The sequence below is a fragment of the Apostichopus japonicus genome, chromosome 19 (genome assembly GCF_037975245.1).
Source record: "Apostichopus japonicus isolate 1M-3 chromosome 19, ASM3797524v1, whole genome shotgun sequence".
NCBI classification, from domain to species: domain Eukaryota; kingdom Metazoa; phylum Echinodermata; class Holothuroidea; order Aspidochirotida; family Stichopodidae; genus Apostichopus; species Apostichopus japonicus.
The window spans coordinates 5,816,755-5,960,933 of record NC_092579.1 but is presented as its reverse complement, the minus strand read 5'-3'; the positions used below and the strand labels follow the sequence as shown (position 1 = coordinate 5,960,933).

The 144,179-nt window shown below is 37.3% G+C and overlaps 6 protein-coding genes, 1 long non-coding RNA gene and 1 pseudogene across 7 annotated transcripts in view; 6 read left to right on the top strand and 2 right to left on the bottom strand.

Annotated features, from left to right (window-relative positions):
* Positions 1–34: 34 nt before the first annotated feature.
* On the top strand, positions 35–12,446 carry LOC139960198 (uncharacterized). The gene is made up of 5 exons (XM_071958385.1): positions 35–247; positions 1,394–1,489; positions 5,967–6,137; positions 7,345–7,471; positions 9,525–12,446. Exons 1-5 carry the CDS (start codon positions 158–160, stop codon positions 9,656–9,658), a joined length of 618 nt encoding a protein of 205 aa, XP_071814486.1. The 5' UTR covers positions 35–157; the 3' UTR covers positions 9,659–12,446.
* A 2,624-nt stretch (positions 12,447–15,070) lies between these two features.
* Positions 15,071–28,466, bottom strand: LOC139960197 (HUWE1-associated protein modifying stress responses-like). The gene is made up of 4 exons (XM_071958383.1): positions 27,964–28,466; positions 26,840–26,932; positions 20,182–20,472; positions 15,071–19,272 (listed from the first exon to the last, which is right to left on the bottom strand). Exons 1-4 carry the CDS (start codon positions 28,151–28,153, stop codon positions 19,091–19,093), a joined length of 756 nt encoding a protein of 251 aa, XP_071814484.1. The 5' UTR covers positions 28,154–28,466; the 3' UTR covers positions 15,071–19,090.
* Positions 28,467–33,944: 5,478 nt separating this feature from the next.
* Positions 33,945–77,536, top strand: LOC139959748 (uncharacterized). The gene is made up of 38 exons (XM_071957582.1): positions 33,945–34,392; positions 42,527–42,643; positions 43,313–43,672; positions 44,462–44,539; positions 44,858–44,971; positions 47,352–47,477; positions 48,498–48,611; positions 49,592–49,705; positions 51,161–51,274; positions 51,923–52,036; positions 52,392–52,502; positions 53,368–53,481; positions 53,792–53,905; positions 54,326–54,550; positions 54,802–55,827; positions 56,770–56,883; positions 58,665–58,778; positions 59,916–60,029; positions 60,997–61,110; positions 61,696–61,809; positions 62,834–62,947; positions 63,349–63,462; positions 63,899–64,009; positions 64,590–64,703; positions 65,015–65,128; positions 65,519–65,746; positions 66,107–66,580; positions 66,955–67,077; positions 67,702–67,848; positions 68,312–68,434; positions 69,486–69,599; positions 70,190–70,315; positions 71,291–71,401; positions 71,989–72,102; positions 72,517–72,639; positions 73,348–73,470; positions 74,037–74,150; positions 74,910–77,536. The coding sequence occupies exons 1-38, from the start codon at positions 34,332–34,334 to the stop codon at positions 75,050–75,052; spliced, it is 6,102 nt and encodes a 2,033-aa protein (XP_071813683.1). The 5' UTR covers positions 33,945–34,331; the 3' UTR covers positions 75,053–77,536.
* Positions 77,537–80,725: 3,189 nt separating this feature from the next.
* Positions 80,726–94,550, top strand: LOC139960337 (uncharacterized). Its single transcript, XM_071958640.1, has 11 exons — positions 80,726–80,854; positions 81,636–81,893; positions 82,492–82,662; positions 83,678–83,866; positions 86,642–86,675; positions 87,030–87,174; positions 88,687–88,800; positions 89,441–89,500; positions 92,781–92,924; positions 93,413–93,523; positions 94,345–94,550. The coding sequence occupies exons 2-11, from the start codon at positions 81,668–81,670 to the stop codon at positions 94,420–94,422; spliced, it is 1,272 nt and encodes a 423-aa protein (XP_071814741.1). The 5' UTR covers positions 80,726–80,854; positions 81,636–81,667; the 3' UTR covers positions 94,423–94,550.
* On the top strand, positions 94,008–94,095 carry LOC139960743 (U2 spliceosomal RNA; annotated as a pseudogene).
* An 8,949-nt stretch (positions 94,551–103,499) lies between the features above and the next one.
* Positions 103,500–115,367, top strand: LOC139959348 (uncharacterized). Its single transcript, XM_071956842.1, has 10 exons — positions 103,500–104,591; positions 105,304–105,386; positions 106,354–106,450; positions 107,331–107,405; positions 108,671–108,759; positions 109,254–109,327; positions 111,132–111,214; positions 112,420–112,503; positions 113,943–114,094; positions 115,247–115,367. The coding sequence occupies exons 1-10, from the start codon at positions 103,500–103,502 to the stop codon at positions 115,320–115,322; spliced, it is 1,905 nt and encodes a 634-aa protein (XP_071812943.1). The 3' UTR covers positions 115,323–115,367.
* A 5,602-nt stretch (positions 115,368–120,969) lies between these two features.
* LOC139960569 (uncharacterized) lies at positions 120,970–129,657 on the top strand. The gene is made up of 6 exons (XM_071959013.1): positions 120,970–121,225; positions 121,695–121,791; positions 122,640–122,722; positions 126,014–126,088; positions 127,904–128,038; positions 128,546–129,657. Exons 1-6 carry the CDS (start codon positions 121,196–121,198, stop codon positions 128,693–128,695), a joined length of 570 nt encoding a protein of 189 aa, XP_071815114.1. The 5' UTR covers positions 120,970–121,195; the 3' UTR covers positions 128,696–129,657.
* Positions 129,658–140,641: 10,984 nt separating this feature from the next.
* The window catches only part of LOC139960558 (uncharacterized), an 11,867-nt gene continuing 8,329 nt past the window's right edge, over positions 140,642–144,179 (bottom strand). The window contains exon 2 of the long non-coding RNA XR_011790560.1: positions 140,642–142,481. This is a non-coding gene — a long non-coding RNA (uncharacterized lncRNA). The remainder of the gene's footprint in view (positions 142,482–144,179) is intronic.

Here is a 144,179-nt window from a genome sequence, read left to right as displayed (position 1 = left end):
TAAACGTCTTGTGTACATTTCCGGTGCAAATTAACTCTGAGTTGAGTACTAGTACTACTAGTTGTACGCTGTTAACTTCATTCGCTGGGAATTCGAGCAGCATACCACTACCAGAACACTACACGGAAGCATTTTTCAACTGCCGAAATCTTGTGTTATGCACCACAAGTTTACAAGAAACTACTCTAGATCACTTGAGGGAATTCTTAAAGCAAAAATGAGTCGCCAATATAACCGTGCAGTTAGGGTACGTTGGCTGGTGGATGAAGCACAAGAGTCTAACGTTATTTAAAAACTGAAAGGCAAAATTTGTTTTAACTGCATAGCGGCACATTGTACGAAATGCACTGCAAATTGGTTAGCTGGGCAGGGCTATATTTGATAATTTGATTATATAGCCTAGCCTAGGCCTAGTAGTAGTACATTAGACCCATATAATGTTACATGTTAGTAGGAAAGTGTCACACACTATTCACAGCTTTACCATATGACACTTGTATGGTCTTTATTTAAATTTGATCAAAGATTTGGACACTTAAATGAAAGCCTGAATTTTCACCCAATGCAGCCTTTGCAGGTTAACATTTTTCCATTGATGTTGATTTCAAGTTCAGTTGACATCAAGAAGTAGTATCCTTATATAGGTTTAGATACATTTTAAGTGAAAGGTCAAATTGAGATCTCAATGTTTGGTTGCACTATGTTTCAAGATGGTGATGTGCGTAATCTTCCATGGATTTTTCTGGTTCGTGAACTTGGGGAAAAGGGGTAATTTGTTTCTGTGCTTCACTTGATTGTGAAACAACTTTGTTCGTCATGGCTGCATGCACTGCAGTGATGTCGAATGGGGTGCGTTTGCCTACTTCAGTATTTGAGAAAGTGGTCGAATGCTGGGGCATACACTCTCGTCCGTCGGATGGGAACGTTAAATGGCGGTCCTGGGGGCTGGAATGGTAGCAAATTCACACCACTGCCTCATTATCCTCTGAACACTTATCGAAAAGAGAAGGCTTGAAATAAGCCAGTGTTCATCCACGATCTAACACGGATAGGGTCTCAAATAAGCAACTGTAAGGCTTTCTGATCCTTGGGTCTCTAAAGTAAGAATGAGGGTCAAATGCCCATATTCTGTTATACTATACAGTCTTTAGAAAGTTTTCGGAACAAATTTTCTTTCTGTGTAAATTCATTATTCTGAGCCGTTTTAAAAAAAATGATCAGTGACAGTACATGAACATCCCACTGACAATTCCTGTACACTTTTAATCCTGGCACTGTTTCCGGAAGTCGGCTACATACCATGATGGGTTCAGTCAAGTCTTGGTACCACTCATTGGTCTTCTCCTAACCTTGGATAATTCATTGCATTGAATACTTTATTTTTCCTTTACAGCAAGAGCACAAGCAAGCAGCGCGCGAGGACCGTCTCCATAACAGGGCTGTTAACCAGGCTTTACGCGGCAATGTAGGAAAGGCCATACATTTAGAGGTACAGTACATAATCTTTCTTAAGAGTTTGAATAGTGTAGGCCATCCAAAGCCTACACCCATATATATACATGCTAACTTATATACATTATATAGTATGCAGATTTTCCAATCTGTCGCTGTTCGAAATTGGATTGAAAACCAAAGATCTATGATAGGTACACAAGGGTTTCCAATTTATTTGTGTTTGGTTATAGAACTACTGTATTCCAGAGAAAGATTATATTGCAGCTTAGTTACTGCATGATGGAAATAGCTCACTGACATATTTTTTGGGCTGGAACAGGCAGTAGGATGTACCTTTGGTGAAGTCATAAACTCTTTAATGGAAGAGATTAAATACTCATGATAATGAGATTATTGTAGTCAAGGGGACCATCATATATTGTCCACTATAGAATCCAATACTCAACCTTTATGAAATTTGTTTTGCAACATTAATATGAATCTCAGAATTAAAATATTGATTGAAAATATTGATTGAAAATAAAGAAAATATTGATTTGCTGCCCACATGTTATGGTGTAGATGGTTGGTGTAATGGGCAATTCCACGGTTACAGTGTGACAAAAAATAAACATTTAGTCATTTCAATTTGTTTTTTCTCAGAATATTGAATGGATATCTTCAGAATAGGTTATCAGTGCAAAAGGGGCAACAATAAACTTTTGAAACATGCATAATTTTTTGGAGATTTCAATGTCAATTTTTGAATATTAATAAAAATATGCTTCGGTTACAGTGTGACATGAAAAATACCTAGGTTTTTCACCAAAATACCCTTCCTTAAAACCCTCTGAAATTAAAAGTGTATCACAATTGGAAATACATACATTTTATCCAACATAGTCTTAACTCTCAAGTGATATGAGCAAATTGACAGACTGACCATTAAAACCTGAAATATTATATCATAACTATATCAATGCATGGTTACAGTGTGACGGTTACAGTGTGACAAAATGTTGAAACACAAGATGTATGTCACAAAAGCATGAAATAGCAAGTTATATGTTCCCTAGAAACAAGTGTGAGTAGGTAATAATAAAATTGAAAGATAAAATGAAAATCTGTCAATAAAGAAGGAACTGCTAGTGTTATAATCTGACTAGAAGCTTTCAAATTTCCTGAAAATAGTATTAATTTTGATATTAATTTTTCTAATTAAACTAATTTTAATCAGTGTAGACAAATCATTCTGATATCATAATGTCTATAAGTGATCCCATTACGGTCTCATGGACTAGGAATTACAGGTTACACTTGCATATTGTTTGTATGCAAATTCAAGACAGGACGATATCTGTTCAGTTGGCCTCCAGAATAGGGTCCTGGAAGTGGTATCTCTCACAGTTATCCATTGTGGGTGACGGCAATTTCCTTGTGATTTGGGAAATAGCTACCTATCCATGCTTATCCATATGATCCTTAGCAACAAAGATCAAGCCCATGCTGTCATATTTCATATTTGTGCAAGTGGGTGACACAAAACTCTACCACACCATCATCCACAATTCCACATGTTCTTCTTGAACTTGGGCAACATAGGCATATCTGCCAGAGGTTTTCTTTGCTCCCATATACTCAACCAACACAAAGTCCCCGAGCTTGATTGATTGTGGAGTGTTTCCTGACTGCGATGACAATGTGGGTAGTATGGGTTGTTGGGACATACATCTGCCCATCGGTTATCCAAAGCTTCCTTAGCATCCTCTACTTTTTGGGAAGGGACAAAGATCACTTTTATTGCCTTCGCCTTAACTGCTGCTACCTCCGCAAATGACTCGGCATCATGCACATATGCTCCGGTTCTCATGGCTGTCTACACTAATCGCTATACTTGACCACCGATCCCATGGACAACACCCTTGCCATGGCTTGTAGCAAAAAAGTTCCATGATGTTTGAACTCCATATTTCTCTCGGAAGTGGGTGATGTTATCGAAGACAGTGGCGGAGCTAGGGGTATTGGTCAGGAGGGGAGAGAATGGTCTGTAGGGGCGCTTTCGACACTTTCTATGCGGAGCGCCACCACAGGTTGGCATGTAGCGTACAGAAATTTTTTTGAGTAAAGATACTCCCTAGATCGCCAGAAATGACCCTTTCCGGGCCTGGCTAATTTGCAGATAAACGAAGAATAAATAGGTGTCATCGCCAAATTACACTTACAAAATGTGACAAATGTCAATATGTATAAATTCAATAATCGCGAATAAGTAAAAAGTGGGATAGAGCTGAAAAGGGCGACAGCAGTCCATTTGAGTCCGTCAGGGGGGGGGGGGGTATGGACGCTCTGCCACGATCGAAGAGATACCGTTGTTTGAACTAGCTGGCCACTCCGTCTGAGAAGAATGACAGTGACTTCAGATTGGGGCACTGTATCATGACATCGTTGATGATCTTATCCAGGAATGTGGCAACTGCAAACTTCCCATGCACCAGGTCATTGCTCACCAGGACATAAGACTGCACAGTATTTGCATAAAAATTAGCACATGCAGTGAACAGTGTAACTTGTGAATGGGCCCAGTGCGCACTCTGGATCTCGTCTTGCTGGATCATAGCAAAGTTTTAGTGATTCTCTATGATTGCAGCAAGAATTATCTAGGACTGAGCTTTCAATAAATTAATATCACCATGCCAACCAAGCCTAATGGGGACCCAGGTGTATACTTCATGTCACAGATGAAATAGAGGAAAGGTTCTAAATTGAATGCTGGTTTCCCCTATAGAAACACACTGTTGCTGTCACACTGTAACCAAAAAAATGTCACACTGTAACCAAAAAGTTACAGTGTGACACATTTCATTTTCCCATTATTCCCACCCAGAGTCTACTACAGTAAAACTATCATGTGGATTTAATAAGTGCCTACACAGTTGATTTTGAGAAAAACAATCAGTTGATTTCAATTCCAATTTTTGGAAGTATTAAGAAAAAATGGCATTTTTCGGTTACAGTGTGACACTTTTTCAGCAAATCAACATTTATGTGTGTGCACCGATGCATGACAACATGCAAACCCCCTAAAATGGCTTGATACACTTAGCCATAGTCTCATACTATCCATCAGTATTTAAAGTCACCACTTTTATTGTTACAGGGGTGATTTGTGGGGATTAATTTTAACCTAATTTTAATGGTGATTTTTTTTCTAAAATTGCCTATTTTCACATAATCCCTAATTTTGGGTAGTTTATGTAAAAATTATGGGGAAATAAAACACATATCTGAAAAATTCACACTTTTAGCTTCAATTTGATACCAATTTCCATAGCAGTTGCTCAATTTTAGTTTTGATGAATTTGTCTCCTCTGGCCTGGAATTGCCCTAATCGTCTATTTGGTAGATGGTGAATACATGAACCTAATGTACCGAAAAGCTTCATTTGTTTGAACCATGTAGACTGACCTGACAAAATCCTCACATTTCCACATTTCTGTTATTCTCTAAAGTAATTTTGTAGCACGCAATGTTTGCCCAAGATTCTAGAACATTGCAACACGATAAGTGATATGTAGAAACTAAAATACTGTTCCAGGCGTGGAAAAATACTGTATCTCTTTGTCACATGTTTTGTATCCTTCTACAAAGAGTTATGATGACTTGGGAAAGACTGGCCAGATGCTCACAGCCAGGGAAAAGTCTAATATGTCATAAGCAAACCAAAGTGTTAGTTAATACTTAAGGAAACTTAAGTAGGCTTGAGCGAGTAAAATGACCTAGCTCTGAGTCTTGACTATACAGTATGGCCGCCAAGAAAGCGAAGATCCTGTACAAATGTGATTCATGAGTAAAGCTATGGCTTCGTTCGTAATAATTTCAATCTCAGCTGGTCAGTAGGCCTACTGCTATCAAAGAGGCTCATGCCATCAGCTGTAGTCATTTGGCATATAATAAAAATCAATAAAGACAATGTCACAACATACATACACCGCACTAAAGACAATGTCACAACATACGTACACCACACTAAAGACAATGTCACAACATATGTACACCACACTATAGACAATGTCACAACATACGTACACCACACTATTTAAAGATAATATCACAACATACGTACACCACACTAAATACAATATCACAACATACGTATACCACACTAAAGACAATGTCACAACATACATACACCACACTAAAGACAATGTCACAACATACGCACACCACACGAAAGACAATGTCACCACATACATACACCACACTTTTTAAAGACAATGTCCCACCTTACTTACACCACACTAAAGACTGTCACAACATTCGCACACCACACTGAAGACAACATTTCTCAGAATATACATACACCACACTTTTGGTACTGTTAGAACAAGTCATTCTAACTCTTATGTGATTTATTCCTTTGGCCCTGTTAGGGTTTTTCATGATTGACCCAGATTGGGTAGTTAGTTCCTGTGATTAGTTTTGAACCGCAATTATGATGTCGTTGACATTTTTTAAATTTATTTTTTCTCCAGCACAAATCCCAAGTTGCTCATCAGAAAGCAACCGTTGCTGGCCATAGAGCTGATGTATTCAGCCACCACCAGCATCACCACCACCATCATTCCCCTCCTCCCCCTCACTTCCCTCATCGCACCCACCATGTACCTCCCAAGGCTAATATCACAGTTGTTCATCATCATACGGTGAGTGTATTTGATATGTCCATTATACCTCAATTACTTTCACATGGAAATTCTGTACTTTTCTGTGTCCAAAGGGGTAGTATCCCACCCCCCACCTCCCTCTACCCCACCTACCCACTGTCCTAGCATTCCATAGGTACTTGAGCTGAAAATGCTATTATATACATTAGATCTTAGTCCATGGTGTTTGCTGCAACATCCTCCTCCGCTCACTCCCCTTGCCTTTTCTGAAAGTAGCAACATCTGTTTTCTTTCTTTTTAGCTCTTTAAGGTGGTGGTTTACAAACTACTGTGTTTAGATGAGTTAAGATTGAAGATGGAAATTTTGGACTAAAAGTAATCAAGCTGTGAACAAAGTTCTGCCAGCAGTCAAGATTTATCCATTCTTAGCAAAACTGCCGTCTTCAATAAGTCTCTCAACGTGTAAAACGTATCAAAATCTTCTGAGAACTTTGGGAGCTCTTTCAACCATTTCAGAAACAAATTTATAATTGAAATGACCATTATAGGTACAGCCTTTGACGAGAAGATCAGAATTCAGACTGTCCAGTAATCAAGCTTAGAACTATGAACAACGAACGGTTGGGGGTTGAAGCATCAGTTCGCTGAAATAAATTCCTTTAACAATTGTTAACAACCAGTCCAGGATTTTTTTTTCTTCGTGGCAGTTTTGTGCATTGTTCCTATAAATAACATTTTGATATGATATGTATGCAATTATGTAACTGCACTAATGTACTATATCATGGATTGACTATCACTAGTATCAATCCCTAAGTGCTTTGTACTTAACCTCACTTAATTGTAATTTACTACAGTAGATTATACAGATCTGTCAGCCATTCTTGTTACTCTGACTCTCTTCAACGTAGTTAGTTCCTAATGATTACTCACAAGTAGCAAACTGTGCCATTGTTACTCAGGAATGTAATCCCAAAAGTTACGATGCATTTTGTTGTGGTCTACATTGTAGGCAGATTATATACTGAATGACGTGTAAAAAATTTGGCAGCAGTGTTGAGAATAAGATTCCTGATCCTGTCCACAATATTATAGTTACATTTACAATGATGCTCTCTGTGTGTGTCCAAGTGTCTGTTAGCTTAATTTAATGGTGAGGGTGGGTATCCATAAAAGCCTAGTCCAAGAGTTTCCAATTTCATACAAACGATTCAATGACCTCCTCTTTTTCCCCTGTCTTCTACAGACCACAGTTGCGCCACCACCCTCATCGTACCCGACTGGAGTGGCTCCACCACCTCCTGCTGGCGCATACCCACAGCCACCTCCCAGCCAGTATCCACCACCCCCAGCTTACACCCCTCAACCTCCTGGTAAGTTTTGATGAAACCAGAAAAAATGGTTTCGAATTTGAAAGAGAGACATGGTGAAATTATGGTCACCAGTGCTTCGAACAGCTTCAAGAAGCACCAGTGGAAAAACAATTATATCAGTGAAATGTCATTAGCAGTATTTTCACATAAAAACTCTTTTTTCCAACAATTGACCTGTCTTTTGTGCCACAAATTGTGAGACTGAGAATTCCTCCACCCAGCCCTTTCCTCTTCCCTAGCCATGTCTCCTCCTGTCTCTGCCACCCTACTACATCCTTGGCATTGAATCAACCTTTAAAGGTATTGTTTATGTATATTAATTCATTCTAATCAAATCATACATGTATGATTTACCGATAATTACTTCCCCCACCTCCCTCCCCTCCCTCAGTCTAACGAAGAGATCTATGTGGTTGTAACCATTTGGTTCCCTATAACTGGTGAAGCGGAATTGTTTTGTTCTGTCTAAAATGCAAATGAAAATTCCGCTTTGATGGAGAAATTGTCTTCTAATAGTGACATGTTCGAAACTTTGATAGTTTTAGAGGCATATATGCCCTCTTCCCCTCTCCTACCCTGCCAGCCAGAAGTGAACTCAATTTAGGCTAATTGAATTTCAGATGATAGGGAATAATAGGGACCATCATACAAACCCCCTCCTATTTCAATTTTCTGTTTTAGAGATTTTGCTGACAATTTTTACAGTCTACTCATACACTGATCATTTAACCAACCATTAATTTTTTGTGTTCGGTCCAGTGCGATCTGTTCACCGATTCAATTTCCAACTCTGCTGCGTATGTGGCAAGCCACATGTGCAAAAATTCAATAAACGGAGTTGATCGTCGTTAAACTCTGTTTTTCGATCGATAAAACGGAGTTATCGACTGGATAACCATGTTTTTCATAATAAACTCAGTTTATCGAGCAAAAAGCAGTGTTAACGGTTTATCGAATCATTGTACATGTGGCGTGCCATATCCAATTCGATAAACTTGGTTTATCGAGCGATAAACTAAGTTTATCGATAAACAGAGAATAAACAGAGATTATCAATAAACTTAGTTTATCGAGCTAAAAACATAGTTCCCATTTGATAAACTCGGTTTATCGCCGATAATCTTAGTTTATCAAGATAACCCTGCTTTTCGCTTGATAAACTGAGATAATCGCGAAAAACACGTTTTTCCATTCGATAAACTGAGTTTATCAATCTAAAAACAGAGTTTAACGGCGATAAACTCGGTTTATCGAATTATTGCACATATGGCTTGCCATATGCGCAATCACGCCTGGTGAATATGGCCCACAGCTACAAAAATAGTCTTTAGTGAGTTGTCAGCAGTATATAAAGCAATGGACTTTCATATAGTTAACAGCTGGAAGATCTCAAACAAAGAAAATATCTTACCATCTTTCACTCTGTGAATGGAAGTAAACAAAGTTTGCGGAATTAAGCAATCTGATCGTTCTCTGGCGGGTGAACGGAGGAGCTTATTAGCCTTTCAAGATACCAAAATAATCATGATATTAAAAAATAGGACAAATTCTCAGTTTTTTATGAGAAAGTTAGGGAAGCAGTGACATGATTACATGATAGTAATGTCAACTTGAAACATTTGTTAGTTATGGAGGACCTAGATGTGGGGGTGGGGATGGTTTGGGAGATGGAGGCAGGTGCCTTTGGTGTAGTTTGGTTATTCATGGAGTGTGCTTAATATACATATTCAAAGATTTCCTTATATTAGAACATTCTGTGATCATTGTAATTTGATTAAGCTACATGGCAGTTATAGCTCATGATGTAGAGGGCTATTCCTGCTATAGGTTTCTGCTTAATACTCCTGGAGTCCTGGGAATAAGATGGCTCTAATTCCTCATCCAGGAGAACTTTACATGTTTCAGTTGTTGATTCATTTAAATTGATTCTGAGAGTAAATCCAACAAATTTGCCTATTGTCTATTAATTTGGACTTCCGATTAATTTATGCATTTATTTACTGGGTAAAGCCTTTCTATTCTATTGTTTATTCTTTGGTTTTCTTTTCCTCAGGTTACCCTCCAGTGAACCCAACACCCAGTGGATATCCAGGGTCAGCTCCTGCACCAGCCGGCTACCCAGGGTACCCAGCACCAAGCGGGTACCCTGGTGGTGCCACAGGAGTATATGGTAATCCATACCAGTGAATGTCATGGGGTTGTAAATAATTGAGAAGTTTCCAGATTCCCTGTGCCCTCCTTTCTTTGTTGCTGTCCTTCTTGGAATCACATCTTGCTGCGTTTACGTCAGAAGATAACATGAAAATGGTCTGATTTCTCTTAAGGTGTTGATATATATAACCAAAGGAACTCGAAATATGAGAGCTGTGATTACTTTGCAATTTTGGGTAGTTGTTTTTGGGGATGAAATGTGTTTTGTTTTATGTTTAATTACAATGTAGTAAAAGCAATCATTTATCCATAGAAAATTGTATTTATTAATATCAGTTTTCATAACTTTTTGAAGGCAATCGTTGGAAAGGGGCACTTTAAGGTTTGAGAATAATAGAAGGGAAGTGAAATGTCCCAATTCTTCTTTTTATGGATCTATGACAATTTGTGTCGCCATGTGCTTGAGAAACTGTGGAAATCAAACACAAACAATTTGCTTGCAGTCTAGTTTGGCTTAGTTTACAGACCCAAGGATCAGGAAGCCTTACTGTAGCTTATTTGATATCCTATCCGTGTTAGATCCTGGATGAACACCGGCTTATTTCAAGCCTTCTCTTTCTGATAAGTGTTCAGAAGATAACGAGGCAGGGATGTCAATTCGCTACCATTCCTGGGACGGCCATTTAACGTTCCCATCTGATGGACAAGAGTGTATACCCCAGCATCCGACCATTTTCTCAAATACTGAAATCACTGCAGTGATTGTGAGCTCGTCAAAAATATTCCACCATTATCCACATCCTGATTAGGTACCTATAGTCCTTTAATGTACTAAGTCTACCTTCTTAACTTGACAAAGATTATGATCTTTTGTTAAAACTTTTAAACGAATGAGTCTTTTAAACGAATGAGAATTGAGTTGTTTTTACTGTTGCAATTATCTGCCTTTTTTCCACTTCACAATGCACACTAATGTAATGTTCTTTCACTTTTAATGTAACATGGAGAATTCGCGTTCATAAAGATCAGATGTTTGCCGTTACTTCCCATGGATGTATGATGCTGCACGGTTTTACCAAAACCATCGATGACTTTTTGAGCGTAGTTTAATGACTCATTATATGGTTAACCAATGGTTATGTTCTCATAAAGCATGTATATATTGGTATACATGGTCAGCCAAAAGCAGTGTCTGAATGTAATCCAATTCTCAACAGACTTACTCTTAAGCTTCTGTGAGAAATGATCTCTAGTATGTAGTTTTCTTGCCGAGCCAGACAGGTGAAATCAGCAGTTAATTGACGATCCAATTTGTAAATGCAATGTAGGCTAGCCTGTGTAACTCTGCTTTGAAAGTGTGGTAGGTCGAGGAGATTAGTGTATCATTTATTTTCGAAAGGAACGATTGTTTTTTCAAGAATTTTTACACACGTGTCGTGATTTTCGACGTAACATTCCACAAATAGGTTTCCAGCAATATGACTGGGTGTCAATAGGAAAAATGGGATTCACGAGGGATAAAAAGAAGCAAAACTACGGTGGGGTTGAATTCGTTGGTAATATTCCCTACATCTGGGGAGGGTCAGTGAACATTTTCTCATTGTTGTGTAACGAAAGTGATGAATCACAACTTACTGCGCTAAGCAATCATCTTTGTTACCATGAAGGAAGGGAAAGATATGAGAGATGGTTTGACCAGTAGGGGATAAAGAACCTACGGTCAGTTTATGTTTTTAGATTTGTGCCAAACGTAGGCTGACATAAAGTTATGTTGTCATTATAAACTGAAAAGAAAAGATTTTTCTTGAATAGACATTCCAACTCATTTTGCAATGACTTAATTTGTTCATTCTTTTGATAAGAGGCTCTTGAGTCTACAACTGAAATTTTTCAATGTTTCGTACGTGTCAATTGCACAGTTCTGGTACGTTTTCAATCTACTTTGTATGAATAATACATCGAAGAATACATGCGGAACCAAAAAAGTCAGTTGCTTGTAGCAAATTGTCAAAAACTCATTCCATTAGCTTCAGAAATGGACCAGGTGACTTGCAACCTTAGAACGTTTTTCATGATGTCATTTAAGAATTGTGGAGAGTTATTTCAAATTCTTCAAGGGAAGGTGACATTCTCCATGTTATGTCCACTCTTAAACACTGATTATTACTGTAAGAAGTAATGCTTTCCTCTATTACAGCTATATATGTCATTATTGTATATTATCAGTGGTTTTGAGAGCCAGCTCAGGTCGGCAACATCTATGTCACTGCTTCCTCCCCTTCACTGATCTGAAATTTTCATAAATTCATCTTCTATATTTTGCTTTATACAACACCTAATTGTATTCTGGTCATTTGATTGGTCAATTGCTCGTTGATTGCATGCAAAATCCGCTCTATTGCACTCTATGAAATAGAACCATGGGTTATACTTTTTTGATAGCACTTTTTTTCAATGGTAAGAGAGCAGAGAAACCTGTCTGTTCAAAACAAACTGTTGCATGAGGGAATTTTACATCCAATTATATCCAAATTTGAAGGTGTTGTGTCGTAATTTGTTCCATTCAACGAGGCGCAGCCGAGTTGAATGGAACATTCCATCTTTCAACTCATGAAATATTTGCACTATTGCACGAATGGAATCCATTCATTATTTGTATAATAACTAATGTAATATGTCTATCATCTTTAACATTTAGGAGCTATGTATACAGCAGCTGATCATTTATATGAAATCAGGACTATTAATACTTCAAGTGTTCATGATTCATTTATATCGATATTAAATATGTATTGAAATCAATAAAGAGATTCTAAATCATAAATGAGTTGTTGAGTCTTTGAAGGTTTTTGACTGTTAAAACAGAAGTTTCCATTCCATCAAGGTGTGTTCTTAACATACTTATAGTTAAGTCTGTAATTGTATTCTAGCATACTTGTTCTGTGCTTGATCTCGCCCTCAAGAATTTGTACTCTTGAGCATATATTACCAGTGGTGGTTATAAAGGGTGGGGCTGGGTGGGCTCAGGGATCCCGACCCCCTCCATCAGCCAGGGAAGAATTCAACCTTTGCTAAGGGTGTAGGCCCCCATTTTTTCGACCTCACACAAAATATCAAGTGTATTTATGAGCACAACTTTGCATTAAGAGCTAATTACAGATTTACTTAAGAATCTAAATATGCCTGGCAGAGTGACATCTTAAGTTGCAATGTTGTTGTGTGTGGGGAGGGGGTGGGGGGTGCAAGACCCTAGTAAAGATCAGACTTGTATAAATACAACAGCATGAGTACCAGTACAATGCTCTAAGTACAAGTAGGACTACTAAACTTTGCACTAGAGTGAGAGCTTGAGAGTACAAATCCATCAGGGTGACAGTACAATCTCGCTACAAGACTATTATGGATAGCAGTGCAACAGTATGTTAGTAAATCATATTTTTGCCTTTTACTCCTACTTATATACCAAATGGAATTTTATGTACCTGTACTGTTGCCCAGTGGGTAAAGGTGGCTTAGCAATCAGAGTTCGACCCCCTGCATTGTCATAGCAAGATGGGCTTTTCATCCTATCTGAAATGACTTTATAAAAATTGAAAAGATTCCAAATTTGAGTTAATTTGTTGAATGCATACCTGATGTGGTAGTTGTAAGCCATTGTTGGCTTCTCCTACATTAGTGGACGCTTAAGCATCGTGAAAATAACAGCCTGGTTATTATTACTCATCCTGTTGACCTCATTCTACAAGTCTGGTTCTTAGACAAGGCCATTGGCTAACTCGGGTAGAGAAAGGCATGTGCTATATTATGGAACCCACTTAGGCCACTGCCCCCCCCCCCCCAAGAAAGTAATAATAATAATTGCTAAGGTTTAGAGAATAATATCGCAGAAAGAGTTTAGAACCAATCTTCACACAGCCACCCATGATCAGTCCAACTGGTTTTATCCGATATATCATCTGGAGAATATCATTTATCGATGTGGAACCACACTTTGTTTATGCTACTTGGTGGCTGCGAATGGGAAAATGTAAGATGGGATTAGGGACGTGGGTGAGGTCTAACAGAATACTCCAGCAGTTACCTATTAAAGCAAACCATGAAATTTCACACAGAACAAGTAGAAAAAGCCAATCACATCTAAGTCCCACATACTATAAGAGGATAACTTAGCTGAAATATTCTACTCTACCACATCTCAACTACTATGATACCTAAGACCAGCACACAAAATTACGACAACAACAAAATGGATAAATATTTTTCAAGTTTAATATTTTTACCAAAACTGATAAATCAGAAACCATCAACATGTAAAGTTCTTCTTCTACCTATCAGTCCAAAAAATAACCTGGAGTGACAAGTTTAATTTTTTACACACAAAGTCCTCCCCCCCTCGCTCCCCAGCAGCCTCAACAATGCAAGATTGAGCTTACTTCGTACAATTATCCTTAAAACAAAAGAGGTAGCATTCATGCATTTTGAACAAAATGGTAGGATTCTGCTACTCCCTATCACTTCCTTCAAAGAGACCAATTTTCAGGTCCATGAGCATCTGTAGCGTACTTTCTTTTGATGCATTTCAAATTCCTTGATCGGTATTAATGGGTTTGATATCATCAACTGCCAGTTGGATTTCAGCTTTATCCTCACCCAATTCCACATAAGCCATCACAGTATTGTTTATTAAAGAATTCCAAATTGCAACATATGCATTGCAAGGAACTCCCCTCCCCCGCCCCCCTTTCCCTGATGTGCTAAAAAAAAAATCTTAAATTCAGGATTACTCAATTCTTAACTTCAAGAGAAAAATCTCACAAATGAGCTGATATCAAAACATTCTCACTGTTAGGAAAACTTTTGTCATGAACATTTTCAAAATGCATATACTAACAGGAAAGGTAGCAAAATTCATATTAATGGATTGTTTCGGTTTCAATTCAGCCGAAACTGAAATAATACGATTAATCCTTATCGAAAAAAAAAAAATTGGCCTAGGACATGCAAGAAGGGACAGAGACAGGACAAGAGGGCATTTCAGGCAACCATGGGGTACCTTTTCAGTATGTATCTTTACACAAAACACATATTAAAGGGATATCCTGGAGGTAGAGGTTCACTGTTTGCTGCCAAATTTTCCGCATCTTTAGAACCAAAACACGTCTTTTTAAGCGTTTTGCATCTACAGATTTGTGAAATTTTATGAGTGAATATGAAAGATGAAAAAAAAAAAAAAATGAGAAATGGGTTTAACTAAAAGTGAAGAATATTTTGTCTCCTCCACATTCATGTCACACTGTCCAGCTACCACTGGAATATCCCTTTAACGTTCCACCTGTGGTCAAATCCCGCTATGAGATCCTGTCATATATATACCACTCTACTACAATAAGGCTACATTCTAAGAAGATACATAACTGAATTGCTACTTTCGCATTCTTTTTTTCCCCTTTACTAAGTTTTAGTCGCAATTCACTTTCAAAGTGCATAGTACTGCTCAGTGATTTGGTTTTGCCTCCAATCGTCATCTCACCAAAACCAAAGCAAAACTGTATGAACATGAATAACAAGAGGACAAGACTGGGAAATTACAAAGAAACTTGAAGAAAAGTTTTCAGCTGGAACTAGATTTAAACCAGTGGCAGGCTCACAGTCATCCTGAGGTCAATGTTTAGGATCCCATGGCAACCAGAAATATCATTCTTTTACCCAAAAAATAAATCAAATCAAATGGGAAATAAATTTAAAAAAAAGGAGAAACTAAGTCAAAGTTATTTTAATGGCTATCGGTTGATACCCTGGCTAAACCCCATTGCTTAACTTTATCAACAGGTTCTTTTCCTGATGATCTGAGCTATTCCGGGGAACTGAGTATGGTTAACTTGTCTCAATGAGGGACAATGCATGCCTCTTCCATATATATTTGAATGCCTTTCTCAATGAATGTAGACCATAACGTTCTACACACACAATGTAGTCTTTGGTGATGTCGTTACAAGAACAATTGTAATGAAGAGACTCAGGAGAGCATCATGGGAAGTACAATATGCCATCCGTGAGATCTTTGCAATAAATAATCGCCGAGTATAAACCCTTCAAACAGTTTTCTGTTCTCACAATCTCTCAAGTGTTTGTACATACAATAAACCGCTTCTGTCAAACACATATACACTGAGTTAGAGATGGTTCTGTCCAATGTTGTCCAAAAATGTAAAATTTCATAATGGTAAACGTGTAGAAAACATGTTAAGACACCACTGATTCATTTCCCATATCCTGTGTAAGAGCAAAACATGTTTACATTCTCCATATTTAATATTTGACCTCAAACAGTTTATGTAGTCAGATAGATATATGCCATTACAGTAGTTCATGGGGAGCCTGAGTGTACAGGTTCATAACCCATATTATGATATCATCAAGAGTTTGTCCTCTGTGTAACTTGTTGTATTTGTTAGTAGTTAGCCGCTAAGTACAGGATTATCCAGAACATCTAATTATCTGGATTAGTCAGATCCAAAAACAAACCATCATGTGATTGTAACACCTACGGATAGATACAATGGCAAAACAACACTTGAGACAAGGGTAGTACAGATTTGTAGGCTAGAGTCCATAGTTTTCAAAGTGGAGTTACAATTGAGATAACAAAGTGACTTGACACAAGTAATCAATATCACTAGTACCTTAAAATGAAGTGAATTATGACAATTCTGTACTTCAGTATTAGAAACTTTAGTAACTGGATATATATATATATATATATTTTGTTATCAACTGATTTTTGTTCACATTTCTCGACATTCTGCAAGTCCCAACGTGTTGTAGATAATCCCGTTTTTACTGTACGTATTGACCATCAGGGCTACGACTGTTCAAGGAGACCAGACTATAACATTACAATCTGCTTCACTTCAAATAGCATTGAATGGGTAATCATTACAAGTACAAAATCAGTATATTGTCTGCTAAGTTCGATACTACATGAATATTTAAAACTGTCTCTTGAATATGCAAAAACTGTTTCACTCAATTTCACATTGCAATAATCATAACAATAATAATAAAGTTAATTCATTAATGTATCCTGTATAAACACTCTGTGTATAAAACGATAACACTGACCATATTGTTATAGGTCACCAGTATTAAGTCCACAAAATATGCTAGAAAGTTACACGATGACAACTCTTGCTGAAACTTCAATCGACATTGACTATTACCCATGAACCCATTCTGTCTCACAGAGATAATTGTCTAAATGTGCCCCCCTTTGATGTCTGTGAATTACCAGAACAGTCACATCGTTCCAAAAAAGTACTTTCCAGAACTTCTGGCATTTTCATTAACTATTATGATGATGAATCAGTTAAAGCCTCTTGAGGTACCTATTAAGATTTCACATTCAACTTTGACCCCGGATCAATATAACCAATTGTACAGCAAATGACATGTTGCTTTATCTTCATGAGTAACATTAACATGGCAGCAACTTTGTTACTTGAAGACTCTACAGCAAAATTGTTTCATACAGAATGGGAAGGGATGTGGGGGGGGGGGGTGTGGGGGGATGGTAACCAAGAAGGGGGAGCATGATGGTAAACACACTAATTTATACTGAACAATTGTTGTGGGTGATTGTTTGAAGCCGAGCATTCTTCCCACTTCTGTGAGATTATCCGCACGCTGCAAACAGACTACAGTCGTGTCTTCATAGTTGAATAAATTACCTTCCCAACAACAGATGGAGGAATGACATTAACAGACAGACAAACTGACACACAGTATCATTACATCAAATATGATGTCTTTACAGCCAGCCATCATTGAGCCATTCCTATAGATATTTACAAAGCCATAAAATGTCACGATGCCAAAGAATTAACTGATTAAGAATAAAGTGTCAATGGAAATTTTTTTTTTTTTTTACAAGGTCTGTGTTACACTTCGATGACTTAGACTTATAAAATCTTCAGACACTGACACATATATATGACTCAGTTTCAGAGGCCCAGTTTTCTAGACGTGTCCAGTCGGTGACTTACACTGTACTATAAAGTTCCACAAGGAAAATTTTTTCATTTTGCAAAACTAGGTTTATGGCTGAGTAGAGTGAGTTTCATGACTGGTTATATCACATCACAATTTATAAAGAAGCGTAAAAATTTGAAAAGATGATTTGTGAGGCGGGGAAGTGAAGATAGAGGCAAATTTAAAAAAAAATCACTTCACTTGAGAGGTAGTGTATTTGGAATAATGCTGGTTTCAAGTGTGTATTCCAAACATTGGTAAAGAATTTTCAAAGTTGCGGGACAAGGTTTCGATTTCAAATTAAATGAAACATGCTTGTTTAATTCTGTGTTTGGTAAAGTTTCGTTGCTTTCAGAGGAAGCATCTTATCCATGTTACCTTAAGAATGAGAGTTAAGTATGTTCTGTAAAAGCCAAGAACTATTATATATTTGTTGGATAATTCAAGAAAACAAAGATAAGACATCAAGGCACAAAGGAATCATGCATGTCAAATAACAATCATGTTCATGCACATATTTTTACATGCTTTTGGTTTCTGTTAACTGTCATTTTTTGAGGCCAAAATGGGCATTTGTTTAATTTTCACATTACACAACTTATGGCCTTTAATGCCACATTGGTGTATAACTATCAAACCATAGTAATGATGTGGATCTGAAGCACACAGTATGGCATGATGATGGTGTTATCTTTAACAAATTAATTCACATTTTTTAGTCTGTAAATAGTGAAAACACATCCTAATACAATCTTAAAAGCAACCATAGACCATCAATAATAATAAAAAGGCAAATGACTCTCTTGCCTCATATAGCTGTCTGGAAGGTAAAAGAAAGGTAACAGACCGAGCTATTAGGTTACACATAAACAAAGGATAAGATAAACTAAAAGGTTCACTTCCCCCCCAAAAAATATCGATGATTGAATGACATACGACAATATGGTTTGACTGTAATTAATGTGAAGTGTTTACTACAGTAAGTGTTCCTTACATCATAAGTAAGAAACAGAAAAGTAAACGATAAACAGAAGATTAAAAAAAAAAATAGCCAAAGCTTGAGGCTATTGTTTTGCAACATGTACAACCATTTGCCACACATGCTTTTGCACACAATCTTCAGCAATTTTAAGAACACAGGCTTTCCACAGTGACAAAGGAATTCCTCATTGAAATCTGGTTTCAGTGTGTATGTATATATATATATATGTATATATATCTATATTAATTTTTTTTTTGGTTTTTGTTTAATCATCACCATTTTTTTCCCTTTTTGCACGGTTATGAAATAAGCACCGAAACTTATCCGACAAACATTTTTAACGGGTCTGATGACATCAGAAACAGCAGCGGAACTCGACTCCGAAAACCAAAGTTCTTTTTTTTCTTTCTTTGTTGTACGAGCAGTTTTTTTTTGCGTTTTTTTTTTCTAGGGAGACATCATAAGTATCTTGATCGCTTTGGAGATGGTGAATCTGGAAGAGTTTCGATTGTGTTCCTCTTTCTGGCATCCTGCGAGTTGCTAAGAACGTCCTCAAGGTCTTGTAGAGAACTGCTGTGTCTCCTCCTAGAATGTGGGGGTGATTGAGAAACACCTACATTGGCCATGGCTCCATTCAGTCCTATACATGGAGAGAAGAAGAAAAAAAGAAACATTTTAATCAAAGTGAAATTTTGGTTTGTTACTAGAGCCACACAATAGGTAAGCACATAACCCAGGCAAGCAGATATGGTGAATTTAATCATATAGTCACTCTACAGATAATCACCTTGGATACTCAAATGCAACTTTTCACAAAAAAGATCCAGAGACACCTGAAACAAAAGTCGTTATCCTAGTGGGATTCAACTTCAAGGAAACAGGAAAGGGGCTGAGTGGTGCAAAAACATGGAATTATAGAAAAGGTAGCATTGTGTGTTCAATGAAGTGGGCTTTGGTACCCATGCTGTTAACTGAGAGTACATCAGGCACAAAGTCCAACACAGACAGACAGTCAGACAGACAAACAGACAGGCATAGATATACCAACTACAGTAGGGGTCTATAGCTTTCCCCATAAGTTTTGTGAGCATGACGAAATTTACTCTTAGCTTGCTTGGAATCAATATCACACTCTTGTCCATTGAGGCTAAGCGGTCATTGCTGTGGATCAGCAGCTTCACTACAGAACAACTCTTCATCAAAAGCGACCCAAATGTTACAGTACCATGCAAGAAATAATTCATCAGAAATCCCATAGCAAAATTCTGATCAAACTGGGCAAATTGCTATAAAAGTGCAGACATATAGCAGATTTTGTACAAAGGAACCATTTTATTTAATAGAGGGGGAGGGGGGGGGGGGTGGGGAAGGATTCAGAGCCTTCCATATTGCTACACCAAGTGTGAATACCAAAAGTACTCTCTGCCATGTTGCATCACACTTATACCTAAAGAGAGGATTTGAAGGTTTTATAGGATTATGAGAGATTGGCAGATATTATTAACTTACAAAAGAAATTTTCAAAATAAAAAGAGTCTGAAAAACTGACCGTGCAAAGCTAGAGCATCTCTGAATGTTTGCAGTTCATCTCCAGTGTCCTGTTCTCTGGGAGGCGAGGACGGCGTATGCGAACGAGGAGATGATCTATCCGATGAGCTTCTGGGCAGCTGGACGCCTCGAGGTCTTGAAGGCGGGGAGTTACCGCAGAGAAATGCTAGCAGGTCCTCCTTATGAATAAACCGTCTCCTCTTCTTGGCCCAGGCTACCACGTCTCTCGTCCGCCTCTGTTGGCCTATTTTAATACCCAGATCTAGACTACGTCTGTGAGATTCTATACTATCTGTGAAGCAAAAGGTAAAACCGTGTGTTGGTACATAACATCAAGAGCGAAGAGGAACACATGGCACAGTGCAAAACCGACTAACCAATCAGAATAGAGAGATTTGAGTTAGAGTCAAAGAGTAGTTACGTGGTAGGCAACTGTCTATTTTTAAATTGATAAAGGAAGAAATGGAATTTATTCACGGAGTTTGAACACCACAGTGTCACTCACCGAAATGGTACTACAGTCGTAACAAATTTGGATGCTAAAGTCACAATATTGGGAGCTATTTACAAAGGATATTTAAACCCATTGGGGGAAACAACGAGGTTACCTAAACGTAAAATGTATGCACTAAGTCCCATCTTTCTCCACCTGGGGTTTGAGGACCTTCAGGGGATCTGTAAAAATTTGGTGACCAATCAGAATAGAGGAGATTTTCGAATAAGAGCCAAAGAGTAGTTATGTGGTACCGTGGTAGGCAACTGTCTATTTTTAAGTTGATAACGGAAGAGATGGAATTTATTCACAGATTTTGAACACCACTGTGTCACTCACAGAAATGGTACTACGGTCGTAACAAATTTGGATGCTAAAGTCACAATATTGGGAGCTTTTTACAAAGGATATTTAAACCCATCGGGGGAAACAACGAGGTTACCTAAACGTAACATGTATGCACAAAGTTCCAACTTTCTCCACCTGGGGTATGAGGACCTTCAGGGGATCTGCAAAAAATTTGGTGGGTACTTTAAGGCAAAGGCGTTTGCAGGGGTTCTATAAAATCCAAACAGGTCCATCAATACTTATGCTATTAAAAGACAGAAGAAGTTTGACAGTGGTATCTTTGATAAGAAAACTATCCTGACCTTAATTCCAACCACAGAGGAAGGAGCGGAGGGGGGGGGGGGGGGTGAAGTTATCAAGTAATATTATTCCTTTATGACTGGTCCTTGAACTGGTCTTCATATCATTGTCCCTAAAAGGGAGGTTTCATAGTTTTCATCTCCTCACACCTCCCAGATGCAAGATTGCATTGTTTCTAATCAAATGTGAGTTATGCCAACCCCCCTTCATCAACTGGGACCATAACAACTAGAGACGGTACACTACTACAGTACTGTATACTGTACTAACACTATTGTATATAATATACTTATTATACTAAAGAACTAATTTTACAATAAAATGAAAATAACAACTAGAGACACTTCTTGAAAATATGGGGTATTTTCAGCCTGCTTTTCATACATGCTATGGCATGGAAATGCTATGACACATCTACTGTACTGTAGTACTTACTAACATACTGAGCTAGTGACTTATTTTGAGCTCATCTCAATTGCATGACACAAGATGTTCCATTGTCTAACAAATCTAGCTACTTTATAAGAACGATATCCGTATTTCCCAGAGTATTATCTATTACATGAGGCAGAACTACGATAAATGAGATGGAAAAAACAACCCCTGAAAACTTAGCACTTTAAAACTGTGCTGTTATAGTTTGCTGCCTAAGGGCTGTTTAGTACTGGCATGCTAAATATACAAACATGTATTAAATAAATCTCCTCAATCTGTAAAATTTATATAATTACTTTTGTTATTAAAGTGGATGTCAGAGTTAAATTGAAAATTAAACTCAAATAAATATTAAATTAAATAATAACTATAAATTAATGAACTAAATAATAAATTAACATTTTTTTAATGATAAATATATTCTAATAATAACAACACAATAAAAATTAAAAAAATTAAAATTGGGAATCATAAATTTAAAAAAATTAAACTTGAAGTGAATGTCAGAGAAAGACAAAACCAGTTCACGAAATGCACACCAGACACAAACTGTCAGTGTTATGAAAAGAACAGTATTTGTATACTGGAAAACTACTTCCTCATTCATACAACGTTACTGCGTGCAGATCTCCTGCAAAAGTTTGTCCAAAACAAAGGTAAACGACTGTCAGTCCAGAGAGAAATTGGTTCTCTTTGTGCATGAACAAAACAGATTCCATGAAATGAAAATGGCAATTCTGAAAACCTTGCATGATCCTTCAGTGACATTGTGCTTCATGTCAATGTCACTGCTTTGAAAATCAAACCAACAGCTAGCAAAGATAAACAGGGCGTAACGTTTACTTCTTTTCCAGTTTTATGGGAAATTAAATGTTAATTACTCTACCACACTTGTCTACACTACATTAATAACTGTTAGCAATCAGTAGGCATTAAGAACAGCACTACTGTACATATCTGTTAGCAATCAGAAGACATTAAGAACATCACTACATGTCTTTTAGCAATCAGAAGACATTAAGAACATCACTACTGTACATGTCTTTTAGCAATCAGAAGACATTAAGAACATCACTACATGTCTGTTAGCAATCAGAAGACATTAAGAACATCACTACTGTACATGTCTTTTAGCAATCAGAAGACATTAAGAACATCACTACATGTCTGTTAGCAATCAGAAGACATTAAGAACATCACTACATGTCTGTTAGCAATCAGAAGACATTAAGAACGTCACTACTGTACATGTCTTTTAGCAATCAGTAGACATTAAGAACATCACTACATGTCTGTTAACAAATCAGTAGACATTAAGAACATCACTACATGTCTGTTAGCAATCAGAAGACATTAAGAACATCACACATGTCTGTTAGCAATCAGTAGACATTAAGAACATCACTACATGTCTGTTAGCAATCAGAAGACATTAAGAACATCACTACTGTACATGCCTTTTAGCAATCAGTAGACATTAAGAACATCACTACATGTCTGTTAGCAATCAGAAGACATTAAGAACATCACTACTGTACATGTCTTTTAGCAATCAGTAGACATTAAGAACATCACTACATGTCTATTAGCAATCAGAAGACATTAAGAACATCACTACATGTCTGTTAACAAATCAGTAGACATTAAACATCACTACATGTCTGTTAGCAATCAGTAGACATTAAGAACATCACTACTGTACATATCTGTTAGCAATCAGAAGACATTAAGAACATCACTACATGTCTGTTAGCAATCAGAAGACATTAAGAACATCACTACTGTACATGTCTTTTAGCAATCAGTAGACATTAAGAACATCACTACATGTCTGTTAGCAATCAGAAGACATTAAGAACATTACTACATGTCTGTTAGCAATCAGAAGACATTAAGAACGTCACTACTGTACATGTCTTTTAGCAATCAGTAGACATTAAGAACATCACTACATGTCTGTTAACAAATCAGTAGACATTAAGAACATCACTACATGTCTGTTAGCAATCAGAAGACATTAAGAACATCACTACTGTACATGCCTTTTAGCAATCAGTAGACATTCAGAACATCACTACATGTCTGTTAGCAATCAGAAGACATTAAGAACATCACTACTGTACATGTCTTTTAGCAATCAGTAGACATTAAGAACATCACTACATGTCTGTTAGCATCAGAAGACATTAAGAACATCACTACTGTACATGCCTTTTAGCAATCAGTAGACATTAAGAACATCACTACATGTCTGTTAACAAATCAGTAGACATTAAGAACATCACTACATGTCTGTTAGCAATCAGAAGACATTAAGAACATCACTACTGTACATGCCTTTTAGCAATCAGTAGACATTCAGAACATCACTACATGTCTGTTAGCAATCAAAAGACATTAAGAACATCACTACTGTACATGTCTTTTAGCAATCAGTAGACATTAAGAACATCACTACATGTCTGTTAGCATCAGAAGACATTAAGAACATCACTACTGTACATGCCTTTTAGCAATCAGTAGACATTAAGAACATCACTACATGTCTGTTAGCAATCAGAAGACATTAAGAACATCACTACTGTACATGTCTTTTAGCAATCAGAAGACATTAAGAACATCACTACATGTCTGTTAGCAATCAGAAGACATTAAGAACATCACTACTGTACATGTCTGTTAACAAATCAGTAGACATTAAGAACATCACTACATGTCTGTTAGCAATCAGTAGACATTAAGAACATCACTACTGTACATATGTTAGCAATCAGTAGACATTAAGAACATCACTACATGTCTGTTAGCAATCAGAAGACATTAAGAACATCACTACTGTACATGTCTTTTAGCAATCAGAAGACATTAAGAACATCACTACATGTCTGTTAGCAATCAGAAGACATTAAGAACATCACTACTGTACATGCCTTTTAGCAATCAGTAGACATTAAGAACATCACTACATGCCTGTTAGCAATCAGAAGACATTAAGAACATCACTACTGTACATGTCTTTTAGCAATCAGAAGACATTAAGAACATCACTACATGTCTGGAAACAATCATTACTAAAAATATCAGCATGCATTCCAAAACCTTACATAGGCCCTACTGTACATGACTGCTTATTATCAACAAGTATAATTGGGCTGCTCTTATAAGCCTGTTTAGTGAGTTCCGATGTGCCCCTAAGTAGTAAACACTGGTGAATGCCAGTGACTTCCGATATGCTAATAGTAACACTGGAGAATGCCAGTGAGTTCCGATGTGCTTAGTAACACTGGAGAATGCCAGTGACTTCCGATATGCTTAGTAACACTGGAGAATGCCAGTGATTTCCGATGTGCTTAGTAACACTGGAGAATGCCAGTGATTTCCGATGTGCTTAGTAACACTGGAGAATGCCAGTGACATCCGATGTGCTTAGTAAAACTGGAGAATGCCAGTGACTTCCGATGTGCTTAGTAACACTGAAGAATGCCAGTGACTTCCGATGTGCTTAGTAACACTGGAGAATGACAGTGAGTTCCTGAAATTCAGCTAGTAGATTTTCTGAGCATTTGCATTTTTAGCTTTTAGTTGCTAAAATTGAGATTCTAGGCCTGACCTTCTATATTGATGAAAATCATTGTCAAAAGTGAAATTGATCCCTCTGAAGGTTCCCCTCCCCCACCACTTCTCCCCCCCCCCCCAAGAATGTTAGCAAACTAAAAAAAAACATGTAACTCTCAGGCTTCTTCCTTAAGAAACTTAAAATTATGTACAGTATATATTACTCTGTTCTGGAAACAAAATGCGGAAGGAACATTATTCTTTTAATTATTCACAGTATAATTGAAAAACGACACTCAGACTAGGATAAAGTTCAGATATTCCAATAGTATACCATTAAGTGTAGTTTCTATGTTTTTACACTGCAAAGTTGCCACGTCTTGTGTATTCAACACTAATGCTGTGAATTCAGACAACTCACAGGATCTATACCGAAACTACTACCTTTTAGTGCTTACTGTACATATTATTGTTAAGCTTTGGAGTGTCTTACTTTTTTATTTAAACGAGAAACCTCCAAGTTCTAAGCCAAGCCACAAGACTTAAAAAAAGGTAGTAGGTACGCTGTGCAGCAAAGAACTGTACATTAGTATCCTGTTTCCTTTTTCCTCTACCAGCCCATCGAAAACTTGAGTGGTATTTCAACCAAATGTATTGCTACAGTATGCAGGCAATGAAAGAATATGGAGACCAAACATGACAAAGACAGTAAGGAAGTTGTAACGCATCATTAACGAGTTCGCCACTGACATGAAAACAAATCCAGCTATTTAGGATATGTGTGCAAATAAATGCAAACTATTTTAGATTTGTGCAAATCTCAATTGAAGTATCCCATAGTGATTGCAGGGGAAATGGACTTTCAGAAGTAATAAAAATATTGAAGCTGTTGAAGTGTTCTGAACTTCTGAGCCATTCTTGAGCTTACAAGGAAACCCTCCAACTGTTTCGATTAACAAAAGCCTTTGTGTTAAAATGCTGAATGGCTGAAAGGAACGCCAATTCGTATAGACTGCATCACATCTATTAAAGGGTTACGTTGCGATTGTACAAGCCTGCTAGAACAGTAAATTTATATACAGTATAGACCTAACAGTATTTAAACACCAAAACTTAAATTATGTTTTTCATTTTTAATTATAGGAACTTAGAGTAGTGCTCAAAAAAGATAGTTTCATCTCACTTTACAAAGATCAACTTTTAGGTAAGCCCCTCCTTCACTTTATATTAAAAGTTTCTTGAAAGGTCTAGAAAAGTTTTGCCAAATTACTGTAAGTAATTTTCTGGGTCATGCTAAGTTTCTTATCAGTGCTCAGCAAGATGTACATTTTGAGTGGAAAGTAATGGCAAACAACTTTGTTTGCCAACTTATTGAATGTGATTGCCATTAAATCAGCAAAGTCTGCCCTCGCAATACATTGTCCGAAACAGTTACAGGATAACAAATCAGTACAATATAGGGTACAGGTAAAATAGCAACTTATCTATAGAATACTGTAGCAATGCATAGAACTCTATCATGTCTCACCTTTGTATAATTTAGTAACATTAGTTGCTGCATTCTGAAAAACTAGCCACAGTGGAACCTGCCCATCATGAGATGATTGAGATCGCTCTCTTTCTGCAAGAACAAAAAAATGGGAAAAGAGGGTAGAAAAGTGTCGTTACTGAGCTTGATAAGTTAAATTAGAGACTGGGTCAGGCTTGAAAGTGAATCATATGCACAGATATTTCACAAAAATATAAAACTTACAACTGAAGAGTCTGATGAAAACCCAGCTATATCCATTAAAATGACCGAAATTGAATAAGAGAGAGGCCAAAATTCAAGTCTGACATAGCTCTTCTGTAGGCTAATAATAGAACAAAACAAAACATATGGCAATAGACATATATATGCTCATGTTTTGAAGCAATTGCAGAATATCCCACAACTCACACACACAGGGGCTTTATGAGATCCACACTACATTGTTTAGTATAGGGACTTCCTGTAATCATCTGTGAGATTCAAGAGTTGCAGGGTATTCTGTAATGAAGCACATGTATTACCTGCTAGTCTTTGTTATTGTATTTAGTTATTGACACTACAGTTGCCATAGACCTGTTTAGAAGTCAAATTGGAACCACTTTGAAAAAGCTTTGGTGTGCTAGGCTTGTGCCAACTCATTCTGGGGAATCCAATCAATCCATCAATTCCACAAAGTAGCGGTACACCAGATAAAACTATGGTGTACCACAGAACAAAATATGAGACATCATCATTAACGTTATTTCGTAAAACAATATTCACATTGGTGCTTCTTACTTAACATCGCAACCTTGACGTAGCGTTCGGCATAGCCTAACTTTCGATGTATGACACCATTATAGAGCCAGGCCTTCAAAGTTCAAGAGTATCATTTAGGGTGACAAAAGACTGAATAGGTTTATTCTGCTAAGGTTTAACACTCTGCATACTAGATCTATTATCGACATAAATGTTAGGCCATTAGCAAAATCTGTGGTTAGGCTTATAGCCTAACTCGTAGGCACTGGTAAGTGACTAAGCTTAAGTTAAGCCTAAGTAAGTCATAGCATAGGTTAGAATAAGTTTAAATCCTTCTTTCCAAGAATGAAAAATTAACAAATGAAGTGGTGAATTATGTATACCTTTGTACAATGCCGTAACGGCACTAGCACTGTTTTGGAATTGATACCACAGATTTTCTGATGCAAAACGTTTCTCTTCTTTCAACCTTTCGTCTAAGTTACATTCCCTGTCCAACTGTTCCAAACACATTTGTTCACAAGTTCTACAATCACCCACTCCTTCTTCTCCTTTGTCTTTATTTTCCGACATATCACAATCCTCGAGACAACATGCGTTGAAAAAGGTGATAAAATTCAAAATTTTCAATCAGGAAAGTCTAAAAGTAAGCTAAATATGAGAAAGTGACGCCCTTATCATACAGAGCGGTGTGGAAAAGTCCTAACATTACGAATTCGTTATCACAAATGAATACAACGTACGTATGCGAACTGTACGGACATACATATAGACTAGTATCGACTTGTGTACATGATGTATACAATGTAAGTTCGAACGCGTCTAATACCAATAACCCTAACCATTTTCACCAAGTACAGTAGGATACGAATATAAGGGAGGAATGGTAACGGCTACATACAAATTTAGTACTGAACTGTGCAGCTGTCGGGAAATTGTTGCGCATCAGTGTCAGTTATTTACCAGGTAAAATATTATTGAATATTATTATTATAATTATAATCTAATTATGTCTTTTCGATACTTTTGAATTATTATTTTTTAATAAAAATATATAATGCCTACTAAAGAACTAGTTTTATGCTAAAAAAAAAAAGAAGAAGATATTCTAGGTTGGAAAGTTATCATCTGTCCTATTTAAATGATTTCTCTTCCGTCATCGTCCTGCCTATTTCGAGTCCATAACATATGACGTAACATGTAAACAATAAAAGGGTTCGACCCACTGCAGTTGGAAGCGGTTGGGAATGGCAGTGGTTGGATCCACATCCAACCGTATAACGAAATGCCAATCTTCCCGTGAACAGAAATTAATAGATTTGAACGACAAACGGGAATTAAATAGCGTAGAGTACATTGGCAGATATTGCCAACGGCGCCATATCAGAAAGTCCACACTGTGCCCTCTCACATGGCGATACAACTTGACTACCGGCGTAGCCATAGGTGGGGTTCTCCCCAGAGAAATTTTTGGGACCAACTGGGACAGCAACAAAATGTGCACGCATGTAAAGTCTTATATATTTGGCAGGCTTTAAAGTTTTACTATACAAATGTAGTTAGAATGATTTGAACGATATCACCATTTTGCATTTAATTCCCCTTATCGAAACGACAAGGCACCGGTGGGGGTACATGCAGTATAACATATACAGTCGAAAATTGCTCAACATTGTTTCAAAAGTGGCAAATATAACACTATTTTGCATCTAACCACCCTACATTTTTATATAAATTCTTGAAGGGAAGAGACATCACTCCATTCATACCCGGCCACACCTGGACGACGTAACACCTTACCCTCCCCACTTAAAATAGGTGCTTGTGCTCCTGGGATAGAGCCTGTGTCGTGACATGAAAAGTCATCATTACCTTAATTCTCTTACTCTTTTAATAGGAACAAAAAATTGACTATTCCTCTGACACTACTACGACTGGCTACGCGCCTGAACTTGCTCCCCCCCCCCCCCCGGCCCTCTGCTTCCATTCTTCTATTCCAGAAAAGACTAAAAAAACACAAGCAAAAAGGATATAATTGACTAAGAGGAAAATATATTTATCAATGATAGGCTATATTTTCGGCAGAAAACAAACATTTGTATCCCCGATCAAAGAAATTTAATCGACTCCCCCTCTACACTTCTATAACTTCGGAATTCTGGAGTGTGGTACAATATAACTGGCACGGGCAACGAGCACACTTACTATCACATTCAGCTATTTCATGACAATTCAGTGTATTGAAACATGCCATGATTGCGCTCATATTAGACTTCGTGCAACGACAACCGACCCATGATTTTGAAGGCCGGGGAGGGGGGGGGGGCAGAAAGGTAAGCTTTGTCAAAAGAGAGAGATAGAGAGGTGGAGAGTGGCAGAAGGTGCTACAGACCCGGGGACCGTGTTCAATGAGGGTTTGATGCCACACAAAGAATACCTCATATCAATGACAAATAATTGTTTTTGAAGGGTTTCTGCCTACTGGGATGGCAAGGCTCTCTGGTTGACCATGGGAACTGCCATTTGGTTGGACTCGCACAGCATGAGCCACTGTCATAAGCAATAGAGCCCCTTCATAGTGGGACTCTTACAACGAAGAATCAGGAGAATCAGAAAATTGGCATAGCGCCATCGTTTGTAAGGCTTAGAAAAGGTAATGAGAAAAGAGTCTGTGTGTGTTAGTATTTCCTGGAAGTAAAGTCAGAAGGAAACTCATCACAAACTCCAGCTTTAAGTATTACCCGGATTTATTTCTTTCACGTTTGTTTAAATTGATTATAAACTTGCGGTGACAGTTAATTCAATAACAAAATTAAAGAACGTTCTGTACTTCCTTGTTATTCAGTCGATGCCAGTTATTCACTCCGATCGAAGTAAGAAATCGATTTTACGTGCGTGCTTCCAACTGCTAGTCAGTGGATGCGCCTAACACATATGTTCTAAATCGTTTCGGTATCAAAAAACATAGAAAATATTGGTACCCCTCCCCCTAGCCCCATCCCCATGAACATTATGTGTCACATGTGTCGTCGGCAAACTCTTTACAAGTATTTGCCTTATAGTTCATTGTTCCTGTTGCAAAATTTGGTTACGGACTGATGTACACTGAGCCTGCGAATGACTCGTTTCCAGCCTGAGGTATTTTATTTTACTATTTAACGGATACATCAGGGCTTAGTTTTTTGACTGATGAAAGAAGTACATAATTAAAGCGTCCTGGTAATATTTGTATTCACTGAATCCTACGTAGCGTTTTACCAAATATTCATAGTTGAAATGGTCCCAGTTCTTTCCCTTTAAGTGAAATGTCAGACCATACGAATAAAGGTTTTCATTTTGTTGTGTTTTTCTTTTTCTTTCTGTAAAAGTGTGTGTGCAGAGCCTGTACACATATATAGTTCTAACATTTTTTTTCCCTCCCGTTTTTCATTGCGTCTTTCTGCTTTGCTAAACCCGGGCCAAGGCTTAATTCCTAGCACAATCGATTAACATTATTTATGCAACACATAATTGTATTCTGGTCATTTGATTGGTCAATTGATCGTTGATTGCATGCAAAATACGCTCTATTCAACTCTATGAAATACGGAACCATGGCTTTTACTTTTTTGGTAGCACTTTTTTTCAATGGTAAGAGAGCAGAGAAACCTATCTGTTCAAAACAATCTGTTGCATGAGTGCATTTTACCCATCTTAATATAATATGTATAAGATTCGTTGAAAGATGTAATTTGTTCCATTCAACTCGGCTGCGCCTCGTTGAATGGAACATTCCATCTTTCAACTTATGAAATATTTGCACTATTGCACTCATAACCATTCATAATTTGTATAATATAGGCATGCAGGCTGAGTATAGCTGACGTCATCATCTCTGAAGCCTTAAAGGAGCATTTCAGAGTTTTCGCATGCATATTTTAAAGGTGTCTTTTTAACCTCAACAGCTTTATATAGACACATTGCTAACACAATTTTGCTCGTCTTCGTGCTCAGATAATAGCATATAGGCCTATCAAGACCAAAATTGTGCCCAAATCATCTTTTAACTATACGTCACAAAGCATGCTCTCAAAATGTGTACAATCCAACACTCCTCGTCAATCTCGGAATATTTTGGAGGCGGGGAAAAAATAAGTTCTTCTGAAAGGAAACTTTTTACAACCTATGGCAAGCTGTTGACACTTTGGGGCACTGCTATGAACACCTCCACTGACCTGAATCAAATCTAGAAGGTCTACATAGCGGAATACACTCACTGTACGTTTTACGCCACAATATTATAATAAGCGACATGCTTCGCTGAATCCTATCACATCTTTTCCGCATACGAGACAGCCTATACATATACAGATATAACATAGACATAAATTGATATAGTCGTCAGGAAACTAAATCTCGGAATAAGGAACAAGATATAGACATTTCGTGACCTCCTTTCAAGTATGGTTCGGTTCAATGATCTTGTTTTGAATGGAATGAATTCAAAGTTTTCTATTTGCAAGTAAGGAACAAAACCATCGTCGTAAACCGAGCCGTGGATTGAGGTCGCGAGTCACTATGGCAACGTGTTTATCCACCACGTATCCTGTTTTTTTTTTCTCACCCGTTTGACCACATCGACTTGAAGTTTCCTTATATTACATATGTTCACATTTGAAGTAATTTTAATCAATTATGATATCAGCTGATGAAAATTATAATTTAAATCTTCGTCTCATGTTTGGAAACCGAGATATAGGATATTTACGGTCCCCTATAGGCTACCCTCCACCATTCCCTCAAACTAATTTTTTCCTAAAAAGAAATTTCAAAATAACTTGTCTTTTTGGCATATGTATATGCGTAATTCATGATATATATATATACGAGAAGTTCCAGGTTTTGCAAAATCAATCTCTAATACAAATAAAGAAAACCTTAAACTAAAATGAACATACGTTGCTCGATAATATCACATTTGAACTTGAATGAATTTTAAGCCTTGCCAGTGCGTGGAAGAACATTAAATATGTGAAATCTTTCGAATAGTTTTGCTTAAGGGCGTAGGAACCGGGGGGCTGGGGGCGCCAGCACCCCCCCAGTGAAAAATGTGGAGGGGCGGAAGTATCAATCCCCCCCCCCCCCCGCCCCGCTTCGCAAGTCAGAAAACCCTTTTTTCATTTCCAAATGAGAAAAAAATCTCATTTGGAGCACCAAATTGCATCTAAGGCCAGGTGAAAATACAAATTAAGTTTACAAATTGGAGTGAGTGTTGAAGTGTGCTATATTGCACCAAATTGCATCTGAGGCCACCAGGAAATGCAAAAGATTCCAAAGGGGAGGGGGACACACCTCCCCTTAGACTCCTCCCCCAGGCCGGCCATCAGTCTTCAGCCCCCCACTCAAAAGTACCTTCCTACGCCACTGTTTTTGCTAAGCTTGTTTGGGGAATTTGTTCCTGACAGTTATCTCTTTATAGTAATGATTATAGTTTGTGTTTTTGGCTTTAATAGAATATTCTGGTGACTACAAATGTGCACTGTTTAAAAAATATAAAAGATTGCTGGAACGAAATTTTCTGCATGTGTTGGTGAAAACTAAAAAAAATAGCAGTATTATGTATAGACCTATAACAAATAAAACGAGCTTTAACAGGTTTATTTAAATCAATGGAATTTAAAAACAAAAGTTTTCAAGTTGATTATTACATGTGATTAAATGGATTTAAGTCAGGATCGCTGAATATTAACATTCATTTGACGAAATTACAGTCCGGGGCTCGGGCAATTAGATGACCCGGGCAAATTTTGAATAAAGAATAATGTATTCTCATTTTCATAATATATTTATTAAAAATCGCAGTACTGCGGGGATAATGGACATTTAAAGAAACATGGGCCCGGTGACACAATTATTGTCGATCCCCACCGGGTCCCCACCTGGTTCGCTCGCATCAGTGCAGTATTTGCAAGTTTGATAAAACTTTATTGCTGAATCAGTATATAGTTAAATACCAGAATCTATTTCATCTCAAAAAGCTGCAATGATTATTTAAAAAAAAAAAACAAAGACCCGGAAAAACAAACAATTCGTCTGTAAATTACAATGAAAAGTGTAATCTTAATGTCTTTCTGATCGAATGTAAATATAACGAACTATAAAACCCCTACGACCGAAAATGATGGCAAGAGTGCAAAGAAAAAGAAGAACACTTCTGAACCTTGATGAGATTACTTAACGCCTCTCTGGTATTGATTAGTTACTCACAGCTCATTATAATATCAAAAGCTTTCGAACAATGTCAACAAAAAACGGTTTCATGGGATTGTTTGCCCGTCTCTGTTTGCGAGATATTAGAAAAAGTTATCGATGCGTGCAAGGAATACCCGTCACACACACGCACGCACAGTTCAACGAAAACAGTCATGTAACACTATAATTGTAGCTTAGGTATATACGTATAGGGGAAAGTAAATTAGTAATTCACTACAATAATCATTTTGCGGATAATACTTCTTTTTTATTATCATTATTAAACTGGATTTGTTTTCTCAAAACTACCTCTGACACCACTTACAGAAGAATTCAGAGTTTGGATGTTTTTAAATTAAACCAGGCCAACGGACATACAAAGGATTCGAGTTTAATTATCTTGGAAGGAAACATGTTGCTCAGTTCTTGGCTTAGGTAACGGCGAGAACTCAGTGTATATCAGAAGGAAATACCTGTTACGCAAATTTTGGGTCAACCATCGAAAAGGATATCTGCAATCATGTTCTTAAGAACTATTTTTATTATTCTATCATGTCTTACTGCCAAAATTCTATCACAAGGTAAGCTGGACATTTTTTGTTATCTATATTATAGGCTATCTTTCAAAATTTAACTGTCATTTGGCCTATGTCATACTATGCAGTGCATGGTAAATGTGAATTTTTTGGCCCTTCAATGTACAATGAATATCACACAACTGCGAAATGTTTTTTACGTTTCTATCATTTTTGGTTCTGACGTTTAAGAAACATTATCCAAGATGAATTTGTTTTAACTGATGTGGAATGTTAATTAGACATATTATCAGCCTTATCAAAGCAAAACATGTAGAAATGCTGAAAGCAACACTGATTACATTTACGTAATAGTTCAAGGGCGTATAGGAACCGGTGGGGCTGGGGGGGGGGGCGCCAGCCCCCCAGTGAAAAATGTGGAGGGGCGGAAGTATCATTCCGCCCCCCCCCCCGCTCCGCAAGTCAGAAAACCCCTTTTTCATTTCCAAATGAGAAAAAAATCTCATTTGGAGCACCAAATTGCATCTAAGGCCAGGTGAAAATACAAAATTAAGTTAACAAAATGGAGTGGGTGTTGAAGTGTGCTATATTGCACCAAATTGCATCTGAGGTCACCTGGAAATGCAAAAAATTCTTAGACCCCTCCCCCAGGCCGGCCATCAGTCTTCAGCCCCCCCCCCCCCACTCAAAAGTACCTTCCTACGCCACTGTAATAGTTAATAACTAAATTAGAATATTTGACTTTGAATCGTGGGCGAAATGTTATCATGTTAGGGGCGAACCCGTAGCATGTTAGAGCGGCGGTGGAAGGTAGTGGGGGGGGGGTGGCATGAGTAGGAGATAAACTGGTTAGAGGAGAACTGACAGGTGGTGCGTTACCGTTTGGCCTGGAGCCTGATATATGGAGGGTCCCTTCAAAGGCAAGGAAGCGGATATTGAGATAATGGGATTCAGGCAACTGCGAAATTTTCGTCTCTCAAGTTGGATACATTTAACATGGGAAGCAGGGCGTGTGTGGCCGGGAGGGGGGGGGGGTGGTGGGTGGCACGTTCGGAGTAAAAGGTGTCGTGGTGGAAGGCTCGTTAACAGATGACAGGGTTATATCCATGCCATCCGGATATCAGGGATATAAAAGTTTCATATAAAACTATATGGGGTTTAAATTAGGCCTACGTTGAAAATTTGGGTTTATATACCTTTCTTGTAATGAACTTATTAAAGTGATGCGCACGTTGCTGCATCTGTTAGACTTACTGCAGACTTGTCTTAACAAACGCTCAGGACGCATGAGTTTCGCAGATAAAATTCTGTTTACAATGCATTTTTTGGGTACTGCAGTAGAAAAACGTTAAATATTTAGATTGTATTGTTTAATATGTATAAGTTGAGCTCGATCGGATGCAATATACAGGCGCGTATCCAGGATTTTCTAACCCGGGGGGCGCGAATTACTATCTAAGCGGAGCGCCACCATCGGTTGGCGCGCAGCGTACAAGAAAATTTCTGGTTTTGATACCCCCCCAGATCACCGGAAACGGCACTTCTAGGGCTTGAAATGACCAACCAGATGTACACTTTTGGCCTGAGAACCAAGTATTTCCTAATAGTTTTTTTTTTCCATCCATAACCTTTTTGAAGATTGTCAACCCGGCACACGTCAGGTTCGACCTGATCGCATGTCCTGTGGGTCTTTGCTTTTGTAGGTGATCCTACGCACTGGCGGATCCAGGGCCTTTGTTTGGGAGGGGCCAAAGTGGCATTAGAGTGATATGGGGGAGGGGTCTAAGGGGAGGGGGTGCGTCCTTCCCCTTTGGAAAATTTTCTATTGCTGAATGCCTTCAGATGCAATTTGGTGAGACAAAAGTGTAGAATGGTGATGTTAATTTACTTCTAAAAAAAATGTTTCCCAGGTGTAATTTTCTAAAATATTTATAAAACAAAGTTGGATCATCTTTCTCAAGAAATTTTATTTCTCATAGGTCATAAATTTCTTACAACCAGTCTGTAACTGCAAAATGGTATTAAACTCTAAATCCTCATGCTCATACATTTACATAGCTCCCAACTCTTGAGAAGGCAAATGCTGGTCCATGCCACGAATCGCCGTCCTGGGGGAGGGGTATAAGGGGAGGGGGTGTCCCCCTCCCCTTTTGATTTTTTTTTGGAATCTTGGTGATGCCTACATGTAAAATGGTGGCACTTAGAAAGGCTTTTGTAACCCAAAATTTTCTGAAAAATATGCATTTTTTCTGTGTAACATCAATAAATTGAATAGTAGGTGATAATTCATTCTTTCCCGTGGCATGAAAATGTTCGCTGCTCGCCCCAATGAAAAGAATTATAGGCTAATTTGAGGTTCAAATGATGCTGTAAAGGAGGTTTTATACTCTATTATGCTAAATGCTAAAGAAATGATGGTTGCTAAGTCAAAATTTGATGCAAATTTTTTTATGTATACTTGACAATTACAATGCGTTTTTTTTCGGACGCTTGTGCGGGTCAGCGGGTTTGGGTGTTAGAATGCGGGTCTAATTCCCGCGAATTGCGGGTCAGTTGGGAGCTCTGCATTTAATTTTAAACCAGAAAACGAAAAGGTTTAGACTAGTCTACCACTGCTATTCCTCTCGATTTTTTTAATTTCCAATCATATGATTTAGGGGATGTTCGGAAACACTTTTTGGCTCACCTTGGGGGGGGGGGGGGGCCATGGCCCCCCTTGGCCCCCCCCCCATTGGAGCCGCCAGTGATCCTACGTCGCGGCCCACAATACCCGTCAGCCCCACTTTTCAAGGTTTTAAGCCCCAAATTTGTTCAGAATTTGAAAATTCACATTTCTCGTGAATAAACTCACTTCAAAACATACCCATAATGTTGTAAAAAATTTCATCTATGGACAACCAATATAGAAAAACTACCTTCAACCCCTAACAGACCGGTCAAAATTGCACGAGTAGAGGAAACTGTAATGCAGAATGTTGGTCAGAAATTTTCGAAAATTCAGACACAGTTAATTTATTGGTGTACAAATATAAACCTCTTATAACGGCTATTATAAAACTTGGTTGAAGGAAATGAAAAAATAGCAGATATTTCCGAAACCGAACACTACACACATAGGCGTAGGAGGCGCGGCGGCAGTGGCGGAGCTAGGGGTATTGGTCAGGAGGGGCGAGAATGGTCTGTAGGGGCGCTTTCGACACTATCTAAGCGGAGCGCCACCACTGGTTGGCGCGTAGCGCACAGACAAATTTTGAGTAAAGATACTCCCTAGATCGCCGGAAATGACCTTTTCAGGGCCTGGCTAATTTGCAGATAAACGAAGAATAGGGTGTCATCGCCATATTACACCAACAAAATGTGACAAATGTCAATAAGTAGATGAGAGCGCAATAAAAAAGTCAATAATCTAGAATAAGTAAAAAGTGGTAAAGAGCTGAAAAAGGCGCCAGCAGTCCAATTGAGTCCGTCAGGGGGCGCATCCGCCCCCTGACCGTATGGACGCTCCGCCACTGCGCGGCGGGGGTGCAACCCCTAATTCGCCATTACTAATGTAAAAGAGAGTTTTGACATAATTGGACCTCCATGCTTTTTATACATCTACATGAGACATGTCGTTGTTTACATTAGCATCCCGCGGTATACTGCGCAATTTTAACGGACCGTACGGTACATGATGGCATGCGATGTAATAACCGATGCTTGCTTATATGATATTGACATTGACGAAAATTTTTGGTTATTTTTTCAGGCAAGTCGGACAGTTTTGAGGCTTTTCATCCTGGAACGCCATTTTCATGCTCACTGATATAATGTGATATCTGCTGTTTGCGTTACAAATTCGAACAGGCGCGTAGCGAGGAATTTGCCAAGGGAGGGGCGAAGCCTGTAGGCAAATTATCTAAGCGTAGCGCCACAGGTTGGCGCGAAGCGTACAAGAAAATTTTGGCCGATAATGCCTCCCAGATCGCTGGAAATGGCACTACCCAGGATCATTTGTTAGCGCGAAGCGTACAAGCAAATATTGGCCGAAAATGTCTCCCAGATCGCTGGAAATGACACTTCCCAGGCCTTGTAAGTTGCATCTAAGCACTTTCTATTTTGAAATTACTTAGCGATATCATTTAAAAAAATGCTGAATGGGGGGGGGGGGGGCGGTCGCCCCCATCCCAAAATGCGTCATGTTCCCCGACGACACGGTCGAGTTCGAGACCAGCCACAGTTGGTTTCATAGCACAATTCTACACACGCGTTATGATAGACCATATATAGTATATATATAGATCATTAGTGAGAGAGGAAAATGGAAACGTCAAAAAAATGGAGTTGTCGGTGTAAGGGGTAGGGTGAGGCACACTTTTACGAAATCATTGATCCGTCACTGGCTACCCTTCAACGCTGTAATGATGTCACTGTTCCTCTTTCTCTTCCCGGTGTCTTCGCGTTTTTTTTTACTCCCTCCTTTTCTCCTTCTTCTCTCTTTCTTCTTTTTCTTTTCCCTTCCTTCCTCTCCTCCTCCTCTTTTTCCCCTCTTTTTTCCCTTTTTCTTCTCTTTTTTTTCTCTCCTCTTTTTCTTACCCGGGGGGCGCGCGCCCCCAACGCCCCCCCCCTGGATACGCACCTGATATACATTCTAACCTTATTCAAATTCTCGATTTAATTAACAAGGCTAATAACTGCATGGTGTAAGTTTCCGCTATATAGAGTTACGTAACCTCTTCCATCCACAAAGCTAGGAGACTATAGAGACGAAAATAAAGTGAAGAGAGTACACAAATACAATAACAACAACAAACAGAAAAATCCAAAATTGATCCGATCATATATACGAAAACATTAACAGATGGGGGAAAACAAATGGCTCTTATTAAGTGTTTTAGCTTTTCTATAAACCTCACTATGTATAGCCTATATACTGTGTTTATACTGCCACACGAAACACAAACGCTCATATGTATGATAGGATAAAACTTAATTGATTATAACATGTCAACATGTTAAATGATAGCAATGTACCTGGCTGAGTTCTGACAGACTTTGTCAATCCCTTTATAATCGCCTTATACGCATCATGTGCGGCCCGTATATAGTCAGCGTGTCAAATTTGGTGGGGTGGCGTGTCTGTTTGGAGGGCAGAGTTGTTTGTTTGAGGGCCGGGGCATGTGCATGGACCCACCATAGAGGTCCATTTCTGAAACCATAAATTTGAAAACAAATGGTTGGGGCATATTCAAAATGGGGGGGGGGGTGGAAATTGCCCCAGAATGCCACACCCAGTGGATACATGCCCGCGGCATGTGACATCACTTTGAGTGGAAAGGACATTCACCTAGTGACTTTACTGTACAAAACGGAGTCCCCTCTCCCCATCACTTACTGTCCCTCCTTGCACTGTATATAATTTGGAACTACAGTGTTCACTGTTGTATAGGCAATTCCCATCTCCCTCGCAAAATAAAAGCAACCCCTCTATATACCTCATTTCCCCGGACAAACCATTACTTTTAAAATAGTGGAACTACCAAGCAATGCATTTATAGTGCGTCTTGGAAACTACGTCACTGTGGGTTTCACAATTTCCTGGTCTTTAAAAGTCGATATTTTCTTTCTTCTTGTGTCAATAAGCCTTTGTGAACAAACTGGGAACACCTACATACTATCGATAATGAGTCAGTGTTGTCAGGTATATAATTATATTTATATATATAGGCCTATATACGGGCTGAATATTGCATCTATAGGTTATAGGTACGGCTATCGTGGTTCGTTGTGCACAACTGCACATACACATGCATATGTAGTAAGATAATATAGGCTGTAAGTTCAACGTAGATGACTTCCATTAACAATAAAATCCCATTCGAGCGAACTTATTGCTGCAAGAGCATTCTCAACAGTTTAACAAAAAGTTTAAGAGTAAAAGAATGAGAGATGGAAGGGAAAATATAACGCGCCATGAAAATGAATGTAACCAAAAGTATGATCTTTTATTAAATACATCATATCATACAAAGATGGACCAGAACGAAGCTAAAAGAAAGAAAAATCAATTTACATAGCTTTCATAACATACTCATGTGAGGCATGGAGCCTGAAGAAACATAAACATCGAACATATTGTGTATGCAGTCTACGAAACAACAGGCCCTTCCACAACGAGTGTATTTAAAAGCAATTAGCTTTGTAAATTGGTTCAGTTTTTGATAAATTTTGTGACAAAGTGGACATGAATTATACCATAATTTCCAATATTTGAATGTAATTTCTTTTTCAGCAAAATGGTACTCAAGTGAGCATTTTCAATTAATACAGTGTTGTTTTTTATCAATCGGGGGACTTCTTATTTATGAAAAGTGAAAGGTTTGAAGTCCTTCACAAAGCAGTGCATCCCGCATGCACCATCTCTGACTTGTAATACTATGCGTTAAACGTTGCTGTATATAACCCCCATAGTGTTATGTTTAACACTTAACTTAAGTTTAATGCATTTATAGTCTTATAGTGAGGGTAGGCCTATATCATTTATAAATATTCTAATACAGTCGAGATATTAATATGCCGATATTACACTTGATTTGGTTACATCTCGTTATTCCGACCTCTCTATGTTCCGACATCTCTATGTTCCGACATCTCTGTTCCGACAAAAAGAAATAATTCGGGACAATTTTTTTTATCCAAAAAATCGTTTGTACCAAGAAAACAAGTTTTCATACCCCAATAATTTTGTGACAAATTTTATTGACCAACATTTTTTCGGAACCAAATCCCCCCCTCCCAAAATGTGACCCAAAATTTGTTGTGACCCAAACAGCTAGTGCTTGTGACCAAATATTGCTTGTTACCCGAAATTTGTTTGTACTCCAAATTTATTGGACAAAAATTCTTTGGACTAAACTTTGGGACCATACATAAAAGAATACTGCAAGCGGCGCGATAGATTTTTTGTTGGTGCCCGCGATGTTTTGTGTCCACACTGCAGGCGACTTTTTGTTATTGCTCAAGCGATATCTATAGTTTTCACGTTTACCCGCCCTATATGGTTATGTAATTTAACAAGGGCCCATGATTGGTCAGACACCATATTTTGGTCTAAATCTAAACACATTTTATTCGAATATTGATTTGGCCCAAAACGATTTTGGTCCGAAAAATCGAGTACAATCAAATTTCGGGTCACAAGCAATTTTCGGGTCACAAGCAATTTTCGGTCACAAGTCTGTTTGGGTCATAACAAACTTTGGGTCACATTTTTTTTTTTTTTTTTCGTGAAAAAAATTTTGGTCTCCAAAAATTGGATCGAAAAATGTTGGTCCAAAAAAATTTAGTTCCAAAAGAAATTTGCTCACAAAACTATTGGAGTCACAAAACTAGTTTCCTTGGTACAAACAAATTTGGGATTAAAAAAAAAAAATTGCCCCGATTTGTTTCTTTTTTGTCGGAACAAAGAGACGTCGAAACATAGAGACGTCTCAACATAGAGACGTCGGGAACATAGAGACGTCGGAACATAGAGACGTCGGGAACATAGGATCGATTTCACCACTCGACTAAACAGACAAAACTTCAGTTTGCTGAAGAATAATGGTCAATTCAACAATTTTATATGTTGGGTGCAGCCTACAGGGTAGGCTCAATTCCGAAACGAAGAGTGATACTAAAGAAGTTACGACAGAAGTTTTGGGGAAAAGGAGAATGTGGTGGGAATTTCCCTTCAGATAATTGGAATTTTTGCGCATGCGTTCCTACACATCAGCTGTTTTAAAAAATATTGAAATCTTAACAAGTTATTGTTTAGGTTACTATATCTACGTGGGTCACTACTCACAACAACCCATGCAGTCCCAGTGGTAATCTTACGGGCCTGTCACTATTCCTAGCCTAGCCACAAGTCCGCGGACCAAGTTTGAAAGAGATGAATATAATCACGTTTGAGTAACCGACTGTGCTTTGGTAGGCGTATTGTTGAGACATCTAATCATTGACATTGGTGAAACTCAAACCAAACGTAGGACTAACTTTAGTCCTATAATTAACATTATACCCTTTCGTTAGGTCTAACTTAGGCCAAAGGCTATTTTTTTTTTGCGAAAGAACGGTAGTACATACCTTTAGGCATTTGCTACTTACAAATGAAAATTTGCAAACACTCTAATGCTTAATTGATCTTTTTTTTCTTCAGATGCCTGTAATCCAAACCCATGCCTTAATGGAGGCACTTGCCGACTAAGAGAGGACGGGACAGCTTTCTGCGCTTGTACCGTTTGTTATCACACATTCAACTGTGGAGAGAAGCTCTGTAAGTTTGTTCATAGGCTATGCAGAATTTGAATGTATATAATGTTAATGGTATGTTCATGGTTAGGACCAACAAACTCATGACCTACCTATAGTACTGAACTTTCTTACAGAGAAACCCAGCAAGGATTTTACTCTTGAAGGACTCAAAATGAAGCTCAAGAGATGGATTACAACACTGAGCAAACTAGTAACAGTTGTGTCAATGATTACATTTTAATATTCCTTATGAAAAGGTTCATTTTAGGTTGAAGCTTGAAGGATATTTTGATACTGAACATTGTTTGTTATTTCAACCTGTCCCTTTAATTCTGTTTGTTACATTTATACATTACTTAAGAAATTTTTGTGAAGACATGACAGCTGCAAACAGAGCATATGGACTTTGATCTACACTCACCTCTCTGCAACCTCCAGGGGTAAGGGTCAGTGGTTCCTTAGAGGAAAATCCATAGATCATCCTTTCTCAAAGTTAAATTCTTGGTTGGGTATTCTCCTTCATATCTTACTTTCCTAGGTATCATATCATAGATGTCTTACATCAAAAAGTATTCTTGAATGTAAATTGTTGGGATGTGTGATGTAGTGTAAGTACCTCCCCTAAAACTAGAACGTTATAATCTCTTTTCGCAGTTCTAAATTATGACACTTTTATCTTTCTTTATCACAGTTCCTTTCGATTGCATGGATTCATGCAGTGAAAACCAGTATTTTAAAGATTCCGGTGAAGTCCTGTCCCCTGGGTGGCCAGGAACATATTTTATAAGGCTGACTTGTACTTCAGTTGTAGGTTTCCCGGATGCCCAGAAGATAAGACTTATATTTAATGTACTCCAACTAGAGGATAGCAAAGATGAGTTGTTCGTGGGTACAGGCAGTGCCATTGACGTGAGGAGCCCGCTGCAGACCTACAACAGACCCTACAATATTCCTCCAGCACCACTTGACCTTGAGGCAGAATATGTCTGGTTTCACCTGGAAACTGATTTTAGTATTAACCTTGATGGCTACAATATTACTTTTATTGTGGGTAAGTGTGTACTTGACAGAGATTTTTGCATAATCTAAGGAGTTGGTACTGGAAATTGGAGAGGGGGGGGGGTTGGTATGTGGATATAGAGTATGTGACAGGAATTTAGTGATCCCCCTTTCTCTTTTTCTTTTGGAAGAAAAATATGCAAAGGGGATAAAATAAAGGGGAGAGGGAAACTGCATGTGGCAAGTATTGTTGTATAATGTTCCCATAGCGGTAAAAATAATTTGACTGAAGTGCGACCTCTCGTGTAACTGCAGCGCCAATATTTCTGGTACAAGCTAGACTGCTTATGATCACCCGACCACCCAATCAGATTACTAATAGATAAGAGATGTAATGAATCTGCATGTACAGCTTACAGATGGCTGCATGGATGGAAGACGGCAATGATGCTAAAAAATCTGGGCAGCTGCACCACCATAATAAAGGAATGTTGGGGTATATAGGGTATTCATAAAAGTAACATTTTCATTGTGTGTCATTGTTTGTAGCACTCATCGGTTAATGGTGTCCACCACACTTCTGATGACACAGACATCATTCACTCGCTACCTATATATCACAAAACGTTCCACTTCGTTATAATCATCTGATTCTGACGGTATTGCCAAACAGAGATGTCTTGATAGACCTAGTCCAGATCAGCCAGTCTAGGATTTTCAGACCTTTTGATGTACAGGAGGACTTTGCCCAAATCAAATTAATTCTGATCACCACGTGATTAATTTCACACAACTCTACACACTGTACTACTGAGATGTTTACATCCCCCTTACCTTGCAGATTATGACGAATGCTCCAGCAGGCCTTGCAGCCCGGGGCAGATGTGCATCGATGAAGAATTCTCCCACCGATGTGAAGGTAAAAAGCTTTTCATATCCATGCTCGTTTGGTTTCGCTTAAGTCTTCCTGAGAAATGTAAATTCTGTTAAGTCATCAACGAATGACCGAAACATCTTCCTGACGCTGGCCGTAGCAGATGTTTATTCCTTAAAAGTGTAGCTTTTTTGTCGAGGTCGGTCGACAATTTTTGCAAGTATTACTCAACTTAAGACTCAAACCAAAACTTTGTCTCTCGACATCTACGTGTCTCTCATTTCTGTAAAAATTACTATTTTCCTGTAATCCCTAGTTGCAGAAAAATTCAAAGTGTGATACCCATCGTTTGTTTCGTTGTAGACATCAACGAGTGCGACAGTTCTCCCTGTATGAACGATGGAACCTGTATTGATGGAGTCGACTCTTTCTTCTGCCTCTGTCAGACTGGTTATGAAGGCCTGACCTGTGAGACTTGTAAGTTCATTTAATCAAAGAATTTATTGTCCATGTATATTGCCACCCATAACAACACCCTGGGTGCCTACCTGTCTTTCACAAGACTATGAAATTTATTCTTTTTTTTACTCCGGGAAATTTGGGCGAAATTCAAATATGTTTCAAGATACAGTACGTAGCCATATATAAAGTAACACAGAAACACATTTGGATTTTGCTTGTTACCTCTGAGCTACAAAAAAGGCTACGGAAATGTAACTATAGCACTATAGTGTTAGCGATGCCGAGTACAATCACATATTGAGCATACTGTACTTTCAAAAGGTGCTAGAAAAGGTATTTAATGCATTCGCACAGCCTATTTCTGACTGAAATTTAAGAAATATTTAGCAAGAAAAAAACAGTTGGCAGGTCTGTCATTATAATATCATCCATATATTTGTCCATAATTTCATGTGTTCATTTTACATCTTGTCTAAAAGAAGCTAATGACTTTGTTAAGTATGACGCTTTATTGCATTGAAACATCAGAATAATAGTGTTTATACCTCCAGAATGACAAATCGGTTAAAATCATAGGTGTTGTTTTTTTTCAAAACAAATTTATAGCAGAATCCACTATGATTGAAACATCTGGGGGAAGGGGAAGGGGGAAGGGAAGTTTCACCGAGTTTTTATATTATTTTGGTACTTTTGTAGAGCAAGATTCATTTGATTTGCCATTTTGCATCATTCTCAAAAAATTCTTCACCTGATCTCATGGCAAAAACACACCAATTTTTGTAATGACATTCTCTGCAAGAAAAAACACCGCTAATAATCAACGCAGATCAGCTGAGAGAACTCTCTGCTGTGCAATATGTCTTCTTACATTTTTTCCAAGCACACAACTGCCTGTACATGCTACCTACAATATACAGCTAGTGTACAGATGTCTTCATAACTCAAATCACAACTAGAGACCCAACCATGCATGATTGCAGATTTCTTGTTCTTTTTGTCTAATAGAGCTGTTCGCTCGATGATTCATGGATCAAAACAATTTTGATCATCAAAAATCACTGTTTAGATCTTTCTTAAGTGTATACCATAGAAACTCAGTGAAGCATGTACACTCCCCCAATGCTTTACCATATATTATCTCACTGTGCTTTGTATATGGTACTGGAAGTTTATGAGATAAATTTTATGGTATTACGTTCACTTAAAGAAGGCTGGATCACTTTATACAATAGTTTGAGTGGAAAAGTTGAAATGCTATTTTACAATTTCACAGCCATTTCAATATATGCCTTCTTCTTTTTTTCCCATATCAATCAAAGAGTATGGTCTCTCAGAATGGATCGCTTTATTATGAAATTCTATTCTCTTGAAACATTTTCAAAGGATTTTCTTTTTACTCTGTTATCTATGAAGAGGTATATGAGTATCTTTTTTGATGTTTGGCTTGTCATCAAAATTAAATATTAAGATAGTTTTTCCTGTGTACAACATATTGACAATCAGTCTCGTTATAGCCTAAAATAATGAAAACAAGTATCTGACCTGGTTTGATTGTTTTGCAATTCATCCAAATGTCGATCAAACCTAATTTAAATCTTAAGGATAACTCATTCCTTCTAAAGATCTCAAGAGTTTTCACCAAATGGTTGCCAAATTTACCTTTGCTGACTGACCCATTAATGTAAATCTGGGCCAGTTGTTTTAATTAAGTCTCACTGTTAATTCCAGATTGAGATATGATCTTGATGGAAAGGGGGTAGGGAGGGTTGGAAGCCAGAAGGGGGGTTGGACTTGGATGAGACGATCAGATGCAAAGATAGAGTTTTGAAACGGAGACAAGTCTCGCCGTTTTTGTACCCCTAGTGAGACATTGACAAACCATTCCATTTGTTATATATACTTAAATATTGTCTTTTTTTCAACAAATTAAACTGACAAAATTTTCTAACTTTTTTTCCATCTACATTGCTGATATTAATAAGTCAGTTGCTTAAAAAAATAACTGCTTTCTTTGTTGTGCTGTACACAACCTTTCTGTATATGACTTGTTTGGGTATATTGTTCTTGATGTCACAAAGAGTAATTTACTTTTGACCTTGAAAACTTTCTCATTTGAGCAAGATACCTTGACGTGTAGTTCGGAGGAATAATTTATCCGATATCGCATCGCAAAATGCTACATTGCAAAAGGGTCACCATGGTATACAAGACCAAAGATGCATTGCAATATTTTACACAGAAACTGTATAGTATTCTATAAGAGCCTTCAAAACTGCTACATAAAACTTGAGTCATAAAAATCTTCCCTGCTCTGTGTCTAATGGCTTTGTAAGTATCATCAAGTTTAAACCCAAGAACACTGCACTATTGCTATGATATGTGTATTTTATTGCAGTGGTGAACCCCTGCATCAGTGATCCGTGCGTCAACGGTGGCATCTGCTCCACCATGTTTGTCGGAGGCGATCCACGCTTCTTGTGCCAGTGTAACAACGGCTGGATAGGAATTACATGCAACCAAGGTGAGCTATGAACAGAACGACTTATTTTTTTTTTGGGGGGTGGGGGGTTAATTCCTAACAGGTAAGTACAGTATGCAAGCTCCCATATTGTACTTGGAAAGCTGTACAGGAAAAAATTGTGTATATAGATTTCATATATGACTCTTTTCAAATTTCATAATTGACAGATTTAGAAGTATGATGTTTTTGTTTTCTTTGGGCGTCTAGTGATGTTTGGCGATACAAGTTTCATGTTGTACTTAGAAACTGGACAGCCACACAGTGACCGGTGAAAGTACTTACTTTTGAGTCTCCAAGGTTAACTTGTTTAGAGAATCCTCGTTCTTTGTTTATAGTATGGTTAATGAGGGAAACCTTCTGAGAGATAGATCATACCATGCTAAAGGAAACAAGTAGTCTATCCGGTATCATATATATTTTATTTCCTTTTTTCTTTATATAGCGCTTTATACCAGCAATAGGTCTCAAAGCGCTTTACAGATGTTATATTTCCCCTGGTCAATGATAACCTGTCCCAGAGACAATCCCTCCAGTCGGCAGCAGTTATATACTGCTCCCAATGACAATTAAGTAAACTCACAGGTACCCATTTAACCCCTGGGTGGAGAGAGGCAATTGAGGATAAAGCATCTTGCCCAAGGACACAACGTAATGAACTAGGCAGGAATCGAACCAGCAACCCTTGGATCACAAGTCCGATGCCTTAGCCAATTGGCCACCACACTCTCACATATATCGATAATTTTGACTTTTTCTTTTTGCCAATTTTGTTGCCATCCCATTTCATCCATGAAATTTTTGGTTGGGGCACTTTGCACCTGTCTCTGCCCTTCCCCCCCCCCCCCCCCGTTGTCTGGCTACGCCACTGTACTGTAGTTTCCAGGGGCTACATGGACAGATGGCTCCAGGTCAATGATGGTTGTCTTTGCAATATGCTACATGTCTATTGTGACTTTTAATGAAGGACAGTTTTCCTTCAATCAAATTTTACATCGTTTTGTCTATTTCTCCGCTCCTCAGACTTTGATGAATGTTCCAGCGATCCGTGCCAGAACAACGGTTCCTGCGTTAACGGCCGTAACCGGTTCAGTTGCTTCTGCATTCAGGGGTACTCGGGGACAGCTTGTCAAACTGGTTCGTTCGTTAAAGTCTTATATTGGAAATGGTTTTCCAAGAAGTAGCAACAAAGAAACCTTCCTATTTTTTGAAAATTGTTTATATATTGATATTGTTTAGTTGTTTTTACTTGTATACAAAGCAAATCAAATGATGGAAAAATGAGATGGATATTGTAAAACACATTTGAAAGAGCTAAAATATAACTAGTTATCTGCAAGGAAAAAACTGAAGTGTGGTACCTCCCTGGAGGGTCAGGAAGGTACTGTGGGTTTTTGATTTGCACCCCTACCCAAAAACATGTTTTTGTATGGATTGCCACCAATTTAGGGTTCCATAATTCGACTGGTAGAGCACAGGACTTCTATTATTGTCCTGGAGAGGCAGAGCAGTCAGATATTCATGTGGGAGAAGCTAAATTGCCTTATTACTTACAATTCTTTTTGGGTGGCTATCCAATTTATAAGTGAAGCTCATTTTGGGTTTTTTGTTGTTGTACAATTTGGACTTGACCATTTTAGATGGAGAAATTTGGATCTCTCCTGGCTTGAAAATATACCCACCTTACTTTGGCCATCCAGGGACTGACCCCACAGCCTCCCAGATGCAAGTTTTTGTTGCTAATGGCTTTTGTTGTTTTCAAATTTGAATTGAGACAGGCGTAAAAAATGTGAAGTGTGTGGAAAAGATACCTCTCAAAGAATCAAAATAGTTTTAGATTCAGGGTTTTCGTTTGGAAAGATGATAACAAAATGTTTGGTGAGATTATCACCACATGCCAGACGGGACTGACGATCAATGCTTCTAATGCTTTTATATGAAGCATGTGTTTGCATACTGTTACTGTTAAAGTTACTATTTTCCCTGTGACCCACCACTTCCTAACTGATTTGTCCTTCATGCATGCTCTTTTGCAATACTATTTAAATTCATGTCCTGAAATGAATGTATATATGATTTATATATGTTTACTTCATAGTTTCTCTTCCCCCTAACAGATACTAATGAGTGCGCCACAAATCCATGTAAGAATAATGCCCAGTGTATCGATGGGCTCAATGGGTTCACTTGTCAGTGCCTGGCTGGATTTAGAGGCACACTCTGTGACGAAGGTACGTTTGCAACGCTTGTTCTCACTGTAACAGAGAATTCAAACTGAACTTCAAAGTAACTGGCTCTGTGTTTCCAGTTAACCTTGCTTTGTTTTAAAGTACTTCTGGAAAGGAAGCTATATAGTTATTGGTTTATTTATTAATATATCAATTATTTTTTTTGTTTTGTTGCATGAATGTCAAATCCCAAGTCTTAAAAAGTGGATAAGTTTAAAAAAAAAGAGTAATTATAGCCTTTACCAATGGTTCCCACACAGTCTGGAACATGTGAAGCATCAGAACAGTGGGGGAAACAGGAAAACCACTTTTTTGGGTCATGAAAGACCTTGAAATTTAAAAAAATTGTTAGGAAAAGTGAGGAAATCCTTCATTTGAACATTTCTTCTTTTGTGACTTATGATCAAAATAACTTGAGTTCTCCCTTTAGGCAAAAACATAAACCAAAAATACATTTATCTCAGAAGGGGTGGAGATTGGAGGTATACGCTCCAGTGATTTGTAACTTTCCATCCTAGACAATTGATGTAATTTAGTGAAGAACTGGGGTCTATTTTTACGTTCAGATAATATTCTAGGGCTCAGATCTAGAACTGCATTTTGATTAGAGTTATTAATACAAATAATGCATCTGGCAACAGTAGCAGAGAGAAATGATGTCATCAGGGCAATTGAGCTGGAAATGTATTTGGGATTTTTTCTTCATAATATTTTGACTCACTTATTCACAGAGGAAACTAATATTATTTACAAAACAACTTTGCACTTGACGAAATTTTAAAACAGAGATCATTGGAAGCTGAGCAAGTTTTCCAAAAAGGTATCATATCTCAAGGATTAATCATTAAAGAAGTTTATAATAGGAAAGTTAAGTTTTGAAAATGAATTTGCTGTGAGTACATCACAGACCACCGTCACCTGTGATCCACTCCTTGAAAGAATCACAGGTTAAAGGTAGTCAGTATATCTCCCAAATTAAAGCATGCTATAATTGCTAGAAGTTTTCAAAAAGTACATTCCTAGAGGTCTTTACTCTCCAAATTGTTCACAGACATTTTTAAGGAACACACAAGATGACTGAATGTCCCAGTGAGGAAAAATTTCTCAAAGGTTGTAATAAAAACAGTTTAAGAATTTTGATCAAAGGTGACCATATTTGAGTATCTAGCATATTTTTGGGGCCAATACAGCATACCTTTAAGCCTGTCAAGATGGGTTACATTCAATCAACCAGATCTTGAGTTAGGAACAAGGGATTGAGGCTTTCAACTCACAGTGTGGAATATTTTTTTTTCACTTTAAGATAAGGTTTGCTTTTTCTGCCATCGAAATATCCCTTTCATGCGTTATATTATTGTCCCACAATAGTCATATCTTTCTCTCGATCCATTGTCGACATGTAGAATGTTTAAAGGTTTTATTTACACTGTTTGCTGTGTTTTTAATAACTTTCTACAGATATCAACGAGTGCGCCAGCAATCCGTGTTTGAACAACGGATTTTGTTCCGATGAAATCAACCAATTTAGGTGCATCTGTCCTTCAGGTTACTTGGGAGATCGATGTGAAACAGGTAAATTTTATTTTATTTTATTTTATTATTTTTAGGTTAAAAGATTTGTGTTATTTTGTGTTGAATTATGAGTGTGTGCTGTTAAAAGGATCGTTCAGTGGTTGCAAGTTTTTGTGTATATACAGAAACCTTATGAGCTATCTCATTTTGAACCTTTGATCATTGTTTTTGTGTATATACAGAAACCTTATGAGCTATCTCATTTGATCCTTGGATCATTGTTTTTTGTGTATACCTGTATACAGAAACCTTATAAGCTATCTCATTTTGATCCTTGGATCATTGTTTTTGTGTATATACAGAAACCATATAAGCTATCTCATTTTGATCCTTGGATTTGATGGTGAATAATGTGGAAACTTATCCTAATTTTGTAACCTAATTGGAACCTAACAGAAAACCAAAATAATTTTGGAAATTATGAGTCATTTGTAAAAGTCAGAGAGCCTAACGATTCAGTCGTAAATTGCTCTCCCTCCGAGGCTGCATGAAACTGAAACGAAAAAAACAGACAAATCGGTAAGAGACCGACAGAAAATGACAGACAATAAACATGAAAGAGGACGCGGAGAAGTTCACCTCATGCTAGTGTGTTTAAATCAAGTTAAGGAAGATTTCTAACAATTTTTTCCTCTCTGTTTCTTTCAGATATTGATGAGTGCGCAAGCAACCCATGTCAAAATGGTGCCACTTGTAGACAAAACATCAATTCTTTTACGTGCACTTGCATCGACGGTTACACAGATTTAACTTGCAGCACTGGTAAGCAATTTCATAGATAGATAGAGTTATTTGATTTATACAATTTTTTGGGGGGGGGTTGTGGGGTGGGGGGGCAAAGTTTTCTATCAATATCTGATTTTGACAATTTTCTAGTAATTGGTGTTTTACTTTGAACGTGATGTTAAAAAAACCTGCTCTAAGCCATTCAATTGATCAAGGAAAAAGTTGAACTTTTTTTGTAATATTGTTTAACAAAAAGAAGGTAACCTTCCATGTGTTGATAAAAAACAATAGAAAAGTCCCACAACAGTAATGAGAGTGAATCTAGTGAGTGTAAAATGGTGGTGTGTAATTATAAGTGATGCTCTTTCAATATTTCCCTTTTTGTGTGCAGATATCAATGAATGTGCAAGCAGTCCATGCGGTAACGGTGCCTGCGTGGATCTCCCTGCTTTATATGTGTGCCTCTGTAATCCAGGATTCACAGGTGTTAACTGCGATATTGGTAAGTTACCATAGCGATGTTCATCTATCTATGGGTCTTTCTCTGTATACCATGATTAACAGGTATAACCTGCGATATTGGTATTATTTATGACCATGGGGTTGATCTTCATGATATCTAGGTGTCTCTTTGCATTCTGGGACCTACGGAAGTTAAATGTGGTATTTGGGTTAGTTACCATAGTGATGTTCATCTATCTATGGGTCTTTCTCTGTATACCATGATTAACAGGTATTACCTGCTATATTGGCATAAGAGAGCAGGCAAAGGTAAATGGGTTTCATTCCTATCTTGGCCTGATGAGTCCCAGAAGGACGAAACTGGTCGTGCAGTGAAATTTTCTGGTGTGCTTGTCTTTATTATATACATATACGTATATAATATATATATATATATATGTATAGGAATAACGGAAAACCTGGTAAACAACTAAGCTGAATTTAGAGAAAGGCTGGGATCTCGAGTCAGATACAATAATTAAATTAGGTAAGAGGCCGGAGGTAAAACAGCCAATGTTTGGTTTTTGAAAAGCTTCCAAGCAAAGCTAGCTCTTCTTAAGTGCATGATCATCGAAAGTGATATGTGTATTATATGTATATACATATATCTATATATATTGTGTAGCAGTATTGAAGGCTCTGAAATTTGTCTCATATATAAATACTATGGTAGCTGTGTATATGCTTAATAGTTTTTTTGACTTGTAGAGTAATTTGACCCATTTGCATTGCATTTTGTGATGCAATACTTGATAAATTATTCCTTGGCACTCCAGGTTTCAGAGGTGGCGTATAAAAGACCCGTAATATATCTTTCCCCTACAAGTTAACCGATAGCTGTCTTCCTCACTGTTCCAATCCCTCAGAGTTGAACGAATGCATCAGTAATCCCTGTCAAAATGGAGGCAATTGCAACGATGTTCTGAATGGATTTACCTGCAGCTGTTTACCTGGTTACGTAGGACAGTTTTGCGAATTAGGTGAGAAGAGTTACCCTTATTTAGAATAATTTGTAAAAAAAAAAAAAAAAAAAATTATGTATAGAATAATTTTTTTTTTTTTTAAATTTTTTTTTTATGTGTTTATTTCTTTCTTTTTAGTACCCACATGTACAACAGTGAAAAGAAATTTAAAAGAACAAGAGTCAGCTATTCTTTCAGTTAATTGGCATTTCCTCTTGTGAAAGTGTTTTAGATGTAACTAAATGTAACTAAACTAAATGTAAAGCTATAAAGAGGAAAGTAAAAAAGCGATTATTGTGATCTCTTTGTTTCTGGTTTGTTTTCTCAGATATCAACGAGTGTTCCAGTTTCCCTTGTCTCAACCAAGGAAGTTGTCAGAATCTGGTGAATAAGTTCCAGTGTTTGTGTTTGCCCGGCTTCCAAGGTGTCAACTGTGAAATAGGTACAATTTTTTTATATATATGAGCACTCGTTAATATAAAAACTTGGAGTACCCATGACTACTCCTTTGAAGGACAAAATGATTGGAGTACATATATGTGTACTCGTTATGCAGTTGAAGTTCATTGATACTCATTTTTAAGTTAATATCCATTTTTGACTTGATAGCCATCAATTTGATATAATTGTCAAGTGTAAGATACCTGTAATGTTGTTTGCATTTTCCCCCTTAGAAACAGTAAGAGTTCACATAGCAACGCCCTAGGTGACCTTAGCTCATGTAAATACTTAATAATCAATATTGGAGAAGGAAAGAAAAAATAGCCCACATAGGTACTCACTAGGTGGCCTTAGTTCATCAATTTAGAAGGCAAGGAAATAAGTTTTGAGGTGCCCTAATGTTACTATATTATTTCCATAGACATCAATGAATGTGCCAGTAGCCCATGCGTCAACGGTCAGTGTTCCAACCTCGTCGACCAATTTACCTGTGCCTGCCCTCCTGGTTTTGCCGGTGAAAGATGTGAAGTGGATGCGCCTGAATGCTCCAGCAATCCTTGTCAAAATGGTGGCACGTGTGTTGACGAGAGTAATGGCTTCAGGTGTTCTTGTCTTCAAGGATGGGAGGGCAACCTCTGTGAACTATGTAAGTGACAATTAGCAGCCTGGTGCATTTCATCTCCGAAATGAGTAACTGCCTCGATACCAGTAAAAAGAGGCAGTCAACTTTAAGCATGAGCAACCATTTTGTGGTCATTCGAGACAATGGGGTTCAACAATATCTTTTGGTTTAACAAACTTGCACTTTCATGCATTCGTGATTTAATAGTTTCATCAAAGTATAAAAATGACTAACTTTTTTGTTGTTGACTTTTTGAATTTTTCATCTACTTTCAGCCGTCGATGAATGTGAAAGTGGTCCTTGCCAAAATGGGGGCAGCTGTGTTGACGGACATCTGCAGTACCTGTGTCTCTGCGCGGCTGGTTACAGGGGCACGAACTGCGACTTGGACATCAACGAGTGCAACAGCAGCCCTTGCCAGAACAACGGCATCTGCACCGAGGCAATAAACTTTTTTACGTGCGCGTGCCAGCGAGGTTGGCAAGGGGCTCTGTGCACGGAGGACGTGAACGAGTGTAGCAGCGACCCGTGTCTCAACGGAGGGCAGTGTAGCAACGAACAAAATGCTTTCCGTTGCAATTGTCAGCCTGGCTGGACGGGGCCACGTTGTCAGGACCCCGTGGATGAATGCTTCAGCAATCCCTGTCTGAATGGCGCCACTTGCATAGACGTCGTGAACGGCTACAACTGCACCTGCTCCCCCGGGACTACAGGCGATAGGTGCGAAGTGGATATCAATGAATGCGACGGTAACCCCTGTCAGAATAATGCGATCTGTAACAATCTCCAGGCGCAGTATACGTGCACCTGCCTACCGGGTTTCCAGGGCGTGAACTGCGAGATGGAGACGGACCCTTGCAGCAGCATGCCCTGTGAAAACGGCGGCGAGTGCATCAACCAGAAGACCTACTACACCTGCTCTTGCATCAGCGGTTTCATCGGCACTAACTGCCAGCTGGACTTTGATGAGTGTCAGACGAACCCGTGCAACAACGGAGGGCTGTGCATCAACCTACCGGGAACCTTCAGTTGCGATTGTGCTGAGGGGTGGACAGGGGATGCCTGCGAAGTGAACGTGGACGAGTGCAGTAGCGACCCCTGCCTATTTGGTGGCATCTGCTCGGACTTGGTCGGCCGGTACACCTGCACTTGCCTGCCGTCTCACACCGGTATTAATTGCCAGACGGAAGTCGATGCGTGTGCTTCCAATCCCTGTCAGAATACCGGCAACTGCATCGACCACGATACGTACTATACGTGTGGCTGTCAGGCCGGTTACATCGGTATCAACTGTGAAACAGGTGAGAGCTCTAACTTAAGTGAAGTAGAGGTGTTTAATTTAACCATATCTAGTATTGTTTAAGGAGGGCGAAAAGAGGGTGGAACTCTTGCAGCAATTTAATGGTGATTATTTTGTACTACACAAGTGTTCATTTAGTACCTTTTCAAAACCTTTTTTGGGGTTCCTTGCTGGAGGTAAAGGAACCTATGCAGTCAGGTTGACGTGTGTGCGTGCGTGTGTGTGTGTGTTTTTGTCTCTGACACTTGCTTGTTTTCGAGATAGCAGCAACAATGGAGTGATGTATAACTGTCATACTTGCTATGAAGAAGTGTTATAGCTAGGTGTGCCGTATTGTCTTATTAATATGAATGAGGTCATGAAGTCAAACACAAAAATCTTTACATTGCAATAACCCTGCAGCCTTAAGTCAGTTTGTAGCCAAACTTGGAATACAGTGGTTGGTTAATAGGTGGTAAATGTAAGCCATATGGTCTCCATGGCACCATTCTAGCAAATTTTTTTATCAGGCCCAAGGTGTATTGGATGGGGGCAAAATTTTAAATCGGCAATAACTTTATCCAAACTTGGAATACAGTTGTTGGTTAATTTTTGGAACATGTTGGCATAAATATTATGATACTAAGTGATGCCATACAACACTTTAATATTTCACTAAGCAAGGAACCATTGTGCCCCTGTGGCTCTTGGATCTCCATAGCAACTAATGATAGTGCATTCACACGATCACTGTGCAGAGGTGCAGTCAGCCTCATGCTGCCCTGACTGAGTATGACCAATTAATTTGGTTAATTCAGAGAAGTCGCTGTGGGGTTGTTTTTTCATCGTCCAATTTGAAATGGTCTATCTTAATGCTTGCGATCTGTTATCTGCTATGAGTTTGTATCTTAATTTTTCCTTAATAAAACCCACCAAAAAACAATGTTTTTCTTTCTTTTATCAGAAATTGATGAATGTTCCAGCAATCCATGCAAGAATGGAGCTACCTGTCAGGATAATATTGCAGGGTATAGTTGCACCTGTATTCCTGGCTTTCAAGGACAGACGTGTCAAGAAAGTAAGCCTTTTTCTTCTTGTTTTGGATATTAGGAATTAGTTTTCTTGACATGTTTTTAACCCCCCCCCCCCTAAGAAAAACAAACATCGATTTTTTTTGTGGCAAAATGTTATACTTAATACTTAAAAACTTAAGATATTCATTTTTAGGGGGGGGTGGGAATAGTTGCAAGCAATTTAAATTCCTTTTAGAATTAATCATAGAGAAGTTAAAAAGTAAATTTCATTCCATTGTAATTGGACTTAACAATTTTTAAACCCCTTGACATTTTTCAACCAAGCAATTGTGAAACTAATGTTACTTTGGTAGTATATCTTTTGGAAGCATCATTTCTGATAAAGTGTAAATTGAGGAGCAGTAAATTACAGCCAGAACCAAATAAGAAAACACCAAACAGAAATTACCTTTTCTCTGTACATAGGAGTTTGGTTTGCCAAATTTTCAGAGTATTACTCAAAATTGAGATTTCAATTGATAGCAACAAACCTGCTTTAAGCTATTTGCTTCACAAAATCTAACCATATAAGTGGGCATGGAATTAGTGTGATTCCAACTTCATGCACAAAAATAAAACTAATCATAATTTTTTTAACATCTCCATGGAAACATTCTTTTATGACAAAAAGGAAATGATGAAAAAGAAATGACCCAAAAGAAGTTTACTTTTTCCACTGAATTTGTGACTTTAAATTTGAAAATTTTGCATTTGTTTTTTGCAAATTTACAAATACTTTACCAAAAGCTACCAGGGTATTAATCAAATTGAGATCACCATTAATAAGCTTAAAAGATTATTTCTAGACCAAATTAACAGTAATAAGTATGCAAGGTATTAATGGTTTTATTTGATTCTAAAAATTTGTTTCCTGACATCAAATCATATTTTCTGTTTTTTTTTCTGTTTGTTTCTTGTTTGTTTCTTTTTGTTTTATAGTAACTTTGATTAATAAAATGCATTGTGATTGGATTTAAAAAATAAACAATCCTTAACAAACATTACAAAAAAAAAGAAGAATAAAATTGCTGTAGAATCTTTGATATCATAACGCTTAGAAATATTACCAGTAAACTTCCAAGCTCTAATCATTCATCAAGCAGCCTGCCTTCTTATCAATCTTACGATTGCCTTCGTGACATTTTTTGGGGGTTTTGGTAGTCAAGACGGCAACAGTGCACAATAACAGTTTTTTTGCATTTTGTATAGAACAAACAATAGTGTGTAAAAGTAAGTTGGCCTGACGTTTCGATCCTAGCAGGATCTTCTTCAAAGGCTAAATGACAAGTAACAATAACAGAAGGGACAAAAACACACACAGAATACAGACAGGTTAATGAGCATGGTGAACACAAAGAGATAGATGTAAGGGGATTAATAGACAAGGGATGGAGAGAAGAAAGAAAGAAACCAACTTGGGAAGAGGAGGGGTAGGCGATAAACAGTGGAGGGACAAAGAGAGGATTAAGGGAAGGAGGTAGGGAATAAACTGGAGAAGGACAAAGACAGAAAGGTGTGGAGAAAAAAGGGGGTAGAAGAGAGCTATGAGAAGAGGAGTAATAGGGGGGGTAACAAGGGGAGAAGGAGGGGGGGAAGAAGAAAAGTTAGTCAAACAAACAATAGTTTGAAATCTGTATGTTTTTGCAAGACAGGCTGTAATCCTGCCATCAAATTTAACCCTCTCTAAGAAGCTTTCAGATCTGACAGACCATTTCAGACAAGAAGTTCCATGTGATTCTTCTTCAAAACTGATATAATTTTAGTCTCTGTCTTGCATTCGGTCTAGATATCAACGAGTGTGAGAGTAACCCGTGTCGAAACGATGGTTTTTGCATCAATGCGATCAACAGTTATTCTTGTCAGTGCAGAAGTGGCTACACCGGAGACGATTGTGCCCAAGGTAAAAAGGACGACACATTTGATTAATTGTTTTTGGTTTGCTCTTAATTGGAAAATCCAAAATATTCTTTATCAAATGAATGATTTATCGTTCAATTAATTATGGTTTTAATTATGATCTTATAACTACATGTATTTAACTTGACTGCGGATGAGGCATTGTACCCTATCGAAACTTTGTGCAGAAATTGTACTAACATTTCTTCCCACCACAAACCCTTTGAGGTGCTGAACTGAAACTTGCTAGGTTAGTGTGCATCAGTAAGAGGGGGAGGCGGGGGCGGGGGACATGGGGTGGACATATTTTTTTTATTTTTTTCATTCAATTGAGTCTTTTAAATAAAATGATAGTTTATTATCTACTTGGTTATTGTAATGTATTCAACACGTCTTTTGACTGTTGACCATTACCATTAGCAGTCTAGTGTAAAGTAGTCGATAATTGTTCCTTGTATTAGCTCTCTTTCGTAGTTTTAAATGAGCTGTATTTCACCTAAAAACCTTTCTTTGGTTGAGCATGATGACACCTTAAGAATTTGAATGGCTACTAGAACTTTTTCTGATATTTCCCATGTATGTCTCCCTAAGAAACACAATCAGGATCAGGACGATCGGTAGTAGTAGCAAACTTTCTGTAATGTCATGGTTTCTTCCTTGTCCTAGTGGTTACACTTTTAGAGTTTCCGTGGCAACTAAATAAGTTGGTATGAACAATTTATCTATCTAGTTGATCTAAATATACTGATTTTATGGTGTGTCCGGATGCCATAAGTATAGTCAGAACTTAAAATTTTAAAGTGGAAGCAAATCACCCCCGTACTCCACTACCTGTGGGGGTGTGGGAGGGGGGGGGGAGAAGGCCAGTCAGGTGTTTCTGGTGACCTGGTGTTGTAGGTATATCAACATAGGCCATCGTTTTGTGTTCAAAGTTTGACAGTTATTCTAGAAGAGAATGTGTAAAAGTATCGATCCTAGCAGGATCTTCTTCAAAGGCTAAATGACAAGTAACAGTAACAGAAGGGACCAAAACACACACAGATTACTGACAGGTTAATGAGCATGGTGAACACAAAGAGATAGATGTAAGGGGATTAGTAGACACGTTATTCTAATCATCTCATTGTTTTGCATTTTTCAGAGATTGATGAATGCTCGAGTAATCCTTGCCTGAACAACGGACAGTGCTTCGATGAAGTCGATAGATTTGTCTGTTCCTGCCCTCTGTTGTGGGTTGGAAGTCGTTGTGAAATCAGTGAGTCCACGATTTATCTTTGGATATAATTCCCTTTAACTGTTAAAACCTGAGTGTGATTTGCTCGCGTTTGACCAATCGAAGTATAATAACTGTTTTCAGGATTTCGAGAGATTTTGGTCTCAGTAAACTTTACTTCTCGTTTTTAAACTATCGGACCGAGGTAATTTTTTTTTACCCCCTGATTGTATTGTATATTAATGAAACTTGCTGGAAGTGTTAAATGAGATTATGAAATAAGGCAGAAGAGGGAAAATACATATATGAAATATGAAATAATAATATAAATAAAAAATATGAAATGAAATATAAAATGCTGTTTGAACATTAGTGACCATTATTTGGCCTTCTAGCATATTTGGGGACAATATTGATTGATTTTTTTTCTTTATCAGTGCTGATTATTTGATGGAAATTTAATAATTGCTTTTGATTAAAATATTGACTGTCAGTCCTTAAGAACTGTAGACAGTAGAAAGATGGTGAAGAATCCTATTTTTCAAAATTTCATAACTGAAAGAAAAAGGAAAAAAACAACAATTAGCATCACTTGTCGTTTCTACCACTTGAGATGGGACACCAAAAAATCATCGGCTTAAAGTAAGGTATTCACAGGAAGGGACAGAAACAGAAAATCAGACGAAAAAACAATTACATTTTTTGTATTTTTATCAAGTCTTTGGACTTGTACGCGATATACTTAATACTAACAATGAGTATTTCATCTACGTAAACCCAATTATGGAAGACATGTTTAAATCAATTATCGAATTAATTGTATATTTAACGTAGGAACTGTACAACCCTTCTAGAGTTCTGTTAAGTTCCAAACGTCTACATATGAATATTCATAGGATTTTGTGAGTTTTTGACATGGATATATTATAGACAGTAGTTACTAGCATTACAAAGTTGTCCCAACTGGCTGTGTTTATTTACGCTGTCTGCTTTTGTCCCTTCATGCTAGGTGTCAACGAATGTAACAGCAACCCCTGTTTGAATGGGGCCTCCTGTCAGGACACCTTTGAAGACGTCATCTGCCACTGTCTATCTGGATGGACCGGGAAATTCTGCGGAGAAGGTACGTCGGTCTAAATCGTCTGGGAGTGACGATAATAATTGAAATTTTAAGTCAGATATTTCATTTCATTTATTTGTTTCTTCACAATATAAATACAGAGAAGTTACCTAAGTGACAAAACATATCAATAACAGGGAAAAATTGTGAAAGGAAGCACTCAGAGGGCTTGTCTAGTGGAGCACTCCCATAAGTAAATAGAGAGAACAATTCAAGAAAACAGTAACACTTATATCCACCCACCTACCAACCCGATACGTATAACCCACCCATCCCACCACCCACAATACATATATATATATACACATATGCATACACACACAGTTGAAATAAAATACAAATACACACTCGCATATGTACATATATATATAGGTATATGCATATACATACATTTATATATACACCCGAGTTAATATAAACATAACTGCTTACTTACACAAAACACAAAAACAATCATATATATACATATATGATAAGGGGAAAAAATGACAATGACAAAGGGATGGCTACTCTCCTGATTTGCATATCTTTAATAACGGTTAACAACACCAAAATGATCTCTGTTTCCTTCCCACCTGTTTTGCATAGACTTCGACGAGTGTAGCAGTCAGCCATGCGCCAACGGAGGCACCTGTATTAACGGGATGAATGAATATTCTTGTGCATGTACCAGTGCATGGGCGGGCCCACGGTGCTTAGATGGTAAGTTCATCAGTTGCCACTTTTGAGCAGGAATTCACAGCCATATTGGATGTTGTATTACCATTCACAAAATAATCAAATTTAGTGATTTTATCTTGACACTTAAAGAAGTTTTCTTAACGTTTGATTTTCTGTTTTTTTGGTGTTTTTTTTTTCTGTATTGGACTTTTTGTTACTAGCCCAAGATTTCTTAAAGTTTGAATGTTGATTATCCAATTATGGCCACATAGTACATGGAGTATTCAAAATGGGGCCTCTGCCTACCATGTTAGATATGCAGGTGCAGTATGTAATGTAGTTTTAAATTCTTTGAAAACATTAGGACATGGTGGTCCTCAACATTTTTTATACAATTTTATATGAAATGTAGAAGGCGGCATGTATGTCACTTTAACCTGTAGACCCCCCAAAAAAAGACAATTTAGGGGTGGCACTCTGTCGTCCCACCCAGCGGTGAATCTAGGATTCTGAAAGTAAGGGGTGTGGCCCTGAGGTTATTGATGGGGACCACCTTTCTTGTAGATCCACCCCCAGCGAAAAAAGTCAAGGTTTTAGAGGTGAAATGGTGCATTTTGAGACATTGAGACTATAACTTAGGTCTATAATTAGGTTTACACTATTTGTTTTGTAGGGTTGAAATGTGAGGGGTGGGGGGAGGGGGAGGGGTGGAGTGTACTCCCCCATACCTCAGGGATCTGTGCATTCTCAGCAGCATTGCTGCACTAGTGTAGCTGGTCTGTTAATAATCAAAAATCAGTTCATTTTCAACTTATTCAGCCAGTAGGGACAATTTTGCTAACGTTAATACCAATCTATACTGTCCTCTCATATCACGCTTCAAAGCACTCGTTCTGACAGTATGAACAGTTCCTTACCTTTATCTAATAGAACAGAGGATGTTAATATTGTCAGTAAACTTTTTATATATCTTTCTGGATCCTCAGTAAGTCTGATAAACTGTAAAATTAACCGAGTTAATTTTTCTTTCTTAATAACGAACCTCGTTTATCGTCCTTTCTTTTAGTGGTTAACGAATGCAACAGTAACCCCTGTCAGAATGGTGGCACATGCACTGACAAAGTCAACGGTTATACCTGCGCGTGCGAGCCTGGTTGGTTGGGAGAAGATTGCTCGAAAGGTGAGATACGTTCATCAACAAAAATTATTTCAGCTTTTTTTTCTAAACAACTTTTTCTTAAATTTTCATCATGCTATTAAGAAACCCTAACACCATTAGCTGATCAACTAATTTCCTAGATTATTTTTCTTTCCTTTTTTAAGTGAATCAATCCACTTGAAAATGATAATGGATATCTTAAAATGTTAAATCAAATAAAAAATGTCAAAGGTTGGTTACTTTCAAAATTGTGGTTTTGAAAGCCAAGTACCAGTATCTATGAATCGTGTAATGTTTATGCGAGGGGAGAGAAAGAGTGATGTAATTTTTTTCTTTGGAGGGAGGTATGAGGCACTCATTCTAATGTGAGGTTCATCTACAGATTTTCAGTTACAAAACCTCTTATTCCTCTCCTACGACAGAAACGCTGGAATGTAGCAGCGATCCGTGTCTGAACAATGGTACTTGCTTCGAAGGCCATAACTCATACATTTGTTTCTGTGCTAGTGGATTTGATGGGCCCAAATGTCAGTTAGGTAAGGTCATTTAATCATTTTCTTTTTATCATTTTTCTTTTGTCTTATGGTCATACCTGATTTCTCTACGATTGTAACGATTTTCTAAACATTTAAAAATTGAGAGACTGGACTTCACAGTATCATGGTATTAAAGTCTTTGGAGTCCTTGCTAGAAGTATAAAGCTTATGTATGTGTGTGCTTGCATATTAATCATGTTCTGGACTGTGTTTCTGGGATACATAGTCTTGTCCACAAGATAACTCAAAATGAAGAAACCCACCGGCTTTTATTGCAGACAAAACGTCCCTCTTCATGAATATATCCAGAAAATTATCTTTATATTTTGTAACTTCTATGATCTCAAGACATTTTTATTTCCATTAATAAGTGAGAGATTTTTGTTAATCCATTGTAACTTGATTTATTTCCCCCCCCCCCTATCTTTTTCGTCAGATGTCAACGAATGCACGAGCAGCCCTTGTGCTAATGGAAACTGCATCGACCAGGTGGATGGGTTTACGTGTCAGTGTAGAGCCGGTTGGGCTGGGGTTCTCTGTGATGAAAGTAAATTGAGTTTTCTTTCCCTTTTTTTGATTTGCCATTTTGTCAAAACTTAGAGAAAAGTTGTAAATAGTTTCCTCCATGATTACGGTTTCAAAAAACTATTAAGTTGCAGGTGAAGCTTTGCCCTCCAATGCTTCTTTTAATCTAAAAATAATTTTAGAAATTATTTGTCAACAATTGATGAAGAGAAAGTTGATCGGTCGAATTAACGAGCTGCAATGTTTCGCGATGAAGATGACAATAACAATGATGCAAAACTAAATATTAATATATTTACTTAGCGTTTTGCATAAAAGTATATCTCAAAGCACTTTACATGGGAAAAGAACAAAATTCTCAAACTTAAAATGAAAGGATAAAAGACATAAAAGTAAGACATTGGTCAGAAACAAACAAAATTTTAGTATTACATAACATGCAAAACACAAAGTAACTACCAACATTCAACTCTGCTGCGTAAATTAGAGTTTCTTTGTGTTTTGGGGTTAATACCTGAATTGGAATAGGTGGGTTTTAAAATTTGAAATATTATTTTATGGGAGCTACTTATATTCTCATATTCTCATTCTGTCATCACTAGATGTGAACGAGTGCGCTAGTGATCCCTGCTTGAACGGTGCTAGCTGTACAGATCTTCGCAATGATTTCAACTGCCAGTGTCTGCCGGGGTTTACAGGCAAGAGATGCCAAAACGGTGAGTACCCAGTGAGAGGAGGGGGTGACGTTCAAAAACGCAAAAAACAAGAATTCTTATGAAAACAGTTATATATTGGTAATTGGTATATTGGCTTTCACTTTGTCTTTGCTGATGATCCCTGAAAAAAAAGACATATTTGAAGATTCTTGTTTACGTTTATGGACAAGTTTATCAAATAGTGTTATTAATGTCTTAGTTGTGTTAATTAATTGCCATTGACGAGATATAGAAATACTTAGGTGATTAATAATAGTTTAAGGGAATATGAGAGTTAAAAAAAAACCCACCTTCTTTCAATCTTTCGGCAGAGGTAAACGAATGTTCCCTAAACGCATGCTTCAACGGCGCCACCTGCAGGGACCTTCTCAACACATTCCAGTGTGATTGTGCAGCTGGTTTCATTGGAACTTACTGTGAAATAGGTAAGTGGATATATATATATTGAAACTTACCCGCACGTCTGGTCTGATGAGTACAACACAGCGGTTGCTGAATTTTGCTTGCAAATTACCAGTGAATTTTGTTTTGATTTCCGTAGACATACAGAGTGGAATAAAAAAGACAAACCAAGTCATTTCATTCCAAGAGATAACCTGGTCATTAGCTAATCTTGTTCCTTTTTGGTCTTCAAATTATTATCTAATTGATTAAATTTTTTGTAACCTTATAGTTTTACCATATTATTTTACCTTTTCTAATTTGGTCTTATGTTTCTAAGCATCTGTCACTTTATATTTTCTGTATTTGGCAGTAAATGGTAATAAGAAGCTTCTGTCATCTTTGTAATTCTGTAAGGATTATCTTCGTCACAGATATCGACGAATGCGACTCGGACCCGTGTTTGAACGGTGCAACGTGCAGCAATGACGTGAATGGATTCGTCTGCCAGTGCGTGGCCGGATTCCAAGGCGTGCTATGCGAGACACAGATTGACGAGTGCGGTAGCATTCCGTGTCAGAATGGGGCATCTTGTCTGGATGAACTTAACGGTTACTCATGCCAGTGTGCGCCTGGATTCGCAGGGACCTTTTGTGAGACAGGTGACAACAAAATTGATTTTTTTCTCCTTCCTCCTTTCTCTTGGAAACAGTAAGCGGGAAAGGGAATTTATTCACTTTAGGAGAAATAAATATTCAGAATGGGTAGTAATTCCCTCAAGATGTTATTAGGCTCTCTGTATTGTGTCAGCCAGTGCACCATCAGTTCTCTCTTCTAGGGAGCATTTCTGTATTTGCGACTTTGGTAAAGATTTTCCATAACTTTCCTGCTGTTCGGTCATTATTTTTGTCTTTAAGTTCAAAATATTACATTCTTTCAAGAACAACAAAAGTCTTCGCTTGTATTTTTCTTTTTCGTACCACAAAATAAACCCAAATTTTTCCTTCGTTTTTTGTTTGCAGAACTAGACGAGTGTGCCAGCGCACCGTGCCAAAATGGCGGAACTTGTATCGACAGCGTGAACAGTTACACCTGCTCGTGTTCCATCGAGTGGAGCGGCGATAACTGTCAGGTTCGTGGAGACTGCATTCTGACCCTGAACCTCACGGAATCGTCCACGTTAAGTCTGAAGACGCCCTTCTATCCCGATAATTACCTCAACAACGATTACTGTCAATGGATCGTTCACGGCCCGGAAGGGAAATACGTTCAGCTCAGCTTCTCGTCCTTCGACACGGAGCTGTTCTACGATTATGTAGACGCCGGCCACGGAGGTGATGTCACTGCCTTGAACTCCAGGGTCATACACTCGTCCGGCCAGATGGTACCGCCTCCCTTCACGAGCAACCAGAACAGTATCTGGATCACGTTTCGCTCAGACAGAACCAAGACTAGGAAGGGCGTCCAGTTCACTTTAGTGGAAACAGACACTCGAGGTGAGTCAGACGTGGCATTTTTGTAGACGTCTACTGAATAGGATAATAGTCACACTTTTACTCTTTGAGAGAGGATCAAACCACACAGAACGGAATTAGATCAATACAATTTGTTTCAGTAGCTCTGTGTTATGTTTTCTTTTTCAGTGTGGGACGTTGTTATAACTCTACAGCAGTAATGGTCGGCCCTGAAGATATTTATATGGATCTAAAATGAAGCAAAAACTGCAAGAAAACAAACTGTTCTTTCACAGTTTGCCTTATCATTAAGTTTTATTAGTCGTCACTGTTTTTTTGATGTATCCGATATTTTTGGTTTTGTAAACCAAGTGTTAGTTTTACTGACTGCTAGCTGTACATGTCTCCATCTTCAGATACCGTAGACGAGTGTCTGTCTAACCCGTGCAGAAATGGTGGCACCTGCGTTGATAGCATCAACGCCTATGGCTGTCTTTGCCCACGGTACGCTGTCGGAACAAACTGTGAAAACCTAATCGGTGAGTGCCGTATGGCTATACCTGCGTGAGATTACCGATCATCATTTGAACTGCCTGTGTTGTCAAGGATGAATTATTACTTAATCTGGAGGGGATGGGGGTTGGGGGAAGCATTGAAGGGATAGGGGAGGAACTTAGGTTACTAGGTTACATTAAATTAGTCAAAGATGTTAGCAGTCTGGGTTCACCATTACCCCTTTGCCCTGTCTCGGTAGCGAAGGCATGTTGTAATATTTCCATGACTAATTCTTATGAAGAGCACCATCAAGATGTTTACCCAGATTCTGATCAACTCACCTTCTCTCTGTCCTTCCCCATCTCTAAGGAAAGGAAAGGAGAAAGCAAAATATGAAGATAGTGACAGAAACATTTGAACATGCTTTATACAGTCCTACATCTCCCACTCTGAATAATAAGTGCTAGCACCACCCCCCCGGCCCCTCCCTTCTCTCCCACACTCAATCCTTCCTTCCATACTCCTTCAAGGATAGTTGTCTTTGTAACAATTGATATTTTGGACATTTCCACTCACCTCTTTTATTGCCATGGTAACAGTTGATTAATTTCAAAGGTTTACCTGGCATGCTCCTGTACCTTGATTTCTTGCCGATTAATTCATTCATTGCTTTGTTTTTTTTTTGGTCTGTCCTACAGCTGAAGATTTTTGTGCTAGTAACCCTTGCCCTGAGGGAGCTCAGTGTTTCTCGGGAGATACACAATACTTCTGTCTGTGTCCCGAGGAGCTTGACCATATCCTGTGTTATGTTCCAAGTAAGTTTCATGTTGTTTCAAACTGGACTTATGTGGTACACTTTTCGTGACATAAAATCAATATTGCTGTTTGAACACTATCTTAAAACTGCATTTTGTATGGGAACAAGTATGTTTTTAATTCGAATAACAATTTCCACTGATGTTAGATATAAAATAATATGCTGTTGGAAAATCAAATAAGACACGTACCCCATCAATAGAAAGATATGGTTCAAATTAAATGGCCTGATATCATTATACAGTGTGTCAAAATACTTGCATCATCATCATCATCATCATCATCATCATCATCATCATCATCATCATCATCATCATCATCATCATCATCATCATCATCATCATCATCATCATCATCATCATCATCATCATCATCATCATCATCATCATCATCATCATCATCATCAGTTCGTAAAACCAAGATAAATGCATGATTTTATTTTCAATAATTATTTTTCTGCAGATCCAGACGAGAGAACGTCGTGTAGTTCCAATCCTTGCGCCAATGGTGGGACGTGTTTAGCAGAGAAAGATAGCTATGAATGTATATGTCAAACGGGATGGCAGGGAACTAATTGCAATCAAGGTTAGATTCACCTGAAAGTGTTAAATGCTTCGTCACACTAGCCGGTCGCATTTGATAGTAATCCTATTTCCCCCCTCAAATTCATTCAATTAAAATGCACAATGATAATATTAAGGTTTTGTAATGAGCCTTGTTAATGATAATAATATCTTCACCTCAGATCATGCACATGATAGTTAGCAAATTGGTTAAAAATCTATGAACCCTTCAAAAGTTGGGTGGAATATTTAATGGATGAGGGAATTGCCATATAGGGTGTTTTAATAGCATGTAGAGTGAAAACTGAGCGGTCACAAACGAACTATTTGCAGCTATAGCAGGACGGCCTCAAACAGCAGTATCTTGTGTATAGGTGGCTTCTGTGTTGACATGAGGTGCAATGAATGTGAAATATTGATGTGACAAAGAAACTTAGATTTCCATCTTCTGCTTTAATATTAGCTCGATAAACTATTAAACAAGATTAAACAAGTTTCTATTCCGAGATATTTGATGATGTGAAAAGTTTGACCACAAATGCAACCAGGTACTTTCACAAATATCTTTAACGGTCTCTATGCCCTGTCATATTATTGTTCTGATATTGTAGCAGCCTAATATGGTATAATTATGTGTTTTTCATTGTTTGTGATATGAGAGCTTTGATATAATTTTGGCTGCTGACTCAAATTATTGTATGGCATAGCTATTGGGTTATGTTTGTATTGTGTCAGTTTTGATTAATATTATGTGTAGTACTGTTTTGCTATACTTTTTACTGTGTTAGGATATTTTGTTCTCTTATTGTTGCATGCTGATATGGTATCTTTATTTTTTGTGATATTACAGCTATTAAAATTGTAGCTGACAAGAAATTACTGTATGGCATAGTTTTGGGGGACTTAAGTGTTTGTGTTATGGTATATTTTGACTGAATATGATGAAGCGTTTTGGCATTTTATCTGAGCAAATATGATAGTGTTATGGTATTGTGCTACCAGGTTATTAATTTTTGAAAAGGTTTGTAAATTGGAGATTTTGACTTAACATTCTTCTTATGTTTATTCTGTAGATGTGGACGAATGTGTCAGCAATCCATGTGCAAATGGAGGAACATGCATCAACGGTAACGCTCAGTTTACTTGTCGCTGTCCAGCAAATTATGAAGGACAAGTTTGTCAAATCGGTACGTAAATAAAACTGTTCTGTATTGTCGATAAAGAAGCTGCTCGTATTTGTGCTGAAAAATTAAAACTTATCTAGTGAGGTCACTTGTTTTACTTTTGTCAAAATGAACAAAGGTAAACTGACTGGGAAATATAGGCAAATACGAATTTTTTTTTTTTGGCAAACTAGGGATTTGATCCAATTAACTCAAAATTCTGAGCAACATTGATTAACAATTCAAAAGTAATTCAAAAATGAAAATAGCTAAACCAGAAACTTGAATATTTTGTTGATTTTTACTTCAGTATTTGAAATGTTAGTTGACTAGTCAAAATAATGAACTTCTTATTTATGGGGTTTTATTTTGGATGAGCGTCGAGAAATTTGTCACATTTAGCTAAAACACCAAAATTTCGCTTTTATCATTCACTATGAAATGTTAAGTTCCTCATAACATCTGTCGAAATAAAATTAGTTACGTCTTTACTTAAAATATCACCAAAGCAAGAAACTAAGTGTGACTCTGTCCCTATCTCTAGTTATCATCAGGAAAGAAAATTGTTGATATTTACAAAGAAATTTCTAACTTTCTCTTCTTTTATTCAACAGAATCTGTAAGGGTTGATTGTGACCCTAATCCATGCATGTATGGGGGTAACTGTGTCCCTCTCTCCAATTCCGATGGGTTCGCTTGTTTGTGTCAACAGGGCTACTTTGGAGTGAGATGTGAAGTTGGTGAGTTGGCTTGAAGCATAGTTTTACAACATCTCATTCATCCTTGTGTTACCATGGCAATGCCTACAGCAAATTCGTGGGGAATATAAGTATCGTGTAGTAACTATCCCACGGTCATTATTTAATAGCTTCTGTGACATTTTTCTGAAGAACATCATATTCTCTTCAAATAATGATTTGTATTTCTCGGACCTACGGCAGTTAAAGTCTACTGATGGCAAGAAATTGAAAAGAAATATATCCTTAATATAAAGTGGTGACGCCCAATCTTCTGGAGAAGATTGCAAATAACGATTTTCGTAGAAAAAACTCAAGATGCTCAGTAACTGACGAATGGCAAAGTACCGCGCTACATCGTAGTGTGAGCAAAAGCAATATCATTTAATCTCATAGAAAGGTATATTTATTCCTTATCATATCTGTGGTTGCAATTTTTTATTGAAATTGCAACCAAAGTTTTAACCCAAAAAATTCACAAAATTTCCTGTTTGTTATTTTCATAAATCATGAATAGAAGCCAGACTTGTTTGATCTTACGAGTTTTTAAAAAAATGATTTGTATTTACAATTTTTGGACATGCTTGCTTTGTTTGATTTCTTTCTCAATTTCTTCCATCCTCCCCCTCCTCCTCCTCCTCCTCCTCCTCCTCCTCCTCCTCCTCCTCCTCCTCCTCCTCCTCCTCCTCCTCCTCCTCCTCCTCCTCCTCCTCCTCCTCCTCCTCCTCCTCCTCCTCCTCCTCCTCCTCCTCCTCCTCCTCCTCCTCCTCCTCCTCCCCCTCCTCCTCCCTCTCCTCCTCCTCCCTAGTCCCCTTCTCCCTGCATCTCCCGCCTCCCCCTCATCAAACTCTTGGCATGAACAAGTACTATAATTTATAACCTGACAGTATATCTGTACCCAAAAAGAAACATTTTCCTTTGACTTTGAAATCCCTTTAATTAAGTTATATTTTTTTGTTGTCTTCTTACAACCATCAGCAAGGAATCCTTGTGCCTCTGAGCCTTGCTTCAATGGTTATCCTTGTGTGATCAATGGTGCCGACTTCACTTGCGATTGTCCCAGTACTTACGGCAGACTCTGCAGAGGGAGTAAGTATATTCATCTTCTTGGCTTTAAAGGGATTATCTGGTGACTGATTGCATTGTTACAATATCCCTGAAAATTTCCTGAAAATACAGAGAACATTGGCAGCAAATTTAAGCAAACATTTCAAATTTGTAATTTACCTGTTTCCAAGGATAAACCAAGTACAAGATCATAATTGTCATCATTTTTCATAATTGTCTAGAAAGGTAAATTGCATTTGGTGAACATCTACCCGGATAATATCTCACAGACCACCGACTCTGGGGGGGGGGGCAAGGGGGCAGATTTAGCCAGTCAAACTAAGTAATGTCAAGTCAAGCAGCCTTATCTTCAGGTAGGGACAAGATATTATTGACTTGGGAATGTCGACTAAACATTGTGGAATATTTCTTTTCAAATAATCTTCAGACTGCATGCTGGAGAATAAAAACTGACTAGTCTAAGGAAAAAGCATTTTGTAACACTGTAAAGTAATAGCCAATGACTATGATCGGCTGCAGGGGTGGAGGGGGGAGGGGGTTAGGTGGAAAATTATCTTCATGGAATCAAGCATTTCATTCTTTTCTCTCTTACCTCATTTAATTAATAGATACCGGTTGTTACAGCCTGCCATGTGGAAGAGGGGCGACCTGCGTGGAGACCGATAACGGGGACTTCACATGTCTGTGTCTACCAGGTTGGGAAGGGCCGCTGTGCAAACAGGGTAATTCAACAACTTCTACTACATATTTCAGGCTTTTTTGTTTCATGCCTAGGTGAACAAAACATATCTATCTTGCATGTGCTACATACAGGAGGTAAAAATTGATATTGTTTGCAATTATGCAATTGATTAATTCATTTGTTTGTTAATGAAGTTGTCAACATTTTATTGTGATTTTTGGGTTCGATTACAGGTGTGGGGGGGGGGGGTGGGGGATGATTTCTGGGGTGGGGGTGGGGGATGTAATGTCAGTCAATAGCTGGTTGTTGTAAACTCCTGCAGAGATGTGAGCTCTATGTTGGAGTATGCGGAAGTAGTCCAATTATAGTTGAACTTAAACTAGAGGAGAAAAACTAAATCTGTTTTACAGATTGCTGACTGCTCCTTATTTTCTTTTTCTTCTTCGTTCAATAGTTTCGTACCCCTTAGTCGAATGTGAGCTTAATCCCTGCGAGAACGGCGCTACGTGCCTACGGGAGAATGGCGTCATCCTATGTTCCTGTCCTTCGGGTTTCGCGGGAGACTTTTGTGAAAACAGTAAGTTGCCAGGAGGCCGGTATGACATATATCTCAGTCGAGTTTTGCAAACCATTTTATTTTCTTCTTCTAACTATATATTTTCAAAGTAGATAATTGTCTTTTCTTTGATCAAAGTATATATGTTAGGTCTACCAGTTCTCTGAATGGACATAGATCACAGTGGAGGTGTCTTGAATTGTTTGAGTATTCAAAGGTCTGATTCAGCTTAGAGTGGACCAACTTTATTGGCTTCTGAAAACTACAGAAATTTGAAGCTGTAACTGGCAAAAAGAGATTTGTGTGGAGCCATATATGATTGTGTCTAGGTTTTGAATAAAAAAAATTGAAATTTCAAAAAACTGTTTATAGTCAGCACAAAATATTTCACATAATTATTCAATTAGTTATAGATCTAAATCTTTAAACATTTTAAAACCTCCTTCTTTGTTTTCTCAGAAATTGGTCAATGTTCGAAATCACAAGTGCAACTTGTTAGTTCTTTGATAAAAGGTGTAATGAAAATGTGTTATTCTTCTAAAACTAGCAGCATATTGGTCATTATTCAACCTTCAGTTCTGTTTATAGTTAATAACAAATTTTTTGATTTAAATACATAATAACACATGATTGGACGTATCAAACACAACGTCGTTATTCATTTTAATAAGCTTATGTTACGAGAATGTTCTATGATCTCTCTCCAATCTCCTTTTTTTGCTTTCTCAGAAATTGGTGAATGTTCGAATCACAAGTGTTTTGGTAATTCCTCCTGTATTCCTCTCCCCTCTCCCTCCAAGGGGTACACCTGCAATTGTCCGAGTGGATATACTGGCAGATTCTGTGAACAAGGTGAGTGAGAGAACTGCTCTACATCATTATACCTCAAAAAGGTTCAACATTTTGATCACATTTTCAAAAGATGACTGCAAGCAATAAAGTGGGAGTTTTGATTCGTTATATTCCATGTACTGAGCTAATTTCAGTATCAATGTAAAAAAAAAAAAAAAGTAAAAAATTATGAAAAGATAATTTCAAAAGTAACTTTAAAAACAAAAAATTATCACATAAATATTGCAATGGTCTACATAATACATAGATAAAGGAGACCTGATTGAGTAAATTATAAACAAATTTGATTTATATATATTTTTTTTTTGGGTGCAAATCTCACAAAGTAAGGTAAGTCACAAAGCTTTGATCAATAACATTTTTATTATATTTCCCTGTTCCCCCATGTATAAATTGATATTGATTTATAAATATTATGTTATATTAAATTATATCGATATATCGGTAAGTATAATTTGACACTCTGCGGTATTGGTTCGTTCACATGTGAGCAAATACAATCGGAGTGTCATGAAATTGTTCTCATTTGAGTGAAACTAATTGTAATTTACCCGTGGATTTTGCAGATGTTGATGAGTGTGCTTCCAATCCCTGCGGCAATGGAGGTGTCTGCATGAACCAGCTCAACAGTTATAAATGTGATTGTCCGAATGAATTCACTGGAGATGACTGCACAGAAGGTATTAATATATATGTAACAATTACTGCAGCCATGGCCATCTTCCCCCACCCACACTACCCACCCCCATCCCCTCCCCAGTACACATTTGGCAAGTCATTCTAATCTGTGTTTTTTTTTTCATCGCAGTCTGTCTTTTCTTCTTGTAAGTTTTAAAGTGACCGGACCAGACAGAGTTATGTTTATAATGCTATAATTATTATTATTATTATGCTCAGTCGCCGTTTGGTTTGCACCTCAAGATATTTCTTTGGTATAAAGGAATGGACAAGGCGGTCCAAAATTATCACAAAGTATGTTCGCTTAATATTTGCTGATTGAAAAAAAAATGAAATTGTCGAAGAATTTTGCGAAATGCGAAGTACAACCGACAACTTCTGTAAACAAAAGAAGGTTTCGATTTTACGATGGAAATTTGAATTGCATGATTGGAGTGCTAGTGGAACCAATCCAGGGTCTTTTATTTTTTTCATTCAACAAAATGATTTCATCTCAAGTAGCCCTCAGTCAGGCGCTCAAATTTAATGCCAATGATTTTGTTGTACCAAATCTATCTTATTTCTTGTAAAGAAAATGCAGAGTTTTCTATTGACTCAAGACTTAAAGATTCTTGCTATATTTGAAGAAAAAAAAATCTTTGAAACTTATAAAACTAGGATGCTGTAAATTTAAGTCACTTTTCTGTATATTTTGTGAAATGTGATTTTAGAGTCCAATCTTCAACTTTTGTGTTATTGTTTTTTTCTTTATCCTTTTTCAGAGTTACCTCCTCGAGAGGCTATCATGGGTACCCCAGACTGGCACTGGATTCTGATCATTGTCATAATAGCATTAGCTCTGCTGGCCTTGGTCATATCTCTCATCTTCTGCCACCTCAGGTGCAAGGACGATAAGGATGAATGAAGAGCCCCAAGGACAGCCAATTGAGACAATTTTGTCCCCTTTGAAGTTCAAAATAAAATAAAACTGTTAGCAAACTGCTTATCCACTAGAGAGCCTGTGTAATAGAATGTGTAAAAGTAAGTTGGCCTGACTTTACGATCCTAGCAGGATCTTCTTCAAAGGCTAAAAAAAGCCTAACTTTGAAGTTATCATCTCAAAAAAAGTATTAAAATCACCTAGTAAGAGTAACTGTCATCCTCTCTATACCTTCAATAGTAATTGACCAATCATGGACTCATCATCCGATTGTTTAATCCATGTAATCGGGTTTGTTTCTCAGCCCAGTTGGGACAATTTTCCTTGTGGCTAATACCACCTTATATTGTACAATATAATCACTATTGAAAGTTACCATAGTGACAGCTATGAACAGTTCAAAGCCTTAATTTTGTACTGTTGTATTGCTGATACAAGTGCATTTGAAGTGAGACTTGGAAATTGCCATATGGGGTAAAAATTGTCCCAACTAGGATGATGAGACACCCAGTTGGGGCAAGTTTTTCTAGTGTCATGTCCTGCTTCAGAGCACTCGTATTGTCAGTACGAGCAGTGTGAATATCATGTTTCTATCAGATCATGGTTAGGAACTGTTTGTACTGTCAATACCAGTGCTTTGAGAGAATGATATTGGAGTACAGTTTAGAGAGGTATTAGAAGCAGGAAATTGTCCCAACTGGCTGGATGAGAGAAAGATATGTTGAATATTGATGAGGTGGGCAGGAACCATTCTCCCTAGAAGGATAGTATACGTGATTGATATTGTATTAATTTTAAGATGTAAATGACTGATTATAAAGAAATATGAATATTCATTTCTTGACTGGAAGGCTAGAAACATGATTTATAACGTGTATGATTTTGACATTTTTTATTTAGTCGTTGATTGAATCAAGATCCATTTATTGGTAATTGTGAAAATGGTTGTAATATGAACATTTTAGAGAAAAATGTCACTTTTTGGCAAGTTAATTTTAAATCATTTTTACATGTAAAGATACAGGCTTTGTGTATAATTTGTTATCTTCATTATGAAATGAAAATGTTTAAGCTCCAATGAATAGTTTATTCTTTCTGATGTTTGTCTGACTCATGGCCACTGTTTGCTGTAAACAGTTAGTATTTTATATAGGAAGTAACACTTTAAAAACGTGAAAAACAATTGTGACCAGTTTAAATTTTGTACAATTAGCTAGATGCTATGAATTCTTTCCCCTTTTACCACTGAAATTATTATTATTATTATTATTTTTGTTGTTGTCTTAAGAATAGTCTTTATAGAAATGTTGTTAAAAGCTTTGTATGCCAAAAAAAATTTCTCAGCGAATTGGCAATTTATTCCAGTGAAGCCTTTACAACCCGTCTTTCAATGAGATAAATTTAACCTTAGATAGTTTAAAATGTTCGTTTTGCTTTTTGTTTTTTTGATATTAAGCTGTGGTCTTTCATATTTTGTATACATGCAGAGTCTATTATGATAAACCAGTGCTAAGGCATTTCATGTTGAAAAAGGAGGGTTTTTTTTAGAATAAAAAGAAGAAGAATTTAAGCAGAGAAATTTGAAATGGTAGTGGAGGAAGGAATAATTTAACAGAGTTATGTGTTGCTCTTGAATTGTGAGTTTTGTTGAGTTGTATCAAATGATATGCTAATTTTACGGAAGAGTGCAGGTATTATGTTGTGAATTTGTACCTACCACAGTAGGCCAGTCCCCCCCCCCCTGCCCGTCCCTGTTTACACCAAACAAACAATCTTTCACAGTTTCCAAACGTGTTATGCATTCTCTCAATCTCCAACAACCTGTTTGTTTTTTTTTAATTACCATCGATTTATTGGTTTTGGTTTTACCTCTTTCAAACCACCTTCTACCCACTGGATCAAAGAACAATTCGGTTTCTAGACTACCTTGTCTTTTTCATGTTTCATTTCTTTGATTATTATTATTTTTCTGTTCTTTTTTTATGGAGATTGCTTATAATGGAGTCATTATTAATAATATGCCTTGAACTAAGTAATGAGTACAATTATCTATATTTCATATTATTACCCATGCCTCATTTTCTCAGAAAAGTACAGAATTTTAAGATTTTTTTTTATAGATTTTATGTTTGGAAATTATATTTATAACTTTTGTGTTATGATTCTAGTTTGGAGAACCCTAATTTAGTTGGATATTGATAATCTTGTTAAAAAACTTTTATTTAGGAAAAGATACAGCATCCTGAAGTTTGGTTCAAAATTAGGAAAGACGTTTGTACCAGATATTCTTGTTGATTCAACCGAAATACACTATAAAATTTCTGTTTTTGTTATTAACTTTTAGTAATTTGGAGAAGTGTTACTCAAGCTGGACTTGTAATTTTTTCTTTTCTTTTCTTTTCTGTGTGTTTCTGATTTGTGGTGACATTATATGAATGTCTGGTCAAAATAAAAGACTTCTTTCCAATTTACATTGAATTCCTTTAAATTTTTCTTTAGTCAGCATTCATTGTTAATTTAGAGCAGGGTTTCCTTAACTTTATCCCCTACGAACCCCCTGTGGATGTCAGAGTTGTCCACGAACCCACAACTTTTCGAGACACGATCTGAGTCATTATTATAATACTCATAACAGTGCTTCGTAAAAGATCAAGTTCATAATGTAATATTGTAATGGAAAAAAACAAGAGATAAACAAATATTTATTTGGAAACTTCAAGATCAGATCAGCCCTTTATCTTCACGAGGTACTGTCATGCGTACAACAACTTCACCAAAGTCATTCGGCCTGTATAATTCAGTTATTTATCACATGCACGGTACGGTACTACTAAGTCAACATATGCGTATGGAACGCGAAAAGAGTTTGTCGATAGATACGACTTTTGAACATTACTAAATTATATGATATATCAGATTTTAGTTCAACAAAAAGTACTCTAGTTTGACTTTCAGAAACGTCTCACGAACCCCTTGGGATGGACCCACGCACCCCTGGGGGTTCATGCACCCCAGTTAGGGAACCCTAGGGGTCCCTGATTTAGAGTCGTACGTTTTCCTTACGAGACCCTCTCTTCGTCTTTCATTGGCTTTAACAGTCAAAACTGTTAAAGATGGTGGGAAGAATGAACCAGTTAGAACCGACAAATGCTAACATCATGCACGGTTACTTATATTGAATCATTTACAGTTACAGCTGTCCGGATGTTTTACTGATAAGTATACCTTGTTAAGATGGTTCAATATGCAGATTTTGACCAGTTTTTGCAGTAAAACGTCATCAACATTCTGTTCAAATGTTTGCCAAAAATATGGTCGGAACTATTAGAGTAGTCTGGTTAATTCAGTTTATCGTTACGCATAGGATTTGTGTGTTTAGTATCTTGTGTTTGTAACTCCTTGTCAGTAGGAACTGTTCGTAAGTGTAACACTGATGATGTTAAGAAAGTATATCACACATCAGTTTTAAATGAATACTCGCCTTTACCAGCGTTAACTGATAAAACAATATTATGGTGACCGAGTGATATTGACAGCCGGTAGCACAGGTTTGTCGTAGTAAGCAGGTAAGACTAAAACTAGAAGATTTTAGGTAGCCTCAGAGCTCATCATGAATGGGTCAGAGTTGGGAAGACATACAAAATATTGTGACACGTTTATAGAGGTACACTGACTAAACGTTTACAAATCATTAAGCGTATATGTGAAACTTAGGGAATTTATTGACGTTTATGAACATCTTTACGGTAGTAAGTTTACTTCATTTAGTCAAACTATTGGCAGGACAGTGTAATATTAAATAATCCTCAGGAAAAAAGAACGATCAGCTTCATCATTAATTTTGGAGAAAGAAAAAGGCCCTTAGCAACGCGAAGTTAGCGTATACCATCCTACATTCTTATATATATTAGCCCAAAGGCAGCATGAACTTGGTTCGTAAGACAAAAATGGCACCCATCCTAAACATGCTAAAATAAACTTGGTATTGACTTATGTAAGCAAGGCCCCTAAACGAGAACATTGTATCAAATTTTCATATATGGACTTACTTGTCAAAGGGTTTGGTTGGGGCAACAATACCCATGTCTCAGGCGCGGATGCAGGGATATTATTCCTTTTATTGGGTAGCCTAGGACACTTGATAGAAATACAAACAATGACTTTCCCTGCTTGGGGTCTTTCTTTCCTCACGTAGATATTGTCATAGCTAGGTCTATTGTCAAAAGCAGAAGATATCAACCGCCTCATTACGGTGTCTTGTTTGAAAATTGCCGGCCGTATCTTTGATAACAGCGTGGAAAAACCCCGCAGTTGAGTTTAGTTTAGAGACCCAAGGATCAGGAAGTCGTGCAGTAGCTTAGTTGAGCCCCTATCCGTGTTAGATCGTGGATGAACACCGGCTTATTTCAAGCCTTCGCATTACGATAAGCGTTCAGAGGATAACGAGGCAGGGGTGTTATTCGCTCCTACTCCAGCTCCCGGGACCGCTATTTAACACCCCCATCCGACGGACGAGAGTGTATACCCCAGCATCTGACCACTTTCTCAAAAACCGAGGTAGACAAGGGCACCCCATTCGACATCATTGCAGTATTTAAATACTGTCAGCAGTAAAAAATTACGCAATTTGTTGCAGTCTTCTGTTGTCAATTCCTTTATCAAGTTTGAAAAGGCTCCTTGAGTCTTTTTCCGAATGAGCCAGGGCCTTGTCCATACGACCCTCTTCTTTCTGTGCCGTCACCTTTGTCTTTTCATCAGATAGCGACGATGATACTGCCTCCATGCCACACATATTATCGACTTTCGTGTCATGCATGACGTAAATAAACAAAATTCAAATGGAACAACATTCTAACGCTGCGTGATAAATTGTGCGCGACTCAAGACAACTCATTTACACGCTGAGATTCCGGGCGTCTTGCTCTACTTTGCGCGTCAAGTTGCTCACGATTCAGTTTCTGCGGAAAGTCCATTCGCACGCCACGATTTTGTCGCGCACGACTGTCGTACACGACAAATCGTGAGGAAAATCGTGTCGTGTAAATGCGCTTTAAAGAAGTATTTGAGCCATGTATCTATGATAGTAAATTATATCACTGGTGTTGGACGTCATAATGCAAGCTGAAAATACGCTCTGGATTACAAAGGGTGAGTCACGCAGTCTTGACATTGATACCAAGTTTCGCGGCTGTTGCTAGCTCGAAATTTCGTGTGACATAGTAACACGCACAGCATAAACTTGATTTCGCTATACAGATAACGCACTGTTTTGGTATATTTATATCGTTGTACTTGTCAAATGTTGTGAATTGTTAGCCCCATAGCACTCACCTTCTTCGGTAGTTGGTGGTTGGTAAATAACATTTAAAACTGTCAATATTCCTTTTGCAATACTTTGTTATCAAATGTGGTATGAATCTGCCTTTTTTTGTTCTTTTTCATTTTTTTTTTGTCCGTCTGTTTTATGAGCACACAACCAGCAGTTTGCGTTAGCTGGAGATTAAATTTGAAAATACACAAAGTTATGCTGTAATGGTTACATGCGCACACCCGAAATGAAGACGCACAGACTGTGTGACGTCACAGTGAGTCAAGTTTCATGAACAAAATTCTCCTCAACTACAGAGGTGGGACAGTTTGCCATCCACATTGGAACAACAGAGACACGTTGAACGGAGGTGTGTGGAGCTGTTCTCAGTTGGAACGATCCGAACTATCAACAATGTTCAGAAGAGGTTTATAGCGCTCCAGTTAGAACGAAGATAGTTTGGTGTTGAGTGCATCTAGGTCAGTTGAAATATTTAACTATACTTTTTACTATTGTCATTTCCAACAACAAAATGTCACCCGTCATAGTTGATAAACTAAAAAAAAGTTACCTTCAAAATGCGGGAAGTCCGCTTTGCACTTTCTTACTATCTAAACGACATATTATGTGTGATTGGACTAAAAGTATGTGAATTTGAGAGGCTTATACGGGAAAAGTCCTACCGCAAACTGACGTTTGGCCAACTGAAGAATTCATCTACTCTCCTCCCACCTGGAAGAAGAAAAAAAAAACCTATCGCTATTCCTGGCAAGAACATCAAACCCTTTTGTTGTGTAAAACGTAACTAACTCTTTACATATACTGAAGCAATACCACCATAATTTTATAAAACCCTTCTAAACATATTCTAAACTTGCTTTCTATAAAAGAAATTATGGGGCAATGTTCAGCAATTGAAAGGGTAATCCGAGTGTTAGTAGTTCTATTGTAATGTCTGGCCTTGTCTATATTTACGCTAATGACCTATTATCCAACGTAAACGTGAGCCATATCTAATAATCTACCCCTTACTACTCCTCTCCCCCTCACTCCACCCTTCCCCTTACTCCTCCCCACCCCCTCCGTTTCAACCTAACACACACACAAAAAGTCATTGCGTAGGAATTAATTACATCCGAGCCGTGTGCATAAAATCACTGAGCTAAATAAAATTAAAAAAATGTTTACATTAAATGCTGTTTTGAATGAATAAATGAAAAAACATGACGTTGCCTTTTTAAAAACAAATATTACTACCAGATAAAGGCTACCTTTGGGGACTGTCTTTTTCCATGGCTACCCCAGAGCCAACAACGGACCCAGAGGGTAAACCCGACCCTGAATATACGGGTGAACCTTACGCCGAACCGGAGGTGGTACCTACTGGTGACCCAGAAGTGGAACCAGAGATGGTAGCTACCGCTGAACCGGAAGTGGTTCCAGAGGCGGTGCCAGAATTGGTAGCATCAGTCCCAGTTGTCTTATCCCCAGTTGGTGTTATTTTGCTTTTTATACTTGGTAAATTTATTATCCTTTTTTTTTCTTCACTGAAATGTTGAGTGTGGGATGGTGGGGTCATTAAGAGTGCGGGGACGGAGGTGGGATGCAGTGTGGGATAAATATCTTCTTGAGCCGTCGAAGGTGTACTATATGATTTTTCGTAACCATATTATCCGGCAAATGTAACATATATATAGGAATTTTAGTTTAGTATGTAATAGTATTCCTTTCGTTATTTTAGTACAAATCCAATATGCATTGTAGTATCACATCTAGTCGCATAACAACAGCTTTTTGAAGGTACTATAGAATCTGTTTAGCCACGCCTACTATTTTGTATATTCATAAGAGATATTATACATAGGCCAAGATATTCTTGTAGAGTAAGTAACAATGACAATGCTTTTCAAAGCACGCCCGTATAATACGTATTTGTTTATCTTCCCTTCAAACATATTCTTTGTTGTTGAGAGTATGCCTCTTCACCCCAAACAAACAAGTAAATAAACAAGCAAGTAAACAAACGTAGAACGTATCATGAATGTAATTTCTTAATTCATGATGAATGATTTCTTAATCTAGTTTTTTTTCCTTACATTTTCTTTCCCATTGAAAGCCATCATCATCACTTACTTCGTTAGCAAGTTCCGTAGACGAAAAATGCAACAAGAAAGACGAGACAATTGCAACCTGGAGGCTTCCGTACAATTGAGCACTTTCTTAGATATCGGAGAAAGTCAGGAATCCAAAGAACAACATCAAGAACAGATGAATAACTCGCCATTGCGTAAGCAAAACACGAGAACGAAAATTTGTATATAGATATCTCATTGAGGCTTTGCTCGCGTACACCCTCTTGTTTACAACTTTTGTGTCTGGTCGGGGACATAAACCCATCCACCATATCTAGGTTATGTGACAGAGATCTTTGGTGATGAAAAACTTACTTCACCAAACAGCTTAGAATAAACAACTTGCAACGTTTGGGAGATACCGTAGTTTTAAATATCGTATCTGGGAGATGTCAGTTTGTAAATCTGTGATGTTTTAATAGTGCCAATAGGATCTGGAACTTTTACTTTCTCTGTGTGTTTCTTTTCATATTTTCAAGTTTGAATATGATCAATCTGTCAGTGTCTATTCTATATATTATAAACAGTTTCTACCATAGCTCCACCTTGCGTCTGCAAAAAATAAAAACAGGCTATACCTTTGTTCTTTATTTCTTGGCTCTTTGAAGAAGTTGTTCGTGACATGTGTTTATCTACCACACATATACCAATGACAATTTCTGTGTTTCCTAATAGTACAAAACCAACAGAGTATACGGTATTATCCGAAATAACATTGTAACCGACGTAACTAAGACACTCTCTCGCAGTTTGGCTTAGTTATGTCAATGAAAGTTCATTAACCAGTAGTTAATAATTCCTTCCAATTTTCCCCCCAAAATATAATCATTTCATTTCAGTACTTATCATACAAAAATAGCACAAAATATACCGTTTTCTTTTTAACTTTTTAAAGTTTTTTTTAAAGTTTTGGAAATGAAACTGTACTATTCAAGCTAAGTCATTCAAACTGCATTAAATTTAATATCCAAATCAACAGGAGAAAATAGCTCTAAATAAAATCCTGCCAATTCGCCTTTTGTTGAATTTTTCCGACCCGATTTTGTATCACAAGGTAACATTTGAAGACTTATCCTCTAAATTTTGTTTTTACCCAGAGCCCTTTTAATATGACCTTCAACACGCCAATGGGTATCGATGGTAATGGAATGCATTGGTTTTTTCTTTCAGGTATAACGAACGATGACGTCACGGTGATGGAGAAACTCGAAAAAGCATATAATCACCCAGCATCTCTGTTGAGGATAATAAGTCCGGCGATTGTTTCCGTAGCCATTAGTCCTATTGTTCTATTAATGCACGACCCTATTGTTCTCTTCTTTTGGGGCGGAGCATCTCGAAATATCAACGACGCAATTGGTAAGGATTTTATGTTATGCTAAATCTACTTAAGACGTAAGAGTATAGTTAATGACAACTGCAGCAAGTTGGGACAATTTTCCAATGCTAATGCCACTCTATACTAGCCGCTCATACCATGCTCGTACTGGCAGTATACAGTTCCTAAACTTTATCTGATTCCAATGCTAATGCCACTCTATACTAGCCGCTCATACCATGCTAGCAAGCACTCGTACTGACAGTTTGAACAGTTCCTAACCTTCATCCGGATATCCATACTGCTCATACTGTCAGTTCAAGTGCTTTGAAGCATGACATGGAAGTAAGTTTATAAAAACACTGAAACTTGGTTTACAACGGTTACAGGTGCCGATGGTTGCGGTTAAGGATCAAGGTTTGAAGAACACCTTCGGTGGTCAGGGGGAAACATGCCAGTGAAATATACAGTAGCCTACGAAACTATATGTAACAAATTAATCGAAGCGTCAGAAAACAAAGCTTCAAAATATGTAATTATATATATTTGTTGATGTTAACTTGACAGGACTTCACATAATGTCGGCGACTGTCAGATACTGTAACGATGGAGGTAGTAGGCTACATTGTATGTATACATGGTGGATCCAGGATTTTAATAAAAACAAATTCTATTTTGATCATCCACTCCATAACCACTTTCCCTTTTCCTCTTTTACTCTATGACGTATGTTGTATCACTTAGGACTCCCATATATAAAGAGATCCTTCTATAGCATCTATATTGATGCAATGTAGGTAATTACGCGCTTAATTTCCTACGCATCATTCTGTACTGCCAAAAAAAAACCCAACAACTAATTGTTTTTAAGTAATTAAAAAGTGGTGTTGCTAATCCAATCAAAGAGCTGATATCTATAGATTGATTAATATATATGTCAAAACTGAGCGGTAAATTAGTTCTAATAAGATGTCGTCTGTCTATTACTTATGCAAATTCTAGCCAATCACTGCCAATATATGGAAAGTGCTTTCGCGTATCACATCATCGGTGAATAGCCAATGTCGTATCCGAAAAGGCGCCGCTCCTGCTTAGTACTGGTTTTCTCTGCAGTAAGCAATAGGGACATAAAACTTCATATATAAAGTGTGGATTACACAAACCGTAAACTTAACATTTACCTAAAGAGTATACACACGGCCGGTGGCCTCTCTTCATTGCTCAGAGTTTACCTTTCAGCCCCGTTTTATGACAGTGTACGTTTTCCGCGATCACTTACACGAGTCTACTATGGTAGCATATCATAATTAAAGTGTCCCCTTACTACATGTTTTATACTGTATATCTAATTGCGTTATTTTTGTTTGATGTCTACATTTGTTAGCGTCAACGCTTATTATGTGTCAAGATTCGCCCCTGAGTTATATTTCATTTGCAAGTTTTGCTATATATGCTTTCAAGATATTATCAAACAGATACCTCAAAGTGTTTAATACCGCCGGTTGATCTCTAACGAGACAATTGTCTTGCTGATATATATCGATTTTGCATCTCGTGAAAAATTTGTTTGCAGACGAAGAGCGGAGTTTTTAATGTGGTTTCTGAATGAGGTACAAGGTGCCATGCTTCCGCTATGATGACTGATGTGAAATCTCATCCGCGAAATTAAAGCAAAACTTGGGGAAATTATTGCCAATTCAAATATCTTGTGAATCTCAAATCTCTCTTCGGGAGGTGAGGGAAAGGGGGTGAGGGAAAGGGTGATGGAAGGGATGAGGGGAAGGGAAATGGCATGCATGGGTGGGGGAAGAGAAGGGAATGAAGGGATGGGAACGGGGAAGGATTGTAAAGGAGGGGAAGGAGAAGAGGAAGAATGGGATGGAGAACGAAGAATGGGAGGGGAAGCGAAACCGTTTACTTACGTCAACTTTGAAATAATGTGTATAAAAATATACTAAGAGTATTTCTTAAATTTTCTGAAAAACGATCACAATAAGAAATATGTTTAACATGGAGAATTACATGAGAGTGATTATTGCTTTCGTATTACTTTAAAACATTCGTCGCCAAGAGACGCCATATATATATATATATATATATATATATATATATATATATATATATATATATTAATAAGATGTAAATAATAATTGGAAATGTTCAAAAACATTTGAACATTGCCTTGCATTACATGAAATAGAACGTGACTGTACATTAGCTAATCAATTTTTGTTTGGACACCTTTTTCCCAAGGCATTGTTAATCATGGCTTTACCTTCCTCGGGGATCTCATTTTAATATCGAAAAAAATGGTTATTAATGAAAGACGATCCATTGAAATGCATTTCTTGTTTCATTTGGTAGACTTTGAAGCAATTCTAGAAATTAAAAATTTTACAAATGAGTTTGAAATTTCAGGCAAGTGTAATTTACAACTAAATTGATCTCATTAGTAGCTATAACTTTACGTCTGAGCAGAAGTAAATGAAAAAATCGAATCCTAGTTCCCCGAAATATTTCAAAGCAGCCTAGCATTTTTTTCATATAGATATTGTCGCTAAACATAGTGTTGTGGCCGACTGTCGAGGTTAAGTACTAGATAATTTTTGTCGTTTTAGAACCGAGAGGGTGACCGGTCTTGGAGGGGGGGGGGTGGATTGCGGGTGGTGGTAATTGTAATACTGTAGAAACAGAAGTTTAGAAAGAGAAGTGAAACTGTAAAAAGAGAAAGAATTTATAAAAAGTATGGCATGGTTATTATGGCAATAATGTTATATTATTTATATTTTGTTATTTTCTACCTGTTTTCTTCACAGCTTGTTTTCTAGGTCCTGCTGGGCTGGTCTATGCGTAAGTTGCTGCAGGTTCATACTTAAAATATTTATTCCCCTTTGATATAGGACCACAGAGTGTAATTATGGATAGATCTGCTATACAATCTTGATCGCCTAATTATTCTTCATTTATGTATACTGCCACCTATAACTGTTCTTTTTATTTTTGCTAATCTCGACGTTCAGTCCACCACCTAGCATTGGAAAATATTGCATCAGAACATATTTTCTATTTAACTAATAATCGACGCAGTCTCTGAAAAAGAAAAAAGAAAAATTATCTTCAGGTTCGCTCCATTTCATCATGAATTATTGTCACGTGACAATCATCATGGCGTCGTAATTCACTTATACATTCTGTCTCTTACAGCGTGAATTTCGGTTTCACGTTCCAGTCGGTTTTGGAGAAGCAACAGAGCATTTTGAGCACTGTTTCAAGTGAAGTAGGCATTTTGCATCAAATACTAGAAATGTCACAGACATTTCAGACGCTTTCTACCGAACAAAAAATTGAGGTAAAATTGTAAAGTAAAAACAATCAAGGTTTAGTGACTCTTGGAAGGGTGTTGTTAGATGCCAAAAGGTATATGTGCGTGTATTTGATAGACTTATCTTCTCATTGCACAAAGTAATTGTATTAACAAACACACCTTTGAAACTCTTGTCCTGGTTTTTACACATTATACTTGTGTGTCTTTATAGGCACATTCATAAAAACTACCGCCAAATTGAAACAAATGTAAGATATCTCTTTGACATAAAACATGATACAAGAAAGTTGATATACCCATTAAGTTGATGTAGAAGTAGCGAAGTAAATAACAAACTATCTGTGGGAGAAATTGTTTGTTCATCCAGTAAATTTTTTTGTCCAAAAAATTGTATTTGTTTCCCTATAAAATATCATTAGCAGTGTTTCTCTTGAACGGTGTCGAAATAACTATCATTTAGTTGTATGTAAACTCATAAAAACTCATAAAATCCAAATGTACACACCCAGTAAATATGAAAATAACGATTTGGCGGTCAAAGCATTAAGGCTGCCCACCCAGAAAATTATTCTTATTTATTTCACGCTGTAGAACTGAATTTAAAGGGAGTTACAGTTTTCTTTTCTTATGGACAAGAATATAGGTATAACGTACGTCCCTCGACTGAGTAGCGTAGGAAGGTACTTTTGAGTGGGGGGGGGGGGGGCTGAAGACTGATGGCCGGCCTGGGGGAGGAGTCTAAGGGGAGGGGGTGTCCCCCTCCCCTTTGGAATTTTTTTGCATTTCCAGGTGGCCTCAGATGCAATTTGGTGCAATATAGCACATTTTAACCCACCCACTCCATTTTGTATATAATTTTGCATTTTCACCTGGCCTTAGATGCAATTTGGTTTTCCAAATGAGATTTTTTTCTCATTTGGAAATGAAAAAGGGGTTTTCTGACTTGCGAAGCGGGGGGGGGGGGGAGGGGCGGAATGATACTTTCGCCCCTCCATATTTTTCACTGGGGGGCTGGCGCACCCCCAGCCCCCCCGGTTCCTACGCCCTTGCCTCGACTTAAAGATAGTGTTCACCACATAACTTATATAAGTAACTATAATTAGGGGGGCAACGCCGTATATTACAGAACAAAATTCCGAGGGAGGGGTGCTCAACCCGACCCCCTACCCTCATTGGCAGACAAAACTTTACCAAACCTATAATGCATAGTACATAATTATATAACATGTATCAGGTTACACCAATACAGAAGAAAATTCTTCAACATTTTTTCAACAAAGACGTGTTCGTGGTATAAACTTTCTTACTTAGCTACAAAGAAACGACATAAACCTTCGGATTAGACATCCTTTTTAACCTCGTTTTGTAATGAAATAGCATCAAAAATCCTCGAAATCTCAAGCTGCAATTCCAACACTCCCGTGTTAATGCGTTTATGATTTGCAAAAACTTTGAGAAATAACGCTACATTATTACAGCAGTTTCTCTAATTCTTCTTCTTCTTGTTTCTTCTTCATCTTCTTCTTGAATGAGCAGATTTTGTCGATACTAAAGAAGATAGCAATCTGTATTTTAAAAGAGATTCAAGAATCTTTGAGCCCAGGGACGTTAGAAGTCTCCACGGATTATAGATATGAACAAATTTGGCAGGTAAATACATGTGCTTACAAAACGTTAGTAACTCGCACATCAAAATGTCAAAGATTGTCGGATTAAGAAAAAAGATAATGTCACATTTATTAGTTCACTTTTAAATTGAAGAACATATTCTATATATCCATTCATGATAGTTTACAATCGTTAAAATTTTTTAAGAGGTAATACAAAGAATGATTGTCAGGCAGTGCCTCTAAACAAAATTTCTGGCCATTTAACTTCTTTACTTTGACCGAGAGGTTTTTGTTAGTAGCTTAGCACAACTTTTTGTCTGTTTCGAACCATAAAGAAATAATTTGATCATACAATTCTACAATTTGACATGATAGTTTAGGTATCTGGGCTAACGAAGTAAGCTAACAGTTCAGTGTCACAATTGACATTATTACGTCATACTCCGTAACTAAGGAAACGAGTAAGTTAAAGTAAGTTTACATCAACGTTCTCGTTTTGGTTAGCCTGCCTCGTCGTATCCAGAAAGTTTGATCTTTGAACATGAACGCATTGGATTCGAAGATAGAAAACTACCTAATTACGTCATAGCAATTTGCCGTCATTTCATTTAAAAATCACTCATTTTATATTAACAACTTAATTTATTCAGCGAATCGATTTCATGTTAATTGATTCACAGATTATAAGAATCCTGAACGAAAAAGCAAAGTGTCTAAGGGAGACGGAATTGGTGCTAACGGTAAGATATTATGTTGACGAAGAGAAGTGATGTTAAAACATAGTTTAGGGATATTTTATGTTTCGGAAAAGGTAGAGCAGTAATTTGTGTTGAGGTGAAAGGTTGCTCGTGCAGCATGTTATGTTGGGTTATTATTATAGTATTCTGGGAAACCTATGGAGCTCCTTCTGCCCGACGACGGGCCAACGGTGCCGTTTTAAATCTCGTAACAGCCCCCGCTTGCTCGTAGCTGTCCTCCCATAAGAAAAACATACAATTATCGGAACGAAACGTAAAACTCTCTCTAAGCTTTGGAGTTTCTATAACATGAGAAAAGCTTATCACAATTGTACAAAAAATGGAGTCATTTGTGATAGTGTTTTCGTTTCATTCGAGTATGTTTCACACTTTTATACCTTTTTTTCAGTACCCAATATTTCCATAAACTTTCGTGTGATGCCGATGTATTTTTATTCCTACTGCCATAAAGTCCTAGCCTACATTATTTCCTTTCTTAATGATTGAAAGTTTTTATTGCATTAAAGCCCTCAAATAACTTCTTTAGATAGAACGACATTCTACTTTAAGGATTAATACGGACGAGCGTAAAAGTAATTCCACCTCATTACGAAAAGAAAAATGAAACAGAAATGACATCGATTACGTATATACACATCACGACATAGCCAGGCCACATCTTGTAGCCTCTACAGTTCCTTACGTGAGCTAAGCTCCCTGTGGGATATTCGCTCTTAGAGGGGCGACACTGTTAACGCATTAGCGCAAGAACAGGATTCCACCAGGTCTAGAAATTGAAAAAAAAGTGACCTGCATTTGAGCGAGTTTCCCTTTAGCCAAATATAGAGACAACTTGACAAATTTCTCAATTGTTAAGTACAGATTAAGCCCTAAGCGAATGAAACGACTGACTATTTGAGTCTATCAAGTTAATAGCGACGGAGGCCTTATATACGATAGATGTAATACTGCATAGAGCATGCGCATATTTCAGTTTTATGTTAGATTTTAACTCCAGGCGTTTGGAGATGATGTGTGTTCAAGAGGCTTTATCGATGTAGAGAGGACGCAATTATTTTCGAAGTGAAGTTTTGGGACAAGTAGGTTAGGCGTAAAAAGGTCAACCACCGATGGCGAAATCTCTTCCCCCTTTTTCTTTTCATTTACTTGTTTTGCTTGAACTAACGAATATATATATATATATATATATATATATATATATATATATATATATATATATATATATATATATATATATATATATATATATATATATATATATATATATATACATATATATATTACTTTCTTTACATCTAATTTTAGTGGCTTCGATTTGTAACAATCTCACAAATTTTGAAGATTGCATGGGAAAGTGACGATAACGTTAGCGAAGCCGGTCGTAGAAATGAAGGAAATCAAATTAACTCGTAATTGGCCCCACGGTTATATGACTTTGATTTCTATCTATACTGCCATGACAATTATTGTGACACAACTTCAATTACTTGATAAACCGGATTAATTAAGGAATTGGTGCTAGTGAGAAAATACAATCACATGAAAAACCAAGCAAAACAAGACTGTTATCTGATTCTGTCAATGTGAACTTTTGACATTCAGTATCGTCGAGTAAGATATATTTTAACATAATGTACATAGTGATATATATCACGAATATTTCCATATATTGGCATGAATCATAACTCGAACCAAGTCCAGCATCAAAGGCTTACAGCAAGCTCAAGAAGAGAGAATTTGCTCATCCTCTCCTGCCCCAACCCGCCCTCGTCGATTTGCTAACCAAACCTTTGTCCGTCCAGAAATTTATGTGCTAGTTACCCACGACAGAAATAAACTTTTTCATTAAACTTTTTCATTTATTTTTCCATTTTCTCACAATGTTTATATAATAATAGGACTGTGAAGACAATACCATGCAAAGAAAATAAAAGTAGTAATTCAAATAAAAGAAAAATGCCAAAGAACGAAATTAACTGTTTTATAAACGGTTATCCATGCACTTTACATACAGAACGACATGCAGTGGCGGCGGAACCGGGGGGGGGGGGGCTTGGGGGGGCTCAGCCCCCCAATGAAAAAGTTGAGGGGGCAAATGCATGATAAGCCCCCCAATATTTACCAAGGCTCCGAAACGTGCATCTGCCCATTTTTCAATGCATACTTGTCGATCTCTCCGATGCACACGTATACTATATAGGTGTAATAATTTTAGTAATTGCTGGGGGACCCTCGGCCCGTCTCCTGGCTATAGACCACATTGTCACCCCAACCACGTCTTCACGCCCTGTGAAAAGTGGAAGAAGTTAGTGTGAGTACCGGTAAGCGTAACACAACTTCGTCTTAGGCCAATGACTTGCCTCATTTCAGCCAGTTCTCCAACATTCCCTTACTTAGTGGCGGAGCGTCCATATATACAGTCAGGGGCGGATGCCCACCCCCCCCCCCCTGACGGACTCAAATGGACTGCTGGCGCCCTTTTCAGCTTTTCACTACTTTTTACTTATTCGCGATTATTGACTATTTTATTGCGCTCTCATATACCTATTGACATTTGTCATATTCTGTTGGTGTAATTTTCCGACAAAATGGCGACGACACCTATTTATTCTCCGTTAATCTGCAAATTAGTAAGGCCCGGAAAGGGTGATTTCCTGCAATCTAGGGAGTGTCTTTACTCAAAAATTTTCTGACCGCTCCGCGCCAACCTGTGGTGGCGCTCCGCTTAGATAGTGTCGAAAGCGCCCCTACAGACTATTCTTGCCCCCCCCCCGACCAATACCCCTAGCTCCGCCACTGCCCTTACTACACTCAAAAACGTCTTTGCGAGTACACTGCGAGTAATAGCTACTCTCTTAAAACACCATCGAATATACAAATTACAATGTTTTTACAGACTTTTACGTGCAATCTGAGAAATTGCAGGCTTGAGACCCATATTCTAGGGCTAGGTATTCGCAGCATAAAACACTCGGGAAGTGCCGTTTCCGGCCATCTGGGGGTTTGAAAAAACCCAAAATTTTCTTGTACGCTCCGCGCCAACCGATGGTGGCGCTCCGCTTAGATAGTCTCCACACATTAGCCCCCCCCCCCAATAATTTTTCCGTTCCGCCGCGCCTGCATACATGTACTTCAGTTTTTAATTGTGCGCAAAATAGGATTTCAAGAAACGCTGACTCCATGGTCAGGTTCATTATTCCAAATACTTACATTATATAAAGAGACATGCATGAAATTATACGTTTGATCATCTTGTTTTCAGGATAAAATAGTCTCCAACATCCAGACGTTAGTTTCACTGGCGAGCACACGTAAAATGTACTTATCAAGCCGAATACATGCTCTTCAGTGGGGTTTCTTGGAGTTACTTGGATTCTTTTCGTTCTTTGGCATTATGTTGATCGATGTAAGTATTTAGAACGGCTGCAATGAGACTATACACTGCCTTCTATGTAATGTAGTACTGTGTCACCGTGGGAATGGCGAAGCGAAGGTTGCAACTTAAGGCTATGATTAGTTAAATTAAGAAGTAATGTATCATAGAGGAATCACGTTCGCTTTCTTTTTTTCTTATAAGTATAGTCAGTTCCAATGCGGGGAGTGCTGGTGGCTATAAACTGTGCTGATTGTGCGCAGCAAATCTCTTATTTCTTTTTGATTCTCCAGCGTTGCAACGAGTTTGGTACCGGTATAGTTGGCTATAAGCATATACGAGGAGGAATGAGTAGGGGAAGGGAAGGGTAACTGAAGGAGAACGGAAGTGGGAGGGTGGGTATTTCTGCTTGGGTGGGGGCAAAATATGTCAATAGAGACTTTGTAACAACAAGAAACTTCATAAAATTGATGTGGTATTTTTGTATTTTTGTAAATATCAATAGTTCATTTTTTTTTCAGGCTGGCTCTGTACAGGTTGAGCTTGTCATGTGCGTGATTACAGTCCTCTCCATAACTGTGTTATGTTTCATCATCGCAGACATGGATTCACCGTTTAGTGGATATTTCAGTGTAAGAAGCTTTAAGCCACTTTAATCCCACGTAGGATATATTGAGCCTCACATATATGATAAGGCATCTAGTCAGGGGGTGTAGGTAAGCTAAGTGAGACATGGTTTTGGTACCTACATTATAGTGATATCTGCAGCTAGTTGGAAGACGTATGTATAAGCATGTATTAGTGGAATACAGAAATGTATGCGAACGGTAAGTTAAGCTTTAGTCATTGGATGGATGTGCCTGTGAGGAATTACAGATACAAAAAGTGGTGACCAGGTGTTGCTATAGTTACTGTACGTGATGCAGGTGGTTATGTGAAGAATTTCGTTATACTTGTGCAGGTGAGCACATATATGTATGTACTAAGTCAGGGGTTGTATACGTAGCTATGTCAGAAATATCGATACAACGGGCAATTGTAGCTAGTCATGAGATGCTGCAGGTGTTAACGTAAATAATAGTCACAATACATGTTATAACTATAGCTAATCAGGAGATCGCTTCTCGGCCTTTTTGCTAAGATCATGTGTAGTATCTGTTCCCCTTCGAGGGGAATCGTGATTCACACCTGACGATGATCACACAGTCATAGCCTCGATGCAAGGGGACTGGGGTTGAGAGCGGGTCAGTCGTTCGGTTGTTTGGTTTTTCGTGCCCAGGTTTTTTTCATGTGTGACTGTTCTTAATAAGTATAGCTAGTCATGAGATACAGGAGATTTGTAAGGAATATAAAAATTCCCTCAGGTAGCCTAATGAAGGTGCTTTAGTCTTTCGAGTTTTCTGATTTTTTGTGTCAATCTATCAGTTCTCACTCTTTTCCCCTCTCTCGATAGATTGACCTATCCTTCGTATGGGAGCTGGTAGAAAAGATTAGCGACTGGGAAGACATGAAGAATGAAGTCCATATATAATAGACTTAAATTGCCGGAAGAGATGGGTAACAGATAATGTCATCAAACCAGATGAGAAAATGTAAAAATACACTTTGCTTTAAATGTAACAATGAAATGAAACAAAGATGTAAACAAAATGCTTACAATCCGTATAACCGACTCTTAATTAGTTTAATCGTCAGTTTGTAGATGCAAGTTACAACATTTTTACTGTCTGTAATCTACTTATAACCTTTTGTGGCATTTACCGAATTGATCCGTTAACATAAACTTGAGGATGATATTTGCACCTTAGTCCAGGCATAATTGGTTATGCTCATCAATCCCTTTTCTTTCTATTTTAACTTTAAGTTTTAATAACGCTGTCAAAATATTATTTTGATCTTCATATAAGCAACCGACTTCTGAAAAGATGAATTCCAACAGCATTTTTTCCCTGTACAAATTGCAATGAATTGTAAACATGTCATTAGAGGCTGCCGAGTTCCTATGTTTTCCTATCATTGAGTTGTGATGCTAATGAGAAGGTGGCTTAATGCGGTGTATGCTAAACTAGATAGTCCAGCCGCTTTGATTAATGAGCCTCTGTTGATTAAATGATATCATAAAGGAATAACAAAGACAGGGATCATAGACAATTTTAAATTATTCAGTAACCTAAAAACTCTCTAATATTCGAGTTTTAAGTTAACAGCTTCCTGTTTGACTGAATACACTCGCTTTGAAAATTGGCTCCTAAAGCCTCACCACAATGCAAAGTAAGCCGCCATTGATTACGCAATACGCCTGAAATTCCAAGGTACCCATCATTTTACCCCCTCTAATACCCCTGTTCCAGGGCGATATAACATCTAAGCCCCTCCCCCTCAACCATAGCAAAAGTGGTGGTTGATGCCCTTTATCCTGGACTTATAGTTTATTGTTCTTAATGGTCTAAAATCAACATCTCAAGATTTATACTGTGCCTAACCCTTGTGCCATCCCTTTGTATATAGGAGTAAAAAGTTACAATCTAGAATTGAGACTTCCTACGCATTCATTCTCTTCTTACATAATTTTATTCTGATAGGTATATGTAGGTACAGGGAGAATTTTCATAAAGCTTTACACGGGTAGGCAATACATGATAATCAGCTGAACCAAGAAGCAATTAAAACAGAGCCACTACATGGTACAAATAAACAATGTTTGCCTTTTCTTCGAAACCTTATTTCGTGTAAAACATGTCTAGTATCATATTATATCATAGAGCTGTGGTCCGCAAAAGCCCACGACCCAGGATCTTCCATGAGGACCAAGCAACGAGTCATCAGAGCTCACCCCACCCCCCATCCATCCCACCCCTCAGAATCGATGCTCAGAATACAGGAACGCTAGCTTGGACTATAGACATGGTGTTAAAGACAATATTTAGGAGATCTTTTGTATTATTTAAGTCTTTGTTATAGCGAATGCTAATCACGATATAGAAGTACATGTTTGCAGAACTTGAGGTAGAGGTCTATTATTAGGTATTTGATAAATCCTCATTTTGAACATGAAAGTAAAACGAAGACCGCTTCAAATGAAATGAAATTAAATACGATCTCCAAATATTCATAATAAAGTGAAATGCAGTCCAAGTTGTTCGATAATTGATTAAAATAATACTTGTCATATTACCAAGGGATTTCTTAGTTGAATTTATTTTGAGTTCGGCTTCACCTTCCTTTTTTGATTGATATTCATTTATTCTTTCGATTAGTTATTGGCTTTATTCAAGTCTGTTTAAATTTCGATAATGATTTTCATATATATATATATATATACATATATATATATATATATATATATATATATATATATATATATATATATATATATATATATATATATATATATATATATGTATATATATATATATATATATATATATATATATATATATATATCACAACGAATGTGCTAGAGAGCATGAATAAGTAGATTTTAAAAAACTTTTGTTTTACGAAACGAAATATATCTTTTGTTTGAAGGATTCTATAGAGGTCCCGGTTCCCTCCTTCTTCAGTATTATATATTCTTCATTGTGTTGACAATTATTTATTAAAATTAATTAGTAGGCCTACTATCGATTTGTTTTCATCAAACATTTTTTTAAAACTCTGATGGGGGGGGTGGGGGGGTCCCATTCTATATGCCATTCCGATCAAAGGGTGTCAAGATGTTACAATGATGTGTGATTTACTAGAAGGGAGGTGAAAGACAAGAAGTGTGGGGGAGGGGAGGGGGTGGGGAGCATCCTACAGGAGCTACCCGTATCAAAGCGAACACGTTAAGACAATGTTCTTACCTAACCACAAGCATATATCCTGGATAGTAAAAGGGACATTGTTTGAAATTGAAAATGAAGGAAGCAATGAGAGAAGGTAATGTCAAGCAAATAAAACCGAAAGGCTTTAAATTACTAAATTAAATCTTTTATCGCTTGTATCATTTCATGTTATCGAAGAATCTTTCAGGTGGCTCATGAGCGGTTAACCGTGGTGATCTGTTAACCTTTAGGCTCGGTTGTCTTTGACATCGTGACGTCCAATGTTTAAAGGGATACCATGATCCGATAAAATCCGATCCGATCCAATAAAAAGGAGTGTTAGCTCAATGGTTAACGCCGGTGCCTTTCAATCATAAGGTCCCCGGTTCGAGTCACTCTAAGATTAATGTATGTCGTCCATTTACAAAGTTGTTGACAATTTACAATTCATAATCATGGACGTTAAATATGAATGTAAGAGACTGACTTCGGTCAGCTTGCGGCTTTGATAAGCCAATGATGGCTTCTTCGCGAGTTCCTCCTTGCAGGAGGAACTAAAATACATACAAACATACATAAAGAAAAATTGCTTCGCAGTCAAGAAATGAAAGCCAAACATGCCGATAATCGTTTCCACGAAAAATTATCATACATGCATGTGCGAATCACGTTAGCTTGTTAGCGGTTAACCGTATAATGACATTTTGTTTAAAACTTGTTGTTCAAAAACGCGTCATCAAGTTTATTCATATTTAACAAATGCGTAATATTCCATCGATCCTATTGTTCATACATATCAAATAGCGTACTATAAACAATACTCCAGAACACACATCAGGACCGTTTTGTTAGACCCCCGGATCATTGTGGTGTTTGCTGGATCACCGGTCCTCCCACCCCCCCCCCCCCAACTTTAGGCCTACTTTCAGTACTGACAACAAAAAAGGTGACAGGGTATCTTACTTAAATTCGTACTAGAAAATACTTTGATTTTTTCATTTTGATTTTGATTTATTTGATTTTCTACAGGTAATAAATATATACATGTGGAGGGAAGTCCTCTAAAAAGCCAATTCAGGCTTAACAAGGTAAAGGACTCCCAAGAAAGAAAGAAAAAAATGACACATTATGTTTGAGAGTGCAATTGCAGAATATGTGCTGTACGTGAAACCTTTTAGTGTTTAAAAACACGGCGGCAGAAGTGACATCTACCGTGTTGCATATTCATTTCTGACGTCACATGATGCAACGATCACCACCTTTAAGTTTACGTTTATTCAGCACCGTATACAGCGTTTAGCTTTAAGTATCTTTGCTATCAAAAGAGTCTCCATCCATGGTTGTAGTAGTGGAACGGATATATTTACCAAGTAGCCTTTATGCCACAATTAGTCCTGTTTGTTCTCTCCTTGTACCCTATTCATGACCCCGTAATTGACTCCCTTCGGCCCTATAGTAACCAGCCCACAATATTTGCTCAGTTTTTGTTCTCCTTGTAATGTAATGTTAGTGAGGCTATTTTTGTGTGCGTTGGTACATCCTACCATGATCCTACATACCCTTCATAACCGTTGCCGTTAATACAGTACTAGGAAATATCATTAAAATATATCATCGTCGCCAATTCGGCAGACTTTTTTTTTTTTGTATATTTGATGAAGAGCAACTTGAAGAGAGATAGAGAGAGAGAAAATATATACATATATATATTCTCAGAGCAAGGTAAGATTTCCAGGCTTAGTAGTATGTTTTCATCAACAGTATTTAAATAAAGGAAATAATCAGATTGGTGAATTTTTGAAGCAAATGTCACGTTTTCGCTCGTGACTGATTTTAATTTATATCCTTCTAAAAAACCTTTGTTTGCATAAAAAAGACTTTGTTTGCATAGACAACGAGTTGGAAACAAACATCCACACAAGGGGAAGTAGAGGAGGGGGGGGGGGGTAGAAATTAGTCATACTTCTGTAAAAGTAGAAGAGAAAAAAAAGCAACTTCAGTAACAAAATAAATTGGTAATCTCTGCAGAGTCCATGTTAACCTTTATCATTATAACCTACCAGTGGCGTGTGAAGCTGTAAGAAAAAACAGGAGCCAAAATAGGATTTAGGATTTAGGAAACTTTCCCAGAAGATTGTTTGGTTTTGTAGATGCTACAGTGGCCAAGATTTGACATTTGAAAGTGTGAATTTTGTACTCAACTTGTCAACTTTCGCCCTTTGCTCTCGAATTCTACTTGTACTCGTGTAGTCATGCTGTTGTACTCGTACACTACCAATCTGCTAAGAAGGACAAATTAAGATTATATGACAGAAGAATTTCTTTCATGTATACTTTAGTGGCAGAAATTATGCGAAATATAAGTACAAAAATTCATGACTGGTAAATTGTTGTGAGCACCAAACCCACATTTAACAAAAAACTTATATCCCTCAATTTTCTCAGTCCAAAAAAAAAAAACACTTTCGGATGTCGCAAAACACATATATAGGCCTAGTGGTTGTTTTACTTGATAATACGAATAATGTAGAAAACTGTCTTGTGTTTGATAGAATAAAGGATATCAAATCCTGGTCTTGTTTTAAATGGACGACGTAAGCCAAAAAAATCAAATTTCATATGTTACAGTACGTTAACTGCTATCATTCGAGGTTGCATTTCTATACCACTTTTCCATTTCTGAGGAAGGATCCTTTAAGCATCCGAGGTTGATGAATTTAAATATGTGGACCACGTGTTATAACACACTAGCAGTTATGTCAGTTCCTCAGATGTAACACAAAACTTCATAAGTCAATGGAAAACATAAGACTAATAACGTTCTCAATAACTTGTTTACAAATGCCAGTACAAATTTGTCTTGGGCAATTAGTGTTACAATGTCCTACATTGGTGCTTTGTTTTTAATATTAAGTTCAAATAACATCATTTGATTGAGTTATTATTATAATAAAAGATGAAGACGAAAATAACATTAACGTTAAGGCCTGTATACCGGGAAGCTGACGTCATCATTAATTTAGCCTTAAAGGAGCATACCAGAGAAATTAACACGACAAAAAGCTGAATATCTTTGAAAATGGAATCTCTGTAGGTTCAATACTGGTCTAGCACTTACAATTTTATTTCTTGGGGTATGACAAAGCAAGACTATAATTCTGATTAAAAGTGGTTCTTTAAGGAATCACATGGACAGAGCTGCCTGACGCGAATTCCATGTGCACGAGAAATGATTTGGGGTCAAGAGTAGGTGTAATACTAGGCCTCACATTTCCATTTTGTTTTGGTAATTTGACAATCAAAATGACTATAATGAAGTTTCCGTCACTAACTTCATATCAAAGATAAAAAGCGGTCCCCAATATATTTCCCAAGAGTACATTCTCTGAACGTTGAAATGAAAGCCAGGACGAATCAATCAGGATACTATACGAATGTCACACTTATGTTGTCTGAGTAGAATGAACATTCTTGTTTAAATGTTTATTATGTCATTTGATATGTACTCTGAACACTGCGGGGAACGTCTCTTCCACAATTAATTGGTGGGCTATGATTTAGAGAAAAGAAGGGAAAGATGGAGAGGTTGAGAGAGAAAATAAATAAATAAAATAACCAAGGAGAAATATATGGAGATTGTCTCTTTAGGAGATGCTGCTTCTTTCCTCCTATAAGGTTGGAGAATCGCAAATAATTCATTGGCACCTCGGGTGTGTAAGATAATTGCTTCTCTCATTAACGATAATGTTTTTTTTTTATTTATGACGTTTATCTCGGCCATTTTGTCTAACACTAACAGACAATCTTTGAACTAATATGTTGATATCATTTCTTGAGAAAACAAATTGTATTTCTTAAAGCATGCAGCTACATGCTTAAACGTATTTGCAAACTTAGAGGGGAAAACACTGCATGAGTCTTTAAATTTGTTGAAAGACACATTTTCACAGTTCTTTTTTACAACAATTTCGCAGTGCGCTGGGTAGTATCTTTGTTGTATATGCGTGCTTTGGATTTCCATTGACAGAGGATGTAAACTCCAAAACAGAAAAAGTGTTTAAATATGGGAGGCCAACAGGTTCCTGTACCACATAATAGGATGGTGTTCTGAAAGATATGGCTATGTCGTCAGAGGCGTAGCAAAATGATAATCAGGCGGTTCATTGAACCAGGCCGCCCAAATGCCCAGGGGCTTACAAGGGTTTAATTTCGAAAGTTTGAGCCAAATAGGACAACAAACTGCAGATATGCTTTCTTTCATGATTAGTTGAATGAGTAACAATATGCTTAGTCTTGTTAGCCTGGTTGAGTTCAATACCAGAATTATCATGGTTGCCTGTTTATTTTTCAATACTGTGAATTTGTTTTGCCTTGTGTCAAGTGCAATTATGTATTGTTAGATGAAGTAACGTTGCATGTCCCCAGCTCTGCTTTTAAGGCGAGGCCTATGTAAACCGTTTCTATACGCCACTGCATTCATCTTCTAAGAACAATGTATCCATAATGTAAATTAATACCTGATTGGCATAATATTTGTGTATATTAAAGGAATCTCAACATAAACTTTTACCTATATACCAGAAAATGTATGCATCTCTCATAAACATCATGACGTACTTTTACAGCGCCTTTTAACCTCCTGCTCACAAACACCATTAGTATGTGTTAACTGTAAGACTGACGGCTTTAAAACTTACAAAGATATCTTGGTGTAAGAAGTCCTAAAAAATGTATGTACATTCATAGAAAATTTGTGAAAAGAAGATTCAAGCAGCTTTTGGACTGATTTGGGTGTATTCTATAAAGTTTTCATCATATAGCCTATATATATATATATATATATATATATATATATAAATATATAAATATATATATATATATATATATATATATATACATATATATATATATATATATATATATATATATATATATATATATATATATATATATATATATATTTATATATTAATTTGGTCACAAAACAATCGCAAATGATAAAGGGAAATCAATAATCTCTGTGTTTCTTTTTCGCCCGCAAAATAACTGACATTAAGTCAAGATAGACGAATAACATTGATATCTAGTATTTTGTTTTGTTTTATCCAAACCTCTTTTTATCGGGAATGGTCCATCATTGTCATGTATATTAGCCCAGCATTTCATGTTTTCTGTTGTTTAACCTAATTTTCCTGCTACACGTGTCCGTAAGTATTTATTTTTATATTCACGTAAATATAGAGTTTTGCCAAACATAATTGTCAAAACGACCTTCTTTATATCATCGTAAATATTTCACGAGAAGTTTACTTTAAAGTGTTAAATTGATAAAGTATGTAAGCCAATCATTGACATAATCATCTGAAGCGATCTAATAAATGAGGTTAATTATGAAACATAAATAACTGATCACATTTTCTTGACATTTTCGTCTCAAAGAAAAAAATCCACCTCTTTGTATATGAAATGTGTTAACTGCTATAGTTATAAACTACTAACATTTGCGACGCAACACGATCGTACATTCATAGCATGCAGGATGTTTAAGTTTTAAGAGTTAAATCTGCATTTCGCTTTTGGCGGACATTTTACTATAGTTTCAAATCCGAATTATGCCTATATGTGATAACTATACCTATAACGAAATACGATATCTTGTATACAAAGTCTTGAAAGAATTCTACAAAGTTCCATTGAAGAAAGGTAATCTGGCTTTTTTTCATTCATTTGCTAAATAATCACAACATTGAACTTTGCGATTAGAACACAAATAGTCGACTAAAATCAGCCTAAGATTGCTTTTACACTTGAGTCGGATCTGATCCCCTGCTCAGGATCAGATCCTCTGCTCAAGATCAAGGGTTGAATTGTAAATGCAGATCAGATCCGGATCCGATACTCCGATTTTGTTCTTGGCAAGGAGGGGGGGGGGGGAGGATCATATCCCGAGCAAGAGATCAGGCTTTGTAGTGTAAATGCTCTAGGATCAACGGTGACCCGAGATCTTAATGTTGGAGTCAAGATGTAGAATTCTTAGGCAAGGCCTAGCTTTCTCTCTCGCAGTACATGTGATGTGCTGATTCGATTGTATACACTACACAACGACATTCTTTATTATGATAACACAACCTACACATGTGTTTGTGTTTACGTTCGTCGAAGATCAGACAAGTTTTATACATTTAGTGCGCATGCTCGTGAGCTGCTCTTTCGCAATACGTCTGGAAGCCGCTTCCGCTTAAGCACTCGCCGTGCACAGGGAGGATCAGAGCTAAGTGTAAATGCGCCCGGATCAAGGCATGTTATGGTTAACTGATAATGCGATGTCTTAATGAGATCAGTTTTGGCTCTAGCACCCCCCCCCCCCACGCAATCCTAAACTTTGAAGAAAACATGAAAAATTGTGAATGTGCTTCTATGAGATTCCTACGGTATCATTCATATTCACGTTTGGTAGAAAACGTTTCAACTTCTAATGCTGTTATCTCGACGACGCTGGGCAGGAATTGAATGTAAAATTAAAAATATAATAAAAAAGATTCATAGAATATGCCTCTCTGATTAGCCAAAAATATATTTTTCACCTGATCTATCCATTTAAGTAGCTTGACTACATCAGGCAAGATCCAACGAAATCAGTGGGGAAATCTGAATTTTTTAACAATAGGATATTTGTCAGAATGATGTAAGTGATTTATTCAATTAATATTCTTTACTTATTTTAGCTCACTACATTTTCACCATGTCATTTTTTTGTTATTTCACCTCTTCTCAGAAAGTAGGGATTATTAAACACCTAATTATGGAAGGTAACTGCGATGAAAATGACATGCCCGGCTGGGAACGTTTTGAAGACAAGATGGGAAATACATCCACTGACGATAGTCCGTTAAATAAAACGACTGGTCATCGAAGGCGATATTCGATTATCGTTAATAAAAGACGGCCTTCTACTTCATTTCAACGTCATCAAAATATTCCCAATGAAAATAGACTGTTTTTTCATTCTCGCGATCAACCACGAAAATCAACCAAAATGTCAGCAAATATTGCGCGCATATCTGGTCAACCTGGCAGCGATACAGAAGAAGAAGAAGAAGAAGAAGAAGAAGAAGACAATTCTGATGCGATCTCAATCGCATCTCATACGTCATCACTGGATTCTCTATCAGAACTGCAGAAACGGATAAAGGAGATAAGGAACGCCAGAAAGGTCAAAATTGCTAAAGGGAGCATATTAACAATTCCCACCGGTGTACTTTGCACTGTAACAGATCAAAAGGAAGTACTTGATCATCCGCGAGGTTTTAGACGATTCGAACAAAGACAGGGAAAAAATACTGTCATTCTGACTACGGGCAAACAATTACCTCTAAAACTAAATGAAAAACAGACAATTGTCAAATCCGAGGCAGTTCTCGTAAAATCGAGACGAAAATTTCATAGCGAAGGCAACATTCAGACAGGTACTTTGCAAACAAGGAGATCGGAGAAGTACTCGAACTTTTCAAACGATGCAGAGTTAAAGGCAAAAAAGGACAGGCGAAATTCTGTAATTTTATCAAAAATGATCGCACATTCTGTCCAAACTGGGCATTTCGATACGAGCGACGATCTTGATTCACCTGATATGAGATCGTATCAACATCGGAAGTCGTTGAGACGAGGTTCTCTGTTAACGCATGAAGGCGTCGAAGCTACGCCCCGCGAATTGGCGAGAAAAAGGCGGTCATCGCTCGCAGTGCCTTTCTATCGAAGCAGACGACAGTCTATCGCTTTGGGTGATGACGTCATAGGCGAACAGATAATGGATAACCGGTCGAGGAGAAACACCCGCCGAGGGGAGTCTATGGCACGTGACTTTCAGCTCGTCATTGAAAAACAGAAACAGAAGGTGATTATGATGAAAAAGAGGGATTCAAATGTACAGTGCCTTTAAAGGGCCATTTAGATGAATGAGATCAACATGTTTAAACAACAAGTAGGCCAATGAGATTTATATGTTCAACGCAGGTTGAAATGCAGTGTCTTATTTTATTTCCATCCATTCCAGAATTATTACCCTCCTCATGCCCCCCCCCCGATAAAAAAGAGGGGTTGAACCTTTACAGAAACAAGAAATCAGATATAATTGACCTATTTCTTCTATTTCTTCTTCATCTGAACTTACTGAAGCTAAATCAAATTAACATATAAATATGCACTGCTAAGCCAGATTGACATACATCACCATACTGTTACTTATTTGGGAATTCCGAGAAATGCATTTGAACTTTACCAATTCATTGATGCGATTACAACGATCTTTTAAGATGCATATTGTGGTGGAAGAATTGTAGCACAACAACCTACAAAATATCAGTAATCAAAATAATAGCTGAGAAATATGTATTTTCCCCATAATTTCTGGAAATCATGAAGTTCCTTGAAAAATAAAGTTATGTTTGTTCCCATACAGTTTATTAAACTCCCTTATGGTTTGAAACTTAAAAAAAATTTCAGAAACTTCCAGAATTAACAGGAAAGTGATACTTCAAAGTTTGTGTACAGTGGGACAATATACCTCCTCACACACGTGACTATTATGCAAATTTTCTTGGACACAGAGAGCAGTTGCTTTGGAAAGATTTCGTCGAGCAGTCAGGATTGTAAAAATCTGTGTGAAATTATGTCTCTGGAGTTTGTTGAAGTAAGTGAAAAGCTCTAGTTGTTGGTCTGATTATAAAATGTAAGATACACGTACAGACAAACAGACAGACAAACAGACAGACAGACAGATAGACAGATAGACAGACAGACACACAGATGTGCAATTATGCACTATTTTCCCAACGCAATACTATTATTTGCCGTGGCACTGAAGGTATATACTAAAGGTAAAAATAATGTTATGTTACTATGACATCAACTTCTCAAATACACAATAACACGTAAGCCCATTACTGCCGAACACAAATATATGTTAACATCGTAATTACGAATTATTATTTCGTAATAACGAATTATTATTTCGTAATTTCGATTAATTAATTCGTAATAACTAATTATTATTTCGTTATTACGAATCATTTATTCGTAATTATTAATTCGTAATTACGAATTATTAATTCGCATCTACAAAATAACAATTCGTAATTACGAAGTAACAATATTTTTTGTTTGGCACTAATGGGCATTCGTACTATAACATATTCAAGACAACTTGATGAAACACACATGTTAAATTGTTATGATGCTGTACGTGTGACTCTAACCTTGGCAACACGCCAACAAAGATAATAATACTGTAGTTTACAAGTAACAATTAAGTGTTATCGTGACAAAATGATCAAAGTTGCTAAGTAGTTGTGTTGCAGTTCACATGTCAACACGCTGATATATATGTCATTTCGTAGATGCTTTACGTAACATGAATGTGCTAAATCCCACAATTCTTACATGTAAAGTAAGAACAGGTCAGTTATATACCTATGCTATAAACCGTCTTCGCCATTTTTGTTTTTATATTTGTTTTAAAAATAAACAGAAAAGCATGAGTCTTAATATTATTTTACAACATGAATGTTACTTCTTTCCTATTCTATCTCTTTTTTTTTGTTTTAATTTCTATTTTCTTTTATTGTTTTTTTTGTTTGTTTGTTTTTCTTCTCTTAAAGAGCTGCTAAAGAAAAGACCACCTACATTCCTCTCGGTCATTTGTCCAGCGGAGGAACACTCATGTTTGATCCTGATTATTACAAAGCTCAACGGCAGGTAAGGGCTTCCGTAGTATAGTAGTCACTCTATGACGTCACCATATTGTCATCACTGAAACAATTTGAGAGGAAACACAAAGGAGGCTGGAAGTGGGAAGGGGAGGGGGTGGATGGGCGAAAACGTTCAATCGGGGGATATTATAACATTTAGCAGGGGAAGAATTAAACCATACTTCCTAGAGTCCATTATAAAGGAACCCTATCTCTTTCCTGACCCAGGACTTCCCACTCTGTAACCGATCCCTTGGGATTGGGTGTATAGCTAAATGCACGAAGGAACGAACGCACCAACGCAACAACGAAAGAACTAGTGGATGCGTTTTAATTTGAACAAAGACATTCTGCACAGGCTTAACCATATCGCAGAAGTAGTGTGCATGAATCCAATAGGATATGTCAGTCCTTTTGTTTCTCTGTAAATATCATATTTTCGGAATTGTCAAATTGAAATATTCTGCAAAACAGCGAACTACAACAAGGTCACTGAAAATTACAAGAGTCGTATGATTTGTCCGTAACTATGTGAAATCAATTCCCACAATGCAAATGAGTAGGCCTATGCTTCTGCGAAGTGAATTCTCTTTTATTTTTCAAGAGGATAGTTGACCAACAGTTGAAGATGAGTCCTACAGAGGTGTTTAAAGTGTTCTTCTACTTGCCTAAATGTATTTCCTTGCAAGTTGGCATTGACCTTATCATTAGCTCACGAATTATTCATATCGAACTTTTGGGCTATTTTGACACCATTAAATGCTTCAGTACGTGATTTAGCATCCGTAAAGCGTGTTTACAAACTTAAAAGTACCGCATCACGAGGTTCGAAATAACATGCATATATATATGTATATAGAGTCGGTCATTTCTTCTTGTTTCCATAGCAACGGTTATCAGATGAGGCCAAGCTGATACTTCAGAAACACCCAACCGAAAGAACTGAGAAAGAATTACAATACGTAAGTGTTGCTTTTTCTTCAAATCACCGCTCACTTAAAAAAAACGTAGAAACAGAGAAAAGGAGACAACAAAAATAAGTGGACATTTGCTTTTTCTTCGCCAAAGGCCTTTTTTCTTTTTCTTTGACTATATATTACTTCATGCTAATTGATGTATACTGAAATACGGCAAGTGAGAGCGGAAGATGGAGGTTTGACTTGGGTGAAAATATCTATTTTTAGTAAAACGTAAACACGTGTAAATTTAAGGGTGGAAAAAACATCATGGTTTTATTGTGAATTATTGCGAGATAATGGACCATTCGATACCTTAAACATCCATTAGACTGTAAATTAAAGGTACTGCCTTGTATGTGTGACCGGAGCGTGGTGGTAATAAAAATGTTACTCTATCAGTCGCAACAGAATTTATGAACAGAGGGATGACACTGGCCGAGATCATTGAGACGGGATTTAGCATCCAAAGTCTGTGAAGGACTTCAAAACATACTTTTGTCAAGGAAGTTGCAAGGAATATGGCATAGGAGTCAAAAGGAATAGACAACAATAATATTGATGCACATTACTTTATAATGGTAAAGGAATTGTATTAAGGCAATTAGGGTTCAATGTGGAAAGTCAACTTAGTGTGAAATATATAAGGATGAAAAATGGCACATTAATATAGCATACTGTTGAAATACAACACTCGATACGGCCAATCAATGGTCAAACTTAATAAACCAACAAAAAAATTGTACGAACTTAAAACAAAAGGGGACTATAGTTAGCAACTGAGTAGTCAAACAGCTGACTCTGTAACTTAAAACAATATAAACTTAAAAGCGCCGTAATTACAAAAGACTGTACACAGTGGCAGGTCTGGATACTATTCAACTGTGGTACATTTATGAAGCTAGATGGCTAAGTTGGTGGCGTCTTTATAACGAGTGGACATCGGATAGTGGCGGCGGGGTAGACTTGTATGTAAAACAGTACTTATAGTTTGGACCCATCACAAAATAATACAATATAAACAACAAACTTTTCACATTGTACATTGTCAAGGTTGAACTAAAATACAACTATTAGAGCTTATTTTGGAAGGTTTGATACAAGTTGGTAGAAAAATCCATTAAAAGTCCAAACTAAAAATCGCGCCTGTTGCTAGTACTTCGTTCTTATTGCAAATGAGGAAGAATATGTCAGACATTTTGAAATTTCTGAGTTGCTATTTTGTTGCGTAACGCTCAAACTAATATGAAGATACTTTTGACTTTCCACAGGTTCAGATCGCCCTACGTAACATCCGGGCTTTCGCCACTTATCCAATCAGAATGCAAGTAAAACTATGCAGAGTAGGATGGCTGGAAGAGTGAGCAAAATTTCCATTACTTGACAATCTTCCTATATCTTTTTTTACTAACTTTACAACTTATCATGTTTCTTTCCTGTGTTCCATTTTTCTATCGAGCATATCCTCTCTCATTCACTTTCATTTTAGATATAGTTGGACAGAAAATAGCTTATTCCACCATCACAGCTATCTTGATGAATTATTTGTTAAATGTTAATCTGATATTTCAACGTGCTGACTACTAACGCATTGCAAACTATACATGGTGAACATTTTATAACTTCAACAGATCTATAACACTTACCCCATCCCATGGGTGGGAAGCGAGCCATTCAATTTTCTGAGGATTAAAGTCCCCAGAAGTATACCGAGTTGTGCCCTTCCACCGACGGACATTTACAAAGCCATTGAAATTTAAGCTGAATCTTGCCCCCCCCCCGGTATCTCAAACCGGTATAGGGGATTCTAAACTAGCTTTTGCAAATTCTTTACCAAACGTTCGTATTCCACAGATTCGGACCAGGAAGAGCGATCGTGAGACAAGGCCATCCTCCGACAACTTTCTACTTTATATTATATGGCACGTGTAAGTATCCGTGGTCTTTCAAAAATATATATACCTATATATATATTTAACTATATATGTATATATATAACTATATATATATAATTATATGTATATATAACTATATTTATACATACATATGTACACACATATTAACATAGATATATAGGCCTAGATACATATACATATACATAAATACATACACACATCCATACTACACCGACACCGACGTTTGTGGCACACATTTACGGACATCATTGATTTCCCTCAAGGATGGAAGAAAATTGAATGATTCGCGAGTTAATCCAATCATCTTTCGACGATGTAAGAAAAATAGCCTAAAGTTATTTGACTTGCCCATACTCAGGCAACCTAGACTGTCGGAAAAACCTTTCACCACCTCAAAATAAAATAAAATCTCTTTAATTTAAATTTAATGAAGGATCATCTGAAACGCATTGATTAAGGAATAATACACTTAATTTTTACTATATCTCGATTCAGACCATTCATATAACGGTCAGTGGCATATAAAACTTAGTAGAGTATGTTTTATATCGGTTAATCGGTCTCGGCCTGTATTCTGTCAAGACAGTTTACGATACTTGTATTAGATTGCTCATCAACATTTAACCTGATTATATCTAGGCTATTATCTATTGTCTGTCTAAAGAGACTCGTGGTACTTTAGTTGACGTAACACTGTCTAGATCATCATGTCGGTTAAAGTCTAGATGTAAAGTATAAATGGGGTTGATAGTGGATAAAGTTGCTAGGTATTATGGTCTAGAGTCTAGACTCTACCTTGGTAAGCTTTTCTTACAAAGTTTCTGCTTCTGGGCCATTTAACTTAGATTATGTGTATTAGGATACACAATGCACAGTATAGATAGCTCATTAACCTATACACGCGAACGATATTGTAACTATTCCCTTTAGAAGGGATTTCCTGTGATCCCTCACATGACGTAATCCTGTCATAATCACACGCTTACAGTCTCGATGTAACGGGACTGGGATCGCTATGGATTAAGTTGTTTGGTATTCGTGCCCAGGCTTGGGCGACTTTCCTTAAAAAGTACCCAGAACATCTTTAAATTCCTCATGCAAATAAAGGAGTTATAGTGTATATATAGCTTTTCAGTCTTTAATCTCATGGCATGCCGCCTTAATCACATGCATGCCGCCTTAATCACATGCATGCCGCCTTAATCACATGCATGCTGCCTTGATCACATGCATGCTGCCTTGGTCACATGCATGCCGCCTTGACAACATACATGTCGCCTTGATCACATGCATGCCGCCTTTGGTCACATGCATGCCGCCTTGATCACATGCATGCTGCCTTGATCACATGCATGCGGTTATAGTCTCGATATATGAGCAGTGGGGTTAAGATTGGATCAAATTGTTGTCCAAAAACGTAAGTTCTATCTTGTGTAAAGTTTCTTAAAAAGGTATCATTTATGTGTGTTATCGTCTACTAACAGCCATGTATATGGGTCTCATAATCATACCTATAGCTTACATCATTGTCAATGTCTCTGTCGGTTTTATACGCACTTAATAACTTCCATCCTGATCGGTCAAGTTTGGATGGATCGATGAATTGCCAAATAAATCGATCAATATATATGTATACTCATAAAATGTACATATTAAACATATACCGGTTTCCAAACAATTAAACCATTAAAGTTTGAAGCTTTTGTTGTCTTGAATGTTTGACACAAATTTTTTGTCAAGAAGTTTCATTATTATGCGCATAAAATCAGATCTCGTTATACTTCCCTCGTGACCCTCTACAATTTTTTTCTTCTAGTGGTAGTTTCTGTTCTCAACATGGCTGACGGTAAGAAGACTCCACAAGCTGTTGCATACCTTAACCGAGGGGACAGCTTCGGAGTAAGTCAATGTTTATTTGATTTCGTGAGCAATCATTTTGTGCGATCGATGAGAGTACAAATATCGCCGTCGTATCTTTAATTGTCCACTCATGGAGAAACTCTTACAGGTAGTTAATGAATCGTTGAATTTGTGTGTATCTGCGTGTTTGTGCTTTTAAAGGAGCATTCGAGATGTTTATTATATCTTAAAACAGCTCTTTGATTTGAAATTTATAAAAAAAAATGTCAATGCTTAGTACATACTAAAATCCGATAACAGTATACTAATTGATTTAGTTTGTCAAATGTCATATCAAATAAATTATATAGTGAAGCCAAAATAGACAATTATGAAATGTTGAAAATTTACTTTTACATGTGTTTTATATTACTATGAAAATAGCGCCTTCGCTGACGAAATGTTGAGAATTTAATCAAAGTAATTAATTAATTAACTCTCTCAATTACATTAATTTGGTAAAACAATAACCTGCAAGGATGTCTTAGTTTGCATGATTAATTGATTGATTAATTAAAATCTCACTGTAAGGATTATTCAGATGTTTTTAAAATTGCTGACCAAATTCGAAACACTGTTTTGACAGGTGAATAATATCAATGATGGGGCTGATACAGTTTCGTTTTCTTGTTGCTATCTCTCAAAAAATGTCCAACCGCCTGTGGGTTTAAGCCATTAATTGTAAATAAAATACCTTTTCCCCAGTATTACTCAATAAAGGATTGCGATCAATCAAATCTAATACATGCAGATTAAATTGAAAAAGCCAATTTTAAAGGAGTAGTAAAAAAATATTTACAATGTCCATTGATTTCTGACATAACATCAACAAGGAAACATATATAACAAAAAACATAATTAAACAACTGTATACAATATTTGTGAACAGCAGCTAATTTACGCAATTACCCCACCCCTCCCTCCCTCTCCTCCCTCTATCCCCTCCCTCCATGTCCCCTTCCTCCACCCCCTCCATCCCCTCCACCCCTGTTCGAATCCCGCTACAGGCTCACATACTTATTCAGACCACTGTCTGGGCATAGATGTTATAATTCACAGCTCTCAAAACCATATATATTGATTTATTGTTATACTGTTTGGCTATAACGACATTTTCCAAACACATAATATTTACACAACTGTAATCCCTTATCATCAATATGTCGAATTTCCTTGTCTAACTAAATACTGACAATTCGTTTTAGGAACTTGCTATTCTTAACAACACACGCCGTGCCTCAACCGTCCTTACCGAAGATGACACTCAATTACTATGTATTTCCGTTCAAGTGAGTATACAGTTTTTTTGGTCATCTCATTTCCCTGGGGGCTTAACACTTTGTTATTGTATATCTCTCAATCAGTGGCAATTTTCTTCCCTAACTTCTTTCCCTTTTCATCTTGTCTTTGTTTTGTTTTATTCTGTATTTTCTTGGCAATTTACTTGATTGGAGAGTGAAGATTAGCAAAGGCGAGGGGGAAAACATGAGAGATATATTCGTTAAGGAGAAGATATTTTTTGGGCGGGAATTCTCGTTTGACAGAATTATGAGGTCAAAACGTGGTATTCATTATATTCGACATGCTATAGCAAAGAGTTTTTATCTCTCTCTGTCGCTATTTCACAAGGACGACTTAACAGACATTCGCTGAAGTCGATTGCTTTATAGTAACTCTGTTTTTATTTTGTATTAATAATATGTAAAACGCTTATTCAAATAATATTTGTACCGAAAAAAAAGCTGCCGAGAACCTTGACAGCTATGCAAACATTTCGACTGTACAAGGTAATTTTTCTTGTTCAAAAAGCTAGTAGTTTGCTTTAGCAATAAACAAATATCACCCTGCATCCTAACATGCAAATAAGAATATAGGCTACATATACATCTGTAATGGAATTGTACGTCCTAAGCTTTACGAATTGACGATAGATGTTAATTTCAATCATTCAAAATTTTACGGAGATGACAGTTCATGTTCCTAACTAGTGTCATAATGTATCCATGTCTCTATGGCCACTTGTGAAAATTAATTAAAAAGCCAAAAAGCCGAAACAAAAGTTTGATATCGCATTTATTATTGAGAAGATTCTTGATAATAGTACATTGTTGTAAGGTGTCCAAGTGAATGGTATATTTTAGTGATAAAACTTAAGTATACCAATTAAGATAAGTCATTTGAAAGCTTTTGTAACACAATGCATAAATGATTTGCATATCTTCAAATCTTGCCTATGATAGCGGTAATCATTGCATCCCTTAACAAAACCGTAGAGGCAGTGGCTGAGGGGGTCAATGGGCACAAACACCTTAGGGTATTGAATTGATATTGTGATTTTGAATGCAAAACACAAAGTTATCCCCAAAATGGACCCTCTGTGCGTTCATTAACGCAACTTCCAGTTTTATTTAAATGTATTTCAGCAAAATATTTTACATTCAGATAATTTTGTACTGTTAATATTCTTATTAAACAAAAGGGCACATTTAAAGTACGAAAGTGGAAAAGGGTACATTTAATAACAAAACGGGGCATTCGTAATTAATGAAAAGGGGGCATTTTATAAGGTTTGACACAAACCTTTGTCACCTTGCTCAGCCGCCCCTGTCAACAAACAAAACTTTATAGTGAATGGAATTGCACGACTCTCATGGTCTTTTTATTATTTTTGATTATTATAATTTTAATGAAGATATTTTTTGCTTATAACTTTCTTCTCATTATTTAGGATTATGAAGATATTTTTATGGTATCCGGGGGAATCAAGCATGTCAATGATCCGGATCAACATGCTTTCTTTACGTCACTGCGTTTCCTTAAGCACTGGCCAATCAACGTCTTCCAAAATCATCCAAATGATTGCTTGTTTCATTTCTTCAAGTGAGATATTATCTTTATTAATAATCATGATTTTTTGTTAAAAATGAAAGAAACGACAAAATCAAACGAGGGTTTTCAATCTATTTTGACAATCAATCCTTTTTAACGATATTAATATGGCGGTGGAAACTTACATCAAATCATGTATAATTATGACAGAAATGTTAAAAGAAGTATCCTGAAGGCATTTTAATATCCATGATTTGAATGTGTTTCCAGTACGGCGGGAAGAATATTATTTAATTTTAATCCCAAAACGAACGCGAATTTCTCTTTTTGATATTAAATAAAAAGACTCCAGGCTTGGAGCTACAGAATTTGAAATATATGTAGTGTTATAGACTAAATTGCGTGTTTGTGTGTGTGTGTTCACTGTGTGTGTGTGTGGAGGAATGCAGTCCATTCTTTTATTTCTCTCTTAGTTTCATCTGAAGTTAGAAAAATTATATTTTGTGTATTGACAGTGAAAGCAATTTTAAAATGAAAATATTATAGGCCCAAAACGTCAAGTTATCAATGAAATTTGTCACGGTGGCAACGTGTACATAGATTTATTCAAACAATGAACAATACCAAAATGCCTCATTTTACTAATAATCTAGTTTCCGAAATCTTCTCAAGTTGGACGTTTGTAAACATGCTCTTGTCAAAGAGTGCAAAAAGGAAAGACAAAATACGAAAATTAAAACAAGGTTATAACTAAAATTCATCGATTTCTCCTAATTGAAATCAGTTTGACTGCACGAGAAATTAGCTGGCACGTCTTTTGGTTTCGAGAATTCTAGTAAACCTAACTTTAAAGCTCTCATTTAATAACAAATATTTTATTTACAATACAAAATATACCCACCCACAAAACCACCCACCTACCCACCATACCTAACTGATGACGTCACATTTCGTCATCACTTATTTCTACTTGCACCCCAGTGAAACGGGTTTTTTTTTTGTGGTCGTATATTAAGGTTAGTACAATCAGCGAATTATCTGGAAAGGTAACATACAAGATCGAACAACTGCAGGTGCTGGAAAAAAATCTGTTCATACAGCCCAGTGAATGTTTGCTTTTTCGTTTTTATTGAAAAGAAGAAGGGAATATTTAGCAAACATAATTATATAATGAAATTCAAGTCATGGATTTTCCTTCCTCAGAGCTGGTGATTTGTTGGTGAAGGAAAGCGTCTTCTCGCCGTGGATTTACATTATAAAATCGGTAAGTTTACAATGAGCCTATGAGGGTGACTAAATGATAATTGTTGATATTATCGTGTGCTCGAGGTTAAGGTCGTGTTGACAGGTATACGAAGATAAGCAAATCTGGAACTAGAAATAAAATGCATAAAGAATCATCCTTTCTCCTACCTAGATCATATACCCACCCCCCCCCCCCCACTACATCATACGCACACCATCCATACACTATTTCCACATTATCACTATACATCAATCTCAAATCATCTCCACATCACTCTCACATCATCCCCACATCACTCTCACGTTATTCTCATATCATCCCCACATCGTTCCCACACCATACCTACATTATATCCACACCATCCCTACATGATATCCACAACATCCCTACATTATTTCCACACCATCCCTACATTATTCCCACATCTTCACTATATTATTCTTACATCCCTCTCCACGTCATTATCAAATCATCATTATCACACCATCACCTCATCATTATACGGATATGTAATCGAGGTAACACACTACATTACGCAGAAAATAGTTTGTTGTACATATGACTTACATAACAACTACATATGATTATGAGGCACAGTACACTATCAAGTATACATAGACGATTTATATGACATATACAGGAACACGGTGTGCTTATATAAGAAGACCGCTGTTCAAATCACCTCTCAAGACCAACATTTCTGTACTATAGTTTTAAATAACAATTAAACGTTAACCTATAGTTCTTTACTCGTCCCTATACTAGTACATATATTTTACACTTATCGCTTCACTGCGATACATATCTCGACCCAGGGGCGGGATTTGAAAACTGTTAGCAAGACTATCTAAGCGGAGCGCCACCATCGGTTGGCGCGGAGCGTACAAGAATTTTTTTGGCTTTACAAACCCTCCAGATGGCCGGAAACGGCACTTCCCGAGTGCTCTAAGCTGCATGTACCCATCCTTGAAATATGGATCTCATGTCTGCAATTGTATCTAGATAGTTAATTATCGTTTAAAATTTGAAGAGGATTTATAGTAGAACATATGGTCAGATGGTGATGTACAACTTTTGTTATACGTCACTATCTAAACAGAGCGCCATCATCGGTTGGCAAGGAGCGTCGAAATTTTCGATGAAAGGTACCCTTCGATCGGTAAAATTAACACCGATATAGGCTTCAAATTGCATCTAAACAATTAATGAACGTGTGTAAATTTAGGGAGGACGGATAGAAGAACTTATATGGTGATTTATAACTGAAGCTTATACGTCACTATTTAGGCGGTGCACCACCATCAGTTGGCGCGGCGCGTTGAAATTTAAGCAAAAAGGAAATCCTAGATCAGCAAAAATGACACCTCTGGTAACAATAAATCGCATCTAGACAGTTCTTTCCCCCTAAAATTATTAGTATACTCATTGGACCGATTCAGAATATGTTCAGCACCCACTTCGAAATTCTCCCCGCGGTCCCCACTTCTTGGAGCACTTGGCAAATATTGGGGGCTGAACATACCTTTACCCCCCCCCCCCACACACATTTTTTTTCATGGGGGATAAGCCCCTCAAGTCCACCGGTTCCGTTACTGTGCTAGTGCCAATTTGTAATTTACATTATTCGATTTGCATGCATCATTCCAGGATTTCGAGCAGTAAAGAAATTACATCGGCATTGCCATTGCATGTTGTTGTATGGGGGGGGGGGGTGTCATGTGTCAGTATATTGAATTTAATTATTGATATACCCAATATGCAAATCTGGCTTTCGTAAATCGTTTCTCTGGATTTAGTTATTCAACGCATTTAGTAGAGCAGCAACGTTGAAAATCAATTCCTGAAGCTGGCACTGTAGCACATGCCGCGGATTCATCAACATGCAGAATTGAATCGCTAGTGTGTTAGCTCCAGGATTCGTAACCTGTGTTGCGAACCATGTGCTAGCTCCAGCTCCAGTTATTCTGCATGCTACATAGTGGCGGAGCGTCCATACAGTCAGAGGGGCAGATGCCCCCCCCCCCCCCCTGACGGACTCAAATGGACTGCTGGCGCCCTTTTCAGGTTTTCACCACTTTTTATTTATTCGCGATTATTGACGTTTTCATTGCGCTCTCATCTACCATATTGACATTTGTCACATTTTGTTGGCGATGACACCTATTTATTCTTCGTTTATCTGCAAATTAGCAAGGCCAGGTAAGGGTCATTTCCAGCGATCTAGGAAGTATCTTTACTCAAAAAATTTCTGTACGCTCCGCGCAAACCTGTGGTGGCGCTCCTCTTAGATTGTGTCTAAAGCGCCCCTCTATCCCCCCCCCCCCCTTGACCAATACCCCTAGCTCCGCCACTGAAGCTACATGTTACGATGTTAAACACAAAATCGACTTAGATTCGAGACAAATATGCCTATTTGATAGAGCTGTTGTGGGGGAATAATTTCGATTAGGGTTGTGCACATTTGTCTGCAAAAACGACAAAAAAGTGAACTAAGGTCTGGGAAAAAGTGGGGGGGCAAATGCCCCCTCTTGCCCCCCCCCCCCCCCCCGTAATCCCGCCCATGTCTCGACCCTTCCCGCTTTTCCAGATTGCTTCGAATAAAAATTGTCTAAGATTTGCCATCCTTGGTCATTGTATGCAAGTTTGCATAATAGTTCTATAACATTTATACATCGTTACCAACGTAAAGGTGATTTAGTATTGCACCCAAATATGCTAGATGGTCAATTAATGGTCACACGTTTTCAAACTTCAATCATTTTGATTGCCCTATATTAGATGCATTTGTTCCTTTCTTAAGACATTTCATTGTCTATTTGAGCACTCTTCTGTCCTTTGGAAAAATTTGGAAAGCTAGAACCTAAAGGAAAGTAGTTTTGGACATTTTAAGCATTTTATAATATGCTAAATATGGTGGTAATACTGCTGACTTATACAGAGCAGGGTATATTATGTTGGTTAAAAACAATATATCTATTTATTCAGTAACATCTCATTCAAATCCCCTCTTTTGGGGGAGTAAACTGTTTTTATATCATAATCATAATTGTGGTCACATTATTTCAGGCAGTTGTATCTGTTACCCAATACCCCTTTACAAATCTTTTACTTAAATATTATGTACTGTACTTAAAGTAGGCCTACATTAATTTTTTTAACCATTAATGACAAACATTCATTTTTCAAATGATGATTAAGAAACGGAACTCATAATGTAGATGAATGTTTTTTTCTCTCCCTCTCTCTATTATTTTTTGCGTCTTATCAATTGATCCATGTTTGTCATTAACGAATTTACTGGCATTGTGTCGCTCTTATAAAAATATGTACGAGTTTTATCGTCCGATACATCAGGTTTATGTATGTTACCGCGGGAGTTGCCTTGGTAACAGCATGATTTGATGTATTGCTTAAGTCATCTCATGTTTTAGATATTCGTTATTTGTACGAGAGTAAAATGAAAAACGATATTTTACCACCGTTTAATATCAATTCCGTGCAGCCCGCCTTCTCTCTTCAATACATAAATCTTTGATGACTGCATTTCAATGGAGCGAATCCTGGTTAATGTTAGGTATACTTGCAAATATTTAGATTTTGTGAGGACAATTTTATATAGGATATGTTTTTCTTTGGTTTTCTTTTTCCCCATTTAAGATGTATAGTATAGCTCTTGTCCTGTTGGGAATTTCTGGGAGTAAAAATAGCCATGAATTTGCTCTAACGGTGGCTCCCTGAAATAATATAGACATTGCACGTGGTGATAAGTTCTTGTCAACACATTCGATTGAAACGCTTAAACCGAGAGGTTTTTGAATCGGTTCTTGGTGTTTGCGTGATCTGCAATTTTTCTAAGCATATACCGTCTACCAAATAATAGCCTTGTAATTTAATACAATATGAATACTAGAACAAGTACAGTACCACTTGGTGTGAGTATATGAGTGAACAAGGTTTGCCATGATAAGCACAAATATCTAATCTTGCATTAATATGTAGTTAGACGTCATCAGTTGGAACGTGTTTGGTTTCTAAATTTTGAGCTTCTTCAACACTATAGTGTGATAGAAGAATCGAGTATACCGGAGAATGATTCGGTAAAGTTTTGCTCAGTTATGCAATTCATTCTTCCAGGAATTTAAGTCAGACATTGATTCAGCTTTTATTCATTCATTGACTAACTCATTCATTCATTCATTCATGCATTCGTTCGTTCGTTCGTTCGTTCGTTCGTATGTTCCTAATTCATTTATTCATCATTGAAACATTCTGAAGGCAATCTGATTAATTTTGCTCTTGGTTTTAAAATAAAACTGGTGATATTTCTAAGTTACTGGCAGCATATGATCAAATACAAACATCAAGAAAAGTAAACCTCTATGTAACTACATACATAACGTAACAAATGTACAGTAGGCTATTAGCCCTAAGTATGGGAATTACTACATTTTAGTAGCTACGCATATAAAAAGATGTTTCACTGGAAAGTACATGTGATCACGTGGGGGAGGTGTTTTTTTTTTGGGGGGGGGGGGCTGTAGACCTATATACATTGTTTATAACCGGTTACTATCTTTAGAAGGGAAGTATAATAGATTATATCCAGTCTAAGTATAGCCTAACCTCATAAAGAATAGATTAAACGTATGAGTTTCGAATACACACTGATTGGCCTCTTAGAAGCATGTTTTCGTTCCAACACTTTCACACGGGTATGAATTTGTCCTATAGTTTCTCGTTGATCATTATTTCCATGACAACAGGGCAGCTGTTCAGTTCTGGCTAATCTTAAAAGAAGATCTGTTAGCAAGCCATTACGCAAGACTAAAAAAACTGCAGCACAGCAATGGCACGAGGGTTCAATCTTAGGTAAGGAACGCCGTAGATATTCCAAAGTGAATTGAAATACGTAATATATTGTCACGTTGGAAACTTTTGTCTGTTACATATACCTTATTACCCCACAGTTTCTGTAAAGTGTTCATTGTTAGCTCAATTGTTGAAATTCATCTATCATAACGAGAAAACCCCTTCAAAGTTATCAGTCGTTGTCAAATTTAGACTAGGTTTATCCCACGACTTGACCGAATATAAACCTTAAGTTACATTGCCAGTTTTTCGGGCTTCTCTGAAAAAAAAGAAAAAAAATAGAATAGGGATGACCCATGTCATTAGGTAACTTAAATAGCCCCACCAGTTACATAGTTTTAGAGTGAGTGTCACAGAAGAGGAAATGAGTTGTTTTATTTCGACAGGAGATTGATACTGACGGTTAGCCTACATCGAATTAAAATTGTGAGAAGCGGCGGAGTGGTGTAAGGGAAGGGATAGTCGAGAGGGAACATGGGGTAATAAAATCGGACAATTGATCACATGTTTAAAGGTTGTGTGTTCTCTTGAGCCCCAGCTGAGCTCCATCTTTATTTTCCCTTTGTTTTTCCCCTCTTGTTTGCATTATTAGCAGTTTGAAGACTTCCCACCCCCCTCTCTCTCACTTCGGTGTCGATTATGATAGCTATCTAGACTTTCTGACACGTTTTAATAAAGCACGTGCTCTTGACAAAGAAAGTTCAGAAAACAAAGTTTCAAAATAAGCAGAGACTTTACCCTTTTTATTAACGTCTATTACGTCACCACATCCTTTCACAGTGCTAGAAGATTTGAGATCAAACTCCCCGATAACAAGAATTCGGCCACATTCATCCGCTGGAAATCTCGTCAAATCGTCACTTGCAAAGCGAGAGGACATATCAACAGAATCACGAAGAGTGAAAAGCGCAGTCGTTTCATCAACTATCGAATCTACGACTGTGTCGAGTTTCGCGCCTAATTTAAGCGCTGTGCGCACAAACATACCAGACGACATTACGCCACAACGCCGAAGAGGTAGCACTATACCAAGTCAAATGCCTCTATCGATTCATGATATCCAAAAGGTATACGATCAGTTTTCTGTTGATTTGTTGCTGTTTTTTGTTTGAATATTCTTTTCACTTGACATGCCTTTTTCGGTAAAAGGAATAGGTTATGTTGTTTTATGTAATATAGGCCCATGTCGCTTGCGAGTAATTGCGTGCATATCTCGTTCCGATCTAAATTACCCCCCCCCCCCCACCTTAACCCGCCCTGCATCCAAGCTGTTGTAGATTAGGAGAAGGGGAAGGAGGGGAGGAGGGGGACTAGGGAGGATGGGGAGGAGGGGGTTGGTTGGTTTCTTCTAATTACACTGTTAAGTATCTTTCCCCATTTTGCCTTCTATATTATTCTAGTGTTACTACGCGTTTACTATATTTCCAAGTTTCTGTTGTCTTAATTGTTTGCACGTCGTAGCGAAAACTGCCAATTTTCGTCATGATATCGTAAGACTATGGATATAATTTTTTTTGTGACCTTTTTTTTTTTTAGTTACGGAATTTGTCAGTTACAAAGAGACAGACGACAACGGAAGGAAACCCAACCCAAGAAAAAAGTGTGAACTTTGACTTCACCATTCAGGAAATTGGTAAGTCTCTCAAAAGCACAGACGTTATCCGGCAAGCCGATTATACGTGACAAACTGTGTGTCTAAAATATACTTTACGAAGTATGCACAAACTGATGGGGTTCTGTTAAATTATTTAAACTGTTCGTATAAGATTATAACAGTATTCAAAAGGATTGAGTGGATAAAAGTGCACACCATCTCAAGACGATGAATTGTTCCGCTATATGTCACGTTATAATGCTGTAGGCCTATACTAATGTTACAGGTGACAATGGGAATGTTCTATCCAGTGACGTCATCAAGTCGTATTGGCTTGGAACGCATTACCCTGGTATGAGAGAGACAGGTTGGTTGCCATGGGAGAAGAGGAGGTAGTGCTTTGCCAAGAAAAGTTAGCCTTTACTAAAGAGTACATAATAACCGACACATCTTACAGTATTTCTGCATAATATCAGCTCTAATGGTAGAAAGATGTTTATCAATTATCCATTGTATACTTTCCCCGCCCTCACAGCACCCACCTGATACGGGTAAGGTGAAACGATATATATATATATATATATATATATATATATATATATATATAAATATCAAAGTTTAAAGTTGTTTCAAAAGTGGAAATATATGACACTGTTTTGCATCTAAGCACATTCCAATATCTCACAGGAGAGAGGTAGCCCCTCTTCTGGACAACATCGTACCCCGCCCCCCCCCCCTGCAGGCTCCCGACCATTGAGTTAAGGGACAGGACCAAACAACACAGCACTCTCAGAGGGATCATCACCCACCTTATCCAACGTCTATATGTCAGCAATATAATAGTTATGATATAACATCCTACGTATTAGCTCTTATCTCTTTTTCAGAAGAGGAAGAAGATGAGGAAGATACAGAAACATTTGTGGAGCAGAGAAGAACATTCCATTCTGATCTTGACAAACTGGAAGGGGTAAAAACAAACTCGCTCTTATATCAGAACATTGCAGGGTTCAAATGTTCGTGTTATCTCGAGCACTTGTTATTATGTAAAATGGAATTTGATTCAGTAACTTCATCGAACGCAAATTGCTGCTTATTGCATTGTTACTGAACATTCCAAACAGTTTAGACAATACACTGGTTGTAGCAACATCGTTAGACACACTGGTGAGAAACGGTTAAATTGTGTAGCAGGGTAGTTTCTTGACAACAAATAGAAAATGAGAAAGAAAGAAAAGAAGAGAAAAGAAAAGAAAAGAAAAGAAAAGAAAAGAAAAGAAAAGAAAAGAAAAGAAAAGAAAAGAAAAGAAAAGAAAAGAAAAGAAAAGAAAAGAAAAGAAAAGAAAAGAAAAGAAAAGAAAAGAAAAGAAAAGAAAAGAAAAGAAAAGAAAAGAAAAGAAAAGAAAAGAAAAGAAAAGAAAAGAAAAGAAAAGAAAAGAAAAGAAAAGAAAAGAAAAGAAAAGAAAAGAAAAGAAAAGAAAAGAAAAGAAAAGAAAAGAAAAGAAAAGAAAAGAAAAGAAAAGAAAAGAAAAGAAAAGAAAAGAAAAGAAAAGAAAAGAAAAGAAAAGAAAAGAAAAGAAAAGAAAAGAAAAGAAAAGAAAAGAAAAGAAAAGAAAAGAAAAGAAAAGAAAAGAAAAGAAAAGAAAAGAAAAGAAAAGAAAAGAAAAGAAAAGAAAAGAAAAGAAAAGAAAAGAAAAGAAAAGAAAGGGAGGGCTAAATGTTAAAATCTAATATCAGCCAGGTGATTTACGGGGAGTCGTGACCACAACACTTTTGAGAAACTTTGGTAAAATGGAGGGTTCTAAGCAGGCCCGTAGCCAGGAATTTTCAGATGGTGGAGGGGGTGCCCAAATGGGGGGGGGGGGGTCACTGAAAGTATATTAAGGAAGGTATTCCCCCTTGTTTATTAGGAGAGTAAGATACAAAAAAAATACTTCGATTTCTTAAAATATTAGCTTACAGTTTAAAAATTGTCTAAAACAAATGTGAATGATTCTAGCAAAAAAAAAAGGCGACGTCTACTCTTCTTCTTGAAAATCCTCATGAACTCATTATGTGTGATACGAAGAGTGAAATCCCTCTCAAATGACAGGATGCTGAGATTTCCCAGCCCCTGTTGCAACATTGATCTTATGTAAGGTGTAAGCTTGCGGGTTAAGTGTAGAGAAACTAGATTCACAAACCGTTGGTGAAGCACCAAACGTTTTTGCACATGCAAGTTCTATGTAAAGGATTGAGAATGCATTCTTGTATGCTACAAGGAACTTATGTAAAGTGTTATATATGTTAAGTGTTTTAAGAAAAACACACTTTTTGCGAAAAATTGAAATCTTTGCCACTTTCAGTTCGTGGAACGTGTTGATATGGCCTAGATCTAACACATGGCGAATTGAGAGTATTACAAAAGGGAGGGGGGTGGGTCTCACTTTGTGAGGGCGAAGCCCGAACCTGCGAGGGCTGAAGGCGCGAAGCCTCGACGGGGGGTGTCGGTGGGGATCCACCGCTAGGAAAATGTGAAATTAAATAAAGTTATATGCAATTTCATGGCAGCTGGCAATCAGCATAAATACACCAAGAGAAACTTTCTTTTCTTTTCTTTTCTTTTCTTTTCTTTTCTTTTCTTTTCTTTTCTTTTCTTTTCTTTTCTTTTCTTTTCTTTTCTCTTGGTGTATTTATGCTGATTGCCAACTGCCATGAAATTGCATCTAACTTTATTTAATTTCAACATTTTCCTAGCGGTGGATCCCCACCGACACCCCCCGTCGAGGCTTCGCGCCTTCAGCGCCTTCAGCCCTGGCCATCACCATCAGCATAAATACACCAAGCGTGGAATCGTCCATGATTATACAGTGTGACCACTCTGCAATTTCAGAATAGGCTAGCCGTAATTATGACCATGTAGGCCAATTCGTCAAAAATGCCAAAATTAGGAAAATCCGAGTGAATGCATTAAAATTCTTTAAAAGATAAACGTTTAAGTCTAAAGAGGATGATATTATGCCCCCTTAATTAAAAACACTTGGGAAGTATCTTCTGGATCGCAAACGATGAATACAAATTTAATTTTGCTTTACATATGTGTAGCCTACGCACATCTCTTCATTTCAATAACCAAAACAGGTGCCTCCGATTAAGCAATTCTTAATTCCACGAAGTTATATTCGTAGTTTATAACGATCGCGTCGTTCAACGAAGTAATGTGAATGACTATAAGAAATACATATTGGAAATGCTGAATGGCACAGCTCGGAATATGGCTGTCATCATTAATGTTCATGTATAGGGCCTATAGTGTTTACGCTAACGGAGCGTAATTCGATCTTCATTAAGCACAGTGTGTACGCACACTGCATTGACCAATCATAATTTATAATTCATCGTTCGACGAAAATCTCTCAATATGGTGTCGAAGTTGTGTGGATATCATATCAGACCTACCAGTTAAATAAGCCTAAATTACCAGCCATAGGACATTTTCATGAACAAATGAAAGAATTATTTCATGGTAGTATAGTACAGCGTCATAACCCTACATTAACCCCCCCCCCCGTTGGCAGGGGGCGCGCCCCTATATGGACCCCACTGGATTCACGCCTCGGTGTAGAGCGTTCACCAAATCTTGTATCAATCTCAAGCAAGGTTGCAGCAATGATGAAGAAGAACAGTTTCTTCATTCCACCTATGTTTCCATTAACATCATCACAGAGACCGTCATCCGATATTTTATGGCTTATTTGGTTGAAAACAAAAACAACCAAGACACCGGGAAGAGTTTCAATAAGCTCTATTTATTGCGAAGCTAAGCGCACTTAACAAAAATGTAGAAAATTGGTTAATTTGTTAAGAAATCAAATTGCTTGACATATATATTTTAGGTGATAAAGAGGGAGGAGGAATGAGCAAATATAGTAGGATTATGCTTTGTAGACTAAATTGATTTGGCAATCGATTCGCCAAATGCTGAGGGGGGGGGGGAGATATTGTCTCCCCCCCACCGTGCCCCGTCTGGCTTTGGGCCTGTGCTGAAATGATGAAATAGTTTACAACTTTTTGAAACAATGTTGAAGAATTGATTTTCCACCAGCAGTTTTGTGATATTCTGTCTACTTTTGAGGGGGTAGGGAGGGGGACTGGGTCGGCCTGATATAATGCGGGGTGGGGGTGGGGGGGGTCTAATCCTCCATAAGTAAACTTGGTTGCGCCCTTGAGTACTACTAGCTCCTATCATTTTTAATTAAATTATTCTTCTTCATACCACCAGCCTATGCTGCCACCAGAACACAACAAAGACGCATTGTTTGTAGTTGTACAAATACTTGAAAAGGGAGACGTTTTTGTGAGTAATAATTCCATATTTGTATTCTTTTATATTTTGTGTTCTTCTTTTTTAAACGTCTCATTGTGCACTTCATTAGATCAGTTTAACATACAGTTCGCTTGAAACTAAAGTTTGCCAAGTCAGCAAATTTAAGAACGTTTCATAATTTTTGAACTTGCCTTGTTGACAAAGACATTCATACGGTGTCACAGTTGACAGAAAAATATATATATGGTCACATTGTCGCCTCGAGGAAAGTCTAGATTCTCTAGATGGACATAGCCCACACCACCCCACCCCACCCACCCCGCCCCGCCTCTCGCCCCCGCCCCCGCCCCCGCCCCGCCCCTGACTAGTGAACGAAAAAAAAGGAGCAATCGAATGAAAAGTGCTTACATTTATAGGACAGTTCAATCAATTGTATGAGCACAAAGTCACGCCAAAAGATTTGCAAACATGTTCAGTAAATGCCAACCTGCATATGAGCCCTATAGATACTGAAAGTCAAAGACTTACTACGAGAACTCGATTACAAGAAATTAATTCAGAAGATAAAAACAAAATCTCGTCGATATGAAAACCTGGACTGCACTACGTCGATATGTAATATATCTGTGTCATGGTTGGTAAAACCCAATACACACGTTTAATGGTCACGTCTATTGCTTTTAATTCTACTCGAAAGTTAAATAATGGTGTAAATGGATAGTGATATCCTCCGAGAAAATTATTTTAGCATAAAAAAAAATATAGGGCCAATACTGTACCTCTAAAGAAATAAATCGTAATGTTTCATCAAAACTATGACGTCAGGATATACAAACAGTTGCACACACACATATATATATATATATATATATATATATATATATATATATATATATATGCGGCGTCAATTGCCAAAGCCCCGTACTCTGAACCAAAGTCTTCCTATTCGAACCGAAATATAAATGTCCATTGAAATTCAAATTCAAATTTTGTCAGAAAGAAATCCACTACTTTTGTCACAACTTTTCATGGAATGATGAAATCGTCTCTACGTACGAAAATTGATATAGAAAACAGAATACAAAACAAACAAAAAACGAGGGAAAAAATCCGACGCAAGATAATGACAGTTCCGATCCCGTTCGAGGTATCGTTGTCTTGACGTCTGATGAGTTGTTGTAAATCTGTCGACACTGACACGGAAGAGTAAACACATATGTATGTTGTGTAACATAACAATCCTTTTAACAGGAACGTCCACAACGGCGAAGCTAACCTGTTCTACGGATATTCATATACGTTTATCTATCTGTACGCTGATCATTTATTATATCAAGATATGATAAACAGGTCTATTCATACAAGACCATGTGAACATGTTATTAACTGGGATGAGAGAATTTGAACTGAGACATCAATTGAAAAAAAGAAGACGTTATTCTCATGCACTCCAAAACGAGACGAACTTGTTAGCGCTGAAATGAGGGTATATGAAGCGACCTGAGTGTTATCTGATATATGTTTTTACTATAGGGAAAGTAACGGGAACAGTGAGGTACCTATACGCTGTTCTCACGTTGGTACGCTTGACGAGAGTGAAAAAGAGGGGAATCAGGGGGGGGGGTGGGGCTAAATACCCGAGGCCCGGGCCAAGAAGGGGGCCATGGAAATATGATTTAAATGATGAATACAAATGTAGGTCAGTTGGTATGATTGTCTTGAGGTGTGTATGGCGAGGGGTTGGCGGGGGGGGGGGGGGAGTGGTAAGGTGGGCTAGTGCATATGGCAAGATAAATCACACGTGATACCCAAATTGTAAAATGTTGTGTTTTGATCTTTAACCAGGGTTTACAAGATATAGTGTACAGTGAGCAACCTAACCTTAGTTTGGTTAGCAATGGCGCTGAATGCGTCATGATAAGGAAACAGTTTTACTTGGATGAGGCTAAAGAAGAAACACTGCGAATTCTGCGGAAAGAGGTTTGTAAACTTTCCTTCCATTAATGTTATTAGGACAGACCATTGATAAACCAATGTATGGCACCATAATTTTACCACATATAATCGCCCTTCCTATTTACGGATGCTCTTAACGTACATTCCAAAGTGGACGGTATTCATTTGAGAAATCCATTGCTATATCACCATGCGAAATTATTTTGAACTACCGAAACGTACATCGAATGTGTTTTCATTCAATGTTATGAATATGATTATAAGTGTGTTATAATATAAATAAAACTAAAAAATAGTCTTCAGAAAAATATTCAATTTTAAGTATAAAAGAAATGGATATAAACTTAATTGATATCTCTATCGATTCGTCAAATTAGCAATCAATCAATGAATCGATTGTGATGTTAAGACGGATTTTTCATTGAAGTTTACAACAACAAAAAAGGCATCACTTTTGCTAATTTAAGATCCGTTTTTATACCATGCTAGATATACTAAATGTTTTGGTTTTTCTTTATGCATTTGTCTTAGGTAATCCCATACCCATCGAAAGGAGAAATGCAAGAATATCTACAACAACAACTGGATTGGGACGCCTTTAAATATGCAACACTCTCAGCGACTGTTTATGAGTCTAGGGCTACCAAAGTTCAAAGGTTACGACCTGCTTCCATCCGCTGATGCTTTCGTACTTCTGTTATGTGTTGTAATCGCCTATATAGCAGTAAAACGTCTTAACATGAACACATCGAGAAAACGATAGAAGTTTGGAAGTAACTTATGCCAATGCAGACAGCGCACAGTGAACTAATACCGATACGTTCACTGAATGAAAAGAAAAATAACATACCATTGGCAATATCATAGTTTATACTTTAGTAAAGTAAATAGAGTACCATACGGTCATGGCTTAACCTCGAGTAAGATATATTTACAAGTATTTTAGGAGGAAATGCAGGTATCATGCCAATTTTTCAAAACCTGCAAACAGCCAATTGCTATATATAGGTATTACACGGTATATTGCTTTCTTAGAAGCGTCGGACTGTAGAGACATGCAAGATACCCTTAAATATGTTTTTTGCGCAATGAGAGCTAATAAACAGGGAATAATTTAAGATGGTTACTAGTTCATATCCTAAAGTATTAGAATCTTACCCGGTCTTATCATTCAATATTTTGCAATTATTAATAATTTACGATGAGAAGAGGGAAAAAACACACACATAAGAGAAGTGTTTGTTCACGATAAAACGATATGATCAGAAGTGCGATAGACTACCAGCAAAACATTCAAGCCAATACAGTTAAGTGTTTGGAATGAATGCGGGGATAATGCATCAAGAAAGAATGGTGGGAAGCGCAGTTTATTTCTAACAACAGCCCTCTTAGAAGTGAGAGAGAAACGTCAGACAGTATACACACTAGTTATTCTGTTTGCGACATTAACCCTGAACAAAATTTGGCGGCAAGACGTTGGGATTATAGTAGTCTTGATAACAGTCGCTTGGAATTGTGTATATTATACTATTCCGCTGCTTCCAATGTCCATGTTTTCGATTTGTCTTTTGTTTTCTTACCTAAATCTCTTTTGAAATAAAAAATAAAACGACTTTTTGTTTTATCATCATCATCATCATCATCATAAATGGAATTTCTTCAAGCGTCTTCATTGGAACTTCTTCAATCTAACAACAGTATTATAACCGCAGCCTACGCAGAAGCCACAGGATCCCTGGATTATCAGACAAATAGCAGCCAACTTTATCCACAGACTACGTCTTGGTCTTGTGAGAGAACGGAAACACATCATTCACAAGTTCACGACAACCTCTTTCCCAGCAGTCACAACTCGGACACGTGGTCTTTGGGCTTAATATCAAACGGTGCAGAAAACAGTATTGAGGAAGGGACCATATACCATTCTCTTGAATTATGTAACCAATCTCACGAGATATCAATCGATCGAGCTTCTGGCAAACGCAGGGCAGATGAAACCGATGTAAATGATGACGAGTTTGTCGACCGTCTTTTGGATTCAAGTGGAAGAGATTTCAACGCAAGTAGTCCATACTCGTCTACATCGGAAGCCTCTGATCAAACCGCTTCCACAAGTTCCTACTCGGAATCGGTAGAATATCATACGCGGTCCGGCGTGACCAGACCGTACAGTAAACGGAGATCATCCGCGACTAAACGGAATCGAATCAACAAGAGAGAACGCGAGAGAATGCACAAACTCTGTGACGCTTTCGAAAAATTGAGGGAAATTCTACCAAATCGTAAAACAATCAACGGAACGGAGGATAATAATAAGAAAATGTCGAAAATGGGTACTTTAGTAATGGCGCAAAGGTATATTCAAGCACTTCAAGATATGTTAGATAACGCACCGCCATCAACGGAGCCTACGCCTGCTTATGAGGACATGCGAATACAACAGTCGTTTTTACCTCTTGACTATGGATATCACAACCAATGATAGAAACGACTGAATGTCATTGCCTGAGGTGTATATTTAATGAAACTATATACATATCGTTACGTGAAATAGTCATTACGAATTGCTTTTATGGAGTAAAGACGGGATGAGGGAACAGATTAATCTCTGTCTGTATCGACTGATGAATTAATTTTAACTTTATCGACGAAAATGTTCATATTTTTAGTTACAAAGACGACGTCAGTGGTTACGGTTACTCTATTCTTTTTGTTATATTTGGATTATTTTGGTACGATTTTGGTATACGGAAGCTTTTTAATTTTAAACTAAAAACGTTGGAAATCGGTCAGAAATTTTCTGATAACCAAATTTTGAAATTAAATTAGCATTTTTGAAAATGGAATCCACTCTTTTATGGCCGTATTTTTTAAGATGGAGGAGCGGTGGAGGGGGGGGGGGAGGTTAGGGGTAAGAGAGACATTAATGAGGTAAATTAATCTAGTCACCACATTATAGGGCCTTCCCTGATTTCACTGATTTTGACAACAGATCAAGTACTCTTTGCAGAACATCAGTACTGCAGGGAACTTGGAACTACATGATATAAGACACATCTCTCTGTTCGCAGATTCAAGGAACTATAAATACTATTTACAGATCTCCTGCGCTGGTATACGTGCAACATTAATTCCAGTAAACTTTCTTAACTTTGCTCATCAAGTTGTTACAATTTTATTATGTACGATAAAGGTATATGTTCGTATCTGTTCGAGTTGTGAGTTGCTATTATCTGTGAAAGTCTGACCTTTGTTTTATATATAACGAACTCGTGTCTAATTTGCAGTGGTCTCTGTTGTAAAAATGAACCAAAAAGTAAACTAATTTAGCAATTTTAAACGGTTACACCTACAGCAATCGGCGTGAACTACCACTCGCCAGCCCTTATTTCTGTTTCCTTATAAACGCGGTTTCCTAAGTTAGTTTCCCAAATAGTCACGAATCTTGTACCTCATATTTCTCAAAATTAGATGGCAAATTTATCACAGATTCTATCAAATTATGTTTCTGATCAATTTATTTCATATTTCTATCACGATTTATTTTATTGTTTACAGTTTAACTTCAAACATATATAAATACACACACAGATATATATATATATATATATATATATATATATATATACATGTAAAATGGTGGCACTTAGAAAGGCTTTTGTCATCCAAAATTTTCTAAGAAATATGCATTTTTTTGTGTGTAGCATCAATAAATTGAATAGTAGGTGATAATTCATTCTTGTCCGTGGCATGAAAATGTTCGCTGCTCGCCCCAATGAAAAGAGATATAGGCTAATTTGAGGTTCAAATCATGCTGTGAAGGAGGTTTTATACTCTATTATGATAAATGCTAAAGAAATGATGGTTGCTAAGTCAAAATTGGATGCAATTTTTTTTATGTATACTTGACAATTACAATGCGGGTTTTTCGGACGCTTGCGCGGGTCAGCGGGTTTGGGTGTTAGAATGCGGGTCCAACCCGCGAATTGTGGGTCAGTTGGGAGCTCTGTAAAGGTATGCAAATGCAATCGAAAATGGGTGCAAAATTAAACATATAAAAATTTCCTAAACTATTTGGAATGAAAACTTGACGAGCTAATTTAACTAGGTGAGCTGCTATCGTTATTTCATTACTGTACCTGTAATTTGAAAATGCTATAATTCTACGCAAAAAATACAGGTTCAATCTCAAACTTGTGAAATGGAAACAACATGTAGTTGTAAAACATTGTTTATGAATCTATAAGGTTGATAAAGTGTAACTATGACAACAGGTTAGAGGCAGCGTTTGTAAAATATGACTGCAGAAAAAAATTACATTGTAATAATTAATGAAACCCATTAAATGTTCAAGTACAGGTTGCTCGATGATGTCATATTTAGACTTGTTCAAGTCTTTTTTTTTTGTGAATGAAAATTAAAGAAACTTTTCAAACTTTAATATCTTTCAAATGACGTAACCTTTGTCTAACATTGAGAAAATAAACAAATGAGGATTGATTTGGTTTGTTTGTTTGTTTTTACTTTGATTTAATAAAAAACTTTCATTCTTCAATTTGTATCATTTTTTTAAAACCTTCTCTTTGTTTTTCAATTTCCTTTGTTCTTTCTCAAGTTCCCTTTGTTTTAGAGTAGATATATAGTCCAAGACAAGGGCGTAGGAACCGGGGGGCTGGGGAGGGGGCGCCAACCCCCCAGTAAAAAATGTGGAGGGGCGGAAGCATCATTCCGCCCCCCCCGCTTCGCAAGTCAGAAAACCCCTTTTTCATTTCCAAATGAGAAAAAAAATTCTCATTTGGAGCACCAAATTGCATCTAAGGCCTGGTGAAAATACAAAATTAAGTTTACAAAATGGAGTGGGTGTTGAAGTGTGCTATATTGCACCAAATTGCACCTGAGGCTACCTGGAAATGCAAAAAAAATCCAAAGGGGAGGGGGACACCCCCTCCCCTTAGACCCCTCCCCCAGGCCGGCCATCAGTCTTCAGCCCCCACTCAAAAGTACCTTCCTACGCCACTGGTTCAAGATACCTTGTTCATTTAGTGCTATACAAGATCCATAATGCTAGACTGTGCATCTAGGTATATTGGCAAGGATAATAACAAATGGTTGCATAACACACACCACACAATGTACATTGTGAAATTGTTTATGGTTCAAGAGACATCTCTCTTATACATTGAAGTGTTAAACCAAGAGCTTCATTACCTGAATCTTTCGTTAGTCATGAAATATGGGAAAGAAATAATATGAGAGACACTTAGATACTTCAGGATATGTATGCGTTCGTCTCATTCTGCGCAACAAGAACCTCAAGTGTAAATCATATATCATTCGTTTTTCCATGTATACGCGTCAAGAGATTTGACAATAATATATGATCCGTATGTGTTGTGTGTGTTTCCATTACCGTACCTGGCCAGATCGAAACTGTTCGTATGCGTACATAGATGAAATTATAAAATGTCTATACTTAAAATTCAATTGATCCCCTCGCCCTCTCCCGCTTCCCGCTCCCCCTCCCCGCTCTCCTTATGAATGGGTCTTCACATGAATATCAAGGATTGCACATTTTTAAACAGATTTTAAGGTCGTTATCATGGTCGAATTATTATCATTATTATTATTATTATTGTTTTGCATATCAACTATATGTTGTACGGTAATGTGTAATTGATATTGTCTTACATATCGTACAAATCTTTGAAATCCAAGTGTGTGTTTAACTTCCTCCAAATTGGAATTGCTACAGTCATTATAGCCTACCTTGTGTGTGAATATTCATAACATTCTTTGTAAGGGTGATCCACACCCTCTCCCCACCCCCACCCCACATTCCCCTCCCCGTCCCATAGTCTTTAATAAGAGTGGTATATAGTCTACGCACACAATTCAGCCCCAAACCGTGGAGGAATATTATATGTATAATTTCACCACAATTGGAGAAAGCCTGTGTATATATATATATATATATATATATATATATATATAATATATGTATATATATATATATATATATATATATATAATATATGTATATATATATATATATGTATATATATATATATATATATATAATATATGTATATATATATATGTATATATATATATATATATATACATATATTATATATATATATATATAATATATGTATATATATATATGTATATATATATATATATATATATATATATATATATATAATATATGTATATATATATATATATGTATATATATATATATATATATATATATAATATATGTATATATATATATGTATATATATATATATATATATATACATATATTATATATATATATATATATAATATATGTATATATATATATATGTATATATATATATATATATATATATATATAGCGATTTGTAGCGATTTGTTTCTTGGATATCCTAGGGGAGGATGGTAACTAATGGGAACAGCATTTCGAGAACCCAAATGACTCATGGCCTGAATAGGAACATACAAGACAAATCATACACTTCGATTGATATTTGTTCGTATACAAAGAAAAAATGTTTAACTCCAACAGTTTGCCAAAAAAAAACCCCACACATTTATGCCACGAAAAGTGAAGGTATAAGACACGCCTTTATGGTAGGATAATATTACAAATTGAATTATACTCATTTTATAACCACGAAACAGGGTTTAAATTTACAACGTGCGAACAGGCTGCAAAAATTAACTATTGGCCTCTATATGGCTTATAAATTATACATATCCATATAATATTTACACGGGTACTATTGTTTTGTCATATTTTAAAGTGCAGACACATGCCATGAAAGATATAAACGGAAACTGTTTAAGCTTCTTTGGTCGTAAAAGTAAAACACGTCATTGAAGCGTGTATAAGTGAACGAAACATTGAAAATGATAACAAATAATGTAATGTTATAAATATATCATGTTGAAACGAACTGAATAAATCTTGATCATTTTTTTGTAATTAACTTATTGATTGTGGTCGTGAACAAAATTAATGAAAAAAAAGGAGTATCTTCAAAACATATTCTTCGGATTCAGAGAAACCAATTAAGCGACGAGAGGAGAGATAATCTCTGGGAATGCCCTCTTTTTTTAAACTCTCTCCCTCGTCTGGCGCAATGTCTTAATCGATATGGACATTTGCAAGTGCAGTGATCATAGTCCATTATATCCCCTATCACATGCAAGGGCGGCGGCAGCACTTTTAATCTGGGGGGGGGGGGGCACCGACATCAAAGGGCACTTTGCAGAAATTCGATTAGACCGATGCAGCCTTATATTTAGTACCCTTTATAACTCTTATTGTATTATCTTATTTGCGTATTCATATCACTCCATCAACACCCCCCCCACCCCCCCCCCCAAGGAAAATATGCATACTAGCACTGCAATATCCAATGTGCAAATTGGGAAACAAGGAACAAGTTTTCTTTTGGGACAAAATGAGGTGAAATCATGCTAGTTGCTAATGTAGGAATCTTCCGAATTAGAGTTTACTTCTTGTTAATAGCTTAACAATTTTTTCCATTCGAAATAGCTTTGAGTTTGACCCACAGAAATTCATTAAAAGTCAGGGGCGTAGCCAGGATTTGCAAAGTTGTATGCACGACTATCTGAGCGGAGCGCCACCATCGGTTGGCGCGGAGCGTACAAGAAAATTGTTGGTTTTACAAACCCCTCAGATGGCCGGAAACGGCCCTTCCCGAGTGTTCATTCTGGTTCCCTTGCCTCTTGCTAACTTGAAACACCTCAATTTTTATGTAGAAAAAGGGCACATTTTTAACCTGAGGAAAAGTGGGGGGGGGGGGGCACGTGCCCCCTGTGCGCCCCGGTTCGGCCGCCCTTGATCACATGGTCACTTTGTGGGCAGAACATCATCATTTCTGTGGCGACCTCGGAGAGTGATGCATTCAGTGTGGCAATAGAAAAAATTGTGGTATGACACATTTAGACCTTTGAAGACGCCATGTTGTAGAGCAAATTAGAATGAATATACCCCCCCCCCCTCCCTTGAGAACGCTGTGTTCAATTGGTTAAGGCAATGGACTTGCGATCAATGGATTGTACCATTGAGGTCCTGGCCAGATCATAAAGTTGTGTTCCAGTGCAAGGCTTTATAATCATAATTGACTCTCTTAACTAAGGGGGTTGAAATGGGGGAACTGTGAGTTAACTTGTAAACAATATAGTTGAGGCTGCACCCTATGAGAAGCCCCCCCCCCCCAACACCCCGGGTAGATGTGGCGCAACTTTACATATCTTCAGTGTTATCAAATCAAATTATGGTTACAGAAGTTTCATCCAAATTTCGTTAGACTTTATACAGGTCAATGCTGATAATCTTGAAATGTCATCAGTATCGTCCTCAAATATGCTAGAACTTAGTTATATATGGTCACCCGTGCTCAGATAATGTCAGTCTGCAATTGTAAAAGTAATTACTCACAATGAGATATTTAATTGTCATATTTTAATATCTTCAATAGCTTATTAATAATATGGAGGATCAGAGACGCTATGAAAGTGCTTCTATGATCCTATTTTTCTTTCTGTGGCGTGCTAAAAAATTTTGCCCAATTCTGATGACATTTAGGAAACAATCTTATGTAAAATAAGCAGAAAATAGGGGGGGGGGGACCCGGTCTTGGGCTAGTCTTGTTAAAACCCAAGTATGTACAGCCTAGTGTACCTTTCTTTTTTCAAAAAGCTATATTCTCGTATCTATTTGTTGTACACTGCCCAGAGAATGCATGCCGCAACGCTTTCGATTGATACTATAATCGGACAGATCCTCGGGCATGTACAATACAATGGGCAAGCACATTCGTGATATAGGCAGAAACGGACTCTGAGGCATGTACTGTCGTTTGCACGCGAGTAAAAGTGTATTACAAACGACTTGGCCAAGACTAGTCTTGGGCTTGAAAATGCATCAGATTCTTTCATTTCTTGCAGGCGGGAGAAAGGTAAATCAGGTAGCCAAGAGGGGGGGGGGCGAAGCGGGCGGTTGCCCCCCCCCCCCACTTGAGCATATTTTTTTGTATGTTTTTATGATATCTCTAGTAATTTCAAAATAGAAAATGCTTAGATGCAACTTACAAGGCCTGGGAAGTGCCATTTCCAGCGATCTGGGAGGCATTCTCGGCCAAAATTTTCTTATACGCTTCGCGCCAACTTATGGTGGCCCTATGCTTAGATAGTTTGCAGAGCCATATATACGGCTCTGATAGGTTGCCTACAGGTTCGCCCCTCCCTTCGGAAAATTTCTAGCTACGCGCCTGAGATAAATATATGTCATGATGTACGATTATGAAGCTTAATGCCAGTAACTTACTTATCTGTATATAGGCCTATGATTCAAAGTTTAAATAAAAATGGTGATTCTTTGTTCGTCTTTGTTTCCTTTAAATACTATAAGTACCACATATTATAACACATCACCAAAACTGTATTTATCATAACACGAATTGTCAACACGCATGGTTACATTACAGTCCTTTACTGTATTGCTGCAGGAAATGAATATGAATAAAGCTCATATCAATTGACTTGATCAGACAAAAACACATACACCCTACTCGTAAAGTATTAGATGAGTAATTTATTGACGCCGTGTATCATGATCAGCATATGTTCCTTGACTGTACACAAGACATATAGTTTATTTAATAAACTGAGATTAAATGTAAAGGCCTCTATATACCGTTTCATATTTTTTAAAAACTTTACCTGGTTGTTTTTACTGATAATATTATCACCACCAGCTTATTATTATATCTATATGATATATCATCGTGATTGAAGGCCGAAGGCGTCTTTTTTTTCTTTCTCTTTTCTAGATGTGTTGTTTTTCCACACCTGCCGTCTGCATAAACGTATCTTAAAGGTCGATCGATAACTGCTGACATATGCACCGTTCTCCTTAAACATTAAACATGACTACAATTAAATTACTGGCAAAAGGCAAAGTTCGAAATTTCATCGATTAAGATATGTTGCTCGCGGAAATGGTATATGGCTAACAGTGCATATACTCTGCTGGTATACGTAAACATTCATTAAAGATGGCTATATGGAAACCCCACGTCGACCTAATGTTGCTCTGTATGGAATACCTCATGGTTAAGTACTACCGGTGGCCACATATCATATGCGGCCTTCTGTTTAAGTTGTTTTATCACTACAAATTCCTGTTCTTTGGAACAAACTCCCATTTCACGTTCGTGACTCTCTCTCCCTTTGTTTTTCAAGTGACAACTTAAAACATTTCTGTTTGATTCCTAGTTTCTTTTTTTCGCTCCTTAGTTTCCTTTGTCTCTTTGTAAAGCGCTTTGAAACGTTGTATTAAGCTCTCTATTATAAGTGTAATTTATTATTATTATTATTATTGTTTACAAATTCAATTCAAACTATCGGTTCAAATTACCATTAACTATCATTCCGACTTGTGTGTGTGCGTTTTTCATTAATTAGATGAAACAGATGTATTCCATGTACTTTTCGGGTGTTCTCATCTGATTTATAGAACCGGTATATGACAGTTGAAAATTCCTACCCAAACCTACGTCCGCCCGAGACAAGTGCAATAAACGCTATTCCATTACATATCGCTTTAAATTCCAATACATTATAGATGTTAGTCGTGTGATCAATAAATAAATGGAACCAATAAAAGTACACAGTCCATTTACCAATAAACCAATCACTGCAGAAATATAATTTGCTATCAATTGTAGGGGGGGGGGGGGACTTTACACTGGTACAGCAGGGAAATTCTCCATGAAAACCATTCCCTTCCTATCATCCTTACTCTTCCCCTTCCGATGTAGTGCTACATGTGATGTTGTTTTAAGCAAACTTAAGTAACTTTAAAACAAAGCAATTTAATGTATGTATCCAATAATTGTTGCATATTCTAAAAGATACTTTAAAGAATGAGTTATATTTCTGACAATCCCTGAGCTATTCAAATGATCCAACTGAAAGACCAAACCAAGCCGTGCACGTTTAACCTATGGTTAGACAAGTTTGAGCTGGAGGAACAGAAACATACTCATATCCCATTTTGAAACGGACGAAGGAAGCTACCGCTCTCTCCCCTCCCCCTCCCTGTTCCTGTCCCCGCCCCTCCCCTCCCCTCCCCTCCCCTCGGCCGTTTCATACGTCTGTGCGTAATATTTGCTAAAGAGTCCATGTGCAAGCAACGATTTTATATTCCATGCGACTATGTATATAATGTACTATAGGCATTTTCTATGAAACTCCGGAGCGCATAATTCACACACGACCGAGTCAATTCAATTAATTCAACATAATACTAACTTTTTATGATATGGAATTTGCTTCATAATAAAATAGTTGAGAAAGAGACATTACACGTAAGGATATATTAAACACGGTAAACATATGTATTTCTCTAGCGGAAAGAGAGCATTACAATTTCTTACATGAAGTGCAAGAAAGAAAATTGTATAAAAACATGGAAGCAAAGCAAGAGAATGAACATGCATGTTAACTTGAAAAAAAAAGCATATTCATAGAGGTATTCATTCTCTCTTGCAGACCCCACCTCTATACCCATCTATTCCCAGATGAACGTGGCTAAAATGGAATAAAAACTATACCTGGGTGGTTCCTTTATTATTTCAAAACCATAAACGTGGGAAATATGTTGTGCAGAAGAAATAACCTTGTTTGAACATTGTTTGAACATAAAAAAAATCAGAGCATAATAAGCACTTTCATTATTTTCTCCTCTTATTTAATAAACTGCTTTACTATTGAAAATAAAAAGCTGTGTGATTCTTCCGCGCTTTTCCTTTTGGGGTAGCGGAGGGAGGGGGGGGGACATCAAACCTAACTGAGAATGAAATCATTTCAAACATGTACGCTTTCAAAACTAAAACGTCTGTCTCTTAATAATTCCTCGTTTTCCGACTCCAATTCCCTTGGCTGGATTTCTTACATTAGTCTGATTCTGCCCGCCCCCCACCACCCCACCCCCATGCATGTCCTTCCTGCATCAAAATGTCCCCGGTAATCGAAACTATCGATATAGTTGCTACTATACTGGGATCAATTTATCGTAAATTTTATATATCGAACATTCTTATAACAAAGTAAAACAAATTACCCACTCCCCCCCCCCCCCAAAAAAAATCCATTTTTAGTTACACATGACCCTCATTGTCACGATCAACATTGACTAGGGTAACAACAGTCGAAGCCATATCGGTAATCTCAATTCTGGTTGCGTCTTCTTCAGGGCAAATCCAATCGTTAAAATTCTCCTCTTGGACTCTTTTATATTGCGATGACACCGTTGGCCTTCTGCAGCCATCACGTTTGCTATTCAAAATGTCGTGTCTTCCTCGTAGTCTTAAGAAGAAGAAGGCGGTTACCAGACCGCATAATGCTCCAAAGATAATCACCGATAATCCGGTCAGTAGAATATGATAAGAAGTCAAAATGGCGCCTAGTGATAATAATATAACTCCTACAAAAACGACTGGTGGACTAAGAATAAGAAGCACAGTACTCGTGGCAGATATAAATGCATCGTAATAACCTTCATTGCACGAAGTACAATCTATGGATCCTGACGACTCCGTAGAGTTCCATTTGTTGTCTTGAGAACCTTCTGCTTGTTCTTCAGAGTCCGACATTTTTGAGAAAAAAAAAAGTGAAATTCACAGCTAGGAATAAATAAATCAATAAATAATTAAATTTCCCGCTCTTTTTTAGCTGTGTAACACTGACCGTTCTTAATGTGAGCATAGATATATAATGCCTATCTGTAGTCGTACGGTATATGTTAACATATATATATATCTGATAATTTCTTCCCGCCTATTTTCCCCCTTCTTTCTAGTACATGATCACATGCACTACGATTAACCTCGAGTCAACAGAACCTTTATTTCGAGCATCTTTTAGTCGCGTGTATATTTATATAGTTATATGCTTCCTGTAGCTCCTTCACCGTCTGGTAATTTAATGAAATTATCACGGATTCTTCCTTGGACTAATTTAATCAGTTTAATCGGATGAACTTCCACGACTTTGAAGGCCTCGATGTAAATATGATAATCACTTGCGGATTATACGGCGATCGATGGAAATCCTTACAGAACGTAAGATCTCTCTGGTTCCGAGAAATCGATTTGATGTCTGTAAATATAGAAGCCTATAAACCTTCTATTTCGTTTCTCCTTTTCCTCTCTTGCTTTGGAATGTCTGTTTTGCCTATAAATTTCGGTGACCTTTCTAGAGCTAAAGCTTTCCTTGTTTCATAGATAGGCTATTTATATTTAAAAAGAGGCAAATAAATAAACTCATCAAAGTACGACCGTGTTCAAGTGTCAAGATGTACGGTTAAAGCCTGTAATTTATCCAGGTAAAGATTCAATTCCGCGAAATACTCCAAAAGATAAACAATTCGATACGTAAAACAGTTGACGGCTTTTCTTCAAGCGTGACTACACATAAAATTTGACTTCACAAGGTTAGAAGGTGTATAATAGATGTAATCATCCAGATAAGATGGACAAAACCATAGAATGGCCTCGTTGTAAAGTCAACCTGTTTTTTTTTCACGTGGCGGTGACAATCAATGTCTATTAGCGCAGTCTCTGACAATTTGTATTTAGCACGATTCCTATAAGTGCTTGTGCCTTTCTCTGTTCTCCTTTGTTTTCTGCTCAGACTCTTTATTTCCCGCTAAAACCTTCTAGTACAAAGAGAGATTGCTTCAGTGGCGACCGCGGTCAATCAAAGTCGTTCTGTTTGAAACTTAATCAATGCTCTTTTGATTATCTCTCTACATGTACTTCCTTCTCAATGTCGGGAATAAAGATATTTGAATTCCAGTTTGTTTCCGCGTATCAGTCATGACGTTATAAGTACCAAAAACACTGAGAAAAATACGCTTTGGAAAAGTTCCAGTGCTTTGTGCAGGCACGGAACCGGAATTTTTCAATTAAAATTTTTGATGATAGTAAACTGGTTATAAATATTCATGGCGTTATTATTATTTTCATTCGTTAATTCAAAATAGGTACTTGATACTCTCATCTCTTTCTCATTAATTTTTATCTACAGATTTGAAGGTAACTTGTTAGCAATTATTATGACCTTGTGACGTCTATACATATATCTTTACAATACATTCCTTTGTAGTTCATATATAAAACAAGCTTTAGATCTTTAGATCGATGAAAGTAGAAAAGAAAAATCGTGATTGCTTAAGGAAATATTTCTTTTCCCCCGGGGTGATCTTGAGGTGTTTCTAATTAATTAATAATCCTTTTACGTGTTCATGCTCCCCTGTATGTCGTCGTTCCTTCGTCACTCACGATTAATCACCTTGCTCATGTTCTCACTGATTCTTTTGTAGCTTAGATGACGTATAAATTAATCAACTGTGCCATGAGGATAGCGCGTCTTCATTCAAGATCTGAAATAAGGAGAAAACAAAATAAAGCAACCATAAATTAATTTGTAAAACAACTGACATTACGACTGAAAAGATATTATCTTTTGTTAACATTGAAGTAATGGAAACTTCATAGAAATGTAAATGCTTTCAGTATTTAATATTAAAGGCATTGAAGACTCGCCCCAAACCGCGTGCGGTCATCTGAAAAAGTTAACTTTCCGTTGCTTGCAAGTGACGTTTTGTTCGTGTCGCTACAAAATGCAGACAGTACAGTAATGAAACGTGATACCTTGTTATCTTTAGCTGGACCTGAGATGTCCATCACTGTATTGTTTGTACACTGTGCTGTGTGTATTGACCGCAGCTGTATGTACTGACTATACACTAGTGTCTAATTACCGACGGTAGCAAGCTGTGTGTGCATATTTTCGCAATCGATGGTGGTGTTTAACACTTCTGTTACACCTGATTCGAAACTTGGTCAGATTACCGGCATTAGACGTTTCTTTTTGCGCGAGTCTTCACACCCTTTAAGAAGAAAAAAAACACCAGTATAAAGGGCGCGTTGAGTGCCAGGTCGCACCCCGAGGACAATTATGACTTCTAAAACATCCTTTAGTCTATGTTTATTCACGCGTGGACGATAACAATATTATCACGAATGTTCACTAAGCTCAGACGCAGTCGTTTTTGCTTCTTTCTTTGTTTTTTTGCTTCGTTTTTGTTCTATTGAGGATATTGTGTTTTCGTTTTCGCTTTCTTTTCTTAGTGTTTCTGTTTTTTCGTCTGTAAAGTTCTCCGAGATTTTCTTGTGTATGCAAAGTCACTACAGACTAATATTTGCATTTCCTATTTGCCTTTGTGCATGGTTGCTCAGCAACCGATTACGTCACAATTTCAGACAGCCATGCCGTCGGTAAACTAAAAGATTTGAAGGCAAGATATATGAGCAAATATTGGCAAACAAGATGGTCCTATTGCTCGTGGAGAATTCATCATTCGCTATTACTGATTAATTATATCATGCATAGTCTGACAAGGTACAGGTATACATATATATTGGGGAGGGGGAGCTAGGAGGGGGCAAGCGTTCCAAAGACAAAAGACGAAGTATTGTATTATACGTGGTAGTTCTACAGGCTTACAGAATTATTTCACAGACTCAAGAATACCTTCACATAGTAAGTTTGCATGCAGGCAACGTCAAGGTATATATTTACTGTTGAACAAACCTCGGTCAACGACAAAGAAAATTGCTGGTAAATAGATTTAACAAGCAACAGATGAAGACACATGAAATTGCATGAAAATGATAAATGAGCAGAGGAACCTTTTCGTATATTGAATGTTCAATAGTGTACTTGAACACTCTAGAACGTGAGTGATGTACAGTAACATTAAATAACATTGACGTGCGTATGTATGTTACATTAAATAAGAGTGACGTCTGGTTTCGTGAAATGACAGTGAAACATGTTTTCATGAAATGCAAGGAAGTTTACGGTTATATGGAATATCATTGGTGTGTGGTTACACGGTATAACATTGACTTATGGTTTATATGTAATAACATTGATGCACGGTTATGAGAGATTGATAAACGGTTTCAAGTTTCTTCTGCTTTTGAGGAAGAAAAAAAACATTGAATGATCATATTTCATAGGTTAACCATTTTTCAACAAGGATCAGGCGCAGTTGTAATTATCAAATATATAT

What these genes read in the sequence shown, in the direction of transcription:
- LOC139960337 (XM_071958640.1), top strand. Translation starts at nt 81,668, where the DNA reads ATGGCTACCCCAGAGCCAACAACGGACCCAGAGGGTAAACCCGACCCT. An exon ending in AGACGGAATTGGTGCTAACG is followed by an intron (nt 89,501 to 92,780) that starts GTAAGATATTAT and finishes TCTTGTTTTCAG; the next exon opens with GATAAAATAGTCTCCAACAT. An exon ending in CGTTTAGTGGATATTTCAGT is followed by an intron (nt 93,524 to 94,344) that starts GTAAGAAGCTTT and finishes CTCTCTCGATAG; the next exon opens with ATTGACCTATCCTTCGTATG.
- LOC139960569 (XM_071959013.1), top strand. Translation starts at nt 121,196, where the DNA reads ATGCCTCTATCGATTCATGATATCCAAAAG. An exon ending in CGATTCATGATATCCAAAAG is followed by an intron (nt 121,226 to 121,694) that starts GTATACGATCAG and finishes TTTTTTTTTTAG; the next exon opens with TTACGGAATTTGTCAGTTAC. An exon ending in TGCGAATTCTGCGGAAAGAG is followed by an intron (nt 128,039 to 128,545) that starts GTTTGTAAACTT and finishes CATTTGTCTTAG; the next exon opens with GTAATCCCATACCCATCGAA.
- LOC139960198 (XM_071958385.1), top strand. Translation starts at nt 158, where the DNA reads ATGCACCACAAGTTTACAAGAAACTACTCTAGATCACTTGAGGGAATT. An exon ending in GAAAGGCCATACATTTAGAG is followed by an intron (nt 1,490 to 5,966) that starts GTACAGTACATA and finishes TTTTTTCTCCAG; the next exon opens with CACAAATCCCAAGTTGCTCA. An exon ending in TTACACCCCTCAACCTCCTG is followed by an intron (nt 7,472 to 9,524) that starts GTAAGTTTTGAT and finishes TCTTTTCCTCAG; the next exon opens with GTTACCCTCCAGTGAACCCA.
- LOC139959748 (XM_071957582.1), top strand. Translation starts at nt 34,332, where the DNA reads ATGTTCTTAAGAACTATTTTTATTATTCTATCATGTCTTACTGCCAAA. An exon ending in CAACTGTGGAGAGAAGCTCT is followed by an intron (nt 42,644 to 43,312) that starts GTAAGTTTGTTC and finishes TCTTTATCACAG; the next exon opens with TTCCTTTCGATTGCATGGAT. An exon ending in GGGAGATCGATGTGAAACAG is followed by an intron (nt 51,275 to 51,922) that starts GTAAATTTTATT and finishes TGTTTCTTTCAG; the next exon opens with ATATTGATGAGTGCGCAAGC.
- LOC139959348 (XM_071956842.1), top strand. Translation starts at nt 103,500, where the DNA reads ATGGAAGGTAACTGCGATGAAAATGACATGCCCGGCTGGGAACGTTTT. An exon ending in ATTACAAAGCTCAACGGCAG is followed by an intron (nt 106,451 to 107,330) that starts GTAAGGGCTTCC and finishes TTGTTTCCATAG; the next exon opens with CAACGGTTATCAGATGAGGC. An exon ending in TGCTTGTTTCATTTCTTCAA is followed by an intron (nt 114,095 to 115,246) that starts GTGAGATATTAT and finishes TTCCTTCCTCAG; the next exon opens with AGCTGGTGATTTGTTGGTGA.
- LOC139960197 (XM_071958383.1), bottom strand. Translation starts at nt 28,153, where the DNA reads ATGTCGGAAAATAAAGACAAAGGAGAAGAAGGAGTGGGTGATTGTAGA. An exon ending in CGTTACGGCATTGTACAAAG is followed by an intron (nt 26,933 to 27,963) that starts GTATACATAATT and finishes TTGTTCTTGCAG; the next exon opens with AAAGAGAGCGATCTCAATCA. An exon ending in AGATGCTCTAGCTTTGCACG is followed by an intron (nt 19,273 to 20,181) that starts GTCAGTTTTTCA and finishes CTCCATGTATAG; the next exon opens with GACTGAATGGAGCCATGGCC.